Source organism: Polyodon spathula, chromosome 6 (assembly GCF_017654505.1).
Source record: "Polyodon spathula isolate WHYD16114869_AA chromosome 6, ASM1765450v1, whole genome shotgun sequence".
Classification (NCBI taxonomy): domain Eukaryota; kingdom Metazoa; phylum Chordata; class Actinopteri; order Acipenseriformes; family Polyodontidae; genus Polyodon; species Polyodon spathula.
Genome location: NC_054539.1, coordinates 15,003,735 through 15,128,509, shown reverse-complemented (window position 1 = coordinate 15,128,509; position 124,775 = coordinate 15,003,735). Strand labels below are relative to the sequence as shown.

The following is a 124,775-nucleotide window of genomic DNA, read 5'->3' as shown; positions in this document are numbered from 1 at the left end:
ACACTCTACATGATTATGAACTACAGGAATCAGGTAAAATGTTATTATTCTCACAAGCAAAAAAAAATAAAATAAAAAAGGAAAAATCTTGACTTGGGCCCCAGATTAAAAGAATCCAAGTCCAAGAGTCGATGAGAAGAGTATATGTGAACAAGTTCATGCTTGTTTTTCTTTAAATATATTAAGAACATAAGAAAGCCATTTGGCCCATCTTGCTCGTTTGGTTGTTAGTAGCTTATTGATCCCAGAATCTCATCAAGCAGCTTCTTGAAGGATCCCAGGGTGTCAGCTTCAACAACATTACTGGGGAGTTGATTCCAGACCCTCACAATTCTCTGTTGAAAAAAGTGCCTCCTATTTTCTGTTCTGAATGTCCCTTTGTCTAATCTTCATTTGTGACCCATGGTCCTTTTTTCTTTTTTCAGGTCGAAAAAGTCCCTTGGGTCAACATTGTCAATACCTTTTAGAATTTTGAATGCTTGAATTAGGCCGCCGCATAGTCTTCTTTGTTCAAGACTGAATAAATTCAATTCTTTTAGCCTGTCTGCATATGACATGCTTTTTAAACCTGGAATAATTCTGGTCGCTCTTCTTTGCACTCTTTCTAGAGCAGCAATATAATTTTTGTAACGACGTGACCAGAACTGAACACAATATTCAAGATGAGGTCTTACTAATGCATTGTACAGTTTTAACATTGCTTCCCTTGATTTAAATTCAACACTTTTCATAATGTATCTGAGCATCTTGTTGGCCTTTTTTATAGTGCCCAAAGAGGAGTTTACTTTGGTGATCCAATCACTTCCGGGTAAAACATGAAGCTAATCCCTGACCAAAATCAGTCCTTTTATTGGCTTACAGAATTTGAATGACACTTCCTTTTACACAAGCAATGTGTGTCATTAGCACAGATTCATAGCATTTATAGCACTAAACTTAATTTTGTTCTAACTTTTGTTATGTTAAACATGTTACACAATAATTAAATTTAAGAATTATTTTCACTTTAAACTTCATTAAAACACAATAAACATTTAAATTTTATTGGGGAAATATAGTTAAACAACGCTTAAACTTGCATTCACAAGATTAGTTATTAAAATGATTCTAAAACCAATCTAAGTTTTACTTATTCGTTACGTTTCAATCTCCTAGTTTTATTAAATTTAAAAACCTGAGATTGTTGAACAAGTTAATATTACACCTTTGTAAAGGTTTGTTTTTCAATTAACGTTAGAATAAGGAAATTAGTTATTTCTATTAAACGTTCAATGTTTCATGGTAACAATTCATTTCATGGGAGAAAGTCATGGCACCTCCTATCCACCAGGTGTCCCACTTCTTCACCCTTTATAGGATGAACATTGTATATTAGTCAGACACACTTAATTAAAAGATAATAATCAGCTTTATTTGTTTAAACCAGACTGTAAAAATCAGCACAGCAGGTAATCACAACTATTCCTCAATTGAAATCGTTATGACCCTGTGTTACTAATATTTAGCCCTTTGAAGTTCTAGAGAATGTTAAGGGGGAAGGAAGGGGAAAGGCAAACTTATTTAACATCACAGCATTTCAAGTCTCATCGGCTAAGATTTGAAATGTCATTTTATAAACTACAAATTACTCCCACATAGTGCAATACAGTAGATTTATTTCCATGTAAGATACTAAAACTAATTCTTTATAATATGTAGGCTTGTCTTTTGAAAAGTCATTTATTATAGGTCACTCGAATGGGTTCCTATTAGATAGCTCTCCACATATACGTGGGCTACAATCAAATGTCAGTAGTGTTGTCATAGATAGAAATGTTTCAAATAGAGCAGGTTGCCAAAGCTCATTTGCAGTTCTTCATAGCAACTGATATATACTGTAACATGCATAAATAGAGGTGGAAGATTCAGGGTACTCCTGGAGAAATGGACTATAATCCTGCAAAACTCTTTAGGCATCTGTATGCCACACCAACCTCATTGCATCAAAAGGTGGACTAAGGGATATTAGATGGTGTGGTCAAAATACGCCTGAATCTGGGTGTGGGATATGTACGTTGCGAACACATAAAACATAAGCATAAACTGCAATATTAATCTTACTCTAATAGCAGTTATGTGTAAAGGCCTTCTAGCGTGAAAAAAAGCATTTAAACAGAGAGTGAACAAAAACAAAGCATCCCCAGGGGCATGTAAGTGGAACAGTCTATCAGATCAAATGGTTTGTAAACATGAAGTAAAATCCAATTTTTTTGTGATCTTGTTTGATACCCACATTCCAACATGAACTAGAGAGGCACGGAATACAGCTTTGCACCGGGTATGAAGTCAGCATCTCAAAGTGTTTGTCACCAGAACACCAAAAAGTCACGTGATCCAAAATGTGTCAACCATCTTAGTCATACGTCTGAGCGAGTGGTGCTGGTAGATTTTCCCCAAGGATTCGCCATACTGCTTTTTTAATATATAAATAATACAAACGTAGGGGTCTCAAGCTTCTCATTAGCCCTGGGCCTGTTTACAACTACTCAAATCTGCTGTATTTCAGGGAAGGCTTTCCTTCATTTTATAAACTTTAATTGATTGTAATAAAAACATATACCCCATCGTCAGTAGTCTTCATCATTGGTATGACTATAGATTAAAATAAATGTCGTTGGAAAATGGTAATTTTTACTGGATGATTTTCCTAATCAAACTACATAGTGAATCCTGCAAGACAGCTTTGAACCAAATTAGCACTGTGTTTTACCAATTAGAAACAGAAAAGGTAAATAATGCCAAATACTTCAGGGGAGGGGACACACATTGCCATAGATATTTATTATTATTTTTTTAAAGTATATACAATCTTAAATTGTTTCTGACATGTGACCAAAGTTATAGCATATGTAGTTTCAAAATAGTTACTTTTTTTATGAAATAGGATCAAGAGTATTATAAAGCAGCTCGTTGCTAGTTAAGCCATTCTATCTTTTACAGAGATGCTTACAATGCTGCAGCAAAGTGTTAGGAAGGGGGCACTATTGAGTGTCCATAATATACAGTGCATAGAAACTAAAGGCATGTTTACACAGAAGCAAATTGCTTTGTCTGTGCCAACACTGAGGCGGTATCACTTTCAGTGTAAATGGGAAATGCCAGTAAAAAGCAGGCACACTTTATGCCGACAATGAGCCACCTTTCGAGGCGGTTCAGAGACGGCTCTGTGCCAGTACTGAAACGGCTTTTTCTCAGTGTAAACTGCAATGCCATCACCGGCACTGCATTGTGTGTTCAAGGTGGAATTTTGTTTCCCAAGTAAATGTACTTTCCTGTTCCACCACGTGTTGATTGAAGAAATAAAACCAACAAAATAGCAAGTGACCAAGGCAGTAATTGGTCCGAAAAAGGAGCTTTTGACCATCAGAGCAGAAGAGAGAAATGCACAACTTAATGAAACTGTGCGAGATGCTAATGTGTATTCCACAATAGTATAAAAGTTAATGAAACATAGTGTTGTGCAAGTGATGGCTAAATTCCCTCTGTATGTCTTCCAATGTTTTCATTAGTCTCTTGTGATATTCAGAAAGTAGTGAAAAATATCATGCATACCACGGCAGGTACCAAAGGCGTCATTGTTTTGATCACGGTACACTAGTAAATTATGTTAACATGAGAATATCCTCCTTCTGTGCAAATGTGGGTAAGCCGCCAAATTGCAGACATTTAACTGGCAATATTGTTGTGCGTAAATGGTGAATTTAGAAAACGAAATGCGGCAACAGTGCAGTCACTGAGCCTGCATTTCCTATGGGAACATGACTTATGATTCATATAGGATACTTACTCTTAAATAGGGTTATGTAGTATCATTCCATGAATTGTATAGTGTTCGTAAAGTTCTATAGATAATGTATTACTATAGCATGCAGTTACACCACCAGTATATGAATTAAACACCAAGCATTCTATATTAAGAGTACACTTTAGGAATCCCTACTGAGTTCTTCAAAGAAGCGACTTAATTGAAACCTTGTGTCACTGGTTTTCCACTGCGATCACTCTAAAAGAGCCTTGCTCCAAAGCTACATTTCTCAAGACCAAAACGCTTGCCTTATTTAAATGTTACTGATTAGTGATCCCATTCCTCATCACCAACCCCCTTTGATGACTCACACCAGTGCAGCTGTGGGATACTAGTGGCAAGCCTGCACTTGTGTCATTGAGTCTTTCACCCCATCCATACATACAAACCATTTTAGGACTTTAATCACTGTCTTTTAAATGCAACATTATGTATTATTTAAAACTGTAAACTAAATATCCTAAATGGCAATCACACTGGATTTTGTATCAGTCACCATGGCAGGAACCCATTTCTTCAAGTAAACGAACAAATATAGCAACAGTTGTTCTTCATTGGTAGTAAATAGGTAAGGTAATCTACTGTACTTGTGAGGCGTGGGGTAAACTGGCAAACCAGCAGGGATAGCTGAATACAGACAGTAGCAAGAAAGAGAGGTCTACCAATACCACCAGCAAGGAAATAAATACAAAAATTAAGACAGTGTTTCATCATTCAGCATATAATTAATATTTTCTGCATGATCATAAATAAATGAAGATAAGCCCATTATTTATTTATACAGATTTTATATTCTTGGTTTTAAGTTGTACAGAGGAAGAGCAGTACTAGTAGCAATATAAACAGGCTGAAAGTCCCAGTGGATTGTGCATCATGGACTGTGAAGCAAAAACTCACCAGTAAGGAAGTACTTACAAATCAGCTTCCTCTACTGGAGGACATTAAAATATTTTTGAACATGACATATTAAACATTACAGAAACTCCTCGCCTGTTGACTGTTTTCATTATACTGTGTGTCCAGCAAAGGAAATTAATTGTTCTCTGCTTCTCCACTGCAAGGATCACTTTGCTGCCCTTGTATTTGGACCACCAGTTGGTTCTGTAGCAGATCACCAGATGGTTCTTTTCACATTGGCCCAGATGGAGCGCTTCATTCCTTGAGCTGCCTTAACATCGTCCCAGTCCAGCTTTGTGTCAGGGATCTCGTCCTCTGGCTCAGGATCCTCCCTGGCCCCCCTGTGCGGGGAAGCGACGACGATTGGCAGCGGCCCGCACACATTCTGAAACTCCACCACGTGCAGCTGTTTATTCTCTGCCAGGTTCTGGTGGGTTTCCTACAGGGTGGGGAAAAACAAGGCTTTTTTGTGGTTTGTTTGGGTTTGTGCATGTCATCGCATATCTGGGATTGCACAAATGGGCAGTTTCTTTCTTACTACTCAGTTTTAATGATATTACAGTACTACCATTTGCTTTTGGCAACAGTCACATTACTATTCGATTTTTCTTTTTTTTTTTTTTTTTTTTTTTTAAGATCACTTCATTCCTACATCAAAAACATCCTTTATTTATTCACTGTACACTTGATTTTACCAAGAGTCTATGCGATCTACTCTCAAAACAGCAGCGGATTTTAATGCAGCCCCTATAAAACTCTTAACCCAGCTCGGTCGTGGACATCACTGTATTTTTTATTACATTAAGTGATCTAAGTAAGATTCACTCAATAGAAACTCTCTTGCACTAGTTGTCACTGGATTCAATGGTGGCAGTATTAAGATACCCTGTCACTAGACCAATTGAACAAACCCCACTGCAATTTACGAGTTCTCAAAATTTTTTAACACAAGTTTAGTTTAACTGGGCCTGACACCTATTCTGATGCAGAGACAAATAAATACATTTGAGTAAACCAAGAACAAATGGCTATTCTCCAAAAAAAGAACAAATCTAAGCATGACCAAAAAGCATACAGTCCAAAAGAAACTGTCAGATTAGGTTAGCAGCATCAAAGTGACTCGTCATCCCAGGGGGAGATAAAACACTGTTCTACATCACACCAGTTCCAGCCTCATCGAGACTTGAGCTTGAACTAAAATGTGTTCAAAACAAAAATTAAATGAAAATGTTTTTTTAGAGGGACCTTGTTTCCGCAAACAGTAACAGGGGGTAAATCCCAGTCATTCCTTAATGTATGATCAGAGAGAATGCAGCTGTGGAAATGCAGCCATGTCATCCCTTGTTTTAGGAAAACAAAGTCTGTGTATTGGTGTACTTTATTGGGATATATTATAAAATGGATGGGGAGACTACATAATCCCCTGCAAAGATAAAAACCCTGCAGTATAAAAAAGAAAAACAAAAAAACAGTGAAAGACTTTTCCTGCAGTGTGATCTATATGAACAGAATCTTCAATAACGTATAATAATGAATGACTCTCTCTGTACAAAATTATGGAAGTGGAACATATACCCTGCGGTGAATACTAACATAGCTTAATGTTGCAAAGCTAATTAAAACCCTTAATTTGGGCATTTGGGGGGTTTGGCTACACTAGAAAAAACAGCAGGAACTCGTTACTTGAAAAACAAATAAACAAAAGACTTCAACACCCTTGTATGATTTGTGATGTGTTGGACTGGGTAGATCCTAGGCTAGCTGTAGGCAACCCTTGGCCCGCAATGCATCTACCTGTGCCCCGCCCCCCTCACCCATCCAATTTTATTTTTTTTTATAAATAAATAAAATGATCCAGAAGAACAAAAGTGAGTTAATGCTCTCTCCCCATTGATGAATATAAAATCAAAACATAAACATTCACTGTTTCTTTAAAAAGTGAAAGTGATAACAGAGTGTTGTCACAAGGTATGATGTTTCAGTTAGCACGCAGGTTTTGTTGCTCATTAAATACTTCTCTGTTGTTATAACTATAGTTCTAAAGAAAGGGAGAAAGAAGAAATTGATTGATTTGTTACCAGGTTAGGCAGAAAAGAAGGTGGAGAGCAAAGTTCATCTGCTACTTCAAAAAGTGCTGAAGGAAGAGTCAAAAAGCAAAAGACTGGTGATGTCAGTGAAATCAAATGTCTGTCAAAGATTTTCAGGTTTGGTAATTTATTCATCAATTTCGGTAAAGAGAATCTAGCCCTTGGTACCTGTTTTTATCTCTCTTCATACTGTATATGTAATGTGTTACCTGGAATTATAACACTATAATTGTAAAATTTAATATTAAATATTTAATATATATATATATATATTATATCTATATATATTATATATATATATATATATATATAATATAATATTAAAATAAAATGTATTAAAAACAAATCTTAAAAAAAGAGGATACAAAGAATTAGAGACAGAGTTAAGAAAAAAAGAGATGATCTACTAGATTATAAAAAGAGATAAAAAGGTCAAGAGTGTTAGACAATACGACATATAGAATAATAAAAGAAAGTAAATGGATAAATAGACTGAACACAGTTATGCCAGCGGGACTCAACAGAAAAGAATGAACTAATTCATTCCAATAAATATATAAAAGTTAAAAACAATTAAATAAACAAAATTAATTCAAAAGTGCATGCTGATTTGCTGGGGAGACCATATCAAAGCTGATCCTCAGAGCCAGCATTGCATGATAATATAAATTTATATAAAATAACATTAATTAGAATTAATATGGATTTAAAGATATAAGTAAAAGTGATGTCACATGTAGAACACGATTACATCATGTAAGAATAAATCATGGATTTGAATATAATCAATAACAAGTAGTTGTCATGCCATCAAACACCTATAAATACCTCCAATGTTTTGATTCAAACACAGGCTCCCTTGAGAAAGATATGTACAACATATCAAAACATTAGTCAGCTGGCTCTTTGCACTAATATATATATATCCATCCTCTCGGTGCCTAAAGAATCATTACCTGTTTTGCCAATCCCTGGAACAAGGCTCTTGTAATGTTGAGCAGATTTGTTGATCCTGAAACCTTAGCATACATGTCTTCAATACCAATTAGTTTGCACATAGTAATGATAGCTCTGTGGCAATGCAGTCCATATCCTGGGAAAAAAAAAAAAAAAAAGTCAATACTAATTTTACATACCTATATTTGTCAAGAGTCAAGACTTCAATAAATTGAATTTATTGTGTGTGGTCATAACTGTACACAATAAATCACAATAACAGTCACAAGTTTATATGCATTTGACCTGCTTCTCTTTTAAGAGCAGTGAAAATGCAGTATATTTTTATGCGGGTAGAAAGATTAAACATTCAACTCAGTGAATTCAGTACATCTGCAAAAAGCCTGCAGTCACTGCGGTAGTCAGATCATGAAACAGGTGCTCCATAACTGTTTTATGTAAGGTTTTTTTTTTTTTTTAATACTAAAGTGAATCAGAGGACTTGATTTCTTTTCTGTTGACAAAACACTGGTCTCACTTGAATTGTAAAACAGCTGTATGTTAACTAGGGAGAGCCAATCCCTCCTAAAAAGTCAAGTACACAGCATCGGTTTACTAGATTTTGCAACAGCAAACAAAAGTAGTTCAACATCATTAATTACACATAATCACATACAGTAACAATCAAAATTGATTTTTAAATGACAAAAGTTCAACATTTAATTGCTCAACTGCATTAAAAAAAAAAAAAAAAAAAAAAAAAAAAAGGGGGTTTCATTATATTTTTTTCCTGTAGGACAGGGATTGATTTTTTATTTTCTTTGTCAAACACAGCGGTGACCCAAGCGGACAGCATATTACCTGCTTCCATTGACATGACAGAAAATAACTAATCTGCATGTGCATTTCATTATGCCTAACTCGTTCTAGTAAAGCTGTACACATCAATACAGACTCCAACATCAAAGTCACACTACAAGAGAATTTTTGGTTTAAAGTTTTAGCAACAGGCTCCGAGGGAACACAAATGCAGAGGCAATGCAGACCCTCCAAGACCTTGCCCCATTCATACCCTGCAGAGAAATCTTGCTGCAAGCAGCTTACTAAGTCACTGCTTTTATCATCAAGCTGGATGCTGTTTTTAGACAGGCTGGATCATTTATATGCACTTATATTCCATTGAGTGCTTGATCCCAAAATCTTTTTTTTTTTTTTTTTTTTTTGCAAAGGCCAAACAGTTGTCATTTTTCAAAGACTTCTTTTATGAGCAACCTATCCTGCTCGGTTGGCTTTGCTAAGCTCAGGGGAATGCATTGAACCCCCATCCCCCCAACAACACCACTAGAGTTTTATTATCCAGCTGGGCTGCCTGCTGCTTCTCTGCAGTAACTTCATTCCATTCTTTACTGTACATGTTTTATTATTAACAGTGTGGTTTACACTTGGTGATGGGAATCACTGATTGAAGACAGTGCTGATTTCACTTGGACATTGTAATGGGTCAGTGACATGGATTAGTTTGGATGTTTCATTTTTTGCAAGTGTCATTTCTGTAATATGAGTATCCTCTGCGAAAAAAATGAGAGCGATACAGTAACTAGTCTTGTTCATGCACTTGGCATTAAGCCTTGACATCCCTCTTAGAGAAAGTTGAAACAAATAAGGATAGAGGCTGGTGTAAATTTAGAAAGAAATGCTTGTTATTAACCCAATAACTGTAATACCTCGGTTTTGCTTCTTCATCCTGATGGTTGTTCTCTTGAATTTGGAATTAATATCATGATAAACTATAAAAAAACAAACAAAAAACTGTCAAATACAATTAAAAGGTCTACTTTACATTAGGGAATGGATGGTAGGGTTTGGAATACTCTCAGGCAGTTTAGTTGTTACCAGAGAAAAGCCACCAATGTTCCATAATCAGTCATTAACTTTGGAGGATATCAGCCTCTTAGGAAACAGTTCACTTTTAAACTGAATAAAGTCTTTACCAGTATACCGACCTTACAGTCAATAATCAGAATGGATTTTGAAAAAACACAAAAAGGCACCATGCAGTTATATACATTATTATTAAAACCAGAAAAGATTAAAACATTTTAATGTGTATGTACTACGAGAATAGCAACTTTATCCTTTTTCGGATCTTCACACATTGCTAGTTTTTCTTTTATAAAAAACTAAAGAAAGCAACTGCAATGCCTGCACATGGTTATGATAGGAAATATATTGAGAATAATGCACTGATAAAAGTAAATTACAATTTTATATGGCATTATCTGACGTTTTAAAAAGCCACTCCAGTTAAACAAGCGAGTGAGTGCTCAGTTGCGTGTCACCTATTAGCCATTTTGAATGAATTACCCCAAAGTTCTGTGGATGTCCTGACTCAAGTTATGTTTAACAAGCTGTACAGTAAGGTAACTTCACAGAAAGACTAATTAACTGCCATATTATGTTTAAAAAACTAATATAAAATGGGTATAAATATACATTATAATATTAGACATTTACTGGTCTGCTGTTTTGAGTTATCTTTCCTAGAGTATACTCTATTAACAGTCTGCAGTTTCTGTCCTAGAACTGTACACAGGTCTGGTACAGAGTTCAATACTGTATCTACACAAAATGATCGTGCTGTAAACACATCTGGCCCCAGGGAAAGTATTGGCATTAGTGTTTCCTGAACTCGAGCAAGCAGAAGGGGAGGGGTCTCTCAAATCATGCACTTGAATTGTTTTACTTACTAGTGTGGTTCTGATACCTCTCTATGTAGTACAAATAATGAATAGCTCTGTTCTTCGCCTGGAAAACAATAAAACAATGCATCAGTGGTTAACAAAACAAAAAGCCTTGAAAAGCTACAACAGTTAAGAAAATTTGACATTCATTGTGTCCATTTATGTAACAGAAAAAAAGTCTTACTTTTCTCAGAGCTGTAGTTCTATCAGCTGCTTTTCCAAGTGCAAAGCCTAGAGAGACACATGTATGTGTTCATTTATTGTTTAAGACAATGCCAATAAGGCGTGTTGTAACACAATAGAGACTGAAAACAGAGCTATACTTGCATTATTGAAATTGAGAACGTTTCGATTAAATTCCTCCTGAAAGATATGTTCATGAATAATTACAGAGTGACTACGCAAGGCTTCATTTCAAAATTGGAGGAGAATGTTAGGTATGTTTTCAATACAACTCACTCTCTCTCTTATTGTTTGCATTGGGATATGCACTAGTTATCACATTAAGTGGCAATACCTGCAGTACAAATAACAGGTTTGATGGTGTTTGATTGCAGAACCCATTCAGTATTTTGTGCACATCTCAGAATTAAAAATGATGACAATGAAGAGCCCTACTGTACATCATCATCATCATAATAATAATAATAATAATAATGATATCTTTATTTTTATATAGTGCCAAACCGCTTTACAGAGGTAGGCTGTGAACTGTGCATTACATGCAGAGTCACTTACAATAGGACATTGATTTAACATCTTATCCGCAGGATGGAGCAGAAGGAGGTTAAGTGACTTGCTCAGGGTCACACAGGACCACACTGCCTCCATAAGGCTAGTCCTGACAAAATCTGCTGCAATTTAGTTCATAAAATGTATTCTATATGTTTAACATTGTTCTTGAAAGTGTTTTGTATTGTTGGTCTTTTGATTGAAAAATATATTAGCACAACCCCCCCCCCCCCCCCCCCCCCTCCCCCAAAAAACAATTATGTTTCATTGACAGCAAGGTCAATTTGTAAGACTGTGCTGACATTTGAAAAAAAAAAAATAACGTAATGGTTCATATTTTCAATCTTTTAATCTGGGGGGGAGGGGTGGTGGGGGGTGGGTACATCCACTTTATCGTACAAATGAACAGGCACATGAAACTGTTTAACACGTTATTGAAAAATGTAGTATTTATTCTTCAGTCCATGAAGGGCAACATACAAACCACTGGAAGCTATCGGTATGTTGTTTTTTTTTTTTTTTTTTTAACCAAACACCGTTCAGAGATATAAGTAAGTGGTTGGATTTCTTTCCTCTCTCACCTGCAGCACCGTTTCCATTGCCAACAGCAACGAGAGCACTGATTGATCTCTTTCTTCCCTCCTTTGCAGTCATGTTAAACACACTTTTCACCTGCGGGGGGAAATAACCTTCATTTAAAATATACATGCAAACCTAATTATACTTCAGACACTGCATGACTAGCATAGCTCCTGAAGAAATGTGTTTTATTTTGTATTATACATCTTAGCTTGAATGGTACATTTTTTGTAAATAAATACAGAAGAGGAACACAGTAATAAAAGGGCACCACAGTCAAAATACTGGCTTAAAATCTGTGTTATTTTTTAATTGGGCAGTTTGGTTTCAGTTTTTTTGTTTTACTGATTTGCACACGATACAACTTCTCTGGGGAAAAGATTTTTTTTTTCTTTCTTGTTTTAGCCATTTGAGTAGAAAGCAGTACTGTATCTTCTATCTGGAGCACGCTTTGAGTCTTGTATGAATTTCACATCTGCTGCTGTACCAGCAGGGGGAAGTCATGACACAGTAATGAACTGATCTTTGTATCCAGTGTAGATCCCCACATCGAGATAATAAATACATGACAAATCAATAATACAAGTGAAGTTAACCACACAATTCAAATACAATACGCGTTATTTCTGCTGATTTTTACATAAGTTTTTTTTTTTTTTTTACAAATTTGTACCAGTAATACACTCCATTAGCAACCCCCTTTGCAGGGTCCCCTTTTCTCACAGTATGTAATTTTGTCTTTTCGTTCACATAGTCAGAAAAAAACAACATATGAATCCAAATTAACATGTATTTATACTAAAGTAATACAAAAATGACTACAAAAGATTTAGAAGCGAGTAGTTTTTCGAGATTTACGATTATACTGTATTTACATATTATACTATATCAGACTTTATGTGAACGAAAAGACACACATTTGCCTGTTTTCCCATTGGAAATAGTGATATTTTGAAATATCACTGTCCTTGTCACAAAAGCAAAGTTTGTGGGGAATAATAGCCATTTTCTATACTTTTGCGGCATAAGCAATTAGGAAATAACACTTACTACCCAGGAACAAAAATGTTGTCACATAGTGTTATCAGTTTCTCTGGTTTTACTATTTATAGGTATGTGTTTGGGTAAAATGAACATTTTTGTTTTATTCTATAAACTACTGACATTTCTCCCAAATTCCAAATAAAAATATTATCATTTATTTGACTGTATAAGACTGGTGGAGAGCATGCCAAGATGCATGAAAGCTGTGCATGAAAATCAGGGTTTCCACCAAATATTGATTTCTGAACTCTTCCTAAGTTAAAACATTAGTATTGTGTTGTTTAAAAATGAATCTGAACTTATTTTCTTTGCATTATGCGAGGTCTGACAACACTGCATCTTTGTTGTTATTTTGACCAGTTGTCATTTTCTGCAAATAAATGCTCTAAATGACAATATTTTTATTTGGAATTTGGGAGAAATGTTGTCAGTAGTTTATAGAATAAAACAAAAATGTTCATTTTACCCAAACACATACCTATAAATAGTAAAACCAGAGAAACTGCTAATTTTGCAGTGGTCTCTTAATTTTTTCCAGAGCTGTATGTATGTATGTGTGTGTGTGTGTGTAATATATATATATATATATATATATATATATATATATATATATATAAATCACGTTAACATATTGAACATTCTGCTTTGTAGTTTTCCATATACATAATGAAAGACGGACACATTTAAAATGATACACTTCGAAATATAACACGAAATACTGTACTATTATTATGGCTTCTGGTGGACTTGTGCGATATTATTTTGTAGGGCTGTATTTAAAGGGTCGTTCACTAGCCAGGAATCCAAAGGTAGTTTTAAACCTTTGAAGGTTTGTTAAATGCCCAGACAACCAAAAAAAAAAAAAAAAAAAAAAAAAGTTCAATTCAAACTGTGCATGCGACAGCTGATGTATTATGGAGGCACAACTAATCTGCGTATTATTATGAATATTTTTAGTAGTAGTAAAATGTGGCTGATATCCTGCTTGGAACAGTGACTTAGATAAAGCTTTGTTTTGCCCAAGTCTGCTGCAATGCAAGCTTACTGTATATATCGCAAACAGCATCAATTAGGTGTAAATAAACGTGTATTTTTATTTAAATGATAAAAACAGGATTATTGTTTGATACAATATATTTTTAAAGTACATATCAATGTTTTATTCCATTTATATGTGTCACCTGTAAAATAATACGATTTTCAATCAAATAAACAAGTAGCTACTATGGTGACGTCACCAGTAAATTATGCAAATTAGAACCATTGACAGTTCGAACCTTCCTTCGGCAATGTGTTCCACACCTTTTAAAGGTCAAAAATGTACCTTTTGTTGCAGCTCTATGATTTTGTAGTTTCTTCGATTACATGATGTTAAACAAAAGATCTAAATTATATTAATATACTTTTTATCTTTCTTTAATTATGCTTCAATTCTAAAATTCTACCCTGCTATGGCAGTTTCCATACCAGCTGCCAAGGCCTCCCATTCTACGAAATTAAATTAAACACGCATCCCCTCCCAACATTATTTTGCTGTTGTATAACTCAAACACATCAGCTTAATGATTAAGGGGTTGTCCACAGAAAAAGAAAATACATAACCATTTACTATACAGCAAGTAGCATTAAATTCGAATTTTCAGTTACTGCCACTAACATCTGGTTCAGTTTCATCATATGATGAAGTACTGCAATGCAGAAGGCTATTACGTACATGCAGGCTACTTTTGCAGGCTAGATTTCTGTATTGGAAGTTACTTGAAAAACAAGGATTCCCCTGTAAAATAAAAATCTGCAAATAAACCACTTTGTGCTAAACAATTTGGCTATCAGAGGGCTCCTTTAGCTGACCTGGAACAGCTACAGTATTCCTTAATGATTAGGGAGTGTGATCTCCTCTCTTCACTTTACATGCGAATACAAAGAACTGGTAAATGTAATGGTCTTTTTTTCTATTTCATATGCCTTTTCAAATTCTTATGGGCATAACAGGAAACCACAGAGTTAAAGACACACTATACAAGATGCATAACCAGCTGAAGGTGGTGGATCTTGGGTAACAGGGCGTTCACAGATGGCAGATCAGATTCTGTTCCAACGTGCACACACCTAATTAGTGCAGGTCAGATGCCTGAGCAAGTGGAGCCCCCACCCCCATCATGAGCCAAATTGATCAAAAAAACAATCCTCTTCTCCTCAAGTTTAAGTGCTCTGCTGGGGCTTGTGAGTACTGAAGTGCAGTGGAACGATACAGTACGGCATATTGATCAAGTGCTCCGAGCCAAATGTGCCAACATTCTCTGCTACCATTAGACCAATACTCCCAGGCTGATGATCACTGGAGTTCTCTAAAGAGGGAAGGTTTGATGCTGAAACTTTATGCTAGGTTCAAAACACATTTACTGTTTAAAGCACCTTCAATCCTTTCTGACAAAGTCAGAAAAAAAACTTTAGAAGTGAGTAGTTTTTCGAAATTTACAATTATACTGTAAATACAGTATAATCGTAAATGTTGAAAAACTACTCACTTCTAAATCTTTTGTAGTCATTTTTGGATTACTTTAGTATAAATACATGTTAATTTGGATTCATATGTTGTTTTTTTCTGACTTTATGTGAACGAAAAGACACACATTTGCCCGTTTTCCCATTAGAAATAGTGATATTTTGAAATATCACTGTCCTGGTCACAAAAGCAAAGTTTGTGGGGAATAATAGCCATTTTCTATACTTTAGAGGCATAAGCAATTAGGAAATAACACTTACTACCCAGGAACAAAAAAAAAAAAAAGATTGTTACACGGTGTAATCTATGTTAACTGCTGTGCATCTGCAATAGGAGTTAACAGCAGTCACCTTTTCCCTGTCTTAATATAACTTTGGGTCTTAGTCCTTTAAAAGCCCACTGGCTATCTGCTTTGCAGAGAAACAAGACAGCCTGTGTTTGTGATCTCGGCTAATACTGTCACAGTTATTGTACTTTATTAAGAATCTTTAGTTTAACGCCCCTGTTGAGAGTACATTCTTAATGTTCTAACACTCGTCCTTTTATTCCATTCCAAATATACCCTACAGATACGTGCCTTGTTTTAGGTGGAATCATTACTTACCAGCTGTTACCAATGCAACTGGACATTAATTATATACACTAAATGTATTGGTATTTAATGTTTTAAAATACATACACAAAGTAAGACTTATTTTCTGCACCCAGAGTATGTACAATTATGCATTAACCCCTCTGGCTCGCCCCACCCTTCACCAATTGGCACACACACACAAATACATATTTTTTGCCACATGTGGACTAATTTAGTATGTCTCAGCAGAACCTATCCCCATTCCTACAAAATGAAGCAAACTCTTTAAAAGCAGACAGCATTCCCTACCTGGGCACATTATGCAAACAGGTCAATCACATTATTCATGCAGAGACATTGCCTGACATTTGCACAGCAGTTGATTAGTCAAGCAAGGATTAATACCAGAGTACGACAATGATCAAACATTCGTCGAAACTCTGGAGGAACTTGGAAAACAGAAGGAAAGGGCAGATGTGGGGACATGTTTGATGTTGCAAAGAGAGTAACCACACTTGTCTCCAACTGTTCTCCAGTGGACAGGAAGGTTAAACCAAGGTTTTCAAACAGCTTGGCGCAATATCCAGTGGAAGTGAAAGAACTATAACGGAGGAGTTTATGAAAAACACAGGGAATTGCGAGTTTACATCTAGGCTTAAAACATATACCTGGCATAAATTACCAAAGATTTATAGTTTGACAAGTTTAAAATCCTAAGGTACCCATCCAATTAGTACTATGACATGAACCTGTAAGCTTACTATTATAAATCCTCCCAAAAGTAAATGCTTCTAAAAACTGTCGGAGTTGAATCTTTGAACACACAGTGCTGGGAAAGCCAAAACTGCTTGCCTTCAAAAAAAGAGATAGTGTTACTTCACGGGTTAAAGGGACACTGAGCACCAAATTGACTTCCTCAACGGTTTTCCTATCGATTATAAATACAGGGTCTATAAAGAATGTTACTGTTTGTACTTATGTGCTTTGCATCCTTAAATGTCTAAGAAGTTCCCCAATTCAGATGTTGTTTATGTCTTTAAAACTGTTTAACATTATACAATATTAGGAGTGTGTCAGACTAAAAACATACAACCTGAATACAAGCGTGTAAATGCAAGACCAAACACATTAGGTGACTGAGCTGTCAATACCACACTGTGTTATGTGGGAAGCTGGCCACCTCTGGTTCTTTTTTATTAGTCTAATCCAAAGTGGCTCTCCATCACAAATGCAAATACATATACAAAATAATACCCCAATGGACCTTGGTTTCTCTTCCTGTAGGGACTGCGCACACAAGCAAGCCTTCTTTGGGCATCTTAAGGTTTCCCAGGACACTCAACGACCCCGAGTATAAATGCCAAAAGTCCACGTGTAATCAAGATTGCACAGATGGACATGAATGATAATTGCACAGTGGTTTTCTGCACTGTAAGCATGTCTGTTCACAGAGGATCACAGCATGCTGACCTTGACTAAGCCTATGTTGTTGCCTTCCAGACACCTTTGTCTCTGCAGGCCATTAGCTCTGGATCTCAGTGCTGTGAGTTATACTGATGGCAGAACAGGAAATGACAGAGACTTGCTCAGTTGCTTTGCCTTTAGTATTAAGGAAACCAGAATCTGTTTTCTGACAGTCTCTGGACATAAAAAATGGATATGTCCTTAATTATGCACGGATATGTCTGAAGAACATAAATCTATCATAGCCTAATGTTTAATTTCTTTATGTATTGTAAAGGGCAAGTTTCTTGTATGTTGAAGTCACTATCGCTATTGTTTATGCTACTGAAATCCTTCAGAATCAGTGGAAATATTACAATGCACAGTTCCAGGACACACACCAAAACTGACAACTGTGAGTCATTCCTTTTTAGTATCATTTTCAGGTTGACATCCTATATTCATTTGCATCCAAATGTCAGGTAATCACTTGCTAACACTAACAACAAACAATAAATATTTAGTTTTGTATTTTAATTTGTTTAATGGAAGCTGTCCTTGGTTAAGGTCGTTTTGGTTTTCATTATCAGAGCTTATCCTTTTTTATTTATAAAATGGAGAAGTATGATACAAATTCAAGCCAAAAGGTATAGATGCATGAAATACCGCATGTTGACACACAGTAATTTGAAATTACATTATTTTTATGATTATTTCTGTATTTTGTGGTAACTGTCAAGCCAATAAAGAAGCAGCACAAAAAGGAGTGTTAACTTTGCCACATATATACATCAATTAATAAAAACAGAAGTAAAAAATGGTACCAAAAAGACATAACATGGATAACATGAAATGTATGTTTTGTTGCTGTGTTTACATTTTTGGAATTCACTGATAAACAAAGTCATAAATCTCATTTGTAGGGATTCAGCCAAATCTAGATTTCCAGCTGCACGTGTATCTGTGCTCCTACAGATGCTGATGTCATCTGATGTCATTTGGCCGATATACATTTTTAAGTTTTAAATTCATCTAGGGGAAGAGTTTGTTTTCATCACTGTACTATTTGTCTTTCATAAACCACTTCAACAAAAAGTACCAATCACTATATTTGACGATATAGTAGGATGTCTGAGAGCTTCTGATTCTTCAGGAGTTCAAATTGAGGTTCAGTGGCCTAATCAAGATGGGGTGACTTACTAGTTTGTATCTAAACCTATAATCGCTTCAATTTTTGATATGTAACAAATTATTGCTTAAGGTTGAAAGGCTCTCTTGTTACAAGCAGCCACCAGTTGTGGTTATAAAACAGATGACAACAAGGTCAGAACCAGGAGGGTTGAAATCACAGAGTTCCTTATCAAGCTAGACTGCGATGTACTACAGTATGTACTAAATGGCACTGGCTGCTGCTGCTATACAGACTCTTGCCTGTGTTAAATGTGTGTCTGGTGAATCTGTCAACAAGAACTGCTCTGGAACTTGGCCAAAGCACCCGATCAAACCATATCAAAAAGCACCCGATCAAACCATCTCAAAAAGCACCCGATCACGCTATCTCAAAAAGCACCCGATCACGCTATCTCAAAAAGCACCCGATCACGCTATCTCAAAAAGCACCCGATCACGCTATATCAAAAAGGGAATGCATTATATCAGAATGACTGCAAACATCATAAATAAACAGACGAACAACACAAAACTAAATGAAAACTTAATTTTAACCAAGAAATAGCATTGATGCTGCCTTAACACTTGGGTGTTACAAAATCCTATTCTGCTTACTTGAGTTCATTCCAATACAGTTGTACAGTGTTAAGGTCACTGGGGAAACTGGTTCTGTTTTTTAATGAAGGAGGCTATCTGCACTATAATTATTCCACATGTGCCTCATTATTAAAGAAGTTTCCATGCAAATAATTTTAAACCACACATTTGAATTACATTTAGGGTTCAGTCCGGAACACACAGTATATGTTACCCCAACCAATCGGAGACCAGACACAATAGTGGCATCCCCATATATAACCCAGAAGGGCTGTCTTTTGAAGAATTAGAGCAAACCTAATGGGCCACGATGCCAATTATAAATAATATCCAATTACACAGGCACTTTGTTCTTATTGTGTCAGCAGGAGAATCCAACTGGCATGTACTGTAAATAAAATAAGCTTCTCAAATACCATGATAATGGTCACATTCAGGTAGTTTTTATTGTTTTACAGCAATTGATTGTTAAGCCCACCATACATGAGGAAAGATTTTTCAAGAAACATCCTGGTGTATAATCAATTAGAAGAAAAAAAATGATAAGCACACTGACAGGGCATGTCTGTATGTGGGGTAGAACCTACCATGGGCATGAAATACACCAACTGATTTTTGTATACTTCAAATTCACTTTATTTAATGTATCCTTACACCAGTGGAAAATACTATCGTTGCCTTTAGAATTACGGGGGGGGGGGGGGGCAAAAAAAAAAAAAAAAAAAAAACATTGCTGCTGAATTATTCGTTTATTTTTCTAGATATCCTAAAATGAAATGAAATTTACCCACATTGGTGCAGCAAACAAACTGCTGCTGGTTTTAATTCTTTACACAATAATGTTGTTTTACACCTGTATTACTGTAGCACTGCAGGGGCTCATCTCAACACAGAGTAATGATTCATTCAACCTCAATGCTGGCCACCCTGAACAAGACTTTACTCAATGGTATTAAAAACTGGTGTTTAAAAAGGCCATTCCTTCCCAATGCCTGAACCTTGCTTTTTGATGCACAGGAAGAATGCTTCCTGAAACATCTGAAGAAGCAGGTTCTCTCAAGTCGGCTGGGCTGTATTTTAATGTAATTTTCTTTTACTTTTTATTTAGTTATGTGTTTTATTGAGCTTAGCACTTTTATTGCAGGGATGCAAACAGTCCTTACACAGAGTGATTTCCTGCCAACACAACCTGACCTTGCATCAAAGCGTGAATGTCACATAGCTCCTTAACATTCATTACTATGAGGCAACACACAAGAATTTCTTGGTCGTTAATCTCATTTTTCACTTGACCAAATTGTCCTACATTATTTTTTTTGGTGGGGGGCAAGAGGTTTCGATATGAAACATGAAGTAATTCTAAAACCTGGTTCTTAGGTTACAATTTATATATATATATATATATATAAATGTATGGGTAAAGAGGAAGGGTCTAGGGGAAATACCTAATGAAATCAAGATTGATTCTTGTGAGAAAGTTTAACTTTACGCGTATATAAAGGGAATTCATTTTCTTCTCTTTAAACCTGGGGGATAAAAAAAAGCCACGGCTGATGGAATGTGAAACAACATCGATAAGCTGCCCCAAGCTGTGAATCTGCAATGCAACAAGGACGGGCTGAATGAGTGTTTGGACAAGCGAATCTAGGATGTATGACAGTAGATCTGACAGTTTTAATTCTGAAGCTCCCACAAACCTCCTCACACTGTGATCTTTTATTTAGCCAAGAAGTGGTAATAGAATTACTTCTCTAGCAGTAACTTTTCCAATCACATTATTACCACACATTGTAAGCTTCTCGTTCTTTCTTTTAATATGTTAACAACGCTTATAAACACCTAGCTACCAAACCATTTAATTTGGCTTAGAGAATACATTTTAGATGAGTTCTACCAAGCTATACTCCTGGTAACTTACTGAAAATTAGGCTCCCAGTGTTAGTGAGTATAACTATACCGGTTAAAAGAGTTACATTAAATAAACAAACACACATGTGACAGGTACATCCAACTACAGTACATGTGCTAACAGATTAAATTACAAATAAGTGAACTTCTCTTCATTTTAATTAAAAAAAACACTATCTTGGTAAAATCTAGGCTAGAGAAGTATTCCTTAAAGAATGACAGAAGACACAGTACACTACTAAGTCCACTGGTTATCTGACGCCACACCACTATTCTTCACCCAGGCTTACACAGATGCCAATTAATTTCTAGCACAAAGACCCCCACAGAGCACGCAGAGGCAATGGCACTGTGAAGCTACAGCTGCACTCAATCTGCAGCTGTGCTGCCTCCATTAAGAAACCTACAGTAACACAGGCTTTCAATTCCCTTATTCACTTTACTTTGAACTACTGGTGAAGACTGGATAGGTGTTTGCATTTCCAAAAATACAGATTCAGTGTTAATTAAACAATGGTGCTGAGCCCATACTAGTAAAACTATTTAAAAACTGATGATTATTTATGTGGTCAGCCTTTTGAATGCTTTATTTTTTATAAAGCTGTTGACTTTGTCAACATATTGACATATTATTTTACTTTGCTTGCTTATGACATTCTTTCACGTTTCTTTCTTGGTAAAATTGGCCAGTTAGATTTCATAGCAAACCAAAAAATGTGTTCCATACATTAATTATGTATTTTTTGCAGTTCAAATTCTACCTTATGATTACAATCAAGAATTAAACCACACTCTTTACAAATACATTTTAGGCAACTTATTTTTAACAAAGCATAATGAATCTGGGTTTAATTAAATAAAAGCAGTCAAAAAAAGAACTACCTGCATTATAAAAGAACACAGTGAGCAACACCAATGACTTATTTACAGTAGACAAGTGATAGCTTCTCTTAACTGTGTGGTCCAGCTGTTAATGAAACAGGCTTGCAACCAGGAGGTACTCGGTTCAAATCCCAACTCAGCCACTGACTCGTTGTGTGACCCCGAGCTAGTCACTTAACCTCCTTGTGCACTGTCTTTCAGGTGAGGTGTTCTTGTAAGTGACTCTGCAGATGATGCATAATTCACACACCCTAGTCTCGTATCTTGTAAAGCGCTTTGTGATGGTGGTCCACTATGAAAGGAGCTACATAAAGATTATTATTATTATTATTATTATTATTATTATTATTAGGCTTCCAAGCTAAAGGCTGGGAAGCCTATTGTTATTGTTAAAGTTTTATTTTTTAATTTTTTTTCCCCCTTCCCAAAACTTTAAACTGCTGCTTCTTCGAGGCTGAGGTTCTGGCTTGGCAGTTAACAAGATGCATACATTTGCTGTCAGATGCTGAAAAAATTTTGCTGCTGCGTCCTTGCAATTGGTGTCATGACGCATTTTTCGATAAAACCTTTCGAAATCTTCTTCTTGGGAACTGGTGAAGTGATTGATCTGAAAAATGGCAAATATCATCAGCATCCAAACCCGCATCAAGTTTGCGAAGCAAAAGTTGCTGTGATAAATTTTCATGTCAAAATATCGAAACGCATCCCTAACAACAAATTGCTGCTGTTTGAAAACCATTTGGCCAACAAACTCCAAACTTGGTAGTTATCGTCCCAGTAACAATGGGATACAAATATGTGAAAATGGTGATGTTTTATAAAACAAGATGGCCGCCACATATACGCTTGAAACCAGGTTTTTCATGATTATCTATGCTTTTAACTATATAAACTTGTCTATAAACACTTAATATTTCATTATATGATATGTATACTTACAATCACATGTGAATTGCATTCAGACATTTAATTTTTAAATGAAAGTGTAAATCTTGTCAATTTCAATGAAATGGTCATCCAAAGCAAGGGGATTTCAGTCTGAAGCCCAAGTCTGTTAAAAGTCTGAAATGTGTATTTCAACACGGTGTTAGAACACTGGCCTAACTACAAAAGTGTCTTTGTTAGATGTTCTCTGAGTTAACTAGCATGACACCTAATTAACCTTTTGTCACCAATTATTGTTAACAGCTGAGGGTCCATGATTACTATAAATATAGGTAGGATAGGCACTAATTTGTCATTCCTGAAAGTAAGGGAGCAGAAAATGGCAAAATACACTCAGTTAAGCAAAGAAAAAGACAGTCTGTAATTACTTTAAGAAATGAAGGTCAATCTTTAAGACAAATCAAAGAACTTTGCAAGTGTCCGTAACTGCTGTGGCCAAGACCATCACATGATTTGAAGAAACTGGCACTCATGAGGACCAAACAAGGTCAGGAGGGCCAAGGATGACCTCAGAATCAGAGAACAAGTTCATTCGAGTCATAAGTCTGCGAAACCGGCGATTAACTGCCCCTGAAATATAAGCTCAGCTAAATGCTACTAGAAGTACAGATGTTTCAACATCAACTGTTCAGAGGCGTTTGTGTGAAGCTGGCGTAACTGGAAGAATTGCTGTAAAGAAACCATTGTTAAGAGTGCAGAATAAGAGGAAGAGACTTGCTGGGCCAAAAAACACAGAAACTGGACGTCTGAGGAGTAGAAGTCGGTCTTATGGACCAATGAGTCAAAATTTGAAATATTTGGGTCCAACCGCAGAGTATTTGTAAGACGCTGAGAGGGTGAGCGCATGAGTTCTGCATGTGTGATTCCCACTGTCAAGCATGGAGGAGGCAGTGTCATGGTCTGGGGTTGCTTTGCTGGTGACAGAGTTGGTGATCTCTGCCAAGTCCATGGCAAGCTCAACCAGCATGGCTATCATAGCATACCTCAGAGGCATGCCATTCCATCAGGATTACGGCTAGTTGGGCAGTCCTTCATTCTTCAGCAAGATAATGACCCGAAACACACCTCAAAGTTGTGCAAGAACTATCTGGTGAAGAAGGAAAGTGAAGGACAACTCAACCTAATGACCTGGCCTGCTCAGTCTCCAGACCTCAATCCCATAGAACTTGTATGGGATGAACTGCAAAGCTACCCACAAGTGCTCTACATCTCTGGGAATTGCTGCAGAAGAGCAGGGAAGACATGTGGGGCGATTTCCTGCTGAAACTTGTTAACCGAATGCCTCGTGTTTGTGAGGCTGTTATTAAGGCAAAGGGTGGCTATTTTGAGGAATCCAAGATTTAGAGACAATTTTCAATTTTCTTGAACATTGCTTTGATACCTTCATGCTTCGACGTATATTGAAACAATTTTCAACAGTATTTACACAAACCGAAGTTTATGCAAGTAAACATTGTCAATGAAAGGAACTGCAAGGGAAACTATAACCTACATGCACCTCCCTTTTGCCAGCAGTTTAATTTAAATGAACTCCTAAGGGATGTAAACTTGAAATTTAAACCTGAACAAGTGCCGGACTTGACAACATGATTGGCTTGACTAAACCAAAGCCCACAGCATCTTTGAAACTGTGTTCAATACAAGGGACTACCAAAATCTATGTTGACTGAATTTTGAGACACTTAAATGACCGTTAGTCGCTTTTCTTTTAAAATGGCAGTTTGACGCATTGTTTTAGAAACCTTTTGAAATCTTCTTCTTGGGAACCAGTGAAGCCATTGATCTGACACTTGGCATATATCATCAGCATCCAAACCTGCATTAATTTTGCAAAGCAGAAGTTTCTGTGATAAATTTTAATGTCGAAATGGCTGCCACAAACTTTAACGAAACGTGCCCTGAACAGCAAACTGCTGCTATTTGAACACCATTTGACCAACGAACTCCAAACTTGGTAGTTATTGTCCCAGTAACAGTGGAATACAAATATGTCAAAATGGTTACGTTTTATAAAGCAAGATGGCCACCAGGTGTACGTTTACATCTGAAATTTAAAACTGCCTCAGTTGACAAACGGTTTACTTGACTAACTCGAAACTTCACAAGCATCATCCTTGACACTGTAGCAATACAGCTGACTTTTAAGAAACTTGCGTTAAACAAGATGGCTGCCTGACGCATTTTGAAAAAAAAAAAAAAAAAAAAAACTTTCAAAATCTACTTCTGTGGGACAGTTGAAGTTGCTGATTTTAAACTTGACAAATTGAGAACTAAACACGCTTAGATGGGTACGGATACTGGGGCTTGGGAGCCGTAAAACTGCCTGGCAGTTCTAGTTGTTGTTATTATTATTATTATTATTATTATTATTATTATTATATTATTATTATTATTATTATTATTATTATTATTATTATATTATTATTATGTACAGACATGAACACAAAGCCAGGCAAAAGTAAGACAAAGGGAGCAACCTGATTCAAACTACACTAAAATAATAAGTAGCATTCATTAATTCATAGAATTTCAAAATATAGTGAAAATGGATGTTTTTCCATTATAGTGGGTGGAGATGAAGTACAGACAGCTGACACTGTATAGTGCAGATGTATCAACATTAAAACAAACAAACCTGGTAAGTGGCTTTTTAAGTGGCAATAAATTATCTGGCCTTGGAGTTTATGAACAGCCTTGGTTATTTCATGTGATTTCCTTTGCTCATTCCATTGCAATGTTTACAATTAAACATTATACTGAATATACTGCAAATTGTGATGAATCTATCTTTTTTTTTTTTAAATAGATATTGCACATAACCCTATGATGGCTTTGCCAATGTAGGTTTTAATGGAGACCGTGGCATTACAGTGTATTTAACCTATTAAATTTCAAGCCAACAAATTGCATCTACATCTCTTCTGGTGTTCAGAACACAAAATAGCATTTTTCAGAAAATAACTCTCAAATCTCTCTCAGTTTTAACAGCACTGGTTCCTCACATGCAGCATCTCCATTTGTACCAATTTTAGACAGCACACATCAAAGTTATGCTTAATTTCTAAAGGCTTATTTATTTTCCGACAATGCACAAACATTGGATAATTAGGTAGAGATAAAAGGATCCAATTTATCACTTGCTCTTGACTCGAGCTGTAGTCCATACAGACTGTCATACCCAACTGACAACTACTAAGCAGTGCACAATTAATAACAAACTGGTAACTCGGTCCTTGGGCTACGCCACAAGCATCCAGAAATATACTCAAAATGTTGTGTAAGCCATGGAATCTAATTAGGGTTTAATCAGTTTGTAACTGTTAGAAATGTCATGCAGAATAATTGAGCACTTTACATGGCTGGAGATGTGGAGAGACTAGAGCAGTCATTATAGCCTGCCGCGTTCTTATGGAGACCCAGAGATGAATTAATGTCATCCCCACAAAGTATGTGAACAACGTTAATTTCAACAACTGTGACGGTACAAAGGCTACCTGACAACCATATTTAGAAATAATCTGTTTTTGTAAGCTACAGGGTGGCATGCTTTAGGCCTTCTTGGTGACAGAGTTCATTTAGGCTTAGTGCAACTCAAGTGAACCAGAAACTTTATTTTGTCCTAACTTTGCATGAGCCAGCCTTATAAATGGGCTTGCTACTTTTTGATATTAAATCGGTAAAGCTCGTTAAATGTCGAATTCCCCAAAAATATGCGTTAAACTGAAAAAAATTTATATAGGATAAACGTTGGTAAAACCACTCACTATTTTTTTTTCTTACCAAAAACAATCATTTAGAAATCCTTTTTAGTTTGTGTAGTTTTTATACTTGCTGTCTGTTCCGTCTCCATTTCGCTCTGAATGGCTTGGGGTCACTGTCAATCATCTCAGTGGTCTGTTAGTACTGTAGTTTCACCCTATTCTGCAGATCTGACTGAAGCAAAGCTAGAATGCTCTAATTTGTTTAAATGACTGTCAATCCTCAAGACCTGCACCGACTGTGCACTTTCATTTGCCAGCTACAGCACCTGTCATTCTAAGCGCCTACTTTGAAATTAGGAAGTTAAGGTGTAGGTAAGCTTTTGCTATACGTATATAGTGACAGTTAATAGTTTGATTAGAAAATGACTCTGTCCAGCTGTGCTGAAGCAGTACAGGGGTGGAGCTTAGACTCCAAATAATAAGTGCAAGTTAGTTCTATTCAGCAATCAAATGGTTTTATTGCATGCTGTATATAATAAAGGGGTTTTGTTAAATGAGACATTTTTCAATGGCATGAAGAGATTCTGCAAGTTAAACAATAACTCGTTTTTGGTCAGCTTGAATGTCCACTGTTTATCTGAACAAATTAAACCGCCGACCCTAATTCAGTTGCTTATCACCGCCATAGGGAACCCTGTTGTCTGTGGCGGGGGTCGGGGTATGTCCTTCAAATTCCAATTATGCGCATCAGAAGCAAGGAATTACATACAAATGACCACTTTAGGGGTTCAGTAGCTCAACATTCTTTATACTCTTTGCAGAAAAGTGGTAATGGTTCACTTTTCTCGCTCTACATAACTGTTTTAACCCGAGGGTTTTTTCCACCTGGATTTACTTTTAATGTTATGCCTGCATTTACTCTAGTGAGTTGAATCACAGTTGAAATCTCTCCATTTGATCTTATCAGATCACAGCCAAACGGTTTACCACTAGAGAAACTTTCCTCAAAGCAATATTGATTCTAAATAAATAAATAAATAAATGCTTGTCTTGTCCTCTTCGAAGTCACCAAAAACTGGCAGTCTATTTGAAATAGTAATGTTGCTTACACAGACAAGGCTCCAAATGTACTGTAGTACAGCACTGACAGAACTCATATCAGATCAGTGACACCACCTTGGCTGCTTGCATGAAATAGTTAAATTAAACGCTGAGCAAAATAGAATGTACAGTGCTTTAAAATATCCAGAAATAATGGCAGATCTTACCTCAATCACCCGAGAGTCAAAATCTTCATAGGTTTCTGTAAAATAAGTTAAGAGATGTGTTAATATGGCAATCTGGCACTAAGTGTTTGGGATCTATTCAACATTATCCATGCAACATGCAAGTATTACAGACTAAAGGTCTGAGATATATATTCAGAACTCCAGCATCGCTTTATTGTTCTGCAACCATCTGGTCATGCCATCCATCAATTGTGAAATGTATCCTATTAAAACCCAATTTACTGTATCAAAGTATGTATTGTGAAAAACAATGAATACATAAATAAATAAATTAATTGTACATTGACAAACATTTTACTCTAATTTAGCATAGCTGGTGAAAAAAAGTCAGACACATTTTCAATATATAGCTATTTTCTTAATTTAAAACAAAGATACATTTAGAAATACTCATTTGGTTCAGGGGAGATTTCCGAAAGAACAAAAAAAAAAAAAAAAAAAAAAACACTAACATGTTGGGTCCTATTGTAAAGCAAGTGCTCTGGCAAACACAAGTTAAAGATCAAAACAACTAGAATGAAACCACTAACAATAACTAAAATATAAACGTCTATCTGGATTCCAACACGAATTATCAATGTCTGATTTTAATCATAATTTGATAAATAAATTACTTTTTAAAAACTAAAGCCAAATAACAAGGTCAGATACCTTAAACTGCTATGTAGGCTGATTAGCTGACCGGTGTGTTTTGGACTATCGCAATAACAAGGCCAAAAATAAGGGTTGTTCAGGGAGGAGGTGCAGAACACGGAGGCCTAGGATACACAGGGGATCAAAAATACTAAAACTAATTTGATATTCACATTCTTAGTTCTTTCGTGTATGTATGTGTGTGTGTGTGTATATATATATATATATATATATATATATATATATATATATATATATATATATATATACACACACACACAGGTTGTATGCATGTAAAATAATGTACTTCACCATACAACACTTCAAAAAAGTGATCGCTTTTGTCTCTGGGTTAACGAGCTGTACTGCACATTCGATAGATTTTCCAAAACAACCGTTGATTTAGGTGCATTTACAAAATATTGTCCAGACCGGTTCTTGTAGAAATCGTCATGCTTTTTATTTTTCGATCTTCCACTGTTGCAATGCTCGGTCAACATGACTAGGGCAGCGGAGACCCGCCAACACTGACAGTCCGGACCCCTTCTGTCTGGCAGTGTCAGCTCAAGTACCCCCTTACAATTTCCACTCTACTTAATGATACCACAGTTGCAAGAATACTCTTATTAACAAACACTCCCCACCATTTATTTAATACATACTTTGTCACAACAGTTTGGGACTGACAATCTGCTTCTTTACAACAGAAAAACAAACAGTAATTCTTAAAACTTTTTTGCACACAATCAAAAGACAGTATTTGGGAATCTCTTTGGAAACACATTTGCTTTCTATTCGACAAAGTTCTTACAAATAATCAAAAATAGTCTGCACTGTAAATGTTTATCATGTGACTATTTACTTTCCATTTCACCATTTGAAATGTTCACAACATCAAAAACATTAACCTCAAGTAAAAACTATAATAACTAGCAATGAGAAACTTTTTATTAAAGCCAGCATTACATTACGCAAATGGACTCTAACTTTCAGTGGCTTTGCACTTTGAGGACTCTTGTGTTTTCTTTTACAAGTAAGAAATTTACCCATTTAACTCAAAGTGCTGCATTAAAAAAATAAATATATATATTTTTTTAATGCAGAAAGATTGTGCTCCCTGGTTAGTATTCAATTACTTTATGAGCAGTACAAAGCGCAGCATTTCAAGATGTCTGCTTCACCCAGAAATATCAGATTTAAATTGAAATCACGCATGTGTACCCCATATGACCCTTAGTATTGGTTTGCTTGTTTGATAAATAATGTTTTGTTCAGTAAATTGTTCTGTGGCACAAATCTGTGATAAGAAGGTCTTTACAAACACAAAGCAAAGTTTTGTAGAGATTCAAGGTCCTACTATTCTTTACGTTGTAATACAAAGCCAGCAACACGTTTGTATTCTATGTGACACATCCCAACATTATCAAGCGCATACATAGTTTTGTAGATTATGAGCCATATTTATAAAGCATTTTCTGTCAAGTTCACCTGACTGTTTTAAAAGGAAAAACTAAATAAAAGCAAATAATACAAGGTAAGTGGTGTCCTGTGCATAACATGGATTTTAATAATAATAATGAAGATGGTGATTATGTAGTACTTAACATAATAATAATAATAATAATAGTTGCACTTTAAAATACTTTAAAAAGTTAGTAAACAAAAAGGCTCAAATAAGGAATTTGTAAAGAAACACAATTGAGATTGCAGTAAGTTGTATATATAAATGTATAACAATGAAATAATTTTGTTGAAAATATCAGTTCAACTATACTACTATTGTCCAGCTGTCTTCTGAGAAATGTACCAGGCTTCAAATCAGACTACTACTACTACTGGTACCACGGAATTAAAAAAATACATATACTACGACTACAACTGTACAATTACAGTACTACTACTAATAATGACGACAATAAAACTGTTGGACATATAAGGATGTTTTACAAGTCCAACCTTTATTTTACAACGGAGTTGCTGGAGGTCAGAATGGTATCATTTTATCAAAACAAGACCTGTTTTGTAATGGTACAGCTCATCTCTAGTATGTCCAATAGGAATGCATGGCTGGGGTGATGCATTTCCAGTCTTTTCAATCGTTTCCAAGTCGCTTATGGTGTGGATTGACATTTGGTGACTTTGCTCTCATCCAGTGTGGATGCAGCTTTAGAAGTACCCAGCGGCACGGGCAGGATTTTGTTTGGGAGGTGTTCAGATTTGAACTTGCCAGCTGAAACAAAATAATGCTAGCACGTGTCAGTTAAGTGCATTTTGGTGCATTTGTCTGCTGGAGTGAAAAAGAAAGGCTTATTGAAGTAAATCTCTTTTCTAATCAATTTGTTTTTATTTAATTTAATTTATTTAATTTTTTTTTTAAATTGGCACAACATACACAAGTCTTGTTTGACAAACACTCTTAAAAATACAAAGTTCGAGCGCTGGTTAAAGTCTGTCAATCACTTCATACTATTCACTGTAATATTCCGGTGAATGTTGCAAAGTGCAAGACCAACTATTCGGTTTTCAGTGATCATATTGCAACGGTAGGCCTTTAATTGACATTAAGAAAAATGTCTTTCTGCACATGCTGCTGAAACTGATACGGTAAGTTTGCAGAAGCTTGTGCACATTTTGCAGCACACTGGATAAGTGCCAATATCGCAGACATGTTTTCCTTTTTTCCTATTTTTTTTGTTGTTTAACTGTATGTTTGTATATATGAAATATAATGCAATAGAAAAACAATAAAAACTAAAGCTACCCCAAGACCTCCTTCCTATAATTACCCAATACAACAACGACTTGCATACAAACCCACAATCCCCACACACTCCCATTACTATTAAAATGTTTTTTAAAGTAGTTTAAAAGAACCAATAAAAACAACTCTTATTTTTTAGAATGTTTAACATTTTTAGACTAAAAAGCAGTGGGAGAAAAGCACTTCAGCAAGTACAGTAGAATCAGCAAGCACAGCAGAATGCTTATCACCATTGCTACACCCCGTTAGAAAATTGACTTCCCTGCATGTTTTAAAAATTGTTCATCATTTAATCTTAAAATCACAATATACAAGATTAAATACGCTACTTCTCCTCCTCAGCGCTGCCATAATAGGGTCACACTACTGCAATATTTATTATGTTTGGCTGGCATATTAAATATGTACACCTACTAAATAATTACACTAATTATTATCAGGCATGGAAAACAAGAAATTGCAAACCATTCATTAATTCTAGAAATGGTTTTTACTTTTGTTCAAAGGCTTTCCTCGTAATCCTAAATTGGCTGCTTGGGAAGCATGACAAAATCCAACCATTAAAAAAATCTGTATGGCAGTAAAGATATAAAAACAACATTATTAATGGCATAGAGGAGAACTATAATTTAAATAAACCTGTTGCAAATATCTAAAATGGCATGTGTGAAAATAAATTGGACCTGACGCGCCTGACAGGCGCTGAATAAATGGACCGCTAAGGGCAAATGTCTGTACCGTCCCAGCTGCTACCCCTTAAAACCGACATTGTTTTTATCTACTACACTCGATCTAGTAGGGGAGTGGTTTCAGCTACGCCACCGCTACGTCATTATATTATTTATTACATTTTTTTTGTTTTTTTGTTTTAACAATTAAGAAACTAAGTAACCAAGCAAACCTTCCATTTGTGAATTTACAGTTTTAGTAATTGCAAGCCAAGAAAACTGGGCAGGTGTTTCAGCATAAAATGTTCAATATGTACTGTAACCAGGCAGGGAGGGAGTTAAAATCCTCCCTGCCAAAGTGATGTGTGTAACCATGTTTTGGTTAATTGTTTAATTTTATTTATTGTTAGTTATCGCCCGCAACCTCGGTAATTCTAAATTAGATGCGGGTGTGGGCTATTTAAAGAAGACAGTCAGTCTACTCAGGGCTGCTGTGTGAAGAGCCCGACTGCGTGTAAAATAGTCAAAGGTACGGTGTAAAGTCTTTGTGGTATATTTGTGAAATTTTGTATGTTTTGTTGTGTTAGCCAGTAAACAGCCTAGCTGTCCAGTATTAGTTTAGTGTGCCTGTTGGTGTGTAGTTAGTGCTCGATTAGAGCTAGGTGTTCGTTTTCTTTATTTCCGTTTTTTATTCTTTGTTTATTAAAAAAATAGCACGTCAGTGCTTTAAAACCACTTTGCTGTGTTTGGGCTGTAATTTAAAAGGGCAAAATGAACCTGAGTCATCCAAAATCTGTGACAGTACTTAATGAACATGCATTAATTACAAATACATGCAGGTAGCACAAACAGTACAAGTGAGTGTCAGAAGCACTCACTATACTATATATATATATATATATATATATATATATATATATATATATATATATATATATATATATAAAAAACACGACTTCATTCTGAAGCAAATGCAAAGATTTGTTTTTTTGCTAAATAAAACAATTTCAACAGTGTATTTTTAACAGCATAGTTAGTTGCAGGACGGATGAGTCAAGAGTTGTTTCTTGTTTTATACCATTAAAATGGTCTTATTCCTCTAAGAAATTGTGTCTCAGACTTTGTGCTTGCTTCTAAATATGGTCCATTGAGATAGAGGACAAAGTTAGCCCATAATAAAACCACTTAAAACAATAATGTAACTGCTGCTACTGCAACCAAGTAATTTCTTGCTAGTTTTAAAATATTTATATTTTTTACTTTAAATATTGGGGCAAGTTTTGCACTTACTTCGGATCGAGTACATTATTGTATACCTTTAGCAATCAAAGCAAGCACATAGCAGCTGGTAATTTACAGCAGTGTAGCCACAAGCTTCTGACTCCATTCACTACTTCAGACCAATTCGTACTTGGTTTGACAGAATGGGTAGTACACAACAAGCTTCAATATGAAAGCTGAAAATTTATTTCAATAGAGAACGACAAGTTTTTAATGGGGAAAAAAAAAACAGGCTTCTGTTATTTTTAAATCTCACTGCTTCAAATTATTACTAGTGCTCAATAATAACAGTAACAACATTTTATTTAGAGTTGGTGTTGAACGTAAACCTGTTCATTGCCCTGCAGCAACATGAATCTACTAACTTTCTTATTTAAAAATAAATAAACACTTGGTTCTCTCTTGCCTTTTTTTCAATGCATAAAATTTAATTAATGGAGAATAAAAACAAACTATGAACACCTAGCCTATATACAATGAATCATTTTTTGCAGTCTCCACAAACTGCCCAGCATATTCTATTGCAGTAACACCACTGCTGAAGTTACCTGTTGTAAATAGCGCACTGCAAACTTTGGGTCAAACCAACGTTTATGTAGGATTAATTTTATTTTGTTTTTTTTTATTTTTGTATTTGTATTTGTATTTTTACACTGTAAACCATTTAAAGACAAAACATAAAATACTACGGGCCTCCCCTGTGCTCTATGGGTTAGGCGTCTATGGTCTCAATCAAATTACAGATCAACATGAGAAAAGAAAAAAAAAACAACAAGTCACAAAAATCAAGTACTTGCGATTTTATTTGGCAATTCTAAACGAATCACAGGACGGAACCTGGGAGAGGCCATTTTGGCAGAATTCAGTCTACAGACGGAAAACTTTCACCCATGCATTTGTTCTGATTGTTGATTTTTTGGGATGAATAAAGGCTTATAAAATTATTAAAAGAGGTGTGTTTACGTAACAACAACACGTCATTACGTTGTGTTTTCAGAACTGAAACATGGTTGGTGATATACTGGGAAGCAATTACTATGCTCACTCTGACCCTACTCCATCGTGACAGCTTTCTGTTTTGTTTAAATCCCTGGCAGATATGTTCATTATATGCATCAGTCAAACAACTATAATCTGTCTGGTTGCAAGTAACAATTTTGAATAGGTTTTAAATATATTGCACATGCTGTAAATCCATTGAGTTTTCACATACAAAACCAAGGTCTAAAAACTGCTTCAAAACCTACCATGGTTAAAGAATGTACATGTTTGTATACTAGGCCTATATACTACTAGTGTTGTTTTCTTGTATGCTATGCTATGTTAAATATCTTATACTAGTAGACATCAAACTTGAGGCAATGCATTATTTGGTGTGAAATGTCCTCTTTAAAATAGCTCTCTAGACTGTTTATTCTCCTCAAATCACAGAACATCTTCCCATCGGAAGCCAATAGAAAACCTGTATCATGCCATGTGACCTATAAATGCCAGGTTTAGTATCATTTCCTCCATTTCTGCTCCCCTTTTTAAAGTGACATTGTCCCATATGGGTTTAATAGTAGTTTTAAAACATATTATATTTAAAAAAAAAAAAACATACAATATTATATTTAAAAAAAAAAAAGTAATATATATATATATATATATATATATATATATATATATATATATATAATTTTTTTTTTACTAAAATATCAAACACATTACTTAAAAAAAAAAAAACATATAAAATGACAATGGGGAAAAAAAGAATAAAGAACTTATTTTTTCTGAGTTATTAAATGAGTGATGTAGTGGATGTGGCGAGCAGTTTTTATATTAGTGTTGGTTAGAAAAATTAGAAGTGTTTAACATGTGGATAACCTTTAAAAGGTTTAACTCTAAAATTTATTAACTACTCTTTGGTTGGAGGAGCCATATCTTACCTCCGTTTGGACCACAGTCAGGGGGCCCGAGACTGATTCCTCCCCAGGAGTTTCCGGTCCACCCTCGCTCCCTCTTCACCTTCATCCTCCTCCTGCGGTCCCACTCGTCTCTCTGCCTGATTATCTCGGCCTGCAGCTCCTCCTGCTGGGCCTGGTCTCTCTTAGAGATAGTCTGGATAGTCCCACTTTTCACAATTGGGATATTCAGCCCAGGCCAAAGGAAACCCCCACGTCCTGACAAAATGACACATCAACATTTAAAACAACACTTAATGACTGGGTTTACCCCATTCCTTATCAAACACCATTGAGCCATACCATTGCTAGCCAGCTGTGCTTGGAATACAGTAACAAGCTGCAGTGTGAGCAGTTTTTTTTTTATTTTATTTAAAGCTGTATTTTTCATTACATAGTTTTGTTTAGTAGTTAGAGCTACTGATTTTCCGCTATCGCAGAATTAGGCATTTTGGGAAAACAATTTTGCAGTGTTGTTTTTTTCAGTTCGCAACTCCAGTTTTCTTTTTTTTAACACACAGCCAAGTTGAGTTAATTCATCATGTGACTTAGCTCACGTTTCTCTGCTGAAACTCAACATGGTGGCTGCACCAACGAAGAAAAAAAAAAATGAAATGCAATGTTTCAGCAAAAGACAGAACTAAAACATTTTCTGATAATCTATATGAGGACAGCATTATACTATTCTGCAAATGTTGCTGTCATTCGACTGATCGTGTACGAGTCAATACCATTAAAACCATATTGCCAGTCATAAACAGGTAGAACAAGAAAGCAAAAAAGACTGCATCAAACGAAACGCACTGCATTCTTCTCTATGCTGGAGTCCTAACATAATGCATGACTTTCCCGAAGTAGGCTAAATTAATTGCACATTTAATTATTGTTTATTTATTTCCACTCTACCTACATTTAACGCTATAATTAGCCATGTTAAACCATGAACATTTCTTAATTAAATGACATTACCTGGACGACCAAGAAACAAGCTAAAAGCTATTTTTCTAGATATACATTCATTAAGTTAAAGGAAATTGATCGTTTTACTGTATAAAGGATGTAGTTTGTAGGTGTTTGTTTCATAAAGACATTCAAACTTGAGACACATCTCTTGTTAAATTTAGCAAACAAGGCAGAATTAGCAAAGAAACAATTGTGAGGATTAATTATGTGTTTACATTAAAAGGGGCACTATTTAAATTACAATCGGGTAATACATAGCAGAGAATCTGTGTAGAGCAACAAGTCAGTCAACACGCATTTATCAAAGTGTTTCACATTTTATTCTGGTTATTGTACTGCCAGTAAAATGCTAAATTTACTTCGTGGAGTACTGTAAATAGGATTACTCTCATGACATTGCTGGACTGTTACTACACTGTTTCATGTTTTTTGTTTTTTTTTGTTATTGTAAAGCCAGAAAAAAATAGAATTGTTCATTTTTGAAAAAACTGAATTTGCTATTCCCTGGAATGGAAAATCAGCAGCCCTAGATACTGCTTGAAACCATCTGAACGTGAGAAAAAGGCATTTGAAGTTTCCTTTGTGATGTGATTGCAGAAAGAGTTAACAGATTCAGGCTATGCTACCCTAAATACTTTTTGAGGGGGTGACATACCTAGTTACTAAGGTTAAAGACACTTAATAGAATAAAACTGAATAACTCCAGATTACATATACTTGCACTGGTGCTTATTGTAACAAAGGGAGCAAACAGTCAAAGCACAAGGATCAGAATTACATTTTTATTTTGAGCAGAATTTGATGCATTGATGACCTGACATGGTGTGGATCACTTTGCTAAAACCAGAACAAATAAAACGCTATGGTATGAAAAAGGAGAAGCAGAGAATACAAAACAAGAGCAAACAGAGATAAGCCTACAATATCTCTGCTAGTAACCAACATATATCAAGTATGTCAATTCAAAAGGGCTTTGACACCTACATTCTCCCAAAGAAGAGATTACCCAAGCTACTGTGATCAGTTATCTGTGTGCTTGGCACATTTGCTTGGGTCATTGGACTTAATACTTATTTTGTGCATTGAGTCAAAGTGATGTATGCAGAACTGATAACTTTTTTTTTTTTAAATGACATTGCCTTCACTTATGCCTTGTGTAGATAAGCAACAAATAATTAAAATAAATCGGCTCTGTGGGTAAACTCTTCTGTGGGTGCAATTGATCAATGTGGGCATCTTGGTCACTCCACTGAGGAACAATGCATTAGTTAGTGGTTTGAGCAAGTGTGTTGGTTGTAGACCAAAATTTGTATTGAACAATTGTTTGTGTTATCCACTTATGCAGATGTATATTAATTAAAAAGAAAAAAAAACTAAATAAAAAAAACAAAAAAACAAAAACAGGATTATCTGCAAGTGAGTTTAGGTCTTCCGAGCCAGTAAAAATACTTAAAACTTTTGGAACAGTGAAAGAAGCTCTACTGCTATTTTAGACTAACCAGTGTCCCTCCATGCATGCACAATGTCGTTGACATGAACATAACGGAAGAGAGAGAGGTGGGACTGGAAAATTTGTTTAGCTGTGCTTAGTCTATCTTATGAAGATACCTAGAAATACCACAATTCAGCTAAAAGACTTACTGGCAACATATGATAAAGAAAGAAAATAAGTCAGAGAAAAAAAAACAAAAAAAATCTTTAAAATGCAGTACAAGCCATTTATCACCTTTTAAAATCGATGAGGCATTTCGACTGAAGAAAAGTTCAATAATCTTACCCTCGCCGACAGTTTGCCCTCTGTTCAGATCTTTCTTCATCTTTCTTTTGGTTCTTTTCCCTCTTCCTTTTCTTGCACCCGCGCCAGTCTCTGCCATGACTCCCCTCCATAACTCCTCAGCTGTCACTGGTTTAAGAAAATAAATAAAATAATCAGTTTTCTGCTAAAATGTCCTTGTAAAAGTAATCTGCTGATAGACTGGGGAAATAAGTGATGTTGAAACGCCACTGTAGCATCCAAGATTTAAAAAATACTGCGTGCCAGAAATGGTACCTCATGGGTGATCATAGTACAAGTGTACAAAAAGGGCAAAACAAAAGGTGCTGTGAATATGGCTAGCACTACTCCTCTAATCAAGGTGGCCCCGCTGACACACTCCTCACTAAACTAATCTCTACTCCACGTAGGTTTAAAACCCAGTTCCACACACGGTGGATGGAGGTTTGGTTTCTTTCATTGTCCTGGGTAGCGTGGATTATCTTAATCTGACCCTTTTTATCACCAGACGCTCTGCCAGGACACGCCTATCAACGATCAAGGAACTGCAGCCGTCCAATCCACAGCTATCAACTCCCTGTAAACAAACTTGGCTGGCAGCATGTCTGGGGCAGTGCATCTGGCTCTCAAATTATTTATACAAAAACAAAATAAAACAAAAACACACTTTTTTATGTGCAGGGCCTCAGGCCTGCTGCAGCCCCAATTTCTGCAGAAATAATGCACTAATTTAGGATTATGGGTACTGCTAATGATTTCTATTATCTGTCTTCCAAACATAAAAGCAACCAGTTTTTTTGTTTGTTTTTGTTTTAACCACCTGCCATCAACATGATACCATGCAAGTTCGGATTTCATTGACTAACATTGCCCGCAGGTCAATATGCACCATTTTCATATCAAACAATGAGCTGTTACTTGGCCCTATAAATGGGAAGGAAATGCAATTTCCAATACCAGCAGTGATCAGGACCATATCCTTAAAAAATAAACTACATAATAAATAACCAATATTCAGTGGCGTTAATCACATTTAAAAAGGGAGAATAGTTTGGTGTGGCAAGAGAGGGGTATGCCAATCTAATCACAAGTCTTGTTTTACTAGATTAATTGAAAATGGAAGAGCAGTTTTTTCTGCTGTAAGTTCATTAACCCTTTCGCTATGACGCCACTAGAAATAGTTAATTTTAAGCCTTTTTAAACAACCATTGCTTGCTTACCAAATGACTGACATCTCCCAAGACTCCAACTAGAGGTCTTCACGGATCTACCCGGACCCGAGACCCGACCCGTACCAATTTTCGGGTGCAAAAATGTCATGCAACACTAGGGTCGGGTCCGATTTTGTTTACTCAGTAACACACAAACTGACGATTACTATTAAAGAGGCTCTCTTTGGTACTGAAGATCATTGTTTATAATTCTTGTTGCGTGGATTGGCTTCCCCCAGGAACGCGGCATGCAGAGCACAGTAGCAGACACGTGACTCATATTGAACTTGTTTCTTTTAGATCATTCTTAAAAGTCGGAGTAATGGGATTTGTTTATGAAGGACGTGAAAGAAAAAAATTAACAAATTCCATTAACAAAAAATCATAAAAAAAACACAAGTCAACACTGTGGGAATCATTTGTTGTTATTATGGACAAAGAATTACATCTCAATTCCATTTGCTCTTGAGTTAAGTTTGTAATAAAATCACACATTTACGAGATCGTACTTCAGTTCATTTGATTTTCAGTTAATTTATTTATCTTTGTATCTTTTACACAAACATATTATATATTACATTTTACAGTCCTCTGTGTAGGTTCATGAAGGAATAAACACTGTCTGTAGTTCAGCCACATTTCCAGGTTGGCTGGAAAAAAAGACTGCTTTAATCCTGTACCTAGTCAGTGCATAGTCTAAGCTGGGGAAAGGAAAAGCATTCTGCTGTTTTTTCAGGCCAGGTTGGATCCGGGTCTAATAACAAAAATTCTACATCGGGTCGGGTAAATCATTTTGTCAGTTCGTGGTCGGGTCAGGCTGGTTAATTTGGACCTGTGAAGACCTCTAGCCCCTACAACCAATCAGGAATGGTTTTATATACTTTCAAAATGAAAGTAAAGTTAGATAAACAGAAAGCTAAACGAGTGAGAAATTAACAAAATATTAATTGTAGTGAAATATTCACAGGATGAACTTCAGGGATGGCTCTCCAATCAAAACGCATTTCACTAAAGCCCCAAGTCAATATGAAAATAGCTTTTCTTATGAGGTGCAGCATTTCAGCACCGTTTCAGTTTTAATTACCGTAAAGGTCTACACCATGATCTATCTGATGGCGAACTTCTTCACATTATGCACCAGTCAAACAATTTGGTGTAAAATTTATAAAATTCTTTCTGATCCTAGTTCCTCAGCGTTGTGGCTACCACTGATACTCCTACAGTTTTTAGGTAGGATATGACTAAATTACACTTATGGAGACATTTTTAAAGAGTTTTAATTTGAGTACATTTTAAAACATTTTTTTTAACATTCAAACCAGGTCATCGTAGGGTATATTTCATCATGGAGTGAAAACGTTACTCTCTTAATAATATTCAGACTCAGCGGTTTAGAAAGGTATACTACGGTATTCTTTCGGTGGCTATTTATCCTGATACACAAGCTGAAAGTCAAGTTATGTCAGTCAGACCTCAAATAGGTAGAATGTTCACCGAAGCGTAAGGGCTAAAGCAATAAATCCACTTCACCTACCACGTTATCTAAGAAATTAAATTCATGCTGGGCCACGTGATGCTCCCTGCCTGCAGGCCATGAAGAATCTAAAGCAATTAGGTTGATATTTAGAGGCAAAAAACAAATCACACACCACATGCTTATAGCCTTAAGGTCAGTTAAGGAAGTCCACAATTGTTAAAACAGTAGGGTAAAAGGATGAATGAGCACTTAGATACTTGATACCAAGTCACACATGACCCTCAAACCCCTTCTGTCCTGTATAAGGTATTAGTTCCTTTTGAATGTAAGGCTTATGTCTGAACGACTGAACCAACTTTAGTTCTTGGGTGGTTCCTCACTGATGATGAAGCTGATAATGAGGCTTGGGAACCCTCATATTGAAAAATTGTGAATTCTGGATGGAAGGAATACCTAACAAAATAGCCCTCTGTGATCAAATTGAAATGTATTAACGAAATAGTTATCAGTTCAGAACCAATACTCCCTGTGGGAAACTCTCTCTGAAAATGAGGACAGACAGGCATGTGTCTAGACTAATATGTGGATGTCAAGGACGTAGAACTTGGCGGCCGCAAGCAGAACCAAAAACGTGTCCTGTGTGTACCGATGTGGTAAAGCCTTGTAAAATCATGTTTGAATATGATGATCCACAAGGATTACCATTTTCTCATTTGAATGTTAAATCAAACAATGTAAAGATTGAATGTTTGGGATGTGATTCAGCTCACCAAGTAAAGTGGGCTCACTTGGGAAAAACAGAATGCAAAAGACAGGAGACCAGCTGTGAGAATGCATGTATCATGCAGATATCAAGCACTTGAACTGTCACACACACTTGGATGGATCCTGGACCTTGTGGTGGCTTTTAAAGAACCTTTAAGAACAGAACTGGACAAAGATTTCTAATCATGCTGGGAGCACTCCGAGATACTTATATTGGATACTATGGCAAGCCGTTTTAACTTTTAAATCAGCAATTATAATACTGGTATCAGTAATGTATTGCTGATATTAGCAATTCTATTTTTGATATCAACAATTCTCAATGTTATTTTTTTGATAACAAAAATAGAATTGTTGATATCAGAAATAGAATTGCTAATATCAAAAATAGAACCTTTTATTTTGATATCAACAATTCTATTTCCGATATCAAGAATGGCATTTTTGATATCAAGAAGAGTGTTTTTGATATCAGAGTGAAAAGCAGCAGACAGCTGACAGCACACGTTTCGGAGGACGCGTGTGTCCGTCTTCGTCCCTCCCGAGTCAGCGCGGGGGTAGCAGCGGTGGACCAGGTTGAAATAAACAAATAATTGGGGTTTACCAATACTCAACATAATAAACTTGAACGTACAACCGACTCGTCATAGTGCCTGGCTTCAAACTCTAATTATTAGTAGTATAGGCGACAGATTATAGGTACCAATAATACACATATCATTTAGCTGGGAATGTTTTACATTATTAAAATTATTAAAACTAAATCAGTGCATTTTGCAGACTTTTCCCGTTCACACAGATAACACTATATTGAAGAGCTTACCCCTCCACTCAGTCTTGTATCTTATTATTATTATTATTATTATTATTATTATTATTATTATTATTATAATAAAATAAAACATTTACATACACTGTATATATTTTCCAAAAGTATTCAATTTTCAATGGAAGCTGTTTAAAATTTGCCTAATCTAAGACTAATGAATATACCAGTACCTACATTACAATATATAGAAGTGTTTATTATAAAGAGTTATACATTTCAGTAAATTAAACTGCATCCACATTACACCTATTATGTGAAGATAATTACAGATTTGAATGCTTCAGAATAAAGATGTCATGCTTGGATCCGGTGTAGTACGCTGTAACAGAGACAGAATGATTCTTGGTGATAAATCTCCCTCCCGACCTTTGAGGACACTGTGTAAAGTGCCCTGGACTGGATGGCCAGACAAACGGCCATCTAGAAAGGGGGCGGAGCTACAGTACACTAAATTGACCCAGAAGGGAAACGATGTGGCAGTCGCAGATTGGAGGAACGGTTGCACTCGTTAACCAAGGGGGCGTGACTGACGGTACAAAAGGGGCCGTAGCAAAATGATCTGTTCCTTTGTACGGTTAATGTTGAACCGGAAGGAAAACCTGTATTGTTATCGTGAGTGTTTTGTTTGTTTTAGTAGTGTCTAAGGAATCACTTTCGTTGTTATGTTTATAGACGGCTAACACGATCCGGAGCTGTCACCAAAAGACAGCACTTACCTGGACAACACTGCACCTTTGTTCACAATTAACTGTATTTGCACCACGAGCACTAGAGCATGCACTGTGGACTTGTGATTGTGCTTGTATTATGTGTGGGTGTTAAAGATCGGGACTATTATTTCGGGACCAACCCGTGGATTGCAACGGAGCAATACACAATGCTGTATTGCCTGTTATTATTATTTACAGTGTTTTGTCTTCAGACTTTGGAATATAAAGTAAAACACCATTGCACCTGGACTATAATTACCTGTCTGTTTATTGACCACCGCAGCACTCCTGCACCTGCACACTATTAACCACTCTGGGGAGTGTTGTCAACGTACTTTCGAAACACTCTACTAATCACTTTCAAAACACTCAGGTCACAGTCATAACACTGTACTTCTACGTTCAAAACACTACACATTACTTTCAAAGCATTTATTACTTTCAAAACACTCTTACGCGCACAACACTTTACAGTGCATTAAGTTCAAAGGACTTAAGTGGATTTTTACAGTTACGTTATTGAATTTGTATTTCCCCAAACATTTTCCAGCTAAAGCTAACTGAATTAATAAACATAACAATTTACTAATATAAACTGTAACTGTACAAATGTACTGTATATCAAAATACGGAGAGTTGCAATACAAAGCAAACAAACAAAAAAAAGAAATACCAGAATTAACAATATACACATTAAAGAAAAAAACAATACTACATCCTGAAACACACACACAAATACAGTAAACTGGAACCTATGGCTAATGGGTGACCTTATTCAAGCATACTGGTTTATTTTGTTTCAAAAAACAACAATCAATTAGTCTCAATTCCTATTCCTCCTTTTTCGTTTTTCTGTGTACTTTGTATCTGTACATTGGTTGGCTATCTGTAATGAAAAGACACTGGCACTGTTTCAGAAAATGAGCCTTTCCTCCACTGTTCCCTCTAAGTGTATCTGGGTATTTCCTGTTTGATAAATAACTGAATATTTCTTGAAAGTTAAGCTCTCTTTTTCTATCGGGTCTACCCATCATGTTGAAACTCTCTGCACATGGTTGGACTGTGATGTTGCACATGCTATCAACAACAAACCTGAGGCAGAACTGCATTCTTGCATGTATAGTTTAGTTAGTTAAATAGTATTTGTTCTACACTTTTAGTCAAATACAGAATGACATATTTAGTCTCACTTAGACACATTTAGATTAGCACTATTATTAGACACGTTTTATGCATGTTTAGAAGAATATATATATCTTATAGTATATATATATATTATAATAATGATATATATATATATATGGTATCCATAGGTTACTAACCACAAAACACATTGACGAAATAAAACTAATATGCAAAATGTATTAAATGTAGCTGGTTTTATTTATTTAAGCAGTGATTAGAAAATATGGCATATGTACGTACTAGTATTAAACTGTTTATTGATTTGATTGTGTTACAGGGGAGTGTTTTCGGTGTACGTAGCTATAGTGTTTTGGTCTCGAAAGGGAGGGTTTTGAACGTGAATTCAAAGTGCAGCAGAGTGTTTTGAACGAACGCTCATTACACTAGAGTGTTATCAACTTACATTCAAAACACTTGAGTGTTTTATACTGTATAGTGTTTTGGGCACCCTACAACAGGCCACTTTCCACAATTTGTGATTAATAAATCTGCATCGCAAACAATGTGTGTATTCAAAGAGTGGAAACCCTTTCTGTTTATGTATTCTGGTACATAAGGTGTTTTTACTATTATATGCGTCCCATCTATGCAGCCTGCAACATTAGGAAAACCAGCTATCTCAAAAAACTTGTGATGAGCTTTGTCCAATCTTTTGGTATCAGTGGGGAAGTATAAATACTTCTGCAACACTTTACAGAACATACTGTTCTGCAGACTTATGCACAGCTGCTGCAACCCAGACCAGGATTCTTATGGTACCAGAAAAATATATTTTAACAACCAAGGCAGAACTCGCTGATATAATAGGTGTTCCAAATCAAGGGAAATATTCCTGTATCTGATGCCGAGAGACTAATGAATGCCTTTGTTTGACCGATTGATTATTGTAATGCACTTTTTTTCTAGTGTCCCAAAATGTGTGGTATCCTGCTTGCAGCTTGTTCAGAACAGATTTCTATTCTGACTAAAACCAGGAAAAGTGAACATAGTACCCATGTTTTGGCCTCCTTACACTGCTTCCCTGTGCAGTACAGAACTGATTTTAGATTCTGCTGTTAACTTACAAGGTCCTGAGTGGATTAGCATCTAGTTATTAGTAGGAGTTACTGACCCAGTATCTTCCAACCTGCACTCTGAGATCCCAGGATACGGGGCTGCTAGTTATTCCTAGGGTCAACAAAAGCAGCACGGGGAGGGCTTTTTCTTGTAGAGCTCCAAAATTATGGAATGCTCTGCCTTCGTTTGTCAGGGAAGCTGGCACCATTACAGTTTTCAAGTCAAGACTAAAAGCACACTTTTAAAAAATGGCTTTCTTATCTTAGTGGGTTTTAATGGAACTTTAAGATTACTGCTTTTGTATTGTGTATACTGTTATTTAAATGTTATTTAAAAGATCTGATTATGGCAGTTGTGTGTGTGACATGCTATGTACTTTACAGTGCTTTGTAAAGATGCATGAAGGAGAGAAAAGGTCCTATAAATTTGGGAGCAAAATTACAATTTAGTATCAGTCGAGTTTGGCAAAACAGGCTTAACTAGTCCATCTCTTGAAGACCTCTGCAAAACTGACTGCTGGCGTTGTATTCAGAGCCTCAAGTTTGTTCTGTTTTATATTTTAAGACATACCTCTCTGCAGGAGGGTAAGCATAATCTTTCAACATGATGCTATAGGGTAGGATTATTATTAGCTTTAGAGATGTGGTTAAATTGTATGCATTTAGTGTAAATGGGTGCCTTTACATTGCCTGAAGATATGTGATGTAACTATATGGTTTAAGTATTATTAATGATGTTGGTCTGCAAAGACACCAGGCTGCCTGGACTGCTAGGATTTGAAGTAGATCTGCGATCACTCGATCTATTTAAACGTTAATAAACCAAAGGAGTAAATGTATACTCGGATTCGTTAAACTTTGAATACCTGAGTGTGATTATTCTAGATTAACTGTTGTCTGGGTATGTGAAAATCTGTAAGCCAGTACACGAACAGCGCACTGTAGGAGTATACAATCGATTTGTCCTCCTGTGTGCCTCCTGATGCTACTAGAGAACAAAAAAAGTCCACAAACGTGACACCACCCTCATGCCAGGAGCTGCATTAGGAGCTTGCATCACTAAACAGCAGCACCTAGGATCATTTCCTCATTGCATCCGACAAACAATCGTCCTTGGTCATTCAGCAATGCAAAGCTTCGCTTGAAAGAGGAATGGTATATTTAAATACCATTCTATTAATCTCTTTAGCTAAACAATGCCGAAATGCATGGATGAACTTAAGAATGATCACATTCTGAATTAATAAACTTAGATCCAACATGACATTTTCCTGCATAAGATTGAGTTCTGGAATGCATTTACCCAAGATGGCCTTACTGAGATTAACGCTTATATTTAGAGTCCTATTTTACAAGCCAATACAAAAGAAAGAAAAAAACAAACAAACAAATCACTAGCTTGCACCAATGTCACAGAAGTGAGTCACTCAAGCTCTCCATGTAGTGCAACACTAAGGAGTGTCTTTTAAGAAGGACGCAAAATACAAGCATTGCGGAAATTACCTCCTCATAATTTTGCACAATTTCCATAATATTTGAGGGCAGTAAATCCTTTCTGGCCAAAAAGACATAGGATTTTCAGTTCTACAACAGTTGCATTTTTCAATGTTACAGTATACATCTTTGCTATGGACAAAGGATTGAAATTGTAGTCTTTGGCCTGGAGAAAATAAATCCTGAAGAAAAAAAAAATAAGACTAGTAAAAAAAAAAAAAAAAAAAAAGTTTTTTTTAAAGTAATGAACTAGAACAGGATGTGAGCAGACTTGATGATTTCCGTTGACAGACCTTGCTAACCCTCAAGCTAGTGGCTTCAATGCCATCTTGTGTGCACATGATACCTTCTTAGCATTCACTTAGTGAGTTACTAGTGATCCCAATTGTACTTTACTCATGACTGATGAGGTACTGCACTAATGCTGCTCTCGAAATTACCTTACCACCACATCATGGTGTAAATGGAATATGAAAAAGACAACACCTCTTTCACACTTACCATCTCAAGCGTCTTTTAATTGGCTTTTTGAGTCTGCAGTTAGCATTGCCTTCAATTAAAAGCAACTGACAACTGCTGGTTACATTTTAAAATGCTGCTTTTAAAAGGCTGCTCAAAATCAATGGCAAGTGTGTTCTTGTACAAACAGACTATGGGGATGTTAAAAGTGATTTCATTATAGAGAGGATAAGGAATGTTTTGAAAGGTGCAACTTCCAAACGTGGGAATAATCAAGAACATGCATACTCACTTCCAATAAATAAGCTACTACAATTTTGGGGTAATTTAAAGAACAGCTCCTCTCATAGCACAGTTTTCCAACAACATACTAAGCTGTTATACTGTCTTCATCTTTCACTGGGATACCAGTTGAATGCAATCTGAAAATCAGTCCTGCTCAGATAATCAAGTTTTAATTGTGAATCCCTTTGCCTCATTAGGACTGCATGTTGGTAACTCTAACAGAGGAAATTAACCAATGTGTGCCCATTGCTGAGGTTGGGCAGATGTAAAATCTCTTAACAGAACATCTATTGCTAGGGAAATATTGGAGAATACAAAAATATGCAAGTAGAATTCTAAAATTTGTAGGGTTGTGTTCGAAGGTTCGTTCGTTAGCCAGGAATTCAAAGTTAGTTCTAAACCTTCGAAGATTCGTCAGGCGGCATTCATGCACTGTGTTATTTTTTTTTTTTTGTTCACAGAAACTGTTCGACAATGTGTGAATACTATAAATCACACATTAAATGTCACTCGCATGCAACATTCAATCTTTTGATTTGTATAATGCATATTGGTTAAACAAAACTTGTAATAAAATCCACTACCAAATCATTATAGGTAGGAACTGTATATGGCGCTGCTGCCGTGCATTGGAGCGGGGTATATTGTGCCCACGCACTGGGGTGGTGCCTATAGTGGTGGCATTGCTTCATTAAAATATGTACTGAAAACCTAGTGTAAAAGACAGTGTAAGAGAAGTGATATGGTAGTATAAGTATGAAACACTAACAGTAATCATTTTAATTTTGAAAACTGAGCATAGTTGTCCCCATCCCCTGTCCCCCTCCAGCTTGTGTTATCCTGATGCAGAACTTTAATTCTTAATTCACCATCTTGACAGCAAAGCACTGTATAGCGTAAGCTGTATTGAAAGAAATGTCTCGAACCCCCCCCCCCCCCCCCCCCCCCCCCCCCCCCCCCTGCTGTTTTTGATTTTTTTGTTAAGTGCCCAGACAACCAAAAAAAAAGTTGAATGCAAACTGCAAGCGACTGTCGATGTATCACCGAGGAACAACCAATCTGCAGAGTCACTTGACAAACGTAAGTTGATATTAGTAGTAGTAGTAGTAAAATGTGACCATGACCGATAACCTGCTTGGAACGGAGACTGTTAAATAAAGCTTTGTTTTCCCTAAGTCTGCTGCAGTTCTTTTAATTGGCAGCAGTAAGGTGCTGCTGCAATGCAAGCTAACTGTATATATCGCAAGCAGCATCAACTACGTGTACATAAACAATGTGTATTTTTATTTAAATTATAAAATATGATTACTGTTCTATATAACAATTTTAAACTGCATGTGAATGTTTTATCCCACTTATATAGACTACCTGTAAAAGAATAGGACTTTCAATCAAATATAAGCAAGTAGCTATGGTGACATCACCAGAAAATTATGCAAATGAGTACATTCGGTAATGTGTTCCGAACCTTCGAAGGTCAAAATGTACCCTTTGTTGCAGCCCTGTTAGTTTCATGACTCATGGGGTAGAATAATTTCTGTATGAAATACTCCCACACTTTCCAATTTACCTTGCTATTTTTTATTCATCATCGTGTCTGAAAACGGCAGCTCATGTATAACTGAACCATTATAAAAATTAAATGCCCAAAGGCTGAGACTTTTTACATCTCATTAATAAAACACTGCATATGAGAATTATACAATGTTTCACTCAAGCTGTTTTTCCTGTGTGAGGGGAATTTATGGATGCAAACCTACAGTATTGTATTACAGTATTGGAAGGAACGTTTGCAAAAGCATCTGTTATTCTGTGTTTAATAAAGCTGACACTAGCACAGCTTTTACTTTATTTTTCACAGAAGTCACAAGCTGTATATGGGTCATTCTTTAATACAGCAGTACCATAAGAGTGACTGACTGGGAATCCAAAATGACATGCCAACAGATATTCATTACAAAAATGACTTTATATGAATTTGTGTATTAAAATATAAGGAAAGAAATGCCCATCTTGACTAAATGTTAAGAATGTTTTCACTTTTACCAAACATCATAGGTATGGATGCAGCATAAAATGTACTTTTGACAAGGTACAGTTTCTCACAACTTAAAGGAAACGTCATCCAAAGCAGCTAGCCACTAGATAGTGCTGGCTCTTACTTACTAGTTGCTGCTGTAAGTCAAAGTTATCAGGCAAAGTGCTTTTACACTTGAACTGATGATAAGCTCCATAACTCAGTCAAAGCACACTGATACACACAGAATAGCTGAAGCAAGAATATATTCAGAATGCTAGAGTAAACAAACAGACTGATGGCTGGTTCCCATCTACTGACCCTAACCCCTGTTAGGGAAGAAGCAAATGCACTGCAAGCTGACCTATAGCTGCCATGGTGTTCAGATATTACTGTTATACTGCCAAAGACCTCAAGCCAGTTAAGGCTATGATACAAGAAGAACTCAACCAGTGTCTCCAGGCAAAGCAACTCCAACCGGTTAGCTGCAAAATGACTGTGATTATGCATTACAGAGCTGAAAAGACTATATTAAACCATAAAGTCTGCAAAGTCATTACTGATTTCACTTCTTCCACATCCTTGTATTCATGTCATTGTTGAAACATAACTAATTAGCTTTGTGGCACAGAATCAGGTATTCCACCACCATATGTTCACATACTGTAGTATAATGAGAGATCTATAAATAGCTAAACTTAGATGTGCCAACAAAAATCTTGCACAGGCAATTTCAATTTCTACAACAAAAAACAAATCACATTCCTACTGTATGTGAACTCTTTGTGATTGATTCGTACAGGTTCAAATTTAATACATCCCAATTATAAATCTAATGAATCCAACTCTAAGTACAGGATTTTCAATAATGAATAAGTTTGAATTACAATATTATCCCCCACCCACCCCAGAGAAATAGTGCAACTCAAACTCATTCACATTTGATTTGAGAAGTTAGGACTTGTCATGTCAGAGATAACCTTTTGGATACGGTTACATTGGAGTTATTTAACCATTTATTCATTTAATAATAATAATAATAATAATAATAATAATAATAATAATAATAATAATAATAATAAAATGTATTGCATGAATGCCTAACTTATAGTGACATACACAATACAAAGTAGCCTCAATGGCCTACTAATATTTTTTTTATGATGTTTGCCATCATTCTGAGTAATTCTGGGTTCTGTTGCTCCAATAGAGTTCTAATATCTTTCTGTTCTGTAAATCTGCTTTCACCGGGCTCCAAGCTGGCTCTGAGATAGGTTGGGAAATTTTACATGTCGGGGTGAACGGGCTGCTTCATTCCGTTGACTGAAAATGTGTGCAAATCTGCCAGCCCTACCTTCTCTATCTATGTAGAGTGGGTGGGGCTGGTAGTTATCTCCCGCTAGGGAAGTCACTTTGCAAAAATGACGCTATCTATACAGAGCAAAATATATATAGCACAAACTATAACCAGAAAAGGTAACCGTTTTCCAAAATACTAGTTTCCTAAAGATTGATTTGTTCAAATTTCAGAATTTAAGTTAATTCTGGATTATTAACAATTCAATTTACATGGATAATACAATTCCATCTGTAATACGGTTCACACTAATAGCAATTATGTCTCATTACATGCAAACCATAAAAACTTTTTTTCAGTGTCATGCAAATGATATTTTATATACTTTTTTACTTGGATAAGTGGTATGTACTATATGCAGTACAGTATTCACAGTAGAACTCACATGTGACATACGCACTATATCCTTGCCGACGAGAAACGTCACCCTCCACTGCCTCGTTGGAAATGGATTCTATCTTGCTGACTTATGCCTGATAAATATATTATGACCAGAAAAAGTATAAGTAACACACCCTGTCTGAAAAAAAGTCACTGCTGTACAAATGGACACAAAATACAGGTACAGACTACTTGCTGAAAAGTGGAAGGTTTAGTCTTTTCTTCTGGTTGTAAAACTTGAATATGTAGTTTTCAACCTTCGAAGGTTCACCAGGAGGCATTCACGCACTGTATGTTTTTTTTTTTTTTTTCTGTTAACAGAAACTGTTTGACAATGTGTAAATAGTATAAATCACACACTAAATGTAACACACAATATTCAGCATTTTGATTTGCATAATGCATATTACGTAAACAAAAGTTGTTGTATTAAAATCCATTACTAAATTGTTATATGTAGCAACTCTATATGGCACCGCTGCCATGTATCGAGCAGGGTATAGCATGCCAAAGCACTGGGGTGGGGGGGCATACCTATAGCGGTTGTAGTGTTTCAGTAAAATATGCTCTGAATACCTAGTGTACAAGAGCATAAGAGAATTGCTATGATAGATTATGTTGGCAACATACAAAATATACACTTACACTAATAATTTTAATTTAAAACACCGTCCACCCCTCCCTCCTCCAGCTCACGTTTTCCAGAGGCAAACCTTTAATTTCTTCATTCGTCATCTCGACAGCAAAACGCCGTATTGAAAGAAATGACTCGAAACCCCTCTGCTGTTTGATATTTTTTTGTTAAATGCCCAGAAAACCATAACAAAAAGTTGAATGCAAACTGTGCATGCGACTGTTGATGTATTATGGAGGCACCACCAATCTAGTAAGTTCATATTATTAATGTTTTTAGTAGTAGTAAAATGTGACTGATAGCCTGCTTGGAATGGTGACTGGTAAATAAAGCTTTGTTTTGCCTAAGTCAGCTGCAGTTGGTGCTGCTGCAATGCAAGCTTACTGTATATACTGCAACAGCGTCAATTACATGTAAATAAACACCACGTATTTTTATGTAAATTAAAAAAACATGATTACTGTTTCACACAAAGTATTTTTAAACTGCATGTGAATGTTTTATTCAATTTATATGGGTTATCTGTAAAATAGGATTTTCAATCAAACATAAACAAGTAGCTAACGTCACCAGTAAATTATGCAAATGAGTATCATTACAGGTTCGAACCTTCCTTCGGTAAAGGGTTCCGAACCGTCAAAGGTCAAAATGTACCCTTCACTGCAGCCCTATGTAGCTCCAAAGGCATTTTACACCAGGTTGACAGGTACACTACATAAGCCAAGTTTTTAACATTATACAATTGCAGATCTGAAAAAATAACCCAATTACTAATTTTGCAGGTGAAATAATAGGTGGAATCAGAATTTCTTACAATTTGCCTACACTGGTTTTTCAATATTATAACATTCCAGAAAATATGGTTCCCCGGAATATATGCTTTATCTCAAAAGCTTATACACAGAAAAAAGTGAGTTCAGAGTACTGACTAAGGCAACTTTCTATGAAGTAATTTGGAAAGATATATCAGTCCATTTTCTTTAATCTAAGGTACAAGCTGGTGCAGGCATAGCTTGGTAAAGTGCCTTTATCTGTTGTCTTTTCTGGTCTACTGCTCTCCCATGCATTTCAAATACAAAACCAATTTCAGATAACAGCAGTAGTTGGCAAGCTGCTTGCTATAACTGCAGGTGTCATCAAATGAAACTTTCTGGCTTGGTAATGCTTCTTTTAAGGAATGTTTGTACTTTATTATAAACATAATACACACTAACCAGCTGTTAAATGTGTCACTAATTCTTTCTTACCCAAGGTGTTTGATGAGATTATCTGACAACTATCTACTAAATCACTTACATTTGTTGAAGAAGCTGCTGTGTCTGTATTGTTGCACTGTGAGGCTAGAAGCTGCTGAAGAGATGCACAAGTTTGTTTGCAAAGCCTGGGACAGACGAGCGTACTGACAGTTGCTCCCTGGTACAGAGACACCTCCTAAAACAGAAAAGCACAAATCATGAAGGAACACATACATACAGTCCAAATAATACACTTGCAAACTTTACAGTAGTGAGAACTAATTTAATCTCAGCAATGATAGAGTGTATACGATTTGAAATACAGCCGTCTTCAGTTGTTTTCGACAGGTTGGGTACCATCTTACCCTAAGTTTGTTTTCTGCCTAAGTTGTTAACTGCATCATGTGTCATGACCTAGCAATGTTTTATAATATGCAGAGTATTACACTATAACAACGTGATTAGAAATATAAGACCTGTTGTACTTCTTTAATTTCATCTGTATTTAACCATAAACAATACTTCACTTAAAATAAACACAAATAACAAACCATGACAGGGGTTAGCAGCAGACATATTGCCTGCTTTACTGGTTTTTATTTATACAGTATTAGTACTAACATATCCCATCCTTTACATTAAAAACCAATTCACTCGTCAGAAAATACAGTACATACTAAAACATTACATACATTCCTTTCAGGGTTGCACAGCAATACCATTGACATGCAAGAATAATCTACACTTCTGCTGCCTTACAAGGACGCAAATAAGACTTCTGTTGCATATAAGTTTGATCCATTCCTGGTTTAACATGACACATCTGAGCTATACACCTATACTCTGAGGCAAATCAATTATATATTAAAACCTGGAGTGGGTAAAACTGCTATGCAACAGGAGTCTTATTTTCATCCCTGCCATATCAATATTTCTCTATAGTTTATTGATAGTGCCCTCCTGGTGAAGGCATCAGCACTTTAGAGAACAAATGCCAAGGCTGAAATCTGTATAAATACATTTGAAGACCAATCAATAGGAATATCTATCAGACTTCCTAACACTTTTTTACTGCCCTGATTTCTAGGAAGTTAAAGGGTGGTGGTATCAATACCATCCACTGTTTATATCATTAAAATAGACCTCTATATATAATAAACATAAGGAAGCACTTTTTTCTTTTTAAGAGCAAATGCCCAGAGCTAAGCATTTGAGCCTTTTTAGGCTACCAGACCTCATAAAAATTGCAAGTCAGCGATACACACATTTTAAGCTTTGGTAACAAGAATTCTGAAGACTATGGCGTCCAACCACAGCAGAAATCAAAGTCACAAATGAACAATCTTCAAATGGATGTACTACACATTAGCACACCATTAGCTGCTAACTTTCAAAGTTTAACTACAAACAACAGTGCTGGTGGATTATAGAAATACAAATTCAGACTGGAAGGATCTAAGGCCCTTAGGTAGCAATATGTTAAAGGGCAATGGCAAATTATCTGAAAAGAATAAAAACTACCAAGTAACGACTTTCACAGTAGATGCAGATGTAGATGTAGCCGGTAAATCATCTGAGCAAATACTTGCTAGCTGAGAATGTCAACATGTTCATGATAAACAGAGCCTCCTAATCTTTTTATAGTCATAATGTGTGTGACTGTAGATACTGCAGGCCATCAGTTTATTTTCCAAAACTTACTTCAACAGCTTTCATTGTTTTTAGGCTTAGATGGAAATTGAGAAAACAAAAGGCAAGAATAATAATGTATCTATTACAACTAACACTTTTTAATATTGCATTTTGCATGACTGATGGCAATCTAATCTTGATAAATATTTCAGCCAACAATGCATAATTTACATGTTTAAAAGCCAATAATGGTAAAAGAGAAAAATACTGCCTTTTTAAAAAATCTAACCGATTAATATTTACTTGTATCCAGCAAATCGTTTACCATATACATTTTTCATGTTCAACTGACTGCTGCAACACAACTTATGCATAAAAAATGTGTGCATAATACCTGTTTAGCAAATGTAAAACGAAAGGACTTTCTACTGTTTATGTTAAAGTTGATTAAAATAGAAAGTGAAAAACTAGAAGTGGAAAAATGTTATTCCCCTCAACTTTCATGATCTTTTTTTTTTTTTTTTTTTTTTTTTTTTTTTTGTAAGATGATTTCTGGTGGCTGTAGCTTGAAAAAGAAAATCCATACACCTTGTCTGACACTTCTATATAGCCAACCGCAGGTCTCAGTGCAACTAATGGTGTGGCAAGCAGGTATTTCAATTTTAAAACGTGGCATCTGGGGCAACTCAAGAATAAGAACATTTTATTGCACTCCTGGCTTTAAACTTTCTATTAGATTTGCACATCCGGGTCGTTTCACCTAGAGTGAAATTGTTCCTAACCCACCATACAAATTGAGAACCACACCCCCTCTCCCCTTCCCCTTAAAAATGTTACAATGGGGCTAAATGTGAAACAAATGATACAGTAGTATTCACACTTTATCAATGCTATACCATATTTTGATGTAGCTTAAACAAGTTTACGAATCATATAGTATCTCAAAAGCACATTTAACAAAAAGGTCATATTTACTACCTCTATCTATCTATAGCTGTATAACGGCAAACTGGCACATTAGAACATAACCGTTTGTACTATCTGTTTAGAACAGACAAAATGGGAAAAAAACAAACAAACATTGACTTCAGCTCCCCACATGCTTGTGTGTCATGTACACTACCTCAACGTCAGAAGTACACCGAAGTGTTCGGCATTACGACAGAGGCTGACACCCTCTGAAACACATGCAAATTACAAAACCAACAGAAACCTTTCATGAAGACCTTTGCCTTTCGATGCAATAGAATTAAATAATACCCCTGATAATTCACCTCTCAATGCTGTTCGGAGGGCAAAGCAGACCAATCTGGCGGCCGCCATGTTTCATTCACAGACACCGGATAAAAGGCTTTGAAATCGCCTGTTTAAAATGATTACTAAAAAGTCTTGCAATTTTTAAAACTGACAAGATTTTCTATTGACGTATGCTGTAACAAAAATAGTACATTGCATCGATGTATTAAAGATTATGAGGACCGCTTAATTATTTATACTTGAAAGAACCGGCTTTATTTACAGCGTCTAGGTCCTTGTTAAAGGACCCAAAGCAAGGTGATTTTGTAACAACTTTATTTAAAATTCCAACTACAATTGAAGTATGAGCGATCAGTTTTAATAATTGCTTTAAAAAATCCACATTTCAAGGAAATTCCATCACCACACTGAAAGCTATAGAGTTTTGTTTTTCCTCTAGGAAAAACCGACCACGAAAACTGAACATTTCCACAAACCGTGCATAACATTGCGTCTCACAGTGCAAACACTAACTTAGTGACTAAGCAGTGACAGTTCAGATTGAAAACCACTGAACACTAACAACATGACTACAACAACATAAACTGATAGGGCCACAAATGTTACATCTGAAAAAATGATATCATAAAATATAAAAACAACATTGTACATTGAATTAATTAATTATGGTCTTAGTTTAGTTTGTTTAAATGTTTAACCCATTCAGAACTCAACAGTACCACAAACTTGCACATAGTTATTAATTACGGGACTTAATAAAAAACGTTATCTTGAAAAGAAGAAGAAAAAAACAGTATTTTTAAGCGCAGGGTCTCTAAACTAAAAGAATGCCCATGCTTTTGGACTTTAAAATGTGTATTTTCTTACAGGTGTAATAAAAAATGGTATGGTAGGCATACGTAACATCGCATAACACTTTTATCCCCCGGACCGGGGTTCAGATCATATTCTGGGGGTATAAAAGCACCTGTGTCTGTGCGTTACATTTTCACAAATATCCAGAGAACCTCTTACCTATTGTGATTTACATTTATTCGATAAAGTTATTGATGTGAGGGGATACAATAGGTTGCTTGTCTTTATGTCACACTTACTGTAAATCTTTTAATTCATCAAGAGAACCCTTTGTAAGTTCTGATGAAACTTGGTAAAGACCCTCTAGCACAAGTTATTGAGTATCTCATAATCTAGGAGGACGTGAGGGCTGTCTGCCTTTCTCTGAATGTCAATAATTAATTTTAGATATGTCTCGGGATATAGCTTGTCCAATTGTAATACATTTTAAGTTTAGTATTGGTTTGATGACAAATGTGTATTTCTGTCTGCAATAATATATCAAATGCCAACAAGGCCTTGTTTTAATGACTTAACACAACTATAGTATTTAACTGTTTAGGGTATTGAATTGACCCCACTGTCTGCAAACAAGCACATGTTTTCTTTCTCTCTGCAAAATGGCTTCAAAAACTTAATACATTATATTCACTTATTATTATAGAACATTAAAATAATTAAACTTAAGTAAAGGTGCACTAATATTTCAAAGCGTTAAACAAATCATGAATAATTTAAATATGTAAAATGTTTTTGTAAATTGCTCATGGGTCAGTGGATACACAACATTTTGCTTAGGGGTAATACGTTTTGAATTCACTGAGTGACTATGCTTGCCCTATTCAGCTTTAATTTAGAAATGTTTAGATGTTGTTACTGTCCAATGTACCTCAAAGTGGTGCCCGCGGCAGCTGTGCTTAAATTATGGGTCGTAGCGTGGAAAAATAATGAAAGCTTTAAACACTTTTTCCAACAAAAGCATCATAGCAGACTGTTGACAGCGCTGCTCGCTTATGCTGTGTTTGTACGTACTCGACATTTGTTTTATTTTCCTGAAGGGCTTCTACGATACGATCAACCAATTGAATATCTGCATTGTCTCTTCGGTAGCCCAATCTTAAGTTAGATGGGTGGGACATAAACTGTGTCTGTTTCAGTTGCCGGCACTAACAGTAAGTTTAACCAATAGGAGAGTCAAATATCTGCCAAGTTTTACGCAGCTGTCCAATCATAAGCAAGCAGAGGCCGTTCACGGTATTCTGCATGAAAATTGAAGGCGAGTGAGTAGCCAAAGGGAAAGCGAATGATCTGACAGCTATCCAATCATTGGTGAGCAGAGGCTGGTTGTTAATATGCCGAGTAAGCAGTCAATTCGCCGACTGCTGTTGAGAAAAATAATACATTTCAGTATGTAGAATTTAATTTTCTATCGCTATATATTTTCATTTCACCAGACAAAGGAAACACTGTAATATATTTAGTTACAAATCCACTTTCTCTGAATAATTGTACTGGAGAAGAGCGATCTTAAAACAGAGTAGTGTTGACAAATTTGTTAAATTGAAACAAAGCGAGACGCAATCTATCATTTTTATTTTAGTTTATTCGTAGTTATCTGTGTAAACATGCTATTTAAAAATATTTACATTGCGCATTTTATGTAAATGATTTAAAGAATAAGTGCAGCACGCACAATTACTGCCTGAAACTGCTTTATCAGAGTGAGCCAGGAGTAACTCACACTAAAACACTAAAACTATATATATATATATATATATATATATATATATATATATATATATATATATATATATATATATATATATATATATATATATATATAGCAATAGTCAGCATGCCCGCAAACAGTGCCACATTATGCTTGGTGCACAAAAACACGCACATAAGAGGAGAGGAGAGAACACAGTTCAAGTTAAGCGTATTGCATATTTGCAGCCTTTGGTTTTGTTACATGCCAGACTCAAGGTTTTGCACGATTGGATGCAAATTTTAATAAAAGTCGGAACTGTATTGCTGCAATATGAAAATCAGTATTATATCCTGGCTAGGGTATAGTCTAAATACTGTTATCTGGATACAACAGTACTGAGAAAAAAAAAAAAAAAAAAAAAAAACAACAAACAAACTACAAACCTTATTTCAGTCTATTTTTTCTCTGTAGGTGATGAGAAATAACAGTCTAACATCTAGGTTTCCCTGGTGAACATGCACATCTTACACCTGGGTTCCCTGGTGGATTTCTGAGAAGAGAGTTTCAAATAATTGCCCGAAGAACCCCCAATTACAAGGAACATCGATCTGAACACTGAAAGCTAAGGCTTTTTTTCTTTCTCTGAGAAAAACCTACCGCGAAAACTGAACATTTCCCCAAAGGATGCATAACATTGCATATCACAATGCAAAAACACTAAAGCAGTGACATAAATTGTCAGTGCCACAAATGTTACATCTGAAAAAAAAAAGAAAATCATGGTAGCCTGCCAACGCTACCCAAAGATATTTGATTTATATATGAAACTGTGATATATGAAAATAAATCATGTGTGAACTATCCACATGTAGCTTTCATACTGTATATTTAAAAGACATGATAGAAAGACATAAATATTGTGTTGTTATTTAGTACTCTCTTAATCAACAGCTCTCTTTAAAGTGCAAAATTAACATTAATACCAATTGACTAAGTGTCTGTCTATTCCACTGAGAGATACAGTCTGCCTACAATAGTGGAATCCAGAATGATTTTTTTTTTTTTTTTTTGTACATATACACTTTTTTTTTTTTGCAAACTATCATATCACAGAGCCTGGACACTTGCTAGCTGTAATAATCAAAAGTATTGCCACTTATTGACAGATCATGCTGAGTCGAATCTAAGCAGATACGTCTTTAATTGAATAAAATAATTAACTATATATATAAAAAAATAATGGATAATAACATAACAGAAAATGACTGTTTTAAGATGCAAAATGAAATGCATTTAATCGACTGCTGTATATTCACAATGAATTGTATGGAAATAAAAATATACCATGGCAGAAAAAAAAAATTCCTTTGTCCTGAACAATTAAAGAATACAGTGGGATAGATTAATGCAATATTAAAACAAACTACTAGAAAATGGAAGACACCATCAAACACACCACTACATTCAACCAGGGGGATACGCCAGCAAGAATAATATAAAGGTATATAAAGTGTGACTGTATTTGGATCTGTGTCTCTGGCAGCTCAGTTGCTGCCAGTGACCTGAGCTTGAAGTCAAAATTCTGAAAGAAAGGAATATAAATATAACCAGTCCTAATTGGCTATGCCATGATATAAGCACCTTAAGGGAGTATTGAAAACCTGTTCCCTATAGTCTGGATGTCGGTGGGTTGAGTCCAGGCTATTCCACTGCCGAACGTTTGGATGGGAGTTCCCAAGGGCAGCATACAATTTGTCAGGTGCCTGCAGGCTTGCCTGTAAGCTGCCTATAGCTGCGTTGTCCTCCGACGCTGTAGCTCTGAAGTGGCTGCGTGGTGGGTCTGCAGTGTGTAAAGAAGCGGTCAGCTGACAGCACATGCTTCGGAGGACAGCATATGTTCGTCTTTGTCGCTCCCGAGTCAGCGCTAGGGTGGTAGTGGTGAGCTGAGCCTAAAAATAATTGGCTATTCCAATGTTCCTTTAGAGTCCCAGTGGTACCCAACCCCAGGTCCTGGGGACCCCCTGTGTCTGTTGTGTTTTCATTCCAACTGAGCCTCAAATACTTAACTAAACCCTTAATTGAAGTGATAATTTGCTTAATTAGACCTTTTTATTTGTTCTCAGCGCTTAAACAGTTGCCAATACTGTAACTTGAGCTCTGCTTAAGAGCCGAAAGCAATTAAAAAGGTCTAGTTAAGCAAATTGTCAGTTAAATTAAGGGTATAATTAAGTAATTGAAAGCTCAGTTGGAATGAAAACCAGCAGACACAGGAGGTCCCCAGGACCAAATTTGGGAACCAGATTCGCCTCCCAAGGGTCCACTCCTGTCATCGTCTCCCGAGGGTCAACTGCTGCCGTCACCTCCCGAGGGACCGCTCCCACCCTGTTCTGCACCACCTGGAGATGCCAAGCCTGCATAGCCCAGGGTTCCCTCTTCTGTACCGCCCGTGGTTCCCTCTTCCGCACTGCCCGGGGTTGCCTGTCTGTCATTGTCTGGGAGTCCTTTGCTGCTGACTTCCAGGGATTTGTTGTTGACGAGGCCAGGCACTTAGTGAATTGATATTAATGTTAATTTTGCACTTTAAAGAGAGCTGTTCATTAAGACAGTTATAAATAATAACACAATATTTATGTATTTCTATCATGTCATTCTTTTATTCATTTATGTTATTAAATGGATTTTGTAACCACTAGAAAAGCATGACCAAAGCCTTTGTGATGCTTGTTTATGCAAACAGTTATATATCATAGCAAGATTCTACTTGTCATACAATGCACACAAACACAACAGTATTTTGTGTCTATGTAAAATAGATTACTTAGTTGTAATGCATGTCGAGTAATTACAGAAATTGGTAAAAACAATGTTTTGTTATTGTTGTTTGGCAGCGTGGATGGGTTTAAATCCCCATCCATTTAAACTTGTGCGTAATGTGGCCATCTCAAAAATTGATTATGTGAATACCAATTTGGAGATGGCCACTTAAATAAAAATGCATCAACCGCTCAAAGTAGGGAAGAAGGTTATAAGAGGAGTGAGATAAAGATCTGTGATGAAGGTAAACAATTGCTACTTGTGCTGGGGAGAGACCAGCACGATACTTGTTTGTGTAGGTGTGTTTGTTTTGGCCATTGTGCCTATTTTGTTTTTTTTAAGTGTTTTTGTTCAGATTTGATTAATAAATATGCGCTCAGCGCTTCACCTGCAGTACTGTGCCTGTCTAAACTTCTTAGTCTGTGACGTCACCACACGGTCATTTGTGATACACAGTTGGCGGCACTCAGCAAATCTATATTTGAACTGTAGTAGTAAAATAACCATACCCTACGTAGGTACCACTGTAAAATAACCATATCCTACGTAGGTACCACTGTAAAATGACCAGCCCCTATGTGGAAAATGTGTAGTTTATTGGTCCAAATCAATACGTATACTAAACATTTGAAATGTATAGCAAATAATGTGTTTTTGACCCGGATGGCCTTCCATACTGTTACACATACATACATTCATATGCACACATCAGCAATATGTTTTAACAGAGTACAATTCCAACACTAAAACCACACTTTTAATAGAGACAACACACTTAGTAATTCATTCAGTGTTTATTTCAATTAATATACGTTTGTCTCCATGTGCAGAATTAGAGACAATATAAAATATTCATATTTGCATAAATTTTAATTATACTAATAATTATACTAACCCCCTGTCATCAACTGCATTCTTATACAACTTTTTGTTGTATTTACTTTTTATGGCACCGAGAATATTGTGCCTTTGGGTAAGGCCAAGTGAGCTTAGAATTAGCCTGGAATTAATTAATATTACATAGATTTTTTTTCTGTGATAAATATTTGATCCTGTCAGTCTTATATTAAATTATAAATAAACCTATTTTCCTGCTAAGCATATTTTAAAATACATTTTCCTGTGTACCCACTTAGGATTCAATCAAATCAAACAAAAAAATACAATAATTACTCCACAACCATTTTATGGTTCTATTCTAACACAGGGTTTTGCATGATAATCAACATTTTTTATTTTTAGGTAACACAGAGTTGTGTTGGGTATGTGTTCATATTGTGAAGTTCAATAACATTTCTTAGTGTTTTGTAAAATCTCAAAATGAGTGTGTTATAAGCAAGGTTATTTTACAGCATATACTGTAAGATGCTTATTCATTTAGGAGTTTACTAATATATGTGGAAACTAATAGAAAATAAAGCTATATTTCCTTTAAAGGCATCTCTAGGTAGTGTAGAAATCTACCTTCCAATTATAAATTCCTGAATTCGCCATTTGTTGGACAATTTACATGGGCTTTAATAAACAACGTGCCGGTTAGCTTCCAATCTAAGCCCCCAGGCACTATAACAAAAGAGTATTCTTACAGCATACTCTTGTTACGATGGTAGACAAGACTAGAAATTAACTGTCTCTCTGCCCTTCCCCAGTGTTTGGCAGAAACATGTCAAATTCAATTTAATTTTAACATAAATATAAAGTGCTACACGGTAGTCATGCAGGATTCAAATACCAAATAGGTGGTATAGAACTAGAACAGGTATCACAAAGACACGAAAAAGGGTACAGTAGAAAAGAAGTCAAAAGGGTACAGTAGAAAGGAAATATCAGTAACTGGCTTTATTTGCTGGTCTACTGCAGATAGACTCATGCTGAAAAAAACCACACATTGCAACGCAACATAGATTTGGATGCAAATAACAAAAAAAAAAAAAGCAGAAACATTGTATTGTGGTTGTTGTGCATAAGAAGCATTATATCCTGCTAATCAATTAATAAAGCATGCATTTTCCAACCATTCATTTTTCATTTTCATTCAAACTATATTCATGTTACAGAAATTACAGAAGAGTCAACATTCATCCACTACAAAACAAAAGCAAAGCTTTTTATAGTAAACAATAATAATAATAATAATAATAATAATAATAATAATAATAATAATAATAATAATAATAATAATAAGCAATATGTCTGCTCTTGCAACATGGATTTGAGAGAACCAATGGTGAAATACTTGTTGGCTTTAATGGCTGTGTTCATGGAGACCAATCAAACCTCAGGTGCGTTTCAGACTAACTCTAGCGCGATCAAAAGTCAAGTTAGTTTCTTATGAGATTAAAGAAGTACATCTGGCTAGTGGATTATCCTTAAATATAGTGATACAATATGAATTCATATGTCTTGTATAGATACATTTGAAAATATCTTCAGCAGTTCTATTAAACATGAATGAAACTGACCCGAACCCTATTCCCATAACAGTCAAAGTGAGATTTAGGAAGATTATAGTGTCTTTACTGAACATTTTAAATAAACTGTGGCTGACTAGGATCCCTTTCAATTCTTACTTGCTGTATGTAGTTCTATAAAATACATCTATCATACATTTTATGGATTTACTAGTTTACAAGGAGAGAAGTGTATTCATAAGATAACATCTGAGACAGAGACGAAGGAGACACACCACATATTCGGAAAGTTTAGTACAAAATTATAGTACAGAACTGCTGCCCATAGTCCTTCACAATGCACTTGTATTTGCATTTGGATGTACTAGCACCAAGAAACTGCTTGGTCCCTTGTTGGCTCTCTATAGTATTAGTTTATGTTATCATACATTATACTTCTACATAGAGCACACAACTTTGTAAGAACAGACTTGCATACAGAAGCTGTAGATTCAAAAGTACATACATTTTTAACCTTTTGGCTGGCCATTTGCTGTCAAAGGGTTACAGCCAGCTTGTGAGTGTGCTACTGATTTTCAGAGGTGGAAAGACAAAATATATCAGGTTAAGTAATTGAATATCTGTCACCAGGATGGTGTTCTACTGTTATCAAGGTGCAGCCTGTGAGCTTTAGAAAGCCAGACTGGGATGGGTTTGGCAAATGTTTGTTGTTTCTGATAAATCACTTCTCCCATTTAATCTTATCCTAAAATGGTGAAATATGCTTGCATATTTTTTTCAGAAAAAAAGGCTGTTTTACTTCATCTGCCTTCATTATTTTAATAATCCGAAGGATACATTGCCTGGCATCAAATTAGTTTTTGACACAGGCTTTATTTATATTCCCTGCACTTATAAAGGGAACCTTTTCTCTCTGATACGTTGCATGCTTCTTTTGTTGTGCAGCTCATGATGCTTCCAGTGCTTTTAATTTTTGAGTGCTCTGTCTCTGTAATTATTTGAAATAAACATTAATTCCCATGACAGCATTATATTCCACGTTTGCATCTTTGTATAAAGAATTGCTTATTTGTACATTTGTACATTTTTTTGCCTTGTTGCATAAAGCCAATTACCTCATTTAGAGCTCCCTATTTAGCCTCTCCTCTTTCAGCTAACATGCAATCTGTTCCAGAGTAGCATGCCTTTCACTTGAGTGATGTTCTCATCGGATATCCAGTAAGTGGTATTGAAACTCTACAAACACGACTGGTCTCTATAGTTCCGAACCAGACAAATAATGTATATGCAGTCTCCCAGGATGTGAGATGAATGGGTGATCTTCTGAACCACAGAAGCTGTGGTTCTATACAAGTCCCACAATATCTATAGCTGGTTAGACAATGTCTAGCCATTGAAACAGAAAACTTAGACACATTTTTGTTTTGGAAAGTAAGTTATGGATAGAGAGGGGGAAGGTGATGGGTAGCAAATGAGCATGAACACAGCAAAAAGAATGTTTCAAGTTTCAGATGTAATGCTAATACATACTGCACAGGGAGTGAGTTTGCAATATGATAGGCATTATCAGACCTAAGGTGAAAGCAAAGTCTGTAAAACTTAAAAAAATATAAATTGAAAAAAGAGAGACTTGCACGATTTAATCCTATTGAGAGGTAAGAAAAGTATTTTAAAGCCTTTGTCATTTCCTGATTAAATAGGAGATTGACGTTTTGGTGTTGGGGGGTTTTCCTTTCTCCTGAACCACAAAACTTTATTGGTTTGTTAATTAAAGTGGACATACACTTATATAAGTATACTGTTTACATAGAATAAAATTCATATACAATATCGATATCAAGTGGCAGCTTGTTTATCTAGCTAATCTCTAATTACTCTTTAATGCCAGAGCAGACTTTTAAATGAGCCAATTATTTGAAACAAATAACTTAAGCTTAGGCTTAAGCTTCCCAATTAACTATTCCTTGTATCCTTGCAAATGTCTTCAACAATGATCTTTTAGGTTGTCTCTAATTATTCCCTGCATGATCAATTGAAAACTCATTATTTAGCTTTCAGTAGCCTGAAAGAACATTTTTCTTTGCAAATAACCCTTGTTGAAAACACAGTCTCACAGGAGGAAAACAAAGAAGAAATGTCAGATATTCTTGGTATTTTTTCACCAAGTGGGATCATCTTTTTTGGAGCCGAATGATAACTAATGTTAATGCTGCAGGATATCTTACTGTGGCACAGGTAAAGTTTGGCAAAGGGAAGTCTTGATTCACTTCATAGAAGTTTAAAAGTTGGATTGACTTCCTCAGCTAGTTTTTGTTTTTAGCTGCACCCACACTGGCCCATTTCCATTTGCCGCCTCTGTGGCAGTGTTCTATTGTTCAAAGGGAATCACAAATCCTGGTATCTCTTATATTTATATTTACCCTTTAAGTCTTGTAAAATGTAACATAAATTACAGTATAATCAACCGAAAAGTTCATAATGGATCTTCATTGCCTGCTCTTCAACACGGACATTTTCCTGTTAGCTGCTAAAATGCTTAATCTGTACCATGGACATAAGCTAGATAGAAAATTCAGCTTGGCTATTGATGAGCTTGAAATTAGAGCGAGTTCCGCAATGAGAAATCTTGTGTTATTTTTGATCCTCGCCTAACTTTTGAAGCTCATTCTCGAAATGTTACAAAGGTGTATTTTTCCATCGGCGTAACATAGCCCGCTTAAGACCTATTCTCTCTTTACCTGATGCAGAGTGACTCGTGCATGACCTCGTCTCCTCCCGACTTGACTACTGTAATGCATTGTTTGCTGGAGCCTCTAAACGTGTTATTAAGGGGCTACAATATGTTCAGAACTGAGCTGCTCAAGTCCTAACTAGGTCTAAATCTTTTGTACATATTACAGCTGTCCTGGCATCTCTGTATTGGCTTCCAGTTAAGTTCAGGATTGAGTTTAAATTACTACTGTTAACATATAAGGCCTTGAATGGTCTGGCTCCTAGCTATATCTCCAATTTGTTAACTGTATATTCTCCTGTGCGAAACCTGAGATCTGCAGATGCTGGGCCCTTAATAGTGTCAAAATCTATGGGAAATACGGCCTTCAGTTGCTATACACCCAAGCTCTGGAATGCTCTCCCACAGAAAATAAAAGATTCAAATACTGTTGATATTTTCAAAAAGCAACTAAAAACACATTTTTTTAAAATGACATTTGAGTCTGTGTAGGGCTGGCTGTTTATGTGTTGTATATTACTGGTGCTGTGTGTCGTCTGTTTCTGGGCTAAACTTGTTGTGTGTCCTTGTTTTAATGTGTAACCTGCTTCGTGTCCATTTTTAATATCACTGTGTATTGTTTTAAACTGTAAAGCACTTTGAGATGTGCTGTATGAATTGCGCTATAAAAAATAAAGATTATTATTATATTATTATTATTATCTCAGCCATTATGCATTTTGTTTCAAATCGATTACTCTAATTTCAAGACATTTCTTTTGGTTTTATATGGTTTTGAGGTAAGTGGCAACAGACAACAAAGTGCAGGTGAAATGGGTTGTTTTATTTTTATAATCCAATAGTCTGATGACCTGCCAGTAAATAATAGAGCTTGCAATACACAACAATGTGTATTGCACATTGTGTATTGCACAGGGTTGTAGTCCCGTAAATAATAAGCACAGTACTAACACACACAATTAGACACACACACAATCACTAGTCAAAAGTGCGTGCTCTCAGTGATTGTGGTGCAGTACAATATAATACCTGCTATAGTGATGAACAAATGGTGCTAACAATGTTAATCGTGATTGTAGTGCAGTGTTGATCCGGTTTTTGTGCTGGCCCTTGGTGACAGCTCTGGATTCATGTTCAGCCATCTAGTGATACAAACAAGACAATTACTAACAACATGAAAAACAAACAAACAAATACTTTAAGTACGCTTTTCTCTCTGCGTCTCACACGGTCCTTCCAGTTTATAACCCAAAACCAAGCGAAGATAAAGATTTACGATTCTCCGGCCCCTTTATGCTATCACGCATGACCTTGGCAAATGATTACAGCTGTCGCTATTGCTTGCAGCTGCTACCTACTTTACCTTCTGGGTCAATACGTTTCTGCAATGGAGTCTCGCCTTCTTCCAGGCTGACCAACTTCCCGACCCAGGAAATGAACTGTCAGGCCAGCCCGTCCAAAGACTTCACCTTTTGCGACTTAGCACCCTCACAGGTCGGGAGGGAGATTTACAACCAGAACTCATTATATTTCTGTCACAGGTACCATATATGAGAATCATTGGTTTTAGTGTATTTTGCTGTACAATGAATTTTGACAAAGAATAACAATAAACACTATTTTAGTCCCACTTATGTGTAGTTGGGCTGGGCTGGTTTGATGCCTTGACATGAAAAACATTAGTTCTATGCCGACCATGTAGCAAGACTTTGATATCTAGAAATGACACAGTCTCACACTGATGGCTTCATTTGTAAGTTGAATTCATCTGCAATTGAAGTAAAAAAGCATCTATCTTAGAGGGATTTTGATTTCAGTCTCAAAGTGCGTGTTGTGAATAAAAAACTGTTTCTAGCGTCTTCCTAATGAGTGGAATTATACATGATATTTCTCTTCTGCTAATGAAAAGTGTGTTGTAACTCCTGCAATAATACAAAACCATTTAATATGGTAGCCAAATAAAAACCCTGGTTTATTTGTAGTTGGTTAGTTTATTTTTTTTCTAACCAACCTCTGACTGTCAAAAGTACAAGATCGTGGGTTTGAGTTAGGAATTCCTTGTTGCAGAACTGCAGCAATGCTTCTACTAATATTTACCCACCACTGTGCTGTTTTGTACACACATATGTTTGCATATAAATTTCTGGAACCAGGATGATAGGATTCCATTCAAGCTCATCAAAATGTATGTTTGTGAAATGATTTTTATCTAAATGTAAAGTAAGAGGCACACTAAAGGTTGGGTCCTTGTGGACTGGGGTTTTAAGCTCCTGGATATCCACTATTCATTTTCTATATCCAATATGATTCTTTCTTGGTGTAGCATTCAGACAATATTCCATCTAGGCGCACCAGAGAAATCTGTTTTTAGAGATTAAATTAAGTTTTCTATGCATGTAACATTTGTTTCTCGAGATTCATAGAACAAATTCTGTCAATTTAAAATTACCATGTAAAGTTTTAATTTTGCCGGTTTCATGACTTAAATCCTATAGCCTTCTCCAAACAAGGGAATAGTGGGGTTCAGACTATGCAGTACCTCAGGTCAGACATAAGTCAGATTAGTGGAAGACTACTGTACAAGTGCTATATAGTATACATGTTGTATATGGTAAGCATTACATTGTGCCATAATGCATTCAATTCTCTGTAAACTGAAAAACTTTAAGAGAGACTGAGACTGCAATTCTCTGGTGAATAATTTTCGAAGTAACATGCGCCAACCAGATTTACTCAGTGCCTACGATTTTGGATGGATTACCTTGAAAAATGTATGTTTGTATGCATACTGGGTATTACATTTTACTTATTAATTAATGTTGCTAATTGACAGAGACCCTTTACAGCTGCATGGCTGGTTGCTGCCTCACAGGAGAGGAAACAGCTCCCAATCGGTTCTGTCCCCTGCCATCATGCAGCTTTTATGTAATTAAACTGTGCTAGTTAAATAAAGCATAATGAATGTTAGGTTACGGACGTAACCCTGGTTCCCTGAAAGAGAAGACGACCACTAACAATACTTTTGGGATATGCCTGCCACAGGTCAGGTATTATATAGGCCCCTCCGCGATATTATCCGATAGTCCCCTCGGGGGGTGACATCCTTGGTCCTGCCTTCTGACGGAACAAATAGTCACTACACGGAGCTCAATTCTTCTTTTGCATTGAACTCACGAAGGCGTCCGATGCAACCTCGCTAGCCACAGTACATATGTTGGACAATGAGGCTTCTCTAAAGACGACCCATGATGTAGCCACTCCTCTGGTAGAGTGCTCCGCCACCCGTCCAGGTGGGGTAGACCAGAATTAGTATATGCCAGTGTTCTTCAATTGGCATCCCGCTGGCCGAATCCAGCCCACGAGAGCCTTCTGTCTGCTGCAGTGCTGCCAACTGGGTGTTTTTTCCTCAAAATATGGCTGTTTTTAATTATGTTTTGCGGGGAAATCACTTTAATTTAAGGGGTTTTAATGTGAAACTAAAAAGACTTTTAAATCACCCAAGTCTTTACTTTCTCATTAAACACAGAATGAAGCATGCTAAAATGAGAGCCCAACATTTTAATAAATTACTAGTCTGTATTAATATTAACACAATTATGAACAGTGATTGTAATAAAGTGTGTCCTGCATTTATTATTTTTTAAATTATTGATTAATCGCTTATTAAAATGTTGGCCCCTCGTTTGCATGCAGTTTCTTCATTCTGCATGCACCAAAACACGTACATTAACTTATTTTACTACTAAAAGGCTTGCAGGGATCAATCAAATTCTTAAAGGGGAAGACAACGGGGCAGGAAAAACATCACTCCTAAATATAATAATAATATTCAAGTTATATTTACTAACCTCTAAAAAGGAAATATTTAATATATTAGAAAGCTACTTGTTCACAGTTAATAAAAACAAATGACCATTAAAACTAGCGTTTCTATTGGCAAATCACGCCATCATTTCCACTGTGGATTATTGTGTGAGATCGTCAAAGACATTGCAAATGACACAAACTGCACCAATCTCAAAGACATCCAGCTGCACAGAATTTAGTGCACAGCAGTGATAAATCCAGTCCTGGGGCCTGCTTTCTAATTTTTAACATTTTTTGTTATGGTTTCTTTCGGGAAGACGTAGGCAGGTTTTTGTAAAAGTGGTTGTCCCTCATTACAAATGCTAGTTGCAGATACGCCCGGTTGGAAGGGAGCCGCTATCTACAGGGTATTTAAGTCCCCTAACAAGCAATATTTATTTACAACATACCATAATACAAGAACAAATGATCACTGCTCTTTATCTGCTAATAACCCTTCTCATTCCTTGCTTACAGCACTCTGTATGTAAGCTACCTTCAATCAGTAAACTTTAGTTTAGTCACACACTCAGTGTGCACATTCATTCCCATTCACATCAGTACACCCCGTAACCTAACATTGACTATTTTTTTTTTGTACAGTTTACTATTATTATTATTATTATTATTTATTATTTATTTATTATTATTATTATTATTATTATTATTATTATAATAATAATAATAATAAACTTCTTCAGATAATAATCTATCTTTCCTGAAAGTTGCTGTTTAAATGCTTGCTGTTCACCCTGGTCCACTTTTGGCACTGAAAATTATTTGAATGTATTTTATGCGTGCTGCACATAGTGGGATGTAGCCCCCTCAATGGTTTTGTTCTAACCCCCCCTCCCCTTCCACCTCATCATATAAAGTCTGGCTCCGCAGTCATGGCAAATTTGCCACGCCACTGCCACTGATTGACATGCTTGCATGCTTGCTGCACAGTCATTTTTTGAAAACAAAGATGGTGTGAACGAGTTTCAAAATTTTTGAAAAAAATAATTTAAATGTCCATTTTAATTTAATAAATTTAATAAAATTAAGATTACAGTACTAGCATGCAGTTTTAATGGCATTACAGTGATACACGTTTGCTTTGTATCTTTGTATTATTAAATGGTAATCATAAATCGCATCATTGTAAGTGGTTACTTGACGCTAAGGCTAGGTGGTTCCAAGAGGACCGTACCTCTTCCAGGAAATCAGGGAATGCTGGGAAGGGCTGAAAGCGGGGCAATGGAGCTGACTGGCATGGTTCGGGTGCTGCCGTCCAAGATACCTGGAGGAACTTGGAGGCTTGCTCCATGAGCGCCAGGATCGAGCTTGGAAGAGGGAAAAGCGTAGCTCCCAAGGTAGTCTTGGAGCTGGGACCCATCTTGTAGGTTAGCTCTTGGGAGTCTCCTCCCTACTCATCCAGACGGAAGGATCTACCGTCCCAGGAGGCCGGGATTGAGATCACATCCTTGTCTGCCTCGGCTACAGCTAAGTCTGGTTCTGAAACGTCCTGGGTGACCACCTGTAAAGTCGGGGTCAGTTCCATGGTAGATGCTAGCAGTGGAGCTGGGGCCGGAGCAGGGGTTTGGAACTGCTGCCTGGCCAAATACTCCAGGACTGGAGCCATTTGGTCCTTCAAGTTGGAGATGACCTGTGCCTGCTTTGACTGTTTTGCCTGCTTAGCACTCCGCGCGGGAGATCTAGAGTGGCTGCGAGCATGAGGCGCCGGAGCCAAAGTACCGAGGGCATTGTGCACTGAGGCTCTGAGGCCCTGAGGACACCGATGCACAACTCTCCTTTAAAAATGTAACTGACACCTGTTAAGCCTTTCATGTATCTAGTCTCTGTTAATAGTAAAATGCCATCTCATTTGTATGTTCTGCTTGTTAATAAAAAATGAAGGCTTGGCCAATTTAAAAAAAAAAAATGTAGTTGTTTCTCAGATGAAAACCAATGAATTTAATCAATTTTACTGCAACACATTTCTCAGTTGTGATTGAGATACTCAAATGGCTTAAAAGGTATCAATTTAATTCTTTAGGCGAGTAGAAAAGTCGTGGTAAAGCACTGAAAATCAGAAGCCGTGTGTATGCTTTTACATGTTAACTAGTGGAAAACATAAGGTCTGTGCATTCTATTTTGGAGGGACAGTTGCAAGTGATATTGTACACAGCACTGTGTGAGTAAGTGCAGTAAAAATAGAAATGTATTTATACATAATGATAGTCTCAAAGATATTCTTGGGTCTCAAAGCAGGTACGTACCATACCATTTTGAATAATAAATCAATCATTTAACTGCTCCTTCTTACAATTACATTTTTCTTTCTAGATTTATACCATCACAGTGGTTCTATTTCTCTCAGAAAATTTGCCTTTTACGTGCTTAAAATGTGTTTTTTTGTAGGAATGATATGGCAAAGTGCTTTGATAGAAAATGTACAGCTTTGTAAAGGTCAGCATGTGTTTGTAGCCCTGGGCTTTCCTGCAGCAATACCTTAAGGCTATATTTCCTGTAGCACCCTATCTAGGAAAATGCTGCTTGTACTATGCTACAAGACATTCTACAGTTTGTATGAAACACATGTCATAGTAACACACTCAATTTTCATCAATATGCAAAAAAAAAACCCTATATTATCAGGGGACTAAGCATACTGACAGTTTTTATTGAAGTTACAGTAACACTGAAATAAAATTTCAGTTACAGAATAATGAAAACGTATTATACATTTAAAAGTATTGGGCATTTTATTAAAAAGACCATTGAAAGTGAACTTTTAAAAATTTGAAACGCTGAAGTCTTGCTGTTCATATTGTTTTTTCAGAATGGTGGAGAAAGTGTTTGTGGTAATGTTAAAATCTGCAGCAACATCTTTCTTTTCTTTTATGTAGTGCATTATCCATTGCTTTCAACGCCTCCACTTTTGTCTGCAAGGAAATGATGTGTGAGCACTATGGCAACTCAGAATGCATAATAAGCTCTGTGGTCCCAAAACAGCATTAAAATACATTATAGAGAAATGAATCAGGATGCAAGTTAATACATTTCCCAATATCCTTTACACTCATCTGTTCGAACTATTCCTTTTATTAGTTTTTTTTTTCTTCCTTGGGAGGGTTCCAAAATAATTTGTAGGAAATTTGTATTTACAGGTAATTTGTATTAAGTGAATTCGTATTATAAGAGGTAATTTACAACAACTGACTGCTAAATTTGGCCCGGACCATGTAGAAAATTAGCAGTATCAGGAAATTCGTCTAATCTGAGTATGTTAACGGCACCTAGGAATTCTCCTCTTAAAAGCCCCTTTTGCCAGTGCCCACAGAACTACTACCAATTGTGTTCAGTGACCATACATGTGCACTGTGCTTCTATCTGTGGAAGAACTCCATGAGCAGATAATAAAATACTGTATAATAACTTTGTCCTTGATTATTTACTTGGAGGTTCTCAGGGGGGTCAACTAGGCCAGGAGGGGACTAATTCAAGATGCTGGATCAGCACTTCAGTTGTTGATGCTTGAATTAAAATTAGTATTTGTAAGAAGCATGCTCTGCTAAAATCTGCCAAGGTCGCGACAGGCCATCACCCATGGGTCACATCCCAGAATCTAAGATTAATGAGAGCTTGAATAGACACTGGAGAAAGGCCAAATATATTCTAACTGTTCTGCAAGAATGACAAACTAAATAATACCTGACCCAATTCTTTAAAAAGCACTTCATCATACTTTAACCCTTTTTCTGCTTCTTCTTTCTGTGTTTAAAGAAGAATTACAGTTATTTTTCTTTGGTGTTAAGCCAAGAACAATCCCACTCCAGTTTCTATAGCTACTATGTAAAAGAAAAAGAAAAAAATACAGAGGCTCTCAAAAGTATTCACCCCACCTTGGACTTTGCTATGACACACCTAAATAAGCTCTGGTGCAACCAATTGTCATTAGAAGTCACATAATTAGTTGAATGGAATGTGCAATTAAGGTGTTTCACATGATTTCTGGTTAACTACACCTGTCTCTGGGAGGTACCACAGTTGGTTAGTACATTTCCTAACAAAAACTACAGACTATGTGCATATGGCAACAATAGCCCAGGTGCTTCACAAAACTGGCCTTTATGGGAAAGTGGCAAAAAGAAAGCCATTGTTGAAAAAAACTCACATCAAATGTTGGTTAGTGTTTGCCAGAAAGCATGTGAGAGACTCGGAGACCAAGTGGAAGAAGATTCTATGGTCTAAAGAGACCAAAATAGAGCTTTTTGGACTCAACGCTAAGCACTATGTTTAGCGCAAGCCTAACACCACACATCATCCTGAGAATACCATCCCTACCGTGAAGGTGCCTCTACCAAATATTGACTCAAAGGGGTGAATGCAATCAATTATTTTCTGACTTGTATTTGTAATTAATTTAGAACAATGTGTAGGTTTTATTTTTCACTTTGACATTATGGACTTTTTTTGTGTTCATCAGTGGCAAAAACTCCTAATTAAATACATTTTGATTCCATCTTGTAACACAATAAAATGTAGAAAAGTCTAAGGAGGTGAATACTTTTGAGAGCCACTGTGTATATATATATATATATATATATATATATATATATATATATATATGTTTAAAGAAACATAAATGTGAGTACAATGAGTGGGCAAAAACATGTGAGAATTACCTTAAGATCCATGGTGCATAGTGTGAGTGGAAATAGTTTGTCTTTAAGGTTTCTGTGATATGGGCTACTAGGGGTGTGCCAATAATCGTATGTTCTGGATTTGTTGGCCGATATTAAATAAGCACCTATTTATTAAAGTGTTGATTTAAAAAATAAAGAAAAGCTGCCCTTTGTGCACATTTACAATTTAGTACCAATCAATGGCAATTAATTATCTCACTGTGTTTTAAACGCTGATTGAAAGTGAATTTTCCTCTCATGCTGTGCGCTGATATTTTTACTGCTGTACTAAGACTAAAAGCGGACAAAGAAAATATGCTGCAAAACTAGCAATTGCAAATGTTTTGTTAAGTAAATGTGACGATTCCTTAAACGGAACATGAGCTACCACTGTGGAAGCTGTGATATGTATTTCTTTGTCAAGTTTAATCAGAGATTTTGCCCAGGACTACTATCCCCCAATTCACTGCAGAGATAACACATTTCTAAGGAAAGTAAAAAAAATTAAAAATCCTATCAAAAGGATTAAAGAAAGGTTAGACAATTAGTCGCTTATAAAATATAAATGAGTTTTAGTTAGCTTGATCACCACAGGTTATTTATTAATAACTATGTCAGATTGGTATTGATTGATCCTCAATAACTGTGTAAACAAAGGAAACCAAAGGACCGCATTGCTTTATGCTGAGTCATACCTAACAACTTCAAATTTCTTAAAGGTAATTACCAGGAAAATGTCGGCATACCCCTATGGGCCACTGTAGCACATCTATTGCATGTCATAATATGTTGTACATGTCTGTAGGCTCAATCCATCATTAACTGCTTGCAGTGGTGGTTTTTATCAAACTTTGCCGATTTCAGCAACACCTGGGAGACTGTAGCCACTGCATTGAGAACTGTTGTATGAGAGCCCACTATTAAGACCAATTGTAAAGTTACTAACATCTTTCTAGTCTCCCATTGTTGTAGAATACTAGCACACATCTCTCATATAGCTTAGATCTAATTTTATTGTCATTCTCTTGCATACGTTTTTTGTGACAATGCCTATATAGGTCTAATGGCTCGCATAGCATGTCACATGACAGTATACATATGCTTACATTGCAGACTAGTGGAAATAAGTCCTACTAATATCCACTTAACAGATTATGCCTGCACAAGTGACAATTTGAGGTCCTGTGTCTGTCTTTTTTAAAGACATCCTATAAGATTGCACATCCATTTTCTTTCTTTGTCTAAACTCTGCTGTTTTCAATACTGAAGAGTCTTCTAAAGTTAGGTAACAGATTTGGAAAATTATGGGTCTTTCACATATTTATGAATTTAACGGAATGTAACTAGAGGAAAAGTATGGATGGACATTCCATTTACATTTTTAGAATACGAATTCCAAATGTTCTATGTGCTGACATCTAATTACAGTGCCCCTAAATGTTGAAGCTCTTGATGGAACTGAAGCATTTATATGATCATCAGCCATACATATACCCTCACTGCCTATGTCCAACACTGATGTGCCTGTCTTACCAAGTAATCACATTTCTGGCAGCTGTAGAGCTTATTAGTGGAGTTTCTTGAAATAGCCCCAACGTTATGATTTCTTAGAATGATCCATGGTTTCTTGATGATTTAATTAATTTACAACATGTGTCTGGTGAAGTATGCAGTTAATCTTGTTCTGGCAGCTATATCTATCCTTGAGTTTGTTGCTACCAGAATACACCAAACGAAAAGTCATTAGCTGTCCATGCTTATTTTAATTATTTCTAACATGCATTAATGAAAGACTAAAGAGGTTCACATGCATTAACAGAGATGATGGTTTTCATAACCATTGTACACATATTATCTAAGCAGAATCACCATGGTATGATAAAATATTTCTACAAGTGACCAGAAAAGGGTTAGAGACACAATGTCTCTATTGGTTTTCATGATATACTCTCCAATATTGTGAGATACTGTGATTAATAATGTGATTTTCAGTGTTTTTTCTTTTCATTTATTATCTCCAAATGTCATCTCTCCAACTACCTTTCCTACAGGGTTACTAAATTAATGGTTTTACTTATGATAAATAAATATATTTATATATATATATATATATATATATATATATATATATATATATATATATATATATATATATATATATATATATATTTTGCATCGGTTACAGTATTAAGCACTGACACTTTGCTGATGGTTTATCTTTGGACACCTTGAAACATGTAGAGGGTGTAGGAAAAATAAATGTTTGTGTTTATGAATGTGATGGGTGAGCTATCTAAATTTTTGCAAACTGGCAAAACTAAGATACAACTTTATATGTGTTTATGTCAAGCCTGTCATCATATAGAAAAATAACATCTGCCTGCTTCTGAACAGCTACATAGCTGATTAGTTTAAACTGACAATGAATAAGATTGCAAGAGATTTATTCGCATATACTGTTGAAAGTACTTTTCAATCTTTTTGACTCTAACCCTGATCATTTTTTTTTTAAATTTGTTTTATTATTCATGCCCAATTATTGTACCCCCGATTTCATCTCGAATTGTGAATGTCCAATTATTTTTTCTCCTCACTGTTGCAATTCCCCACACAGCTCAGGAGATCTGAAGGCTCAATGGGCGTCCTCCCATCCCTCGACCAATCCAGCTTCCTCTTTTACACCCAGGAACTCCAGAGCAGACGTTAGTGAGCTCCCAGCCTCTGGAGGACAAGGCCAGCCCTGCAGGTGTCTGCTCTCACTGACAGGTGCCTGACAGATGTGGTTCACTGTAACCTAAACTACAGGACGGCCAGAGCCAATGAGAAGCTCCCTTCAGAATCCCCAGTGAAGACCGGCGACACTGCACAACCAGGAACCGAGCTTGCACTGCATGACACCATGCACACCACACTGCTGTGCTTTTGACAGATCCACTGGTCCACTCGGGGACCCCCTAACCCTGATTAAAGTTTGTTTGTTTGTTTTTGTTTCATTGTTTAATTCACATTTCTTGCAAGAAGGAATTGGTATTGGATAAATAAGCACTAAAGTGTTGCGCCTATTGCAACCGTCGCAAACCAGTTGCAAACGAGTCAGAAGTCTAGGGTGAGGTGGACTAAACATGTGCAATGCTGTTAGTGACTTTGCGGCAGAAATTTTTCTTTGCTGTATAACATTCGCTGAATATATAATTATGGGCGTTCCTGCATAACTTAGCAAAAAGGTGGTGGCGATTGTGCAAATGAGGGTTCACAAATATTATAATGAGATGTGCTAAAGCTGCCGACAATTGCGACACTTACAATTGCATCAAATTGTTAACAAATTTTGAAAGCACATTTTAAACACTCGCAATTGTTGCTGGCATTTCCCAGTCCTCTTTTTTCGTGTGTTGCCAGTTGTTCTCAATGCATTTTTGAGGCAAACACCCAATACCTAATTTTCACTAAAGTCAGGGTGTACTGACGAGCCTTGAAAGCACATTTCTGTGACATTTCTGGTTTTCCCAGCGTGTTGGGAGACTTCACTCATGTGCCACCCCTCCAGCTCATTCTGAGCATCTGTATAGGACCTTGATCTATTGTGTGTTAATTGTCTAGGCTACTAAGTAGGCCAAGTTAATAATAATAATAATAATAATAAAATAATAATAATAATAATAATAATAATAATAATAATTAAAAAATACATTAAAAAACCCTAAAATCATTTAGTTTAAATTTAACATAATCTTTTATTCACATTGTACATCAATGCATACAAAGCAGCAGCGTGATTTATTTTGTGTTACCAGCAGGCTAAAGTACAAAAACGTGTGCTAGGTATTCATTTGCTTTTATTACTGTACTGTATACTGTATAGGTCTACTGTACAGATTTATACTTGTACATAATGTAACGCGTATCGTACCCAAAACACATTAGGGTTATTTCAACACAATGATTTAAAATACATCGAGAGCTGTAAATGTACGTGTGTGCGATTTTATTGTATTGTTTTTAAACCCGACACCTCCTTATGTCAGACAAACATGTCCGGTTTAGGGAGGGGTTACTGTATGATTATGAAAAGCTTTCTGGGGGTGAAGGCTGGGGCCCCACTATAGAATTTGATGGGATTAAACTGCCTTTCATTTTATATATATATATATATAAAACAGTATTAAAATAGGTAAAAAAAAAAAAAAAAAAAGCATTGTATAGACGACGTTTGCATTTAACAAAAACTAGGTTATTTTGATTCTTGCACCCTTGGATGCATAGACGTTATCCTTTGGTATCCTCTGTTGCAGCAAACCACAAGTCAGCTGCTATTTATTTGAACAATGTCGTGCAACAATGCAATGTATGCCAAGAGATCTCGCAACAAATATTTAAATTTGTATATTGCAGCTCTTTTCATTAACATATTTTCTCTTAGTACATATGAAAAAATGTATACTTTGCGAACTGTCGCAATGAAAATGCTAACTGCTGTATGTCTGCGCTGCGAGTGGCCCATCTTAGTACATCTATCCATAAGTATCTTTTCATTTACCAACTGATTTTGGCAGCAGATGCAAAAACTATCATAAAACTATCCGGTTAGTCAAATAAGTATAGATATTTCTGTTTCAGAATATTCACAATTGACAAGAAGGCCTGTTTGAGTCCTTCAGTTAGCTGTGTGCTGTAAACTGTGTTTATGCAAATCTCAAGGTTATTTCAGCCAATCAGAGCTGGCAACAGCACAAAGCCAACCCAATCAGAGCACTATACATACCTTAAATTAAACAAACACAAATGAAACGTACAGCTCTTCTCACCCCCCTCAGCATTGTTTATTATGGGATCTTTATTTCACAAATAAAAATGGTCTTTCATTCATTTTAGTTGTTTTAAAATTAGCAATAAAACTTGACAGGGTCTGTTCACCGCTAACTTGCCACCAAAATAAAGATGAAACGTTTACTTTGTCCGGGAAAATGTTTCCCCAGTCCTGGAAAAGCTGTCTTTTCCCCTAACTTGGGTACCACCCGAATCCCTGCGCTAAAGAAATATTTCCCTTTACCTGGACAAGCTTACATTTCTCTTGGTAGCATACGCTTTTGTAGCAAACATTTAAATTTGTGCTGATCTACTCTGGATGGATAAAGGCAAGAACATAAATTTCTAAGTAAATGTATTGGACACATACTGGGTTTTAAATATTCTCAGAACAAATAGAAATTTCATGTACAGGTTTAATATCTATAACACACACACACACACACACACACACACACACACACAAAGACAATATTTAAAATGAACACATATTCGTAGATGGTGATAAACCACATAAACACATCTGCTGTTACTGTGAATAACTAAATTAAATAGTGTGAGTGAATTTACATTATGTCGTGATAGCAAAATGGAATCCTGCTATGCAATGAATTGCTAAATGTGAACCTGTAGAAAAAGCAAATTAATGTAAAAATGGCTATTAAAATACAAAATAGTGCCGCAAATGAATAATGGCTTGGCCTCAGGGTCTCCACTTCAGTACACTATAGGACCGAATAATTACTCTGAAATGCAGGTTGTTTAGTTACCCTTTAGATATCCTGAATATAATTGGCTGATGCCCACATAATTTTCTATGCTGTGTAGTTATCATCAAAGGGTCAACAGGCACAGCAGAACAGCATTGCTCTCATATAGAGGGATGCAGCAGTGACAAGGATCTATAAGACAGTCGACTACAGGCGTTCTGGTATTTTTAAGGGACTAAAGACTATCATTTTAAATTCTGTTATTGTATTCAGTTTCACTGTGAAAAATATATAGTGTACCTACATAAGTATACTAGTTTGTACCAAAATAAGTGGCAATGTTATGTAATAATATTGCCAGAACTGTATATCACCAACAGTCCAGAGGTAGGATAGGGGTATTGTTTGGCAAAATAAAAGCATAAATACACATTCTGGATTTTTTACTATAAGATATTCAGTTCAGTTGCTGTACACACAATAAATCCTGGTAGAACTGCATATAAAGTTGTATTTGCATCCCTTTTATGCTCATTTTTGTTGTTGTATTGGTTTAATATCTACAACAGAATGTGAGCTGATCCAACCAACTGACATGCTAAACATAACAGAAACAGTAGGAAAAGTGGTCTAGACAGCTTGAAGAGGAATATGACTCAGTCAGCTGGTTTATTGCTTTAAAGAGCTACTGCACCGGAGATAAGTAGAGCAGGGACAGAGATGAGCCACACAGTGGGTGTGGACTGGAGGGGAGCTGAGTAGAGAAACACTGGTAATCCAGATCTGATGAGAACTGGACCAATAGAGCAACCCAAAAAGCTAAACTTGTAGGAGGGTTGATTAATCTATACTGTATACCGGTAGAAGTGCATTCGATGTTGGGTGATGTTGTAATGAAAAGATGCGTTGAAAATGGTGGAAACCTGAGTGGGAGACGTGATAAGCAGTTTACTTACAGAGATTAAATGTTTTATTTTCAGGCACAAAATGGACAGCTGGAGAAGTGAACAATCGAAGTTTATAAAGATGTGGCTCTGGATTAAAGTTATCTCTTTGCCATGTTTTATTGATTAGTAGACAAATAGACATATTACGAGACGTGAATAATTAAAGATAACTAAATTCCCTTTTTTTAATGGGACAGTGTGGCAAATTGGTTTGTAGTGCACAACTGTAGAGGGAATGCAGTGCTCCAACAATAACACACAGACAGAGTTCACAGTGCAGTTATTTTATTTTTCCTTTTCCCTGTTTTGCACCTTTCAATAATAGCGCTGGTAACTATACAGAAATGCGTAGTTTGCACAGAGAAATGGGCACAGAGAAATTGCACTGGGCTTCAGTCCCGAAACAATAATAAACAGAGGCAATGTCCAGACACGACTCCACATCCTCTCGTGGTGCTCCCGTGCTGGTGCTGAATATGCAGGGATTAGTGACTTGGTGCAGTAGTTGTAATCCAGGTTTTAATGCTGGTTTGACAGTGACAGCTCCTGGGTGTTTAGCCGTCTAATAATTACAAATTAACTGTTATAAACACAAACAAAATACACCACTCACTGTTATCTTATCACTGTACTCCTTTTACAGGTCCGTCCGTAACCATAACAAAGGAACAGATTGCTTGGCCACATCTACTACTCTGTCTGAAATACTTTTAGTCACGCCTCCTTTGGTACGAGTCCAATCCCGTTTCCTCCAATCCGTGACTGACACATCGCCTACCGCATTAAGGTGATGACTTCTGGTATTGTGGCTCCACCCCCTTTCTGGATGGCCGACTTCCAACTGATCCTGGAATGAACTGTCAAACCATCCAGTCCGGGGCACACTGTTCCTGTTATACCATCTCCTCACAGGTCGGGAGGGAGATTGTTGACTGGGATTTATTCGCTCTCTGTCACAGACAGTAGTTTGATTCACTATTACCACCTCTGCGTCTCCATCTTAGTAGCACCTCAGTGCTCCATGAGCACATTTCAACACTGGAGCACAATCACACCCTTAAATAGTAAATGGTTCAGTCATAGCAATGAAAACAAACTAACTCAAATTCAGTGAGCCAATGTAACCAAAGGGCTTACTAAGTATTCAGTATTGTGTTTGGAGATAAGCTACTGTTTCATGTTTTTTTTTCCCCCCAGTTTTTCCCAGTTAGTTTGATAGTCCTTTAGACTACATGAGCATATGGTTCACCAATGGTTCATGCTCTTACATTGTAGCTACTGCTAGAATAAGTGTGAAATACTAAAAATGGTCTCTTCAATGGTGTCATTACCATATAATTACAGGAGGTAGCAAGATGATTTTCGCATGTTCCATCCAATTACATTGCAGTTAACATGTAACAGCAACAGCCATTGGTTATTACAATGTAGTTAGACCTTTTCATGCCCAGTGCTACTGTTATATGTGGCAAATGGCTTCTTAACAGCATTAAATGAATCCTGTCTGATAAACAGACATCCACCTGTGGGATTATGTTACAGGATTATTAACTCCTGGGCTGTAAAACTGTAGGTCTATTTATAGCGACTTGTAGGGTAAAAGTATAAAACGTATGGTTTAAAGTCATCTCTTTGCCATGTTTTATTGATTAGCTGACAAAAAGACATATTACATTGAGTGAATAATTGAATATAATAATTTTCTTTTTTTAAATGAGTCAGCCAGGGCAGCTTGCTTCGCAAATAGCTGTTCAAATTGGAACACAGCATGCCAGTACATGATTATATCTCCTAATGGGACCATGTAGACATTTTCACAGTTTATCGTTTTTGAGTGGACACCACCTCAAACTCTGTGGCATAAGTAACCCCGTACCCATTTAAACATTGAAGACAATGAAAAAGAAACATTTGTCTTGTCAAATATGTTTCTTTTAGTATTAAAACAAGTTGGAAGACAGTCCCCCTCACCCTGTGTCTGCTTGTCTGTTTGTGTCTGTGTTAATGCAAATTGACAGTACTTATTGTATAAGAATAGGTAATCGTGGTTTTTAAGTGGCTGTAAAAAGGAGCGTTCTGAAAAATGAAAATAGTTTTCTGAAACTCAGTTATCTGAATGTCATTAAGGCCTTATACCAACACAAAAATCCTAACAACAATATAGCATCATTTCTTCAGCACATTTGAGAGTTTACCCCGTTGGGTTAATTTCTAGATCTCTCTCTGGTAACTGAATGAATTAAGCTATCTATAAAGTCGTGTATGATTCCTTCACTTCCAAGATCCAGCTCTTTTAAAATATTGGTCTATACGGCATTACAATTTCAAATGACTATCCAGTTCTCATTGTTTAGCAATTGGATATATCAGCAAAATGTGGAAAACAATTTTTAAGTCACACATGAAAGTATTGTATAAGCTTCATCCACACTATAATGATCTGCCAAACAAAGCCTTCAGGAGAAATCAATTCTGCAATTCACATGCTACAGAAATCCAGATTATTTGCAAAGAAGGAAGTTTTGGAATATGTCAATGACACGATTGGGTCAATGACATCCCTATGCAGTTTTTCGTGAGTCCAGCTCAAAGTCAACACAGAACATTGTGGAATTATACTATGTAATCTGAAATGCTGTTGAGCTTAAAGAGTGGTGCTTTTGATTATCCAACACAAACTTTTCTGGCATGTAGAAAACACTTATCAATAGAATAATTTCAAATTCCTATGACATTTAAATTCCAAAAAATTCAGCACAACTCAGTTATTGTGGCAGAGAAACATGTATACATGTCTTACACCATATAGCGCATGATATATTTATTCTCTCACTTGATAAAACTTCCTTCTATAGAATGACGAATGTGTTGCCTTGTTTAGGAATGTCCAAACCCTTAGTACTAAATTGTAAGATAAGTGAGCAAACTATGTCAATAAGAGTCTAACACGGCAAATTAAAACCAAACAACTTTAACATTTTAATAATATTTTCAACCTGGTCTCTTTTCAAGCTTATCAAGCTGTGTTAACATAATCATCTGAAATGTTCTGCTGCTGAACATTATGTTTAATGTGCAGGAAAGACACAATACTCACAGAGTGCTGTGCCCCTTATCAACTGCAGCTTTCCTCACAAGCTCAGTGTTTTTTTTTGTATATCACTCATCTTGCCTTACTCGCAGCATTTGGCAACTTAATTAGAAAAAAGTACTTATAAATATAAGGCCAGGATTTGTCCAAGTTTAAAAGGGACATGATATGTTTGTTTACTGCTCCGAGGTAGGTCTGTCTTACAGAGTAGCAGTAACATTGCAAAACACTTGCATTCACAACTATCTCCTAATATTGTCATCTACAGGAAATACACAAATAGAACCTTGTTTTAAAGCTCTGACTCTCAGAGTGCTAGGTCATCAGCAGGATATTTAACATCGGGCGGACCCAGTAAAGAGTTTCCAAATATTTTATTGCAATAAGAACCCCAGAAGTAAATAATTCTCATCACAGTTAAAAAGGGAACCAGACCAGGTACTACAGTTATTTTATGGTGATCAAGGATAGCATTTATAAAACTAAGTATAGGTTGAAATAACTGTTATATTATCTGATACTGTACGCTTCCAATACAGTTCCACCATAGCAACAGCCTGCAGGAAAGCCTATAGAATTGCAAGTTGTGGAAAGCTGCCCACACAATAATTTTTCCATTGAAGCCTGGCTGGATATCTAGCCTGCTTATTCACATGTATCTACATTTTGAAAATGTCACACTGTCTGTACCTAAAAAGAAAGAAGCCCGTATTCTAAATATTCAAATAAAGTACATACATTGTTCTCAAACAATCTACAGCTAAAAAAAAAATAAACATATTTAAAAGGAGCATTTTGCAGTTTTGTGGTCCAAACCAGACATTTCCAGTTCAAATCTTCCATATTATGTCTCCTGCTAGGAACTGAGTAGAGTTAATGTATTTCTTCTTAAATATTTTTCATAGCTATGCTTGACTGATTTTCATTATACGAATGCTGTTAGGCAGATGATAAAAAATGGCAGAGCCTGATCAGCAATAAAAATCTTATTACTGAGAAAATTGCTTCCATTGTAGGATTGTAGAATCCTACAATGTGCTCAGCATGATTGTTCTTGCCTGGCCCAAGGATAGAAACACCTACTTTCTAGCCTTTGGGATTGAGATTTCCAAAAGCTAATGAAGCTGACTTCATTAACTTTCTTGAGATTAAACTAAATTAAATATACTTTTGATTTTGAATTTGTAGACAACTTCACAGATATAAGACTTCACATTCTCATATTTATGTTCCACTCTAAAGCTTTGACGCAAATCATAATAAATACATTAGGCAACTTAATATACAGCCAGATTAAAACATGTTGTAAATTATTAATAATGATATTGATGTTATTCTGTAATTAGATTGTGACAGGGTGCAGCCTGACTTTGTGTGTTTTGGTGGTGTTTAGAGTGGATGTGAGTCTGCTGTTAGGATCTTACATAATGAGTTTGTGTGAGGAATGTATGAAAGGTGCTGCAGCTGATGAGGTGCAAATTGCCCAATTAGCTGCAGCACCTGTATAAAAGGGAGTGGTTGGGAGTGTTAGTTGGTGAGTGAGTGAGTGAGTGAGTGAGTGAGTGTGAGTGAGTGAGTGAGTGAGTGAGTGAGTGAGTGAGTGAGTATTTTGTGTTTAGAATTTATTGTTTACAGTGTTTTGTGTTTGTTCTTTTTATTTAGCCATTGTGCCTTTTTGTTTGGCAATTATTATTTAATTAAAAGTATTTCATTTGCTGCACTTTCCATCTCTCCTCACTTTGGCTACCCTGCCACAGAGATAAATACATATTTTTTGCACTGATTGAAGTTTTATAATATTATCAAGCTCATCTTGTATAGTGTAACAGACGTGCAAGCAGACAGACGCACAGACACAATCAGTGTATGAAGGTTCCCGGTTTTTTGAATGAGGAAAATTAAAAGTGAGAAAATATGAAACTGATCAAAAGGAACCAGAAAAACGGAAGGAGGCACAACACCTTGTTGTGTTCTTTGAATTGTATGGTTCAAGAAGGCTATGGTGAACTTTTCCCTTTAGAGTTGTCAATGCCTTTTTTTAAATGACAGTCATAGCTGCAAATACTACATTACAGTTCCTGTATCACTATCATGTAAACTATTTCACCGTGACCTACGTCTATATTTACATGTAAAACAATGGAAGTTTAATAAATTCCTCATACCATATATACTCAAACTCCTCATGCCTACTAATCTGATACATATCACAGAGACAATTGTCCACATAAGTGCCTTATGGGTGGTTCAATAAATGCACTGCAGAGCAATCTTTATGCTTGCAATCTGCATGAGAAAAAAAAAACTGCCTAAGACTCCTAAATGATCTTGGTATTCTGACTAAAACCATCTTTTTTTTTTTTTTTCTTACAAAGCTTTCAGTGCTGAAAAGCTAAATGGGGAACCATTTGCTGAGATTAATACCCAGTGGAACATTCTCAGTTTCTTAATGACTTAGTTGCCTAAGTGCTTCTTCTGGGATCATATTACTACCATCATTATCATACTGAATGCCTTTTCATCAATCAAGCAACAAAGTAATCAAAGTAATAGCATTTTGTGCAGTACTGCCTGATTTGGGATCTGTCAGCACTATTGAGACAGTTCATTCATCTGAGTGATGAGTAATCCAAAAGAGCACATAGGTACACAATGCATATGCACCCATAATGCATTGCAAGCAACTTGCAGCACTGTTATTAAAACTGTAATATTTAAAGCCATAGCTTCAAATATCCTTCAGCCCAAAGCTGTTGAAAGAATAGAGGGATGTTTTAAAGTTGCTGAATCCCCTATATTAAGTAGGAATTGTATGTCAGTTATTAAAGCTGTAGTAGAAACAATGGAAAGAGAATGAAGCTAGTTTTTGACTGCCGTTGCTATACACAGGTTATTCAGTTTTCAATGCACGAAGTTCTGCATGTTGAAAAATGGATGGTTTGGAGTAAGAACATGTCAAAAGTAAGCTGATGAAATATGGTTTCCAGCAATATCCAGTATCTTCAGTTTCAGAGGAGTTGTATGAGGCTGTTTTTTGGAAGGTGGTTAGTGGATATTTTCCTAGCGGGTGATGAGTTAATAACACTGACATCAGCATATGACCCGTGCTTTCCTCTCAACTATAGAACCTGCTCTTGTGTCAAGCCCTTGCCTTTCCATTCAATCCAACGGACCGAGATCATTATAAACTGATTACATAATAGGTACTGCGGGTACTGTGTTTTCCCTTAACCCTTTCAGGACTAAGCATTTTTCAGTGGGATGCTCCCCCAGGACCTGTCGATTTTTTGCTGTATTTGACTCACTTCCTATAAAAATGACAGTAGCATCTTGGAAATGGTGCCCTTTTTTTCACAACACCCTGGGGAACATTACAAAGTACCTCAGAAACATTACAAACTTTTATTTTTAAATCTAAAATATTTTTATTATGTATTCTGCTTAGAGATACATGTATAAAAACGTGTTATTCTATGACTTAAAGTACCTTACAATACTTCCTGAAAGTTGTATTGAAAAATATTGATGTTTAGGCAGATTACAAGACATTGTTTCACCTGAGTGATTGCAGTGACATACTACACGTTTATTCTCTTGGTCTTTATAAGCAATAATGGACACTACTTTCTAACAGGTCGATTCAATGCTCGAATTCCACAACAGTGAGTGCATTTTAATGTATTAAGAAACGCTATAATGGCTAATAGCGTTTCAGTGGTTACCTTTTCACCAGTTCGCCGAGTTGTTTCTGCTTATCAGACGGCAGTCTTTTTAAGCACCTTAACAGATGGCTTAAAGGTCCCGTATGCTGCGTGTGAGGCGTAGTGATGTGCAGTTCAATTCTTTTTGCTGACTTGATTCGTTTGATTCAATTCATTTTGATGAATCGGTTGATAAGATTTGTTCGTTTGATTCACTGAAGCAAAACAATTCTGTCTTGGCTGAATCACTGAACTATTTGAATTGAATCACTGGGCTATTTCAACTGAAAAATGCTCAGAAAGGGTCATTGATTTTCTGGGTAATTGCAGTTTGAAGTGATTTCACGCATTTTTTGCGATAGGTTTTAGAGTAAAGTGTCTAATGTACTAAGATCCTGAAGTAATGTACACTGGTAAAAATTACAAATTATTTCAAACAAATCAAATCAGTTAAGTTGAATGAAAAAGACTACCATGAACTATTATATATACAACTCAATGTAATCAATGTAGTGATACATAAACATCTGGCAAATAGTAGACATGTAAATTTAAATAAATTCAACTTGAGTTTTTCAGTAGCTAGATGACACATATGAATTAATGCGGCTCATGTCCCCAGCTGCTCTAATGAAAAAAATAATTATACAAAGTATAAAAGTTTTATTTATTTATGTGGGCTCTGTGTAGACTTGAGTTGGAAATTTCAGAATGATCGGTAGATTCGAGAGTAATTTCTGAATCACTCTATGAGCTGTTGGGCTGGTGACTCCACTCATCGTATCATGTGGTGTGTTTGATACAGTGAATCAAATGAACTGATTCCTATGACTCACCGTAACGAGCTGTTCAAAAAGAGCAAATCGTTCACAAACTGCACCTCACTAATGCGGCGAATCCAGGAGCAATACTCGTCTTACCTAAAAATAAACATTAACTCATTATCCCTGTTTGAAAGCGTTTTAAAAAATGTCTACATAATGTTCTTATTATGTGTGTGTTCGTAATGATACAATATTAAAGCTCCTCAAATGTATTGCAATGGATGGTAACAATTAAGGTAAACTGTTCATTATTACTTTTACATATTGTAATGACCTGTGCCCTTGGAAGATAAAACAGAAGACGGAATGCGTTGCCAGGTGCAATGAATAACCAATTTATTAACACCATCCCTGTTTGGGCCAAGACCACGCCACAAAAACAATAAAACCCCCTAACTCCTTCCTTCACTCGCTGACCCCACTCTCCCTTTCTAAGGTCCTTGTTCTCTCTTAGGCTCCCACAATTCTTCATTCCCCTGTCAATCTCTCACAAGCCTACTTGCACTCGCTGTTTCGCATTGGAATTCTGACTGCTCGGTTCCGTCAGCATTCGAACCTTCCACTCTCTCTCTCTCTCTCGCTCTCCCGCGCAGGTGGTGCTACTTATTTAAGATGCCAATCTGTTCAAGAAAGGTTTTCTTGTTTTTGCCCTGGAGAAACCACAAAAAAAAACCTAATCATTTGCAATTAAATATAATGTAATATAAAAATTACTGGGGCATAACCTGCAGGAGGGAATAACACACAATGGAAAAGTATGTATCACAGGTGAACAGGTCCAATGCAACTGCTTTTTACAGTTGTGTAAAAGTCAGGGGTGATTATAATTAAAGCACATTCATTAAAAAGACGATTGTACAGTGTTGCTTTGTTATTACCAGTTCAACTGATTGACAGTTAGGACACAGACATAGACAGTCTAAGGAATGGATTGAGCTTACTATAGTAGCTCCCCTGAAGAACAGGTTAAAACTCTGTGGAGTTCAAAATGACATTTTAAAAATAGCCGACTACACCAAGCTAAATATAATCTCAGAATCCTTTGTTTAAGACAACCTTAGAACACAGGTTATGGTCAGGTGGTTAGAGTTTAAGATTACCAATGCACGCACAAAATGGCAAAGGGATACAGTAAATAAAGAACAAATTTATACAAAAAATTATATTCATATTTAGCTTTCTGCAAGAATACATTAACATTCCCCATAGTTATATAACTATTTAATAAGATATTATACAATACCTGGTCTGTCATTTGCAGGTAATCAAGAAAACAAACACGCTAAACCAGTTCCTAATGAATTGTGTAATGGGATGTTATTAGGTTTAAGTTATAGCTGTGTCCTATCTCCCAGAGTCACTCTTATAGTTTCTTATTACTGATTGGTGGAGCCCAATCCTTTGCATTTCCTTTACGCTGTATCCAATCACAATAAACTGGAATAGGCGCTTCAACTTGAGCGCAGACAAGGCATAAGGAAAACCACTGCCTACTCTACACCGCCAGGCCGGTCCCAGAGCCAGAGAGGGAGGAGCTGCCATCCCCAGAACCAGAGAGGGAGGAGCTGCCATCCCCAGAACCAAAGAGGGAGGAGCCGCTGTGCCCAGAACCAGAGAGGGAGGAGCCATGGACCAGGGAGCCAGAAGGGGAGAAGGCTGATGCTCTACAGTAGCCTCTACATGTGCTGCTGAGAGGATCCCAGCAGAGGCACACCTGATCGTTACGGCAGGTACCAGCCCTGGCTCAGAGGCCACTAGAATGGCCACAGCCCCCACCACCAGTGCTGGAGGGGCTGCAGCCTTTGTCGCCGGAGGAGCTGGAACTGCCACTACCGGAGTGGCCACAGTCCTGCTCTGCTGTTCTAGAGGTAGACGGGCCATTGTTCCCGCCTCCACCACCAGAGGGAATGGGGCTGCCATTCCCACCTCCACCGCTGGAGGGTCCAGTGCCGCTGGAGGATCCAGTGCCGCTGGAGGATCCAGAGCCGCTGGAGGACCCGACGCTGCTGAAGGGTCCGACGTCGCCGGAGGGTCCGACACTGCTAGGGGGACCCACACCGTCCGAGGAGGCCACCCCCACACTATCCAGGGGTGCTGCCTGCCCGCCAGCATTTCATTTGCCGGAGGATCCAGGTCTCCTGACAGAGTCGCCTTACTTCTTGGAGATCCAGGGCCCCCTCAATCAAAGAGGCTTGGGGGCTCCAACGTCAACCCTGGCCACCACCACCCACTGAAACAGCCCACCCAAGGGACATAATGGGATTCTTTGGGGGAGGGAGGGGGAGTTGGCCGATTGCGGCCTGCATACTTTGTACATGGGGGGAGGTGTGTGGCAGAGCAAAGCTCTGCCCTGTACAGATTGGCAGGGATGGGGTTAAAATCCCACTACCTGCCTGGGTTTATTGTGTTCAGGTGGCTGGGGTTGATTGGAGTAATTAACGATCAATCAGCACCCAGCCACCTAACCTAAAAGGAGGTCTCAGCTTCCCATTAGGGAGAGGAGGGAGCTGAGGAAGCAAGCTAATGGTTGTGCTTGCTGGTTTTCTTCTGTCTCTGGGCCTCTATCCACTCGCCAGCCTGTCACAAGCCATTTGAAAAAAAAGAAAAAATAATAATAATAATCACTTGAGCCGTGTAACTTACCCAAGCGGAAGGTTAAAATGTCTATTGAGATGATGATGTTTGAAGAGATGCCTAACAGATCCGTGGAAATAATAAATACTGCCTGTAATCCATTTGGTCTCACTGACTAATTCTTACTAAATGACGCGTAGGGGAGCCTTGAAACTGTCAATCACACAGAATGCGAGGCAGCCCAAGAAAGTGAAACCGATCTACACACACTTTTTGATTTCTGAGCAAAAGAGGTTAACATGCTCTTTTCAAAATATGTTTCAATGCATTATGGATAAGATTAATGGCCAAAGCAGTCAGTTTGACCTATTTTGCATTTTAAATGTTAATTACTCCATAGTAAATTGTATGTGTATGTCCGTTTTTTACTTTTCCTAAACATATGAATTAAGTATCCTGACAGCATTTGATAGCCAGAATCGCAAAAATGATAAAGTTATAAGCAGTTCTACCTAGAACCACCACGTGGGCCAGTATAACCCAGGCATTACAATACATGTCTTTTTTTTAATATAACGTAAGATAGTCTATTTTTTTTTGTAAATGCAACAAACAAGATACACCTCCTCCTCCTAGCGCATGTGTTTTTTTTTTTCTTTATTTCAAGCCTTTCTTTGTAGACTGACTATGAGAAAGAGATTGCTGTGATTGCGGATTTGTCAAGATGCCAACTCAGTGAAAGCCTAGTTGCTTATTTGTCAATGTACCCGGGAGACATCAATCCTTCGTTTTGTTCCACAAATGCAACTGGGAATATATCAGAAGGAAATATTTAATCTTGAAAGTAGTCATTTTGATTGGAATATGGCAAGCTGCACTCAGATGCATACAGCAAACTGAAATGATAGGTAGGATATCAACTTATGTGCCTGATATGAAACGTGTTTACACAATAGTGTTCAATGGAATTGCGTCTGTGTTTACGGCTCCTGGATGCAGGAACAGTCAGCTGGCAGACTCTTACGCTCCTCCATAGAGTACAATGCAGCCATCATAATGGAAGTAGTGTTATATTTACTTTTTATGTACCGTAGTATTAGAAACAATGATTTCAGTTTTATAGTTCTATGTGTACATATACCTGTTTACACCTGTACATGGGTATATAATACTTTATTATATTTTTTCACTGTTTGTAGTCATGCTGTATATGCACTCATTTTAAAAATAAAGCCCTTTATGTTTAATTTTCCATTTAAATACAGTGTTTCTGCAATGCAAATGTTAGAGATGATGTTCATAAATAAAACTTTTCAGTTGTATCTGATAGTATGTCTTTCATTTTCATAATGAAGCAGTTTAAAAATGTATGGGTCAAAGTGATCCACATTGTAGGTAGTTCTAAAATCCGATGGTTCTAGTGTTAAGACCCTTATAGACCTTAAAAATGACCTTAGAAATGCCACTAGCAGCACTAAAGATACAACAGCCCAGCTGGATGAATAGCAGAATTGAGTCCTGCAAAGAAAAGTCTGGTGAACATGACCAAGAACTGGAAAAAGTGAAAAGTAATGTAAATGCAGTTCACCAAAATCTGAGTGCCATGCAAACAAATCTAAAGGACTTAAATTATGCTGTAAGGTCTATTGTAGAACAGAAAGCAGATGTCAGCTCAAGGAATGAAATTGTGCTCATAAGTGAAATAAACATGCTCCTCAAGGATGTCCAGCAGCTACAAAGTAATGTGAGGGAACGTGGAAGACTGTTTCCAGAAAGTCTCAAAAGTAAAGTTCTTTGTCTCTTCAATGACGCTGAAACTGAAGCACACCTGGGTTAAGAAGTTTTTTTGTTTATTTTTAATAAGGACTATTAAGAACATTTGCATACCGTACAAGACTTAAGAAATCTGTGTGGTTACACCTAGTATAGGTTAAGCCTGTATCCTGTCATTTTAACATCCTGGAGGGCATGTGTTGTATCATAATAGCCGTATTTCTCAAAACCGTCTTTTCCACTAACTCCCTGAACAGACGAAGAAAGTAAACCACAGAAGACAAATAGTACTATTAGACCAGCAATACATATATAAGGTGTAAAACATCAATCACTAAAGAGACATTATAGTGACAAAAATAAGTATTACGAACATTAAAATCCAACACATAAATAGGCTTTATTTAAGTACAATAACAATCAGCAAGCCCTAGAGTTTTCATTAAATTATAGGTGAAGCAAGGGCCCTGTACCAAGGCCACTGGTTCTGAGTTGATCTTGTTCATTTCCATAGGCAACAGATTGATATTAATGTGATTTGAACTGTTACTTTGACCATACAAGATAAAAATTCGAAGCGACAAAATTCACTCTAGTCCAGTCACACTTATAATGCAAAATCTGACAATAGAGGCAAGTTTTAAACCAGATTTTGCAGAAAAGGGCAGTGAATGAATTATACTATCATGAAAATATTCGAGGTAGGGGAATTAATTTAGAAATGGTTTCTATACAGTGTACGGAGAGGCAAACTGACCTTAAGGTAATGGCTGGTAGCAGATTGTATTGCTGATAGTAGTGTCAGAAGCCTCAGCTTGATAATGGAAAAAAGTTTTACAGATTGGTTTCACAAATCCGATGGAAATGTGGAAAAAAGCAACACAACACAAACAGTTTAAATAAATCTGAACACATTTAAGTGCATAGCAAGCTATGCTTTACTATTTATGGACCCTTCACTTATTCACTGCCTTTAGGAATTCACAGTTTTTGAAAGTGCATATAAGTTGCCAATTGAATTAAAATAATATTTTTTTCAACTGGCAAAAAAATAATTACAGCTTTAATTCTAAATCTAATTTGTAATACATCGAATTACTGACTTGTTACAGGATATAACCACAGGCCTAATTTCTTTGGTACCTTTGCTATCATTAGCTCTAAATGTAATATTCAGATTGTATGATCTCCCATAACAGGTGGTAGGCTACACATGGATACATCTATCATCTGTGAACATGAATTCTGTCTATTAAGAAGGCATTTACAAATTGCAACTTTTTCTTAAGCTTTGCTGTCAATTTGTAAACAGCTGTGACAGAATTTATTATGGCAACTAACAGCACAAAAGCTGCCACATTAAGATTACTGTCATTAAAATATCAGAAGTGAGCTGATGAGTTGTGAGCTTGTGTAATGTGTCTTGAAAAAAAGTGGTTACACTATACAATTATTATTTCTTTATTTAGCAGACACCTTTATCCAAGGTGACTTACAAAGACTAGAGTGTGTGAACTATGCATCAGCCACTTACAATAACATTTCACCCGAAAGACGGAGCACAAGGAGGTTAAGTGACTTGCTCAAGATTACAATTTAGCACAATGCTAAACCGCTGACCTCCTGGGTACACACCCTTTTCTTTAACCACTGGACCACATAGCTTTCTATAAATGCTCAGGGGCAGATTATTTATTTATTTATTTATTTAATATATGCCTATTTATCTTTAATAATGGAAAAAAAAAGAAAGAAAGAAAGAAAGAGCAATGAGGTATGAATTAAATGATCACCAAAGGGACTGAGCATTTGCGGCTACTTATTCAAGATGCCAATCTGTTCAAGAAAGGTTTTCTCGTTTTGCACCGGAGAAACCAAACAAAAAAAAAAAAAAAAAAAAAAAAAAAAAAGACCTAAACATTTTCAATGAAATATAATGTAATATAAAAATTACTGGGGCATAACCTGCAGCAGGGAATAACACACAATGGAAAAGTATGTATCACAGGTGAACAGGTCCAATGCAGCTGCTTTTTAAAGTTATGTGAGGTGGTTACAATGTATGGTTAAATTATCAGACTTGTGGTTGTGGGAACTGTACAAAACCTCTTAATTACTGCTACTGTCAGTTAATTAAAAAAAAAAAGGATTAACTGTATGTATTTTAAAGGAGTTAAATTCAATAGTGGCTTTGTTGAAAAAAACACTAAAATGAAATACAAATACCAGAGCAGAATATATTTACATAAATGTCCTAGAACTTCTGTTTCTGTGGCTTCCATTGGCCAGAACCAGAGTTATGTTCTTCTATGTTCTTATTTGTTGGAGCGCAGGGTCTTTTCTTTTTCTGTTAAGTTTGGCCTGTCTATTTCTAGTGTTCAGTGCCAACTGGGAGAGTCTAAGAGGTTAATTAGCACTTTGTGGGTGATAAGCGAGTGGCAAGCAAGGCAGCCTAAGCTAAAGGTGAGACCAATTGTTAGCACAAAAGCAAGACACAGACTATTGAAAATCTGCTGGTATAAAAGCTACCTCATTGAAAATACTGTGATTGTTCAACTGGTTTAATTTGCTGACAGGTCACATTGGCTTAGGTAATGTGATTTGCTGTTTGTGAAAAGTAATCATTTAATATATTTACTATTTTGTTTCTCTTCATCTATGGTGTTGCCATTTCTATCTCTTAGACATTTTATTTCCTACTTGAATGGTCTTCCATAAACAGGAAAAGCCATGGTTTGAATGTCTCATTAGAAACATGGGGTTATCATGACAGGCTCTAATGTAAACATGTTAATATTTATGAATTAGAATAATTAACTGTTGGTCTGTTTTAATTTGATTATTGAGAGTGATTAACATGGTTATGTTATTTTCATTATTTGCCTGATTTGAATGTACCAGTATATTTAATCAAATTTTTTGAAAGATTTTTTGAAAGTGAAAGATTCACTTTAAAAATAATTCTTTTTTAAGGCCAGTGAAAGGGTAACGTCAAGGCTAGTTACCACCAGGCGGAAGACTCAAAGACAGGAAGCTGCAGTTAAAGTGTAAATGAGCACATTTATAAACAAATAAAATAAATAAACACAAAAACCATGAGAACAAAGAAACAAGGTACAGGGACCAAAATAAAACACAAAACACAAGTCATACACAAAACAAATTTCATCTTCAGGCTGGCCAGTGGTGTGCATTAACAGTTCTCCAAACTCTCCTCAAACGTCTCCAATTAACACTTCAGTTGTGGGTTGTGTTTACTGTTTTGTTTGTTTGTTTAATTAAATAAAACACTGAGTACCAATGCGCTCAGTTTCAGCCCTGTATTCATTTTAATATCACACTTCTTCCTGGTCCGTGACGTCACCACACATGCCACTCAAGCCTACCTGATCACAGGAAGTTATAATCCCCTCTACCTAGAATCACCAAAGCCGTCACTTTGACTGCCTTTTACAATAGATGTTTTCATTTTGAATATAACCTACAATATTCTATTTTATTTTTATATACATGCCTGTTGTTATCTCTACTGGACATGTCGGTCATCAATTCTTTCGTTTTGTACAAGGAATACACCTGGGAAAATATCAGTAAGAGAGATTTCATCTCTAGCCACAGTGCTTTGGCGAAAACTTTTCGAACAGAAAACTGCGAAGCTGCAGGCTGCAGCAGCTCAACTTGGATTCTGTGCTGCACCGAGTGACACACACGCAGGAGAAAACATAAGTTACTTTCGTTTTAAATTAAAAATTACTTTCGTTTTTACAGTTTTGTATGTACATATACCTGTTTACACCTGTTTAAATAATTGTTTCTTTTGAAATGTTTATTTTATTATAGTCTTTCATTTTTTGAAGCAGTGCTTTATGTGGTATGTTAGAAAATAAACCCTTTCATGCTGCTTAAAATGTAACCGTCATAAAGACTACCGGTGATGGTTTTAGGCAGGAGTACAACCACGGCGGTTCTAGTGTTAAACAAAGGATTTAGTTCCCATTATATAGCACGTGGCTGGGGTTTGAGTGACCATCAATTATTCAATTAATGTCCCAGCCACTTTCCCCATCCCTGCCAAACTTAAATTCAAAATACACAATCTTTATTTAAACAATATCATATACATACAGTACACACTATTTACATAGCAGGCTCCCTTTACACTCTCCCCTCCATTTAATCATACCAATCTATGAAACATAAGTCACAGGTTTAACAGGGTGGATGCCGGGCGTGAACTGGTGAATCTGCACACCGCAAACAAGCGTCTTGCTACAGTTTGTGAGTAATATACTTCTATGGTCAAAAGTTTGGATCACCCCGTATAATGAACTCATTTTGCTAGATAAAGTCGAATTAAACCTGCTGAATATTGTAATGTTAAAATACTGAATTAAATACCACTTTGTAGTTTTCTACATACTTAACAAAAAACTGACAAAAATGGAAAAATCTAATATGAAATACTGTGCTGCTATTATGGCTTCTGGCAGACATTTGCAATTTCATTTTGTAGTTTATTTGATTACATGATCTTAAATAAAATATCTAAATTGTGTTCATATAGCTTTTTTTTTTTTTAATTATGACTCAACCCCAAAATTATAGGTGATGCTAAACTTTTGACCATAGCTGTAGTTGCAATCAAACTTCCATGGGAAAAACTATTGCATACTTTATTGTTCCTGTAAGAAAGGGTTGAAATTGTGGGCGTCATTTAAAGTTGGCTGCTTCATATTGATTCGAGGAATACATTACTCAAATGGTCAGTCCAGCAGCACTGGAATTCTGTACAGAAAAAGAAATTGGAAAGTTCATGAACTTCGGACTATCCAATAATCACAGACAGGAATAGCATTTCCCAGTATAATTCACTTAGGGCTGTGATCTCCTGTTTATTATTATCCAAAGCAGCAGCCTGGGAAGCTAAAATATGAAAACTGAAGAACAACATTTTTGGATTTACAAGCACGTGAAAATCGATTCCACAGTCATAACTGTGTGACGCTGTCATGCGAACACATCGTGAAACAGCAAAAGGACATCCTTTCGGCAGCATGACTTTAAGGGCAGGGTCAATCGCTTTCTCACAATAAAAATAGCTGTAATAACCCATGTAAACCGGAGCAGGGATTGTGCAGATACAAAATATAAAACATACATATACACACACACACACACACACACACACACACACACACACACACACACACACAAACAAAATGTACTTTTACACTAGGATCGCCGAGGTTATAATCATACCTGCAATAAGGGTAGTCAATATCACAGTACATTTTAAACATCAATATTAAAATGAAAGAAACTATCGGATACAATTCAAAAGTTTTATTCAAGCACATCATGTCAAACATTTGCACAGCCGAAATGCCATATTTAAATGAACAATTAAACATAAAAGGGTTTGTTTTCTAACTTATCACATAAAAAGCAGTACTTCAAAAAAATGAAAAACTTTAATAAAATAAACATTTTCAAAAGAAACAAGTGTGTAAACAGATTTAAGTACATACAAAACTGTAAAAACAAAAATAGTTTTTAATCTAAAATGAAAGTAAAATATGATTTATCTTTGTGTGTCACTCCAGGTTGAGCTGCAGCTTTGCAGTTTTCTAATTGAAATGTTTCTGCTGAGGTGCTGTGGCTAGCTTCAAGATGAAATCTCTCCTACTGATATTTTCCCCGCTGCATTTCTCATACAAAACAAAGGAATAGATGCCTGGCAGGTCCAGTAGAGATAACAACAGGCAGGCGTGTGTGTGTGTGTGTGTGTAGTTAATATTCAAAGTAGGCTATATTCAAAATAAAAACACGTAAAACGGCAACATGTGAATTAATTTCTCGTTAAATGTTTTTATCTTCATGGCAACGCATGAAGCTCTCCTCACGATATTCAGAGTCGTCCCCTAAATGACTATGAATTGAGTAATCTGCATGGGTATGGCCGATTTTTTTTCCTAAATCAGAACTGCATAGCAAGGTATTTCCTGAAAAGTACGGCAAACACATTGTGAGGAAAACTGTCATGACTTGTGCATGTGAGCGACAGCGAGTGGAAGCGACAGCGAGTGGGAGAAGTACAGGCGTGGAAAAGTACAGAGCAGTTTCGAAGCAGAAAGGAGAAATTGCATCTTGAATTGCTTTAATCAGAAAACAGAGGACATTGGGGAAACACAGCAGCAGCTCAAAGTCAAACAGCCGCGTGTGTTTTTCTGATAACAAACAAGCTGAAACTCGGAGCAGCTGATTCAAATTCAGCGCCGTTTTGAGACACGGGCGAGGGGAGGAGCCAACAGCACAGCAGAACAACGCAGTTAAACGAGGCAGTCTTCCCAGCGACAGCGAGTGGAAGCGACAGCGAGTGGGAGAAGTACAGGCGTGGAAAAGTACAGAGCAGTTTCGAAGCAGTTTGAAAGTAGGTTGACGGCTGCAGAAGAAACTAAACTTAAAAAAAAAAAAAAAAACCTCAACATGGTCTTCAAGCCAGTAATCTGTGACACCTGCTTGATGTGGGAAATCCGAGAAAACCCAGCGGAGCTAAACCAAGTGTGCGTAAAGTGCAGCGCGATCCAGGATTTGCATAAACTAGTAAGTATGCTAGAAATGGAGCTGGAAGAAGTGAGACAGCAACAGGATCTTGAGGAACTGGCACACCCACAATTCATGGAAATCTGCATCACCCCTAACAGACTGAAAGCCACCAGGGAGATAGAAGGTCAGAACAGCTGGGTTCAGGTAGGCAGAAGCAGGGAAAAAAAGAAACTTCGTCAAACACAACCACCAGAAATCAAAACAACCAACAGATTTGAGTCACTTCAGAATTTTGATGAGCAGAACCAACAACAAGAGAATGAAAGGAACAACATCCAGGACCCTATTGACAGTGGTGACCAGACAGCAAAAAGAAGGGAGGTCATGATTGTTGGGGACTCCATATTGAGAAACACAGCAAGTTCAATTCGCAGTTTGGACCCCCTTACTACAACAGTGTGCTGCCTTCCGGGAGCCTCGGTCAAGCACATCACTGAAAACGTGGACAGGCTCCTAGAACGAACAGGAGACGACCCGGTAGTAGTCGTCCACATCGGTACAAACAACATTGGAAGAGACAGACCAAAATCCCTGCAAAACAAATTCAGAGAGCAAATTCAAAACGAATGGCTGAAGACGTGGTGCACACGGGAAGGCTTCACCTATCTTGATCATTGGACCACATTCTACAACGAGGACTATCTGTATAGACGGGATGGACTGCATTTAAATAACAAGGGAACTAGTCTACTCGGAGAAAAGATCCTCGAGCAGGTTCGGAAGCATTTAAACTAGAAAGGAAAGGGGGAGAAATCAACAAAAAAACAGAAGGGAGACCGCATCAAAACAAGAACAACAACTCAGGTAAGACAACCATTAAATGTATTTATCTAAATGCTAGAAGTATCAGAAACAAAATTCTAGAACTTGAAGCTACTGCACTAACAGGTAACTATGATGTGATAGGTGTTACAGAAACGTGGTTGTCTGAGAGTGATGGGGACGAATATAATATTTGTGGGTATACACTGTATAGGAAAGACAGGCAGGACAGAAGAGGAGGAGGGGTAGCGCTATACATAAGAAACAGTCTTGAAGCCCAGGTGTTAAACCTGGACAAAGAAAATAAAACCGAATCAATATGGGTCAGAATAACAGACAAAAATTCAAAAGGCATAATAATAGGAGCATGCTATAGACCGCCAGATTCAGACGGTGAGCACAATAATCTGTTATACAATGACATTAGAAATGTGTGTAGCAAAGGAGAAGCCATACTAATGGGGGATTTCAACTTCCCCCAAATAAAATGGGAAAACCCGGTGGGTAGCGCGAAGGATGAAATAGAAATGGTGGAAATGACAAATGACTGCTTCCTAACACAATTTGTGAAGGCACCCACTAGAGGGGAGGCATGCCTTGATTTAGTCTTTTCAAATAACGAAGATAGAATAACTAAAACAGAGGTCAGAGAACCACTGGCAAACTCAGACCACAACATGGTCTCATTTGAAGTGTTTTTTAAATCCCCAAAAGTAAAGACTAAAGCTAAGGTTTACAATTTTAGAAAAGCAAACTATGAAGGTATGAAACAGAGACTAACAGAAGTAGATTGGAGTAAAATAGAGAAAACACCCACAGAAGAAGGATGGTTGTTCTTCAAAAATGTAGTACTAGAGGCGCAAAACAATTATATCCCTAAAGTAGACAAATCTAAATGTAAAACTAAATTGCCAAAATGGTTTAATAGATCAATTAAAAAAAATATTCAGCGAAAAAAGGCACTTTACAGAGCATTAAAAAAGGACCAAAAAGAAAGTACGCAGAAAGAGTACACAGAACTGCAAACGCAAGTCAAAAAGGAAGTTAGAAAGGCCAAGAGAGAAATAGAAATAAACATTGCTAAGGGAGCTAAAACCAATTCCAAAATGTTTTTCCAATATTACAACAGCAAGAGAACATTCAAAGAGGAGATTAAATGTTTAAGAGATACAAATGGCAAAATCGTAGAGGAAGAAAAAAAAATAGCAAATATGTTAAATGATTACTTTTCACAAGTTTTTACAAAGGAAGATACTGACAACATGCCCCACATGTCATCCAGTTCCTATCCAGTTTTAAATAACTTTAGCATAACTGAGGCAGAAGTGTTAAAGGGACTAGGAGCTCTTAAAATAAACAAATCCCCTGGGCCGGATGAGATCCTCCCAGTAGTACTCAAAGAAATGAAAGAAGTAATTTACAAACCGCTAACCAAGATCATGCAGCAGTCTCTTGACACAGGGGTGGTACCGACAGACTGGAAAATTGCAAACGTAATACCGATCCACAAAAAGGGAAACAAAACTGAACCAGGTAACTACAGACCAGTAAGCCTGACTTCTATTATATGCAAACTTATGGAAACTATAATAAGATCCAAAATGGAAAATTACCTATATGGTAACAGGGTACTGGGAGACAGTCAACATGGTTTTAGGAAAGGGAGATCGTGCCTAACTAACTTGCTTGATTTTTTTGAGGATGCAACATCGATAATGGATAATTGCAAAGCATATGACATGGTTTATTTAGATTTCCAGAAAGCTTTTGACAAAGTCCCGCACAAAAGATTAATTCTCAAACTGAACGCAGTTGGGATTCAAGGAAACACATGTACATGGATTAGGGAGTGGTTAACATGTAGAAAACAGAAAGTACTGATTAGAGGAAAAACCTCAGAATGGAGTGTGGTAACCAGCGGTGTACCACAGGGATCAGTATTAGGTCCTCTGCTATTCCTAATCTACATTAATGATTTAGATTCTGGTATAGTAAGCAAACTTGTTAAATTTGCAGACGACACAAAAGTAGGAGGAGTGGCAAACACTGTTGCAGCAGCAAAGGTCATTCAAAATGATCTAGACAAGATTCAGAACTGGGCAGACACATGGCAAATGACATTTAATAGAGAAAAGTGTAAGGTACTGCACGCAGGAAATAAAAATGTACATTATAAATATCATATGGGAGATATTGAAATGGGAGAAGGAATCTATGAAAAAGACCTAGGAGTTTTTGTTGACTCAGAAATGTCTTCATCTAGACAATGTGGGGAAGCTATAAAAAAGGCTAACAAGATGCTCGGATACATTGTGAAAAGTGTTGAATTTAAATCAAGGGAAGTAATGTTAAAACTGTACAATGCACTAGTAAGACCTCATCTTGAATATTGTGTTCAGTTCTGGTCACCTCGCTATAAAAAAGATATTGCTGCTCTAGAAAGAGTGCAAAGAAGAGCGACCAGAATTATTCCGGGCTTAAAAGGCATGTCATATGCAGACAGGCTAAAATAATTGAATCTGTTCAGTCTTGAACAAAGAAGACTACGTGGCAACCTAATTCAAGCATTCAAAATTCTAAAAGGTATTGACAGTGGGACTTTTTCAGCCTGAAAAAAGAAACAAGGACCAGGGGTCACAAATGGAGTTTAGAAAAAGGGGCATTCAGAACAGAAAATAGGAGACACTTTTTTACACAGAGAATTGTGAGGGTCTGGAATCAACTCCCCAGTAATGTTGTTGAAGCTGACAGCCTGGGATCCTTCAAGAAGCTGCTTGATGAGATTCTGGGATCAATAAGCTACTAACAACCAAACGAGGAAGATGGGCCGAATGGCCTCCTCTCGTTTGTAAACTTTCTTATGTTCTTATGTTCTTATGTAAACGCTGAGACAGTGTGCTTATGAAATATCACAGTTCAATTAAATATGGATTCTTCTCCTTGTATCATTTTCTGTTTTAGTCATGACATCATGGTAGCTTTGTAAGAAGTTTAAAGCCTCCCTGTATAGCTCTCAGAATCATTTTTAACCTCCAGGTATATCTGGTACACCAATGTGTAACCATTAAACTGCCCCTGTACTACACATTGATTGCAGTGGTTGTGAGAAATACTTAAGTAAATACCACATTGAAAAAAATCCACTTCAAGTCCATTATAACTCTAATTTATTTTTATAGAGGCAGAAGCTTTAAAAGATAACTTTAAATGATGCACTGCTAACTTACCAGTTACTGAAACAGATTAGATAAACATCACATAAAGTCCTGTACGTTTTATTTTCATTTTTTATGTGAGTCTCATATGGTGTGGGAGTTTTTATGTGGGTGAGCATTTGTCTGTTTGTGTGAATGGTGTTCATTCATTCTGTATATTATTATATATATTTTTCATAGTTGTATTCATTCTTTATATTTTACAAAAACGCAATAAAATGTAAAACCGGATAAAACCAGTTATGTGCATTTGGTTGTATAAACCAGTTAATGTTTGCCAAACTTTACAAAATAGCAAAAAGAAAAAAATAGAAAGCCAGTTTAGAAACTGGATGCTATGACAGCATTTTGTGGACATCATAAAGAGGATCAAAATTCTATTTATGGACAGAATATTCCTTGATAAAATGAATGTATTAAAAATAGTAATGTTGTGAGACACAAGCAGGCTTCTGCAGTAACTCAAACTGTTATCTGTATAACAAGCCTACACCTCTTTTTCCTCCATTTCCCATTTCCATGTCGTCAAGCCCTCTTTGAATTCTCAACTGGGTGGAAAACGATGGACGGGAAAATTTGATTCATATGTATTTTGAGGTTATATTTTAAATTGCATTTGTATTAAAACAATTTTTTTTTTCAATATGTACAGTAATTACAGTAATTTTTCATGTTTGACAGAGGGAGTTCTTGGTGCAAAACATACAGTATATGATGATAGCAGTTCATGTTAAAAGGCTGAGTTATACAGTATGCTGAAGTCAGTACATTCCTAGTATCAACTCAAATGTATAATTTGTAAAATTGGTTGCTGCCAGGTTTCTATTCTATAAATGCAAAGTGCCCCCATACTGTATACTACGAACCAGTCAAACAAATAATAATGTATTTTTTTTACTATTAATAAGTCATAAGACTCTAAAGACAAATGTATTAAGAATATATGTACATTTCACAGAACAAATACATTTACCTAATAACTGCTATTACAATTGGATTTTATTTATGTAACCCAATGTAAGCTTTTTGCCAATCAGGCTTTGCATGTACCCGTAGGTTTGATCTATTTGTAAATAGCAGCTGGGTCTGTTAGCTGGATGTATTGTAAGGCAAGAGGTGTTCAGTGTGTTGTTCTACAAGTTCATTTGGAGACATTGGAAGTCCCATGGCACTGTTTCAAAAAATGGAAAGGGGTTCAAAAGTGGCATTCTGATGAAAATTTCAACAACTGATTAAACATTCTGGCCTGGACATATTCCTTTTGCTTTGGCTTATTTGGTTAGTACTATACCCTAGCCCTAGAACAAATAAGTGTATAATTGTTCTATTCTTATAAATGTGCATATTAATAAAATTCATCCTTGATCATATTAGTGGATACATGAGGTGTTTCTATCAACCCATAAGAAAGCCAGAAGAATAGGCATAGGGCCAAGCTCTGTTGCTGAAGGATAAATATCCTCTGCTACTCCAGATCATTTTCATTATCTTCTCTAAAGTATGTGCACTGACATAATTTGTTGCGTTTGAAATCTCTAAGATATAAATACATTACATTAAGATTTCAATATGGACTGCCTGGAGAAGTACATTGAATGGAATTTTTAAATAAAATAATTTATGAGCAGAGGTAGCTCTTGCCTAGAAATATGGGAACGCCACTATTTGCATTGTACTCATGACCTTAACTGTCTTCACTGTCTTCAAGTGGCATAAAATGACCAGCCAAATGGTGAAATAGGCAGATTTGAAAAAATGAAAATAAAATGGAAGGTGTAAACAGAGGATATCTGGTCTGCAGTGACATAACTAGTAAAAAGCATTTCTGCTTGGAGTATAGGGAGTCATGAGGTTTGAATCCTGCTAGTGTCAAATTGTTGCTCTTGACTGGAGCACACATCTCCCTTCTCAATGAGTATGTCATATACTGAAAGCTACCATTAGATATAATCAGTGACATAATTGTGGTATAATTGTGTTGTGTCCTATTGCTATTATGTAGGCGATTTAATTATACATCTTAGCTCCTCTTAGTTATGTATGTGACAAAGTACATCCTGTCAGCTTCAGTGACTCATAGCTGAAATCATACCTAAAGAAAGACCTACATCATAACCTTCTTTCTGCAATGGTGGATTATATTACCTAAATGTTAGGTTCTGTCTTCATGTTTTACCTTTTTTTAAGAGAAGCAGAAGCATTGCAACATTAAGAACATAAAAAAGAACATAAGAAAGTTTACAAATAAGAGGAGGCCATTCAGTCCATCTTGCTCGTTTGGTTGTTAGTAGCTTATTGATCCCAGAATCTCATCAAGCAGCTTCTTGAAGGATCCCAGGGCGTCAGCTTCAACAACATTACTGGGGAGTTGGTTCCAGATCCTCACAATTCTGTGTAAAAAAAAAAAAGTGCCTCCTATTTTCTGTTCTGAATGTCCCTTTGTCTAATCTCCATTTGTGACCCCTGGTCCTTGTTTCTTTTTTCAGGTCAAAAAAGCCCCTTGGGTCGACATTGTCTATACTTTTTAGTATTTTAAATGCTTGAATCAGGTCGCCGTGTAATCTTCTTTGTTCAAGACTGAATAGATTAAATTATTTTAGCCTGTCTGCATATGACATGTCTTTTAAACCCGGAATAATTCTAGTCGTTCTTCTTTGCATTCTTTTTAGAGTAGCAATATTCTTTTAGTAGCGAGATGACCAGAACTGAACACAATATTCTAGATGAGGTCTTACTAATGCATTGTAAAGTTTTAACATTATTTCCCTTGATTTAAATTCAACACTTTTCACAATATGTCCGAGCATCTTGTTGGCCTTATTTATAGCTTCCCCACATTGTCTAGATGAAGACATTTCTGAGTCAACATAAACTCCTAGGTCTTTTTCATAGATTGCTTCTTCTATTTCATTATCTCCCATATGATATTTATAATGCACATTTATACTGCCTGTTTGTAGTAGCTTACACATTTCTCTGTTAAATGTCATTTGCCATGTGTCTGCCAAGTTCTGAATGCTGTCTAGATCATTTTGAATGACCTTCGTTGCTGCAATGGTGTTTGCCACTCCTCCTATTTTTGTACAAAAAAAAAATTGTCTGCAAATTTAACAAGTTTGCTTACTATACCAGAATCGAAATCATAAATGTAGATTAGGAATAGCAGATGACCTAATATTGATTCCTGTGGTACTCCATTGGTTACCTCGCTCCATTTTGAGGGTTCTCCTCTAAGCAGTACTTTTTGTTTTCTACATGTTAGCACTTGTCATGCATTTCCACTGCATTCAGTTTGAGAATTAATCTTTTATGTGGGACTTTGTCAAAAGCTTTCTGGAAATCTAAATAAACCATGTCATATGCTTTGCAGTTATCCATTGTCAATGTTGTATCCTCAAATCAAGTTAGTTAGTTGGACACAATCTCCCTTTCCTAAAACCATGCTGACTGTCTCCCAGGATACTGTTACCATATAGGTAATTTTCCATTTCGGATGTTATTATAGTTTACATAACTATACATATAATAGAAGTCAGGAATATTGGTCTGTAGTTACCTGGTTCGGTTTTCTCTCCCTTTTTGTGGATCGGTATTACGTTTGCAATTCTCCAGTCTGTCGGTACAACCCCTGTGTTAACAGACTGTTGCATGATCTTGGTTAGCGGTTTGTAAATCACTTCTTTCATTTCTTTGAGTACTATTAGGAGGATCTCATCCAGCCCATGGGATTTGTTTCTTTTAAGCGCTCCTAGTCCCATTAACACCTGTCTCTGTTATGGTAAAGTTATTTAAACTGAATAGGAACAGGTCGACATGTGGGGCATGTTGCCCGTATCCTCCTTTGTAAAAACTTGTGAAAAGCTTTTTCCATAGATGTTTTCTCTACTTTACTCCAATCTACTTACGTTAGTCTGTTTCATACCTTCATAGTTTGCCTTTCTAAAATTGTAAAGTCATTACTTTTTGCACTTCAAATGTGGCCATATTGTGGTCTGAGTTTGCCAATGGTTCTCTGGTTTTAGTTATGTTATTTGAAAAGACTAAATAAAGGCATGACTCCCCTCTAGTCGGTGCTTTGACAAATTGCGTTAGGAAGCAGTCATTTCTCATTTCCACCATTTCAATTTTGTCTGTCGCGCTCCCCATCGGGTTTTCCCATTTTATATGGGGGAAGGTGAAATCCCCCATTAATATAGCTTCTACTTTGCTGCACGCAATTCTAATGTCATTGTATAACAGATTTTGTTTCTATGCCCCTATTATTATGCCCTTTGAATTTGTGTCTATTATTCTGATTGATTTTGCATTGTTTTTTGTTTTTCCTATACAGTGCATACCCATTAATATTATATTCGTCTCCATCACTCTCGGATAACCAAGTTTCTGTAACACCTATCACATCGTAATTACTTGTTAGTGCACTAGCTTCAAGTTCTAACATTTTGTTTCTGAGACTTCTAGCATTTAGATAAATACATTTAATGGCTGTCTTACCCGAGTTGTTGCCCTTGTTTTGGTGTAGGCTCCCTTCAGTTTTTTTTGTTGATTTCTCTTTCTAGTTTAAATGCTTCTCAACCTCCTTGAGACCCTTTTACCGAGTCGATTGGCACCTTTTTATATTAGTGCAGTCCATCCCATCCAGGGATTTTTAGCTGTCTCTTCCAATGTTGATCTTTCCGATGTGGACGAGTACTACTGTGTATTCTCTTGTTTGTTCTAGGAGCCTGTCCACTTTCTCAGTGATGTGTGTGACAATGGCTCCTGGAAGGCAGCGCACTGTTGTAGTAAGGGGGTCCAGACTGCGAACTGAACTTGCTGTGTTTCTCAATATGGAGTCCCCAACAATCATGACCTCCATTCTTTTTTCTATCTGGCCATCACTGTTAATAGGGTCCTGGATGTTGTTCTTTTCATACTCCTGGTGTTGGTTTTGATCATCTAATTTCTTCTATCTCTGTGGTGGCTTTCAGTCATTAGGGGTGTGTGACAAAGTGCCCTCCACTGTGTATATTATCTGTTATAGGTTGCGTGCGGTGGGTTAAATGTTGGTGTATAGTCACTGGTACACGGGATATAAACGGGTCTGTGTAACACGAGTGTTTAAAATGTATATTTGTATTTAGGCACGAGGACTGCACAGCACTTCACATGCAAGTAAAAAGTAGTAATATGTGAGCACAGGGAATTGCACTTTATTAATTCACGTGCAGTTGTACCTAGACTCCAATTGAATGATTGATTAGCAATCGAGTCTTGGTACAGCTGTATAAAAGCAGCATGTTTTCACCCACTCGTGGTTGGGTGTTCAGTGAGTGGAGAACGGGATTGGAGACGGAGGTAGAAATAATAATAAGAATAATAGTAATCATTAAAAAATAGAAGCTCACCGTGTTTGTTTGTTAGTCCATTGTTTGTTTTGTTTAGTCCATTTTGTTTGTCTATTTATTTTGGCGAATGTGCCGTGTCCTGTTTTTGTATTGTTACAGCTGTTTATTTTCTGTCTGTTTGTTTATTTATTAAATGCTAAGCGAGACCATTTGCTCAGCTCCACCAAACTCCACCTCTCTGTTGGTTATTTCCTCACTCTGGACTGACACCATCCACTCCGGCCGTCTTTGTGACAGGGTGGTTACAGACTTCCATGAATTGTGGGTGTGCCAGCTCCACAGGATCCTGTTGCTGTCTCATTTCTTCCAGCGCCATTTCTAGCACACTTACTCGTTGAAGTAACGAGAGTCCTGGATCATGCGGCACTTTACACACACTTGGTTTAGCTCTGTTGGGTTTTCTCTGACTTCCCACATCATGCAGGTGTCACAGACTACTGGTTTGAAGGCCATGTTATTATTTATTTTTTTATTTTTCTGTGAAGGTGCCTTGATTAGGGCAGGGTTTGATAATTTCGCACCACAACTGGCACCCCTGTTTAATCAGTATCAGAAAAACAGCTTATCATAGCAGTGTGTTGCTATGCTATCCCTGGGCCTTGCTGAAAAACTAAAATATATTTTGATATTGCATCAATAAAGATTTCAAGCTTTTGTAAGTGGAAAGCTTTTACACACACAATTCAAATGTTATATAACACTTGTGAACAACAGACACCGAGTTGATAGAAATGCCCTCCGGTAAGCCAAACATCTACTAAGAAGACTCATGAATCACTGATGACCTTTATAGCATCATGAGAGACCTGCATCCCAAAGACAGGGCACCGCATGCATCAAGCCATCATGACCTGACACAGCATTACTTGCTTTATTCAAACTATACTATAGTTACCGTGTCAGAGATGTGTGTTCAATAATGTGAAAATACTATATGACTATAGGATCACGACCTTTAAGAATGTAGAAGACTAGAGGAAAAGATCCAGCCTAGATATCAACAATAATAGGTTAAGGTGTTCTCAGGTTTGAATCTTGGTTATGATGATGGGCTTGACAGTAGGAGGACGCACACTATTCTGCAGTCCTCCTGATCAGTAAGCAGGTTGCAGCAGCTAGGCGACATTTTGCTTGGGCATTTTCAATTGGGTAGAAAAACAACAATGACAAAAACTCTTCTGACAAAATCCATGAAGCTATCATAACACTTACTGTTATGACCAGCCAGCTTGTCACACATACATACAGACTCTCACATCCAGTCAGTGAATAATAACTCTTTGCCATCTGCACCATGAAACCAGTATATCACTCTAATATTAAACATGAAACATTAATGTACCTTTAACACTTCACCTTTCCCAGTAATTTTCTGATTGCATAGTAAATTAAGAGCCTTCCGTTCTGCCTACAAGTTTTTTTTTTTTTTTCAGTTGCTGGTATTCAAAATTGAACACCTGGAGATACTGATTTCTACCAGCCTGCAGTCGTATCTTAGACTGACAGTCCCAATTCAAAGATGTTTGATCTCAGTCCATTGCTGAAACAAACAGGACGGATTTGAAATTGCTGTTGGCAATTTGATATTACTTTGATTACTTTGACAGCATTTCTTAAACATGTTACCACAAACATGTTACAAAAATATGTAGTAGACCCAGAAGCTGAATACATAAAACGGGAAATACATATCAAACACTTAAAATTGTACTAGTTAGGTTTGATCACCAGAAACATCAAAGTGTGACTTAAAAATGTGATTCCTAGATTCCTTGAAAAACAGGGGGGGGGGGGGGGGGAGTCTGATCCCCATACTCCTACACACAGAAACAAAAATAAATCAGCTCCTTGTTCTGTCATCTGACCATGTTATCTTCTCTATAACAAGATGAGTTTACAAGTGACAACAGTGTCCAGGATGGTTCTTATTTACTAGAAAATGTTATTTGAATACATATACTATTTACACAAAGATTGTAAATGATAACTCCTGTGTTAATCAACAAATCAGTATGTAGCATTGATTTGGGCATTTTCAAGAGATCGTTATGCCTATCTCGTTATTAAATAATCATGCTAAGGTGATTTACGAAATTCTGTTGATTTACGAAATAATGTTAATATCTTAACAAGAAGTGCCTCTTGTGACTATTTTTTTTGTTTGCGTGGGAATTTAAAAGAAAATCTGAGTTGTCATAATTTATCATAATTCATTTGCACTTGGAAAAGGAGGGTTTTAATTAACGAAAGACTATAGCACACCTTGAAACAGAAAATGTCACAGATAATTCAATATTTGTAGTTATGAAAATATTTCAGACTTTTGTATGCTTGTGGTTAGGATGAGATTTGTTCATTTGTTTTAACAATTTTCAGCCTTAAGCCGGGAACACACTGCCCAGTGACATCCCAGGAAGGGATGCATGGATGCATAAACTACAGTGGCAATGGGGCAAATCAATAGGCGAAAAGATGAGGCCATGGCAGTAATGAATATCTACAATTCTGGCTAGAACTTAATGGAATGTGATCGTGACAACCATGTATGACTGGAGACATGCATGTATTCTCTCTCTCTCTCTCTCTCTCTCTCTCTCTCTCTCTCTCTTACACACACACACACACAATGTATTCCATTGGTTTCTATATAATGTCAGAGACGATATTTTTTGAAAACAAGACCTAACAGCCCCATATTGTACTTTTTAAATATTAGACGAAATATTTAACTGCTGATATAATCATGATTCATTTATTATTAATAGCATTATCATTTAATTATGCCAAATCATTTTTTTTTATTTACAATGAAGGTAACCTATCCTACTGTGTTGCCCAAATGCTTATAAAGTCAGGAAAAGTATGTTTTCCCATAGTTGTAAATCAAAACGTGATTTGGTATAGGTTAATTGTAATGCTATTAATCCATCCATCCATTATCATTAACTGCTTAATCCTTTACAGGATATTGGTGAGCCGGAGCCTAACCTGGCAGACACAGGGCGCAATGCAGGACTATACCCTGGACAGGATACCAGTCCATCGCAGGTCACCACACACACACACACACACACACACACACACACACACACACACACACACACACACACACACACACACAGGGCAATTTAGAATGACCAATTACCAAAACTCTAGTCTGGAATCGAACCCAGGACCCTGGCAGTGTGAGGGAGCAGCACTAACCATCACGTGGTGTCCGACTTACCCACACGCCAAATAATTGTAAATCAGCAGTTTATATGTGAAGTTATCTAAATAAATGTACATTCTGCATGACAAAATGTACAATTTTAAATAAAGTTTCCGAACTATATTCCCATTATTTATTATTTCCATTTGGCTGCTGCTCGCTGGTGGGAGAGCTGTCTCCCTGTAGGAGAATTATGCTTCCATTAATTTTTCTTGATCTCGTTAACATGAATTTTGCTCAACGTGTTCCTCTTATTTAATCATTGAGACAGGAAGTGATGTACCTGACCTGTGACAATTAAGGTTTTTAATGAGAAATGCATTCATTAACAACATCATCGACTCAATTTCAAAGCATTAAAGGGTTGATTTAATTAACACATTTTGTTTGAAAATCACTTGCTACTAAAGCGCTCATTACTGTACCACGAGTTTGATACAAAAACACTGCTTTTTGAAAATCCTACCCATAATTCGGTCCGACTTTGAAACTTCCTCCCTGAGGCCACTGGTGTTTACACTCAGGGAGGAGCTTTAATAAAGCAGGGGGAGAATGCAATGAATTTCCTCCTAGAAACTGAGCAGCTAATAATACCTTCAGTGGCATAAGACCCGCACTTTCCTTTTGAGTACAGAGCTTGCTCTCTGGTTGAATGATACGTTGCTTGTCTTTGAACCATATGTGTGGTTGGAAGTTCGCGTCCAGCCCTTCTCCATTCAATTCAATGCGCTGAAATGCCATGTCATTGCAACATCATTACAACAGTGGTGTTAATGCCAGACAGCAATTGTTGAGGATTGTACAAGCAAAGTGTACTGCAAATAATTTAGGGATGCCCCTATAGCACAATGTGTTTTATTTAGCCAGCTACTAACAATAGTGCTGTATAGTCTTCATAGTGTACAATAAAACCTCTGTTACAACAAAGCAACTCAATCTTGAATCTGTTGGTTGGGATGCATGGATGCACAGGTGAAGAGGAGTGGGTAGACAGGCCCCACTGGATGCAAATACTCAAAAACATTAGAAAGCTCTCTCACGGCTTGCTTTGTTTTTTACTGAAAACGTCAGAGACATTCCAGCTTTAACTACATCATATCATTAACGTTAATGGTATCATAATTATCGACCATATCATTTAAAAAAATAATAAGCACTGGTATATTTTAATCAGAGCACTCTTGTTTGACTGAATTAGATCTCTCTCTCTCTCTCTCTCTCTCTCTCTCTCTCTCTCTCTCTCTCTCTCTCTCTCTCTCTCTCTCTGTTATTTATTCAGTTTCCAAAATTCTTTCTTTTCAGTAGTAATAAAAGCACACCATATTAATATAAATAGCAGTTCAATTTCCCAAAGCCAGACCAAAAGTGTCTGTTAAATAAAGGTATATGTAAGTGATAGAGGGGTAAATGTTGTTGCTAAATTGTGTGCACTAGTGTATGTGTTGTTATTTATTATTATTATTATTATTATTATTATTATTATTATTATTAGTAGTAGTAGTAGTAGTAGTAGTCGTAGTAGTATTATACATTTTCTATGTATGTTTGTATCACCTATCACTTTAATTGTGACACGTTTACATTACCCCAGTGTGGATTTGTGCAGTATGTGTAGTATGAAGTTTCCTAGTTATCAAAGATGTATGAAATGATATCCAGGTGTGAACTGAAATCATGGGATTTGGAGAACTGGACATTTGTTTTTGGTAAGACAAACTTTTCACCTTGCTAGGAACTGGACTGGTAGTGTGTGGTTGTAATATTTAAAACTGTACTACTTCTAAGAAATAAATTCCAGCCCTATAAAAATGCAGCTGGTGGAGAGCGGGGCAACTGACCACAAAGTGGCCCCATTCGCCGCAGGCAGAGCACTGGTTTTCAGCCTTGATAGTGCAGAGGTAGGCCTCCCAGCTGCCCTCTGGTCATCCTTCCTCATCTCTGGGCAAGAGGCAAGAGCTGATAATGGAATGGCCCCACTCCTCGCAGACTTGGCACCAGTGCGAGGCCTCCACCAGGCGGAAGTAGTCGTCCCAGCGGCCCCTGCTGGGCACTGGTCGCTGTGGCTGCCTTCTGTCGTGCTTTCCCATCTCTTTTTATTATTATTTTTTTATTTTTTCCCCAAACACCCCCCCCCCCCCCCCACTCCTCTTGAAAAAAAAAAAAACGAAAAGGAATAAATTGCACCCGCAGTACTCTGGTCTGTCTCGTGGAGGCACTGTTATCCCACTTGGACACCATATTTGATAGAGGTGGCTTTAAGGCATTGGTACACATCTCGGGTCATGGAGGTCTGGTGTCCTTTCTGGTTTTTGTTCTAACCATACCCTAAATTAGTTAATTTGACCAATTAAGCTTCTAATAAGGTCCAGTAAAGTACTTTAGAGTGCAGTTGGAATAAAAACTTGTAGGGACACCGGCCCTCCAGGTCTAAATTGTGTACCACTGCTGTAGAGTGACGTCAGACCAGAGAAATGAAACCACAACACAGTAATACTGGCGGGCAAACTGAAGTGCTACGGCGCTCAGTGCTTTATTAAATAATAAACAAAAGATTTCAACAAAACACAACTACACAAAAGAAAATGGAACGTTGGCCAAACAAATAAACAGTAATCAGCAACAAGTACTAATATTTTTAATTTCGTTATTCCAGCCGAGTTAGGAATATTACACAGTGTGCTACTTTTATGCAAGTGAACAGGCTGGAGACAGATTTATTTATTTACAGCGAAAACAAGTAGAAGAATTAGAGCACAGATTAGAAAGATGTGCAATTATGTGAATACTATTACTGGCTAAAAAAAGAAGTCTGTAATTTTGACAAGACAAATGTGCCTTCATAATGTTTAACAGTTATTTGGCTAGTATTTGTTTCACAGAAAAAGCTGTTTCAGGTAATGGTGGCTTTGAAGGTGATGTTTGGTATTGCATCGCTGGGAGCGAATATAAATTGTAAACACACTTATTAAAAGACAACAGATGAGGGAGGGGGGTAAATCCAGACTACATACATATGTTATTATATGGTTAAAGCTGTTTGCTGTGTTGCTTAGTAATACATATTGTACTAGTACAATGTGTGATTGTGTAGAAATGGGTTTATACAAGAATTGCTTAACAGAACTTTGGGAGTTGTTTGCAGACCACCTGGAGTTTACTCACGTAGACCACAGGATGGGAACCACTGCTCTAGGTTAGTAAACATGTTCATACATACATCTTACAGTAGATGGCAGTGTGCTCAGAAGCACATTGCACATGCAGTAGAGGTGCAATCGGCACCCTATTTTTGTATTTGATTATCATATAGACATTTATTAATGATAACAGATGCACTGATGTTTTATTTTTCAGATTAAACAAAAGTTTTTTTCTTTTTTTAAAAAAGGACATCTAATAAATAAAGACATCGTTCTGCATAACAGTTAAACAAAAAGGCTCGACTTTCAAATTCGAAAAATTTCAAATGCTTTCAAATGTGAATATTCGCATTCAAATTAGAATACCGATCATAAAAAAGTAATACAAAGGACTTAGTTTAACTGAAAAGAATATGCGTGCATCAACATCAGATTAACATTGTAATAATAATAATAATTATAATAAAAAACACTATATTTTAACAGAAGTAATTTCTATATGAACTATGGTTGTTCATTACTTGTTAACATTTTATATCCAAAAGCAAAGCAAAACAGCAAAACATGAATTAATCTCACAAATCCTGACTAATTTAACTGTCTACTAAATTCAGATTATTTTATATAATATTGCCATATAATCCAAAACAACATGCTATAAAACAAAATAAGGTAATTGGTAGATTTAATAGATTAAAAAAAAAAAAAAAAAAAAAAACACATTGCCTTAATTAAATCAAGAAAGCATGAATACAATAGGCCTACTCCTGATCTGTCTTGTCCAACGCAAATGTAGAGGCTAAAGTGTGTATCCTAGCAACACACTAATCTACAGTACTAGCACTAGCACTCTCACACACACAAGGTTTTAATGCAAACCGGCAACAGGAGACTTCCAACTAGGCTCTAATTTGATGCATCGAAATACCAATATGTAATCAAAACTCTGAATATTTTAGGACAGGTGATCAATAATCAGTGCATTGATTGATTGTTGCACCCCTAACTTACTGTAATCTTGAAGTCATAAATTATAAAACATGTGCCCCTGCTTATCCAACAATTTCCATTCCCTCCAGATCCCAAACTCGCTGGTACAGTAACCAATATCAGCTTGTTGTTTAGGGTCCACGAAAATGAATATTGGGAGTCTGGCCATCAAATATTTAAGATACACCTACAATTGTTTTCAGTAAATTACGGAACATGGTTTGAGTATAAGAATGTTGTTCATGAGCACATATTATTATTTGTTTATTTAGCAGATGGTGGATTACAGAGACTAGGTTGTGTGTGCTATGCATCAGCTGCAGTGGAATTTGAACCGAGGACCTCCTTGTTACAAGCCATTTTCTTTAACCACTGGACACACGGACACACACACGGACACACACACACACACACACACACACACACACACACACACACACACACACACACACACACACACACACACACACACACACACACACACACACACACACACACACACACACACACACACACACACACACACACACACACACACACACACAGTAACAGGAATAAGATATTTAAATAGACACCATATAGCTTTTTACTCAGAAGTTGTTTGCAAATGTCCACTAATAAAATCATCCAATGTTAGCTCTACTTTTCTACCTCTATCATGCCAAACACCACAGTAGTTGACATTTATTGTGTACGTGCGACTTACAGTAACATATGTGAAAGAATCTATTACCCAGTTACATATCTATTTTGGAAACATAGTAGAGTAATATTACTTTTAAGTAAGTTGTTTTACATTACCATAAAACATTGTTACTATCCTGTAAGAAGTCAGTCTCCACCAACCTAATTAATATTTCTTTTTGGTAGAGAAAACACTTACTTGATCAGGTAAACATTATACAGGTGAATTGTGATACAGGTATTCTGTAGTGAAAAAAATTAAGCTGATAAATGTTTTTTGATTCTGAAACACTTTATATACAAGAAAGGTATACCTCCAACACAATCATATAAGCACGAGATTTAAACTGACTTTGGACAAGGCCTCAGTACAGCTCAGTGTATACGTTTGTATCAGAAACCACAGATATCCATGGAGTCAATTCGAAAGAGATGAAAAGACTGACAAAAAACTTTACAATGTTGGATATTTATACCTTTGTAAACAACTGTTGACTCCACTCCCATTTGTCTTACTTCTGTCCAATGATGGGGGTTTCCACATCATTGCACATTCCCTCTGCGGGAGAAAAGGGGGGGTTGCATACCTCGTTGTACCTAGCAGGGCACATCCATCTTGTCTTTCAGTTCCGCTCCCCCATCTCACACTATCTCTGCTAATCTCCTGCCTTTTGATGTTTAGCTCAGACAACGATCTGTGACTTTGAGAGACATGTTAGGCTTTGCAAAACTGCACATAGCTGGGAAATTAAAGAACTCGTAACTTACACAATACTGTATAGAAACTTAATATAAAAGCACATTAAAACAACTGAATTAGTAAGCACATTAAAATGACTATAAAAACACAATTTAAACATAATGATTAAAAACAACTTAACTATAAAACACACACACATAATGTAAAACTTATAATTAATAACATAATTAATACCTCATGCAGAAAGCCATCACCACAATCCTAGTAAAGTAAAATGGAGAAAAGAGCAAAGCAAAAGCTGGAGCTTGCTAGCACAGAGGAGGAAGGTGAGATTAACAAAAAAGAAAGGGGCAAGACAATTTTACAGAACGACTGTGTCTTGTTGGATACACGACCAAAAAACAGCAGTAAAGTTGGATATCCCACAAAACAAAACGCATGGACAAAAATATTGACAATGGTTAATTCCCTTGGGGCAAAAACTCCCACAGTAGATAAAGTTCAACATAAATTTAGCGATTGCCCTGTTGCAGTATGAACGAATCATGCCATGACCATGAGTAGCTTGTAAAAATGTTCTTTTTCCTATTTCAATACATAACTTTAACATTAGTAACTGTCATACGCCACGTGAGTGCAATCAATTTCATCAACGGTTTTTGGCATGTCAGCTACTTGAGGAAAGAAATGTACCTGAATTTCTTGCTGCAGTTCATCAGTGGCTAGGAAATAAATGACTGTGATAAACCTTGTCGATCAATATCTAGTTCTAGTCTGATATATTTGATTCAGGGGTAAGGCTGATGCTGCCTTTTTTGGTCTCTTCACAGTAAAGCCATGCTTTGTTTAAACAAAGAAATGCGATTTTTAATAATTGAAATTCATCTTCATATATTACGTAAGTATTTACACTTTCATATGAGATGTAAATTTGCACATGTTACTCATGTGTTAGTAGTCGTTAACACGTTTTGAAAATAATTGTGTAGTTACTTGAAAGATTAAAGTTACTTGAGAAATGTACTTGAAAGTAAAAATACTTTCTCTAACCACTTCTGACGTAGCGTACATTTACACAGAAAACCACCACGTAACCTTACAACTTACTCTCTTTTGAAAATAGAAAATTACAACAACAACAAAAAAAAAAAAAACACTTACTCAATGGTAAGCATCATTATGTTCCTTTAAAAAGAACCCCTAAATGTAGAAATTAATTTATTATTGAGTTTGAAATGTCATTTGCAGCCATCTACCAAATGCCAGTAGAGAGACGGGGAAGAGAGAAAAGGGTTATTGTTTTAATTATCCTCCATATTTATTCTTTTGATTAACCAAATTAAAATGTATAACAAGCAGCAGAAGCTCCCAAACTGAGGGACACAAGATGTTTAAGGGGTACCACAGTACATGCACAATTATTTTCTGCCAAATGACTTGACCAAAACATGTACGAGCAATATTCCCCAGGCAATGTAGCCACAGGATAATTTCCTTTACATGAATACTGCTGTTACTGGAGAATAGATGCACAGGGAATACTTGTATAACCAAACCATGCAGAGTTTGTATGACATATACATTGTAGGTATTTTTTTTTTTAAATAATTTTCTTCCTTTGCTTCAAAATGTTTTTTTGCTATGAAGGTTAAGTACCTCAGAAGGTTGTAGGGGATTGGGTGGGTTTGAGCCAAGACCCTTTAGTGACTGGCTATACACATTAATAACGCCAACGTGGTGTTTTCAACGGCACTCCATGTTTTAACATTCTCTTGGTTTTCTTGTAATGGTAACACCGCCACCCTCCGCCACCATATGTAATAAAAAAAGGGATTTCAAAATTCTACATTTCCACCTTACACCTATACAACATTTCACTCTGTGGCATGCAACTCGCATTTCATTAACAAATTGTGATTTTGTATTCACACTTTACCGGAGAAAGGTCAGGCTCTCCCTGTATTCGAATTGAAACCATGCTTGTTTCATTCCCACACTGGTTCCCACAAAAAGGGAAACAAAACTGAACCAGGTAACTGCAGACCAATAAGCCTGACTTCTATCATATGTAAACTTATGGAAACTATAATAAGATCCAAAATGGACACAGTATATGGTAACAGTATCCTGGGATACAGTCAATATAGTTTTAGGAAAGGGAGATTGTGTCTAACTAACTTGCGTGATTTTTTTTAAGGATGTAACATCAATAATGAATAATTGCAAAGCATATGATATGGTTTATTTTGATTTCCAGAAAGCTTTTGACAAACTCCCGCAATAAAAGATTAATTCTCAAACTGAATGCAGTAGGGATTCAAGGAAATGCATGTACATGGATTAGGAAGTGGTTAACATGTAGAAAACAGAAAGTACTGATTAGAGGAGAAACCTCAAAATGGAGCGAGGTAATCAGTGGAGTACTATAGGGATCAGTATTAGGTCCTCTGCTATTCTTAATCTACATTAATGACTTAGATTCTGGTATAGTAAGGAAACATGTTAAATTTGCAGGAAACACAAAAATAGGAGGAGTGGCAAACACTGTTGCAGCAGCAAATCGTTCAAAATGATCTAGACAAGACTCAGAACTGGGCAGACACATGGCAAATTAAATTTAATAGAGAAAGGTGTAAGGTACTGCACACAGGCAATACAATAATTATTAAAAATATCATTATAAATTTCATATGGGAGTGTCACAAAGACGGCCGGAGTGGGGGACGTCAGACCAGAAACAGGAACCAGGAAATAAACAGACAGAGAGGTGGAGTTGGGTGGAGCTGAGTGCTTGCTTGCGCTCAGCATTTAATGAAAGAACAGAACAGTAAATAAAAAGGCTGTAACAAACAAAAACACCGGCACTTTCGCCAAAACAAAAAAAGACAAACAAAACGGACTAACAATGAAGAAACACGGTGAGCAGATATTTTACTTATTATTACTAATTAGTATTATTACCTCCTTCTCCAATCCCGTTCTCCACTCACCGAACACATAACCAAGTGAGTGAAAACAGCAGCTTTTATTCAGCTGTACCGAGACTCGATTGCTAATCAATCATTCAATTGGAGTCGCGGTACAACTGCACGTGAATTAATAAAGTGCAATTCCTTGGCATAAATTGATCTTAGTTGGCTGTTTACTACAGCTGTTCAGTCATTCGTGACCCTGCCTCTGCTCACGAATGACTGGACAGCTGTCAGATTTTTTACTTTCCCATTGGCTACTCACGCGCCTTCAATTTTCATGCAGAATACCGTGAACGGCCTTTGCTTGCTTATGATTGGACAGCTGCGTAAAACTTCGTAGATATTCGACTCTCCTATTGGTTAAACATACTGTCAGTACCTGCAACTTAAACAGACACAGTGTATGTCCCACCCAGCTAACTTATGATTGGGCTACCACAGACAAAATGCATATATTCAATTGGTTGATCATACTGGAGAGGCCCTTGAGGAAAAAAAAAATATGTTGAGTACGTACAAGAACAGCATAAGCGAGCAGCACTGCCAACAAACTGCTGTGACACTTTTGTTGGACAAAGTGTTTAAAGCTTTATTTATTTTCCGACACTACAACCTGCCGGAAATGTTTTTCACGACCCCTAACATAAGAATATCTGCCGTGGGCATGATGGCCTGGCTTCACGGGCATGAATTTGCCCGCAGGCACCACTTTGAGGTCCACTGATCTAGACAATGTGGGGAAGCTATAAAAAAAGGCCAACAAGATGCCTGGATATATTGTGAAAAGTGTTGAATTTAAATCAAGGGAAGTACTGTTAAAACTGTACAATGCACTAGTAAGACCTCATCTTGAATATTGTGTTCAGTTCTGGTCACTTTGCTACAAAAAGGATATTGCTGGTGTAGATAGAGTGCAAAGAGGAGCGACCAGAATTATTCCGGGTTTAAAAGGCATGTCATATGCAGACAGGCTAAAATAATTGAATCTATGCAGTCTTGAACAAAGAAAACTATGCAGCGATCTGATTCAAGTATTCAAAATTCTAAAAGGTATTGACAATGTTGAGTCAAGGGACTTTCTCGACCTGAAAAAGAAACAAGGACAAAAAGAGGCATTCAGAACAGAAAATAGGAGGCATTTTTTTACACAGAGAATTGTAAGGGTCTGGAACCAACTCCCCAGTAATGTTGCTGAAGCTGACACCATGGGATCCTTCAAGAAGCTGCTTGATGAGATTCTGGGATCAAAAAGCTACTAACAACCAAACAAGCAAGATGGGCCCAACGCCCTCCTCTCGTTTGTAAACTTTCTTCTGTTCTAACGTTCTGACCTTGAATTTAATAAGTATGAATTGTACACATGAATTGGCAATATCTACCTTGGTTTGCTTTGAAAAAGTTGCTTTGAAAAAAACTAAATTATAGTTTTAGGGGAATTGTGAAAGTACTTCAACCATAAAATTACCATTTTATTCTTTTGGAATGATTCACATCCTTTATCCCCCAAGCAAAAGAGAAATGATAAAAAAAACACATTTTCTGAGGTCTTCCAACTCTCCTTTTTAAAACTTTATTAAGGGCTCCACTCATGTATGCGATGTATTTTGTCTTGCTACAAAACGGTTCTTTCACTGCGACACTACCTTCCTTTCACACCAGTGACGACAGGTGACTCTCCTTTGATTGTATCATCAGCTAGAAAAAAAACACACGTATGACAGTCCTGTTATACAGCTAATACAAATACTTATTCCAGTAAAGGTAAATGAATCATACACACCAGCTATATCCAGTTCCCTGGAAATGGATTGCCAGATGTTCTCCCTCACTGTCGTGTCTTTATAATTTTTGTGTCCTTTATTGTACATCTCTGGGTATTTCGATACTGCAAGAATGATCTTTTCTTCTGCCATTGTTTACTAAAGGCGTGCAAGGGAAGCTGTTCCTCACTGGTCAGTTCTCTAGCTGCCACACAACAAAATCACAAAAATAGACACCGATCTTATTGTTTTTCTCACATTGCTTCAGTGTCACCTGTCACACTGCAGGCAGTGTGAACGTCTCCTATCAAAAATATATGTTTTATTTTTTTGTCGTGGTGCAGCGCGTCGTATGACACACAAGCATAGTGAAGAGTTCTTCCCTTTGTATAAGTTAGTGATCAGCAGATGTGTCACCTGCATTATGCAAAGGTTTTCACTAACTTTAATGTGCAGAATATTTTTTTTTCCTATGGGTAAATATCGGGACTTTCTTCCTATGCATCGGGATGCGGGACATTTGTTAGGAAATCGAGAGTGTCCTGACCATATAGGGACTGTTGGCATGTATGGAAATGCAAATTGTGGTGTGTTTGCACTGTGAAAAGCATGAGGCTTTTTTTTTTTTTTTTTTTTTGTTTTTAAATATCTATATCTAATCTAATTTATTGTATTAATATGAAAAATATAATTGTAATACACAAATCTATGAGCAAAGAATTGGAAAACGATTTCAATCTCAGTGATAAAATCCTATTTTATGATCTGTTAACAAAGCAATAACTTTTATATAAAGCAGTATACCATTCCAAATAGTCTGAATTCATCCTACATCTGATTTTCAAGTGATAACAGTTTAATTTCCCTCTTAATGTGCATGGGTTTATACTTGATGTTAACAAGCAGAACACAGTTCTATTGTATCAACTTTTATGTTTGTTTGTTTTTCCCCCATTTACATAAAAGACAGTGAACTGCAATGGGTGGAGGATTTAGAGTGGCTGTGTTCTAGAGGTTTAAAAAATTATTTCCTGTCGGTGCCTGAATGGCGGAACACCTCTATGGAAAGCACGTGGAAAAGAAGGCTATTTAACTTTACAAACTAAGAAAGGGCACAAGCCAAGAATTGTGTAAAGAGGTTTGTTATGGCATGACCATTCTTTCAGAGTTCTTTCAGACTGTGAGCCTATGCTCGGTGTACAAATGATGTACGGTATGTTGTGAAGACATAACACTGTGGTGTTATTAATCTGACAGAGAATACTTTCAATAAACGATCTGCTGCAATGCACTGTCACCATAGCAGCGGTTTTCTTGTAATGTAGTTGTTCCTCAACTCCCCCCCCCCCTGCCCTTTCTGTGACCCCCCCCCCATTTTGAACCACTACTCTAAGGTCTGTTCATAGTTCAGTCTCTTTGCCTATGGAATATTTTACCATCTCCAACAGCCATATAAGCAATTGAATAATAAATACTCTATATATCCAACATCCAACATATATTTTACCATGCAAACTGTTAATTTTGTCATGTTGTTCTTACTTTATCCACAATTATACAGGCACTATTGTTACATTTCCAGTGCTACACCAAATATGGAGAAACACTGTGGATAATCCACTCTATACTAAACATTTGCCCAGTTTTTAAACAATTCAGATCTATGGTTGTTTACATTCCTTTGGTTTCTGTAAAACCAGTGGTACATATCTGGCATAAGAGTTCTGCCGGAATGTTCTATTTCACCACAGGGAAGACAACGCATCCTTAGGACCACTGATCGTTAAACCATCACAACGCATGCTTGTTGTGGGGAAAAAAGATGAAAACAAAAATCATTCCCAGCTGATTAGGCAATGGATGTATACTGAGAACATTGTAAAGACGAACAACTATGTGCATGTATTAAAAATGGATGTTTTTCCAACCCAGGCCCCTTCCTCACTAAATATCTCTGAGTAGATAATAATTTCTTCATTGCCATAAGTGCGGCTATAAAAGCCCCATCTCTAGTCGGTCCTAAA

At 36.6% G+C, this 124,775-nt stretch overlaps 1 protein-coding gene across 1 annotated transcript; it reads right to left on the bottom strand.

Moving 5' to 3' along the window:
• Nucleotides 1–4,615: 4,615 nt before the first annotated feature.
• On the bottom strand, nucleotides 4,616–55,979 carry mrps5 (mitochondrial ribosomal protein S5). The gene is made up of 11 exons (XM_041252196.1): nucleotides 55,899–55,979; nucleotides 53,054–53,188; nucleotides 37,902–38,027; nucleotides 35,147–35,380; nucleotides 27,855–27,889; nucleotides 11,819–11,909; nucleotides 10,690–10,736; nucleotides 10,512–10,569; nucleotides 9,489–9,551; nucleotides 7,785–7,921; nucleotides 4,616–5,180 (listed from the first exon to the last, which is right to left on the bottom strand). Exons 1-11 carry the CDS (start codon nucleotides 55,945–55,947, stop codon nucleotides 4,956–4,958), a joined length of 1,200 nt encoding a protein of 399 aa, XP_041108130.1. The 5' UTR covers nucleotides 55,948–55,979; the 3' UTR covers nucleotides 4,616–4,955.
• Between the last annotated feature and the right edge of the window lie 68,796 nt (nucleotides 55,980–124,775).

Coding starts and splice junctions, on each gene's coding strand:
- mrps5 (XM_041252196.1), bottom strand. CDS start 55,947: ATGGCGGCCGCCAGATTGGTCTGCTTTGCCCTCCGAACAGCATTGAGA. Junction 27,890..35,146: donor TGACTGTGGTCCAAACGGAG/GTAAGATATGGC, acceptor CTTATTTTACAG/AAACCTATGAAGATTTTGAC. Junction 10,737..11,818: donor CAATGGAAACGGTGCTGCAG/GTGAGAGAGGAA, acceptor GTGTCTCTCTAG/GCTTTGCACTTGGAAAAGCA.